Source organism: Hippocampus guttulatus, chromosome 21 (assembly GCF_054856545.1).
Source record: "Hippocampus guttulatus isolate MCC_2025c chromosome 21, RoL_Hgut_1.0, whole genome shotgun sequence".
Taxonomy (NCBI): domain Eukaryota; kingdom Metazoa; phylum Chordata; class Actinopteri; order Syngnathiformes; family Syngnathidae; genus Hippocampus; species Hippocampus guttulatus.
The window spans coordinates 8267139-8381411 of record NC_141281.1 but is presented as its reverse complement, the minus strand read 5'-3'; the positions used below and the strand labels follow the sequence as shown (position 1 = coordinate 8381411).

Sequence of the window (114273 nt, the reverse complement as noted above, 5' to 3'; positions counted from 1 at the left end):
CTAACTTGAGATGCTTCGAGATTTCTTCAGGTGGTGTTTAGCACATCAGACTTGGCTTAAAACAAGCGTTGCTCTGACCAAAATATGACTCGGAATCATAATTAGGACCAGGATCAGAACCATAATCTTCTTCAGAACTGGCATAGTGAGGTTGGGTATCAGAACCTGAATGTGAAGCAGAACCACAAGAGGAACTGGCCCAGGACTATCATCAGGATTTTAAAGACATGCAAAGAAATGAGTTCCTGGTTTGTCACCCTCCACAAGGGGGCAGTATTTCCTACATTAAGATTAAGATTAAGATATCCTTTATTTGTCCCGCAATGGGGAAATTACAATCAGAATTCAGAAAGGAAAACGCTGGGTAGGGAGAGGGAAAAAAACCCACGCTCGAACTATCCTCTTCTGAGGATAATTTAAGTCCAGGATAAAAAAAAGACCCTAGCACATAAATAAGCATATGACAGTTACAACAAGTCACAAGACATAACATGTAATAAGGGGGAGGATGAATGGGAAGGGGGGGGGGGGGGGGGGGGGGGTGACCGCAACGCGGCCGTCCTGACCAGATGCACGGACACACGTGCGCTCTGCAGATCGAACCACGTCACGGGGGAAAAAGAATCGGAGCGATGAAGACGGTGATAACAAGGATGTGTATGCGCGTGTGGTTGTCCAGTTGTGTATGTGTACGCGTGTACAGGTCATAGCTGCTTCGTCGAGGTCTGCTCATCATGAAGACAGTCCCGGCTTATCAGTCCATGGCCGAGAAGGAGGGGGGTGATGGTGGGGGCCCTAGATTCCATGCGTACTTCCATCCAGGGGAAAGGGCCAGATAGCGTTGTTTGTTTTGGAGGGACGGCCGCCAACAATTTCAGACAGCCTTGAGTCCTTGGTCTGTATCTCTTCACTGGCGCCGATCAGCCGAATCCGAAAACTCTTTCCGCAGCGCGGATTCCAACTTCTCCAGGATGTTGTCGATCGCACGGAGTCGCTCCAAAACCGCAACAATATTGCGGTTGAGCTCAGTCCCCGCTTGAGTCTGAGTTCTTGGACATTCGCGCCAAACCATCCAGAATGACCGGCAGCTTATTCACTTCCAATAAAGCCGCTCCCGTCGGTTGAATTTTGCGATAGAACAGAAAGCTGCCAACACCAAACAGCAGCATACCTGTTATCAAAAGGCCAATAATGTAGATGTCTTCCACATCCTCCACGGATAGTATTGCCAGGGACACCGGTCTCCACTTTCTCCATGGATCCAGGGCGTATCTGGCAGCAAATGTCCCCGGAGGGCAAGCAGGCTCCCCACTGCCCGCTCTTTCCGTCGAAAAAATTTTGTCGATTGCATCGAGAGACCAGCCAACTAATTGCATGGTTAGTTCTTCGGATGAAAATACGGTAGGAGGCTAGGAAAAAGTTAGACAAAGACAGCACAAAGACTAAGTGGCGAGCAGGGAGAGGGTGGGGGGTGAGGGCAGGAGCCCTTGGGGCAGGAGCTGTGCAAAAAGCGTCCGCCTTCGTCGAGAGCCAAGCAGAAAGATGTCAGCAACACCATGTCAGCTTCACTACGGACATTGAGAATTCCCTGCCCCCCCCCCCCCCCCCCCGCACAGAAAACTTAGAAACTTTGAAAACTTCGTAAAAGTGAAAGCGAAAGTGCAGGTTGGCCATCAAGAAAGCACCATTTTATGCACTCGGAAATATTTCCTTAAAAACGAAGCGTTGGAGGATTTTAAGTGAAGTCACGTTCCAGGACGCTTGATTGCAGCCTAAAAGCCACCACTTGTTCTTTCGAAATGTCAGCCTTTAGGAACACGCCGCTAAAAGGCTCCTTAATCAACCCTCCCGTTTTATACTGCGCTTCTCCTCATCGGAAGTGCGGCGAGGATGGAGCCGATCCCTCATGAATTTGGGTACACCCTTAGACTGGTCGCCAGTCAATCACCGGGCACGTATAAATCAACAAATATGGACAATTTCGAGTTTTTAAATTAACCTGTGCTATTAGTAGCTTAGGCACCTGAAACCGACAACAAATATGCTCGCCGTGTTGGAAGAACATGAAAATGATATGTGGAGTGGGACACTGCTCAGTGTACACACCACACAAGCATAGAGGCCTGATGAGCATCATCATCATCATCATCATCATCATCTTCACAATTCAACCGAATCCAATCATTTAGCGCATGTGTGCACGGTCCGTGCGTGTATAATTCAATTTCGACGTTGTCGGTCAGCGCATGCGCTCCTTCTGCTTTTTTGGGTGTCCAACCTGCTGAGTTGCTATGGAAACGTTCAAGAGCGCTGCATGAAAGGACAAGGATTTCTCTCTCAAAAGAAGTCATGATTGCAATTTTTTTTCGTGGTTTTTGTGTGCAATTTTCTTTATTTCATCACTATTATTCAACTGGTGTGCACAACAATGGATAAATAACAACTCATGCTGAATGCGTCAACAAACTATTCCAAGTTCCGAGGATGCTCTGGCCATTGTAAGAGGGTTCCAAAGAGGGCCTTGCGGTCGACTACCAGGATCTTTCTGATCACAACCTGCAGCGGGGCATCTACACCAATGTTGTCATCGTTCATGAAAACTAATCATATTAATGGAATAAGATTTTTTTTTTTAATGAAACTGCTTTAAAACGGGTCGCGTGCTCACACATTGAGTAGGGGAGTGGTAGGGAACTGTGGTTCCTCCAGAGCCATATCATGCCTGTTTTAGATCCCTTCCTACTCCAGCGCACCTGATTTTACTGTTCATGATCGTTTCAGCCCTCCATTAACCTGCCACGGATGTATTTGAAATGAGTAAGGAAACCCAGAGAAAACCCAGACAGGGACGAGGAGAACATGCAAACTCCACACGGGAAGGCCGGAGCCGTAATCGAAGCGTTTACCTCTGCACTGTGAGGCTGGGCGTGGTAACCAGTCGATCCCCGTGCCAACTTCACCGTGAGCTTTGTCAACATCAAGTTGAAGGTTGCCAGAAGAAGGGCTGTGTCGCCCTCTCGCGTTCAAAAATCAAAACTGCGTCCTGCGTCACGTTGACGTCAAAGGCAAGCGTACGCCACACTTTGAAAGTGTAATAGTAGTAATAATCCTAATAATAAATCCTCATCACGATAACCATAATAATGGTAGTAAACTGAACAATAAATGCAATAACAATAATAGCATCAGCTAAACAAAAAATAATAAATACATCGTGACATTAGAGTGAAACATAAGCCATGTTACGTAAAAGTTTGTGTTCTGAACAATTTTTCATTCAATGAGACACATGCTCATAAACATTGCAAGACAAGACTTTAGAGAACAACTTTCTTTCAACTTTCATGCTTCCCCTTTGCACTTTCTCACGCTTGTAGCTCATCTTTCCGCCGCTAGAGGGAAGGCGAGCACAGGCATCGGCGGAAAGTCATCGATGAAAGTGTCCAACAAGCACATCAATGGAGTTAAATATCCATCTTTTCAAGGAGCTTCTTTTTTTTTTCACACACCTCTTGTGTTGATGAGGCGGGGGCGAAGTTCCACGGGGTAATAAACTATTCATTACCCAGCATGCAGCACTCACACTCACACACTCACGCTCTGCGTGCGTGCGCGTGTGTTTATGATCACACAACACTCACTTTCACTTAGCTAGTCAGCCGTGAAGGCAAATGATGTGTTGTGACATGTCCAAGCAGGATGCGCATGCTGGCCGGTCGTCACGGCAACTTGGGGGGAGGTTTAACAGCTTGCAGACATGAGACTTATCATCTAGCTCAGGGCGCCTCAAACTGGGTTTTGGGGTCCCCCGGAGATCGGTGTAGCTTGTGGGGCCCGTGAAATGGATTTGGGGATGTTGACATGGGAAAATATGGATGAGGGAATTTGGGGAATGTAAACTGTCTGTCATTTTCAGAAAATTATAAAGTTGGAATAGTTTGAGTCAGTTGAGAAATGTAAAAGGATTGGCGTAAATCCAAGTACACAAGTGACATAATCCGTTCCAGCCTTTCATACCTGTCAACTCATACGGTTTAGCCATAGTTCATACGGATTTTGTGGTGAATCTTACGTATATGGCCGTATCGCACAAATCATACGGATTCTGAAAATTTCTGTTTTTTGTCCCCCCCCCCCCCCCCCCCTAACAGGTAGTTCCGTTTGCTTTTGCCCAGAATGGTGCTCGTCTACTCGAATGCTTTCATTTCCGGAATACAACTCTGAACACAGTAATGCCGCTAAGTAGAATGATGATTAGACATTAACCAGACATTGTATTATGGAGATCTACAATAAATATCATTGAAAATTTCGTGGGGGGGTTTTTTTGTGCCGTTATTTTGACATATAAAATGCTTTGGTATGTTAGAAGGATTTTTTGCTCTTTATAAGGATTTTTTTGGTAGTTTATACAGGTTGGCGCTCCGAAAAGTTGACAGGTATGGCCTTTCCAGAAAAAACAAACAAACAATAATATGGAAAGTAACACTTACGACATCAGTTGAATGGCCATTGAGCTGCTCCTTCTGTTATCCCAGCCTTGGCCATGAGGGGGTAGTATGAGGCAGACAGATGGATAAACTGTTCGTTGAGACATCTCAACTCCCCTCTCTCGGCTCATCAGTACGGCACTAATATTCGTCATTGCAGCAGATGAAGATGTGATGAAGGGATGGTTGGGGTGGAAATCTGGAATGGAGGGTGTTGCTGGCTTCTGACGCCTCTCAAACGTGACTTTTCCTCCTGTTTTCTTTTTTTTTTAGGGGGTGGTGGGTGTTGGATGAATATCTCTTCTTCTTTCCTGGGGCTTCCTGCCCACGTGCCGCATATTGTATACTCGTGTTTCCCTGACATTTCCTCTCCTTTTTACTCATTTCACCACTTTTGTTTCCCTTTTGCCTGCGTTCCAAAAGAAAACTTTTCCCAAGGAAAAGGTGTGAAATGTCGCAAGGTGAGAGACTCAACCTTTCGGCATTTACGCCGGTAATCAATCAGCCCGACAGCCACTCAGCCTTGCGGGTACTGGTATTGCGTTTTGACGGTGGAATCGGGAGCTCGGGTCTATGACATTAATTTGCAATCGGAGCACAATGAGCAAGACATCACGTACCGCGAAGTCTGTTCCCACTCGGTCTTGCTGCTTTCTGAAAACAACAAGTGCAAAAATATCTTTCCAACAAGTGTAAAAATATCTTTCCAAGCGTGCATTAGCTTGGCGCTCGGTCGTCAGGGCTCTCTGAACACACCAGGACGCTATTATGCTAACGTGCAGTCATGTCACATGGCCGTGACTGCGTGAACAAAAGGTGTTGCTGGCGCGAAACACAAGTGCATGCCGGGAGATGACATGGCCACATTAAAAAAAAAAAATCTGTATAACACGTGTGGGTGAATAGAACAAAAAAAGAAAATACATGTCAAACTCAAAGCACAGAGCCAAGATTGTGACTGGCTGCATAATTATTTTTTGTGGGGCCCCCTGAAGGAAATAAAGCACAACAGAGACTGGACGGATTTGTTGTTATTGTGCTTACGAGAATTCTTTTGTGAAAATAAGAACGTTTCCCAGTTGAAGTCAGGTGCGCGTCACGGAGCAGAGTTTTTCAACACCCGTGACGTATTTTGCTGCAAGCCAGCGCCTGAGTGCCTGTCATCGAAAGGCGATTAATGTTTGCTCTGTGCCAAACTCGTCTGTGTTCATAAATCAGGAGGCGACGGCAAAAGGCGCCCCAAAAAAAAAAAAAAGGACAGCATCCCGCCTGAAAAAGTTTCAAGGCCGACACGAGTGAAAGATGTCTCCTCAAGACGGATGACGTCGGCGGGGGAGTTTTGGGGGCGGCAAAAGCAAGCCGTGCGGAAGGCCATGTTTTTTTTTATTGATATTTCTTTATTTTTTAACCGCCGACATCCAGAACATTTTTTTTTTGTGTGTGTGTGAGCGATCGAGTTGGACATAGAAACGAGATAAGAGGCTACGAAGGACATCTGTTCATGACCTCACAACCCTCAACAGCCACCTCAGCTCCTGGCAACGCTACCCTCGTCGCTTTAAAGGGACGGGATTTGCCTTTAAGGCCCCTTTATCTTTCAGGCAAAATGCTATCCAAATATCTGGAGATATATAAAAAGTCACTGATTAAAAACTCATAGATGTGGAACGTGAAAATGCACACTTTTGAAGGATTTGGCAGAGTTCAAGTGTTTTTGTGTGAAATGTCCCCAGAATTTGTTGCGTAAGAACCCGAGCTGCTTCGCTTTGTGTGGTACAACAAAGAAAAAGTTTCATCATCAAAAAGTGTCCTCTTGCTTCATGTGAGGTCGTTTGCAGCCTCAAGTCAGAGCTCTTTTTTTTTTTTTTTTTTAACTTGGCCCCCATCTTTTCGCTCCTTCGAATCAACATCAGTGATGAACACATGAAAGGCTTTATTCTACATTCACATTTTAACTCTTTTTTTTAAACCTCACTTCTTTTTTTTGCTTCAAAATCACCCGTTCTTGCGCCTCGTTTCAAGATTCTTTTTCTGCTGAGTATACCTCGCGGGCTGCTTGTATATATAAGACACAAAAAAAAAACAACAACAACAACAATAAAAGATATTTTCAACATGTTCTGAGGGCACGAGCGCTAAGCAGCAAGCACCCGAAAATAAACGGATTAATGTTACCTTCTGGGTGGAAGTGCTCTCTTCCAAGTCTTTATTATTATTATTATTATTATTTATTATTATTATTGCTGTTACAGCATCCTCCTCCTCCTCCTCCGCCATGATGCGATGAAGAGCGTGTTGCGCCTCTTCCTTCCAGGCTACTCTAAGACGTCGCCTGACACTTTTGTTTCAAGGTGCCGGAATGTGCATGCGATTCATCGACCAGCCTTTGAAATGTCATCGGGTCTGGGGGGTTTCGGTTGCAAGGGTGGGAGGTGGGGGGGGGGGGGATGCTGTGACATGCATGGCGAAGACTTGATGAAGACGCACAAGTGATCCAGAGTTCATTAACCTTGGGCTGGCAAATGTTCTCACCGAGCGCCCAATGAGACGGAACGCACTAATGTTTGGCGCCTAAGCAGCCATTTTGTGGCCTGGCGCAGATGATGAGTCAAACTGCCGCAGTATAGCGGCATCTATTATGAGTGGCTTGGTATCAGCAGCGTACACAAGTACCCATATCTTCAAATGTTGGGGGGTTTTTTTCAATCGAGGGTCCCCCTGTGTCATCACCGCTGCCATAATCCTTCCTGGCCACTTGGTGGAGCTCTCCTCATCTCATCCACTTCCTGTTCCTTCCTTCCTAACTCCAAGGTCAGTTGAGGGCAGCACGTTGGACCCGTGGTTGGCAAATCTGCCTCACAGTTGAGTGATCCCCTGGTTCGAACCTGAGCTGCAGCCTTCTTGCGCTCCTGTGGATTTTTTTCCCCCCATAACCTAAACACGTTAGCATGTTAGCTAGCTTAAAGATGAATGACGATGACCACGACGAAATTGTGAAGACAAAGCCCTGGCCACTTGGTGGAGCTCTCCTCATCTCACCCCCGTTTCTACGTGCTCGACGCGCCTCTTCCACTTGTTCAGATCCTCCCACAGCCGCGTTAAAATATGCACACCACTGTGCTTTTTCCTCACTTGAATGTGAGACGAAGACGAAGAATATGTGCAGTGTATTTTTAATGTTTGCTTTCAGGAGAGGTCCCAAAAAAAAAAAGAAAATCCACAGCAGGCACGCTAATGCCAAACACTGACAAGGATATTTGTCATTTGTGTGATCAAGCGAGTGCTTGATATAAACACATTAAATGACTTTTTTTTTTAAGAGTAGCCAGTAGTAGTTTATTAGAGTAGCCACAACTTAACAAATTGTACGTGGTATGATGTGGTGGGTAGCAGCCATGTTTTGTTTGTAATAAACAATTTAGAAGAGATTTGCACGGCCTCATCAATGCAATATTGAAAGCGCCCCCCCCCCCCCCCGGATGAGGTGGAGATTATGCATGAAGGCGAAGATTGCCGTCGTGATGGCTTGGATTGCTTGGGTGGCTTCTGCTTCTTCGAGCGCGTCTCCTCCAGCAATAATTCACGGAGTAAACATTGGGCCCCGACAGCCATTTCTGGAGCGTTTCATCCTCGCTCATCCCAATCGCGGAGGGGGCGGAATACGTTTGCAGCTTCTTTTTATTTATTTTTTTGGTGGAGCGAGCGCCACAGCTTTCATTATCGCCGCTGAATGCACCGTCTACCCCTTGAGCTGACTTGGCGCCGCCCCTTGTTGAAAATGGGGGTGGTGCCAACACAAAGGTGCTGATCCCGCCACTTTCTTGCGCTGCTGGGAGTTTGATTTGCTTCGGCGACATTGGACGAATAAGGACGCATCTCGAGATGTGAGCTTTTGGGGAAAAAAAGTGGAAGATGAGGGCGACGGAGGAGGTCACGCTGATGATTTCATCGCTGAACATTCAAACATAATCAAACATAAACATTCCTTTTTTCCCCCCTTTTAGGCTTCCAAAAGCCTTAAAGGGGAAGTCAACCCCTTAATTTCCTTTACATTAATAAGTTCTACGCAGCCCTACGAGTCTAAACACGGCATTCTGATGAATTATGTTTGTGGAATATGAGTTAAGCAATAAAATCCACTTGTTTTTGTCCATCACAGGGGGCGGCCATCATGCCACTTGCTGTCGACTGAAAATGACATCACAGTTGCTGAAGGCTCAGCTTCAAAAAACAGATGAGCTGTGATTGGTTTGTTACCTGAGCCCTGAGATGTCATTTTCAGATGACAAAAAAATGCCAAAATGGCCGCCGCCCAGAGATGGCAGGTGGATTTTGCAATATTAATCAGAATGCCATGTTTAGAGTAGTCGAGACACATATAACTGTAAAGAAATTTGGGGGGTTGATTTCCCCTTTAAGATTCCTTTAAAAGGAGACGTGGGCTAAGATCGGCCAGCTGCGAATCAAAATGACGACAACCTCATTCTTGCCAGTGACTGTATATATGTTTTATGTTCAATAAACAAACAAACTAACAAACTAACAAGTCATACGTTGCTCCAAATTGTGCACATTCTCTCGTTATAAATCGAATAAGTTACTTTTTTCTAGGTCAAGTTCAGTAATCAAACTACAGCCCATCGGATGAAGGGCTTGGCATATTCAGGAAAACGTAATTTCATTGAAGCGTGGCATTTCGACGAAAGCATTCGAATTAAGTGATCGGCCACGCTCCTCATCAGGTGTCCAATCTGCTGAGACGCGTGGCCTATGAATGAAAACAAATTAATTCCAGGTTGGCATATTAATGAAAACAGAAATTAATTGGAGTGTGGCATATTCATGAAAGCATTTTGAATGAACTGAGTCGTGAGGGCAACTCTATTTCATGTGCAAACTGATGAGGCGTTGGGTCTATTAATGAAAACAATTAGATTCATGAATAGGCCACGCTCCTCATTACGTGTACAATCAATAAATGAGAGTGGCTGAAAGTCAGGCAGGTATCTCACTTTCTCATGAATTGCGTGTAAATGTCCCATGAGACGCTCCATCTCTAACTCCATCTCGACGTTAGCAAACAATCGAGTGGTGGGTTTAAAAATAAAGGCACCCACGGCTCTTGAGAGGCGGCCCGCTGCTCACTCTTCCTCCTCCTCATCGTCCTCCTCCCATCGTTGGCCTGCTCTTCATCTTCATTGTTGTCTCCCAAGCGCACTGAAGGCTTCTCAACCTCAGCAACGCCGTGGCTGAATAAAACAAAAGACGCAAACGTCCTCGTGAGCATAGCATGTCGCTGCCGTTGTTTACCCGCCGTGTAGCCGTGGCAGCTGCTCCAACTGGAAATGGGCTCGCTATATTTCCACGCGACATTCGAACGCATCTACAAAATGCATTAAGTGACAATGTGGCAGATGAAAGCCACCATCAAACAATAATACCATGCTTCCCTAAGATGAAACCCTGGGCTAGCAAGTACAATGAATATACAGCCGGGGCCCCAAAACGGAACCCTGTGGAACACCATAGGAGCGTGTGTCAAAGTGGTTCAACTAACTTCCATATCTCTGGCGAGACGATCTAACTGACGACGGCTTTCCTCAAACTACAAGCGTCTTTATAATGTCATCATCAACTAGTGGCCTGGCATGCAGATTACAATGTTTGCGTCAAGTCCCCTTTTTGTCAACATGTCCCATTCTAGGTCGCCAGGATGTTAGTTTGGAAGGCAAATGAAGCAGACTGGATCACGTTTGTAAGTTCACTGGCCAAGTTGAAATTTTAGTGAGGACAGGTTGAGCCAAAGTTGACTTGAAAGCGCGATCGCAAGTTGCCCAAAAAAGCTCAACGTGTCACATTAGATTTTCGGGTGAACTTTCCCAGCGGACACATTTTTGATTTCATCTTTCCAGGTGAGAGATTTTGTCAGCGGGGTGTCGTCTGAAGGAATCGGCTTAGCTCGATGCGCTGGTGCTAATCTTCTCCGCGTTCATTAGTGCAATGTGCCAAATTAGCATTAGCACTTCAAATAACTACACAGCGGCATCAAAGCACAGCCGGCGACTTGTGCGAACGGTGTGGCTAACGCAGGTGGGAGCAATTAGACTGAAATATGGAAAAGATGTCAGAGGTGATGAAAGTCCGCTGCGCAATGAGACTTTGGAGGGGGGAGATGGGGTTAGGAGGGATCCTTCAGAGTTAATGACATGTGATGGGAAAAAGGGAGGGGAAAAAAAAATTACGGACGAATCTGCTTCTGGAGTCTCATTGGGTCACATGATGGACGGCGGGCTTAAGATGAAGAAAAGATGAACAGCTTTCTTTTTTTTCATGTTTGTAATTGGTGTCATTCAATGTCAAGTGTGGCGCTTGAACTGTCAAGATCTTCAACAAGAATCATCTGATCTTGAAATTTTTGTTGCAAACAAGTTTGGACAGCGCATGTTCTCTTCTGTTTGCTGATGGCGGTTTTTCAAGCACTCATCTAGAGTCATATTTTCTTCCAATCTGAGTTTTGCAGCTTTTGTTGTTGAAGAGTCAACTCTTTTTCTTTTTATTTCTTTTTTTTTTTTTGTTCATGTGGAACCGTCGCCTTTGTGGCGGCAGCCGGATGAAGAGGCGTCATCGACAGAGTGCTGCAGGCAGCGGTGCTAATGGAAGGCCCCGAGAGCGTGCGATGGCCAATACGAGCGCTCATTATCTTCTCTTGCGTCTTGAAGTAAGAGATGAAAGCGGCGGCATCGCCTAATGGTGTACTTACGCCCGTCCAGGAAGGCGACTTTTCAGTCGCATTTGCCGGGCTGGCCCATTTTGTGCTTAAATACGCTTTTGTCTCATCGCCACAGGGCTTTTTTTTTCTGTTTCCCCACCACGGTGATAATGGCGAGATGCGGGCGCTGGCTTTTTGAGCTGCCTCCTGGCTAACTGCCGCAATCAAGACATTATGACACATATGGCGGCTAAAGAGGCGCCTGGCCACACAAGGATAATAAAACCATTATCTGCCACCTTGCTTCATTAATGAGGTGACGAGACACACGCAAGCATACAAAATCCTGATGATGAAGTTGATGATCAATATCGCCGCCGCCAAAATGTGTTCCGAGCCGCTCATACTTGACATGCTAACAACCACATGCTAATGTTCAACACATTTCGATGTTCACATGAGGAATTGGCTACTCCGCGTAGCAGTGAAAGGAAATATTGTATTTCCTTAAGATGGAACCCAGGGCTAGCAAATACATTGAAAACAACAGGGGCCCCAAATTGAACCCTGTGGAACACCTTACAACAGTGGGGCAGAGTGGAACTCAGGGCAAGCAAGGCTTACATTCATTGCTTGATTTCTGACGGTTTGAAGTTGATTTGAGGATTTGGGCTGCTCCAATGCTGATGAGCTTGTCATCTTTACTTTTGACTACAGCTTTCGCAAACATTTTTGCCTTTACAAATTGCGATAAATTCTAGGTACTCACAGTTGAAGGTCATCGTAAAACTGACACCCAACCAATCAAATATTGTGTACTGAAACACCAAAACGTTTAATCAACCCATTTAATAACAAAAGTCCGCTAGCTTCATGCTTAATTCCAATGCAAAACGCCATAGACAGGCTAACACTATGTAAGCATCTTCCTGTCCCCATGAATGTCCATAAGTCCAAAACCAAAAAGTCTGGTGCCTTTTTGAAAAATACATAAAAGTGCAGTTTTTTGTATCGGCCTTCATGATTGGAGTATTTTTATTTTTATTTTTTTTTAGCATTACATTGTTCTCATTTGCTTCCGAATCAAGGCTCAAGCACTCAGCCTTTCAATAAAACAAGACCAGAGCGACAAAATGACTTGGATTGGGGTGTCTGAGGAAATTGCTCTGACTTACCGGAATGACTTTGTCACCCAATTTGGTCCAGCTGGAGCAAAGCCAGGGAACGCTGCATCCTTTTTGGACTTCACTTCCTTCTGCAGGGGAACAAAACGCGCTCCGTCAATAAATGTATGCACGACAAGCCCATCCTTTTCGGATGCACACAACACACAAATGATGACGTCACTCATCAACAGCTAATCCACTTTGCAGGTATCGTGGCTGATTGTCGGGTCCTGCTCGTGTCAAAAATGAACCTGCTCACCTCCCAATGTTGGAGTCCAAAGTAAAGAACCAATGGCGTTGGAGGTCCATGACAATCTATTGTGGATGTGTTATAAGCTGGCGAACCCGCTGGCATCTTGCAGCCCTGAAAGTATAGAAACATTTCCTTTCCATCTTGACAAACACTCAGCAGAGATGCTGAGCGACGCTCTCGAGGCTAACGACTTCCACCCCGGCGCGGGCGTGACCTCAGCTCGTTACGATTGCATCTCGTTAGGCATCGCCCACCTTTCTTGAAGGCCCTCCGTCTTCTCAAAAGAGAGCCACTCCAGGTGAAATGAGCTCTCTTGAGATGAGTTTCAAAGTTTTAGTGCCTCGCAGACATACCTTCACTCTCATTCGGAACGTGTGCGCTGGTATGCTAACTGAGCTGAAATGCTAACTGAGCTATTCCCGTACTATTCCTGAGCTGTGACCTTAAATGGACAATTAATCTTTCATGTTTGTAAACAAATTATAGCGTCATCAAGTCTTTTGAAAATGTGTCTGTGAGTGCGCCCTTCTCAATTGCGCCAAATTGTGGCCAAATTGTGACATCACTGCGAGGCTAATTAGCATAACATAATAAATATACCCGACGCAAGGATTCTCAGCCAGCGGCACGATCAAGTCATCAGCTAGGATGATCAACGTTCCCGAACAAAAGAAACGCAAGACACGGTCAAAGCTAAAAGGTCAAAGGTCAAATATACGCTTTGCAAGAGTATGATCACAACATTGATGCTAGTTCCGTTAGCCCATTTATGGCATTTTTGCATGGTATGTTAGAACAGCACAACAACAAGAACAGCAGCCCGTGCGCTCCTGCGGGCCTGATGAGGAGACATGTCATCTTAAAATACTGTCGTCGCCAACACCGCTGTTCCTTGGGAGCCGGTTTTAGGTCCACTAAAAAAAGCCCTCACCGGAAAAAAAAAACTTGATGGAGTGCGGTGGCGAGTGCGTTTGCAAGGCTAATAAATTGTGGAGTGTGAGGTGATGTCTGGCTGTATTTACACTGCACTCATCTTGACAGCACCATGAATGTGCTCTTTTCCTGCATGGGGACAATTAAAGAAGGTTCCGGAGAGAGGCTTTCACTGCGCTATTGATTTCATCCTTTTGACCGCACGGTGAGGAAAAATAAATAAATGGATGGATAGATTCAGTGTGATGAGACGCTGGGGTGATATCTTAACTTTATGTTCGAGTGTGTGGGAAGGACAGTCAAAAAAGAAATGTTTACCAAACTGCGTTTTCCCCCATGCGTGTACATGAAACCAAACTGATAAATGGCAAATAATAGATAAAGACGCAGAGCAAACGACTGTACATGATAGAACATATAAGAAAGGAGGACTAGAGTGTTTACAACCTGAGGTGAAGCACTCTGGGACTTTACAATTTGCATTCCCATCTGTCGGAGTGATGTCACGTGTGCGCCATGTCACAACAAAATAACAATCGATCTCCATTTTCAAGCATCAAGTTTTCAAGCTGTATTTTTAAACTACATTCTGTGCTGTTGACAAAGTGTTACTTAGCTTCAAAAACAGTACCAGTACATCAAAAAAAATGAGGAACCAAAAAAACTAATAAATATGGGTCCTAGGTGACTGTTAAAAACCGTTTGCGCGTCATGATTTCGGGCTCCTTCTGGTGTGTTCGCTTTGGCCACCAGGGGGCAGTCTAACGTACGCACAAATAGGACGGCAACAACTGCTCGATCAGCTGCAGTAACATGAGTTGTGTATTGTGAGGTATCAAAACAGCCACTGAAGTATCGAGGCTGATTACTCTCGCGCTGGCTGGTTGATGTGCGAAGCAGAAAGTGAAATGCAACGTGGCAACCAGAGGCTCTCAACCCCTCGGTCACGGCTGAGCTGATTACGCGCCCCCCCGCTAAAAGTCAGCGAGGGCCTGCTCACCAAAGAATTAATCCCTTGTTTCCAGCTCAAGAGGCCAAACAAACGCGCACAAGTGACAACAATGAGTGTTGTTATCAAGCAGACTAGACAGCAAGTCAGCCTCTCCGACAGGGGACACAAAGCAGGCTCAAAAGGAACGCTGACAATTATTTCAATCGCTCACCGCGCACTTCAGAGAGGCCGCGCGGTTGAGCGCAAGTCAGTTGCAAAGACGGTAAATGGAGTTGAACACTTTCAATTCCCCTCCGACCGGAGCCTTGATTGCGTTTCATCTCTTCAAAAGACTCTCAACGCTCGACGATGATCACTACAATTGTTACCGCTAGCTAGCAAGCGAACATTGCAAATTGTTTTCACTGTTGTTTGCTGGATGGTTAGCTTAGATTGTTCGTGGGTTGGTAGGTTGATGAGGTGTTTCCAAACTTTTGACTGGTACACTAAAAGCTTTCATGCTACACATTTTGCGGCGGGACGAAAGCAACTCCTTGGGCAGTGAAGTGGGCGCGAGGATGGAAGAAAAACAAGAAGCAGAAGAGGAAGGGAGGAGCAGGTGAGGATGCCAAACCGAGCTTTCATGTCCCTCCAATGGCAGGCGAGGCGAAGAAAGGCTTTAGCTGGAGAAATGCGCCGCCTGCGCTCCTTCCTCCCTCCCTGTTGGGATTTGTTGACACAAACGCGAGAGACGTTTGGACTGGGATAATCTCGGGCGCAGACCTCCGAGCGCTCAGCTGCGCCGCTGTGCCAGAGAGCCCCGTCGTCCTCCCCCACCTGCCAAGCTTCTGAGGTTCGGCGGGCAAGTCAGCAAAGTCCACTCGGAGGCGCTCCCAGTGCCAAAATACGCCGAGCCCCCGAGTTGGAAGACCAGAGTGAGGGGAGACTGGAGACCCCCCAACGCAAAACAGCGGGGACACCAAATAACAGAAGTCGGGGCCCTACGGTGCCACCTGTTGGTCATAAACGGAACCATGACATTGCTACTCCAAAAATCGATATAAAAGTGGGGAAAAAAAAGTTGTAATGTTATAAAAATACAACGACGCCTGCAAATTCACAGCACACCCGCCCGCGAGCTGCCATTTTAAGAGATATCGTCACGTCGTAAACGGATTGAGTCGGCTTTCTTCCGCCGGGCTGACGTTTGGCAGGCGTGACGCACTGACAGCAGCAGCAGATCAACTACTTCTCCGCTTTTGTCCGAGATGATTTTTTTTTTTTGGGTGGTGGTCATTTCCCAGTCGTCGTCTGCGTCTTGTACATGCAAGACTTACGCAGACTCAGTCTTGGATTTTTTTTGTCGCGGGGATCACAACATGAACAGCTGTATTTTATTCTTGCAAACGGAGCATGAGCATTCGATGTTTGAAAGGCATTAGATGTCCAGATTTCCATTTCCAAAGCACTGTAAGTTGAGTGGCTCGATTTTTATTCCATTTAAGAGACACTGGAACAACCCGAATGGAGTTAGTCGCTTTTTAAAGCACTAGAAAAAAAACATGTGCAAATGGAGTGCGATCCATTTGAAAGGCGCAAATGGATCGCATTGTCCAATTTAAAGGCACTTTGACAAACATATTGATTATACGTATTTTTAAGAGACAAAAAACATATGCCGGATGTCTTCTCCACTCCATCTTAAAACTTTCATGCACCAATAATGATAACCTGTAACCCGATAACATGATAAGCTGCCCGCTGTAGTAACGGTTGTCCCCGAAAAGGGTTCATAACCATCGCACCACAACACGCATGGCTAGATTGATTTTGAATTGAAATGCACCACAACATACGCGGATGGACTTTATTTGCATTTCAAAAGCACTCCAACCTGTGCAAATGGACTTCTGTTCCATTTTTCAAACACACAACAACATGCGCTAATGGATTTGATGCTACTTAAAAAAAGCACTCAAAGCCGATTCTTCTTCTTATTGTCCGATAAACAAGCTCCTGGGTCCACTTGGCGCGTGCCGTCAAAAGTCTGTTTTCTTTCATGCATTTGTTCCCGGGGGAGACCAGGCGGGTTACGAAGACGCCGAAATCCACGTGCGCAGGTGTTCCAAACGTACGACGACTTGTATACGAGCTTGTGAAAAGTCACTTTCACCTCACGAACTACTCACAAAAAGTCGTTTCGGTGAGATTACAGGAGGAATTTAAAATGTACAATTCTACCCTGAACAGCTGAACTTTATGCGACCTCTGACCTTTTAACCGTTCAGTGTTTCCAGTACGTTTGACAACATGGAGATGAATAGCAAAGTTCACAGCATGAATCCCAAGACGACTCCTAGCAAGTGATCTCAATAGGAAGTTTTCTCTAAACTTAGAATGTCGTCGGCGGGTTGCACCAGAGGAACTGGAAGAGTCACAGAAAGGCATGTGCCGCAGAGGTCTTCATTGCTTGTCGTTTGCACGTGAACGAGACTCGAGAATGAGAATCGACTTTGGATACGCTCAACTAAAGTGTTCATCATTTGTTGAGGAAAATGTACTTTTTTTTTTTTTTTCCACAGACGTGCAAAACGGGAGTCGTGTGACGCCGACACGTGTCATTTTTGTTTCTTTCCACAGGTGAGCGACTTCCTGCTTCTCGGAAGACGGAGGCAGATTGCTCCACCCCCCCACCCCCCCCCCGGGATTCTAATCTTGACGTGTGGCCTGATAAATCACGAGAAGGTTCTCCTCCGATAGCCGCAGCAATTTAAAGGGGACACTTTATGAAAATGTCACTTTTTAAAGGCGGGAAATAAATTGTTGTTGTTTCGTGGAAGTACGACTGTGACATTCTCTGACTTGTGTTGGGGTTTTTTTTTTTTTTTTTTGTTGAATGCTCTTATTACTTTTGGTGTCTGTCTCCCATGGCTCTCCATTCATCTCCTTTTATTTCAGGAGTTTCATTTCAGGGCCCGGCAATCGGAAAAAGGATATGATCAAAAGCGGTTTCAACCATTTCATGCACAAATAATGATAACCTGTAACCTGATAACCTGATAAGCTGTCCACTGTAGTAACCGCTGTCCCTGAAAGGGAAAGGTCCCTGAAGGGGTTCTCATGAACGACGCTTACCTGATTGCCGTGAAGTTGTTGGTTGGGTGCTCGTGGTCTTGGCTGCTCGCTTTGCTTTTCTCTCCGGCTGGGCTTTGCTTTTTGCAAGTACAAATGAACAAATGAGAGGAATTAGCAAGCACTTTGGTCGTCCAGGTTATTGTAGTTCACAAAAATGAACCAAATGTTTTTTGGGGTTTTTTTGGTCACGGAATCAATTCCAAACGAAAATGCTTTTTAAAAAATTAAAAATAAGCAAAGCCACACCTTATAAATATAAATATTTTTTAATTTTCACTAGACAAATACTCCATTAGTTTTAGTATTAGATTTTTTTTTAAATAATACTAAAACTTTTTTTTAAAGCATTTTCAAAAATATAAAAATGAACCAACCTGCTGTCAAAACAAACAAACTGAAAAAAAAAATTGTTTTAAATCCTAAACTATTCCAGCGCCGGGCTGGCTCATTGCAAGAGACAGCTCCACCCCTAGAACAAGCCAATTTCCCCATTGTTGATCCTTGGGGTATTTTGATGAAAGTATGCCACAGACGTGCTATTAAGACCTCTGGGAACTGCTGTAAATTGCGAAGGGGGGGGGGGGGGGGAATGCTTCTGTCTCCTTCAAAGCAGCTGCTGTGGGTGAATTAGTGCCGATTGATAGAGGCGCTCCGCGCTTTTCTGCTTTTGATGTTGTTGGGTGCGACTCCCCGCCGAGGTGGTTCTGTTTGTCTTATGGGCCATTCGGCAATTTCCCCGCCGCCAAACAATGCAAATAATTCGCCGCTGCATGCTCGCTCGCCTCCAGACTTAATTGAGGGATCTTTTTATGTTTTCAATTAGCGCCTCCTTTTTCTTCTTCTTACACGGCTGACATTTGTTCTAATTGCGCGAGGAGCGCGCCGGCGTCACAACAACAACCTTTATTTTCCTGTCAATCTCCTGCCACGGGGGAGGAGGCGTGAGAAGGAGTTTACGAATAATTACAGCCGCGGATGGGGAAGAAATAAAAACATTTCTCTTGTCTTTCTGCCCTGGAAAAAAAAAAATGACACAGAAATTCCTCTCAGGATATAATTACACCAAATATCGATGCCCGAGAGGCGGCATCGTCAGCATTTTTTTATTCTGGCTCGTTAGAGCGCTGCTTTCTTCACGATGAGCTAACTTCAAATCAAAGATCGACGCCGAGCGTGACTTTGCTTTGAAACACCCGGATCGTCCCACACTTTTATGCCGACTACCGCGATGAGAACCAAACATGATGGCCAGCGATCGTGAATCTCGAAGATTAGCCTGTGCGATTATTGTCTGTTTTCTTCTGTAAGAATGATTTCCCCATCCCTCAATCTGCCCCTGCGTCAACCATTGTGTTAAAACCGGTTCAGTATTTACGATGATAAATCCTGGATGGGATTGTGACACAAAACAGACAATCGGGCTAAATTTGAGCACGTTCTCCCGCTGATCCAATCTGAAAACCCATCCGTGGACAATCGTCGTAAATGTTAAAGTTGCTTCATATTTATGATGCCAAATGCGGTTATTGCAAACGCAATACGTTTCTTCCTCCACAAACACTCTCTCTACTTCTTTGGAATGTCTACACAGTCTGGAAGCACCTTAGGAGAGCAGGGCAGGGGAAAGTGAAAGGAGAAGTGGTAGTAAAACCGACCAAAATCCAGGTGCGAGATGGTGAGGCAGGAAAATAGACTTGTTGCCTACTTGGTGTGGTTCAACCAAGCGCGAGAGTTGAGAAATCGGAAGATCTCCAAAACAGCGTTTCTCACGTGCTAACAATTGACGTAAAAACGTCAAAAATGATTACATGTGATCAAATTGTCCCAAGTGGCTCTTGTTATGGCACTGGAAAGAGGCTAAAGCCTGTGCTCAACGCATCCCCCTGGGAGGAAGTGGCAGATGCACAAACGCACGCATACACGCGCGCAACGTAAAAGCCAGAAGCTCTCCAGAGCGGCGTCTCAAGCGGAGCCAAAAAGCCAAGCTGGGTAATCCCAGGAGGAGCTCAACACAACCACGGACTCGCCTTCAAATCCTGTTGGCTCCCAACATCCATATGACAACTGGAGGCTAGCAGGAGGTAGATGGGGTAAGCGGGGGTGGGGGTGGGGGTGGGGGTGGGGGGGGCGACCGAGGGGGTTGCTGGGGGGTGTTTGGCTTGGGTGTCGATACAGAAAACGGGAAGAGGAACATGGCGCCGATCAGGCCCAGTGCTGTTTTCCCGGTGTTGTTCAGTTTTTAGCTAACTGCGGGCCACTGCCGCCAACATGATAAATGATAAATTCCTACAGGCTGTTCCACTCATCCCGGAAAGGGATGTCGCTTTATATCGATTCTGACCCAGCTTTTGGGATTCAATGAATGACCTCAAAAGTTGGGTCAAACTCTCGTTGACCATATTGGGTTATTTTTGACCCAACTGTAAAATTAAGAGCCTCAAAAGTTTGCTCAGTAGCCCTTTGACCCATATTGGGGGGTTTTGGGGTGTCTTGACTTGAAGCAGATGAACAATGCATCAAAAAAATGTTTTTTCCTTTAAATAAATAAATTATAGCCATAAACATAAAAAATATATATTATAAGACTTCTTTGGAAAATCCATTACGCGGCATTGCTTTGCTTTATGACGTAACGTCAAGCTGACTCGCAATATGTACGGTAGCCGTGCCTAACGAACTCTCGGGAAAATCCGTTTTTCTGACGGGAAATAAAGGAAACACGATTCATCATCGGAAAGTTGGATTTGACAAACACAGGAACTTGTCGTATCTGTCTCATCTTTCTCGCGCGACTGACGCAATCATTTCAATACAGCTTTAGATTGTTGGGGGGGTTTTTTCTTCTCATTGGTCCACGTGGGATTTGTTGCACTTCCTCCTGCTCGGAGCCCACCTGGGGCGCACTCACGCGTCTTTTACCGAGCAACTATGAGACAATCCACTCCACTGGCCCGCTGACTGACATGCAATTGCACGTTCGGCTTTGGAGATAGATTAGCTGTAGAAGCCAGTCAGGATCAAACCGCTCCTCCTTGGAGGCTCGGCGGCCCCGCGGTGAAGTTTTCTCAACATTTCGCTTCGGCAGCAGCCCAAATTATTCATCAAAAGTGAGCAGGACAAGAGGAACATACAGAATATTTAGTAATTGTTAAAAATAGATGCCCGAGAAAATGGTCGCAAACAACATAAATTATGCATCCGACATTGACATCTTTGACAGACTTTGGACACCCATCGGACAAACTTGGTCAAACTTGGTGCGATCCGAGCGTAACTCTCCAGATTTACAGTATGTCTGCTGTACATTGAAATCTCATCAAAATGACTCATGAGGACCATACATAATTCATATGGTGAAGGATCACTGCTAACGTGTAGCATGCTAGCAGGAGATTAGCATACGCTTCGTATGAATGAAAAAGACTAAAATATCAACGATTGTATTGGCGCGTCTACCATTTGGCCTCCTTGACGCTTCTTCTTTGTCTGTAATTGTTTTCTCAAGCCTCAGGGGGGTCAGGGAGGGGGCGGGGGGTATCAGCATGGCCTTATTATGGCAGCTGATCGATGTGATTTATAGCTCCTGGCGGCCGAACATGCAAACTGTCTCATCTCCTGAGGCTAAAGCCCAGAAATCAATGGCTCACCAGCTGGCTGCGTGAAAGGTACTCAAGCCACAAAGCTTCACGGGAATGAAGTCGAGTCCACATCAGGCTGGAGGAAAAAAAAAAAGAAAAAAAATCTGTTTCGTGATCCATTTGGATTGCTGTCAAGTGAGAAAGAAGGTTTGCCAGGATGCAGATGGCCGCCTTGTTAACATAATCCCATCAATGTCCTCCAGTTGTGTTGCTTTTCCACGGCGACATTTCACACGAGTTATATTTTTGTCGAACAACATTTAAGGAAGAAAAAATAAAGAAATAACTAGACCGCCACGAGGCTTGATTGTCAACGGCCCCTTTTTTTTGTATATCGATCGCTGTGGTGCTTCAAGTTGATTGCCGGCAACATCGGGTACAATGGAAGCCCGCTTTCAAGAAAGAGCACATTGGATTCTTCTTTGCTCTTAATTCGTTTTCATTCCTGGTGCGGCGCATCTGCCGGCTGCGCATTAAAATCAACACGGGCACGCGGACGATCGATCCGCAACATTCTAACATCATGCCTTTAGGACTCGAGAGACTTTTACGGCAAGGCGTGGATGACAGGGGGTGTCAGTTTCAAAGCTGGGTTGCAGTCTGAACGAGTTGACATTTGGCCAGCGCAGTACAACCAGAAGAAAGAATAACGTCATTTTTTAAAAGTGAATCTTGTACATGGAGCACCACTGTGGCTATTTTCTCCCCAATGCTTTTCTCTGGCTAGTTCAGTTTCCTCCAAAAGTCACCGTTAGCATACATTCTGTCTTAGCTGTTAGCATACATTCCATCCGAGTTGTTTGGTTCAGTTCAGTTCCGATGCCATTTCCTTTCATTTCCATTGTCCAAACATTCTTTGTACATGTTGGGGGGGGAAGAAAACTGCCTCCACTTTTACCTGTGCGGCGTTGCTAAATGGCGTTGGCGCACAGCCCGGAAGCTAATGGCGCATTGCTATCACGTCCCCGGCGCGACTCCAGGGAGCTTTCTCCAGAACAACGGAGACGATGCGGCGGAACATAAGACGCTGGATGCGCGCCACTAAGAAGCTCGCTGCTACCTTTGCGGGAGCATGAGCTTTCTTTGTCGACGCCGACTCGAACATCATTTGGAGTCGGAGACCATGAATGGGAATCGGCGCTTTGTTGAGGGCCTTCGCATACCCGAAAAGCTGACTGATTTTGGCAAGCCGGAGCACAGCGTCAAAATAGTTTGGTGTCGAAATGTGATGTTCACTTGAGAAGTGTCAGATCTTATTTATCACAGGCTTGTCAATGTTTGGTAAGTTTCCGGGTGTCATAATTGAAGTCCAGGGCTCGTACGGACAACTTACGACGGACGTAAAAGGATCGTGAGGATCGGAATGCATATTTCAATGAGCCAATCAAGATCTGTTTACAAAACGAGACTTGCATACGCTCGCCCCCGACCATATTTGCGCTTTTCTTTCCGAGCTTGGCGAAGAGTGAGTCGACGCCTAATGATTCAATTTATTCAGCAACTCGACTCATTTGCGCTCGATAAATGATTGATCAGAGGAGGGCCGGCCGGTAGCAAACATTTACTTATTCATCAAACATATTTCTGTTTAATGCTCATGTTTGTTCATTTTGTCATGCCCGGTCTTGCACGGCCCGCTAAAGCAATCGAGCACCACGCCGAGGTGCCATTGCACCTCTCGACGGGGTCTCTGTGATGTGGCGGTGAGGGAGAGCCTTAAGAATCTCGAAAAGTGGGAGAAAGTGAGCGGGGGGGGGACTGAGTGAATTTCCAATCCTACAGGTTAATTTGCTGCCTTTCAGATTCAATTGGCGTGTCAAAACGTTCATGAGGCAAAGCAGCAGCAGCAGGGTTACGGGAGGGTGGGGGGGGGGGGGGGGCGAGGGAAGGAGGAGGGCGGGCGAGGGCAGGAGAAGGATGAGGAGCGCCGGGAAGGCAGTCAGTGCAGGCGGAGGCGAGGCGGCGAGAGGAAGTCTCTACCTCCCCCCCCCTCTCGAAATTTACCTCACCTCACGTTTGAGGAGCGATGAGAGAAGAAGGAGGTGCTGTTGGTTTGTTTTTCCAAGATTGTTGTTTTTTTTTGGGAGAGAAACAAGAGGAAAAGAAGTTTGAGCGTCCACTTCTAAGAAGGTAACACCATCTTATTTTTGCTGATGTTGTCCCAAGATGAGCCTCAGCAGTGTGAGAAAGTGATGGAGAATGTATCCGTGGGTTGATGGGGGGGCGGCGGTGGGTTGGTAGGAGGGAAGAAGAGGCGGTCAGGAGCTCAGTAACCACGGCGGGTGAGGGGGGTGGCGCAGAATTTCTATTTTGCACCCTCCGAAGCACCGGGAAGCTCTGCCAAGTCCGCCGCCGCGGAGGAGAAAGATTTCATTGTGCAGCCGATTCATGAGGCAGCGACGTGACCCCGCACACAACCCACCCCCACCTGCCCCCAACTGACCCCCCACCGTGCAGGACTCACTTGGCCCAGAGATGCTGTTGTTGCATCAACACTTTCCCCCGAAGCTTCGCGTTGAATACTAAACAGGAGTTTCGTAAAGCCACGCAGGGTCAGCGCACTCGTCAACTAGCGTCACGCGGATTCCACATTTTCGCTTTTCTTCTGCTCGCTAATTATTTGGGATCAGGCTCAAGTGCGAATAAGCTATGTAGTTTAGACCCGGTTTACATGGTGAGAAGATTGACGACTAAAAAAAAAATCCGACCTGGTTTGGCATTTAGAAACTGGTCCTATTCTGAATCTTTTCAATGAGAACGATTAGCACGTCCGCCTCACAATTCCAAAATTCTGAAAATGGAAGGATGCATCATAAAGTTGAAAATGTGTTGATCCAAAACATCTTCAACTTTACTTGCCTCGAATTCGGAGTCGGAGTCGGAGTGGGTGCACAAGCGCCTTTGCTGTTTGATGAACTTTTGCCTTCTTAGGCTTCTTCTTCCCACAAAGAGACTTTGCAAATTCTCTATGTTGTTTTCATTATGTTAAAATTTGACAATAGATTGCGTTAAGCGTTACTACCACGTGTATGTTTACAGTTAAAAAGCACAATTTTGTCCCGTGCCGTTTTTCTCGGTGAGCTGGAACACATTAATGGCATTTCCAGTCATTTTAATTGGGAAGGACGATTTGAGTTTCAGAACAAATGAAATTCATTAGTCAAGGCAGCGCTACAGGTGACTGCACACCTGCCATGAAACTCCTGTTGCGTCGGCTTACTTTGATGCTTCTTTTGTTTTTTGTACACCGCGGCGTGGTGTCGCGCACGTTGTCATGGTGATGGCGAATGAAACAGGCTTTGTCGGGCACAATGATGAAGCGGTGTGGTGTTTTTTTTTTTGTTTTTTTTTTGTGAGCTTTGTATGGAAGCTTTGAAGGCTGAGGATGGATCAACTTACCTCCGGCCTCATGTTGCAACTCCTGCACAAGAATCAAAAAAATAACATCAACGTTCGTCTGGAGTGCTCGAAAGACGTTTGAAAAGGGCACTCAAGTGCTTTTGTGAGGTTCGAGACGTTTTGATACTTTGTGTTTGGTCTCACCAAACAGACCCAAACGGACACAGCCCCGTGTTTTTAAATGTAATTTTTTTTTTCCCCCTATTTTGATCAAGTGGCTACGAACTCCTCAAAGGCTGCTGCGCATTTGTAAGTTTCCATTTGAATGAAGCAGCTGCCGCAACGGACTGCAAGCTCGCCAAATGATTCGCGGCTGGCTTGAAAAAAAAAAAAAAGCAATCAGTGACGCACGCGGTGGCTCTGTCTATTACATGAAGTAATTACATCCAGAAAGGGACACTGGGACCACCGCTGCTGACTTAATTGGGATTGATTCACTTCCTGCTTATTCATTCAAGTCGGCGTGGAGACATGTCGAAAGAACGTTTCTTAAAATATGGAGCTGTCCTGAGTTTTGAATGCAGATCCAGACCCAATCTGGCCCGCAGAAAATCGAAATCATCAAAAGTTGCGTAATATTTGTCACATTCATTTGTGTATTTAGTTCTGACTAACCTACGAATACTATTTTTGATTAGAAAAAGAGGCACGGACTTTTTTTGTGGTTGGCGTTGACGCGCGGGGGAGGGTGGCATGCCACATGCGAGGCAGGGGCGGCGCGTGCAAACATAGCAAAGTGAAACCCCGCCGAGTGTTAGATGGCGGATTTGTCAAAGTTTGTCATCCGCGCGGCGCTCGAGTCAACATCTGGCGGAAGCCGCACACAAACGCCACATGCTGAGCCGCCGGAAGCTCAGATGCCCCGCTGCTGCGAAACATCACTCATCAACGCGTCTGCGCTGTCCCGTTAAGACAAAACAGGCACGCTGAACTTTATGAAAAAGGGGCCCGATTATGGAAAATTGACTTTTAATCATTTGTACACAGATGCGGCGGTTACCCACTCCACCCCCTCCCCACCCCATTCGTGGCCCTCGGGCTTGCGTTGTAAATGTCACGACTCATCTGGGTTTGGTCACATGATGTTTATCATGCGAGCCCAAAGGCACTTTTGTCAATTTCAGTCAAAAATAAAATAAAATAAAAAAGACCAAATCTTTAGATTACAAAGATTGGATGTTGCAAGTTATTTATCGCTTCAAGTGGTTTGGCTTGCCCCTGATTTTCCGAATGAAACTTCTTTCAGTCTCTAGAAACGATTTCGTCTTCAGTCTGCTACCGAATGTGCGCTGAGTTGCGATTGGTTCGTGGCCTGATAGTAAAGCATTCACTGTCACGCGTAATATTTCTGCTGTTGGAACTCCGAGGTAGCGGCGCATTGTTCAACGATGAAGAGCTCTCTCCATCAAAAGGGGAGCGTTATTATCCGTGCAAAGGCAAACATTTTGTAAAGGCATATTGTCATATAGCGCAGGTGTGGAAAATAAAAGAGATTTACTCATCAAGTCGTCAAACAAAACGGGGGCTGTTGGCGGAGATAAGCGGCGTATCGCAGGGGGGGAAGGAACACAGATAAAAATGTAACTTGGGCGAAAAAAAAAAAAAATCCCCTTTATCGCTTTAATTGAAAAGCGTAGGTTGCATCGCAGGTCGTGCACGATGCATCGGGTTGTCATTTTATTTGAGTCTGCTGGTGGGTATTGGTGGAAGGGGGGTCGGGTGGGGGGGGGGGGGGGGGTTGTCCTACATCGGCTGTTTATGGCAGACTTGCATTTCAAGTCAATTGTCAACATGATTTATGGACGATGTGGACCATCTCCGCAATGCCTCCTCAATCTTCTCTGACGGAATGGCTGCCATCAGCCCGTGGAGCGGCCGTTAGTCTCCCTCTCCGGACAATTTTCAGGCAGACAGACGAGTTTAATCTGCCATGTTTCTGCTGCCGGCAGTTTTTATGTCCGCATTCTAATTTTTCTGAGGTGTGTCAGAAAAGTTCCAGGACTGGCCAAATCCAAACTCGCAAATAGGGCAGGTTCTCTTTGTAGCCACGCCGCTCGATTGTTTGGTTCATACCGAAGGAGCAAAATTTTCATTTGTGACTTTTTTGACCCGCTTGACATTTCCAGAATGTGTACGATCAACGGGGAGGGAGGAATTCGCGTCAAACAGCGCGGCGGCCCGGTCGGCCCCCTAATGAAGGTGTAGTGTCCAAACACTTAATGGCTGTTTGGATGACACGCACCACTTATTGTCGCAATCATCCGCTCTCGCTCAGCGGCACCACTTGATTAATGCGAGTGTCGGGATAAAAGGGAGCGCATATTAGGGAGGTGATTACACTGCCCAGGAAACTCGTCGCAAAACAACAGAAAGCCTGTGCAATCAACACGCTAACTTTGTAAAACTTTGCCTATTTAAGTTTTCTAATTGACTCCCCCACCCCTGAAAATAAATGAAGGTCTCTGGTGAGCAATCAGCTTCATCTTTTGCCCAGACTCTTCCGCAGATTAAGTTAAATTAACGCAGAGTAGCCGGGGAAGTTGTGACCTGCGCGAGGGTCGGGAGCGTGCGCCTGCATGCCGTGAACACTCAGGCAACAAATATAAAGAAAACACAGCAATGGAAGAGAAGCCAGACTAAATTTTCATTGTCGAGAGACTTCGTCAGACTCCGCCCCTCGAAGGACAACCTGGCAACTTTCACTGCAGAGATTCTGCAGGAAGGGGAAGCACACGGACGAGACGAATGAGGACAGTAGACAAGACCCAACATTGTCCATAGATGTGAACGTCGATCTAAATGTTGTCCGGTGATGGAAAGGCGACCACGACAGGGTGTTCCTCGCATTTTGCCCAAAATCAGAACTATGTCGAACCAAGGGGAGGAGCTTCATTTAATCAGGCCATAACCCTTTCTCGTAAAAAAGTAGTGCTTTGCTGTCTTTATGTGGTTCCCTCCCAAAATAATAATTGCCTATAGAGGCCACAAGATGGCAGCAAAGCATCATTTTTGTACAAGTGAAGCTCCTCAACTCGATTCAACATAGTTCCTTAAAGATGACAGCAAGGATCAAAAAGAGAAAATGGGTCGAGGGAAATTTCAGTCATCCTACGACTACTTCTACTGTGTGATTTTTTTTTCAGCACCCCCCCATAAATCAGTAAACATGGTCATTAGGAAATGCCGCAGCTCGTGCCACCGAGCCGAACACAGTCAAAAATGTCACCAGTCCAAATTAGAATGTCCGATGGGTGGAGGATGAAGCTGCCATAGAAAAACCTTCCACAGAAACAGAGTATGCATAATCCTAAGTAAAAAATAAAAAAAAAAGAAATTATCATTTAGCCACACCAAAATGCAATGCCCCATGACAGTCGGCAAAATTGAATGGAACTTCTAAAAAGTAGTTGGGCGTGAAATCCTGTAACACACCCAGCATTGTCACCTTCAAAAAAGTTACAAGATTTCCCCCCCCCCCCCCCACCCCCTCTCCTGACGGCAAGGTTAATGGCGAATTCTCACGGAGCAATGAGCAGCAGAAAGAATAAGCTAAAGAAGACCGCTGCGCTTTGTGATCCGCGCCGGGGAGATTTCAGGTTTGCACGGCAGGAAAGCACAGAAATAAACACCCGCCTCCTTCACGGTAAGACTTTATCAGCGAGCGAAGTGAAAGCCTAAACAATCGCAATCCCAATTTCATGCACACAAACAAACCGAGACGCGAGCGGTCGCTCGGCGGGCGCTTTGTTTGTTTTTGCCGCTCTCGACACGCTCGGCACCTTGAGGGCGTCGCATGGGGCGGGGGGGTCCATGAGGGAAACGCAGCCGAGCAGACCAGAGCATGGCAGGGACGTGGAAGTTGAGACAAAAAGGCGAGCCGTGACATTTCGGGGGGGGGGGGGGGGGCTAGCGCTCCTTTCTTGACTGCTGCTGCGAGAAACAATCCGAGAGTGCCAACGGAGTGATTAGATCCCACATGACGAGTTCATCCCACCTCAGCAAATCAGATAATAGCTTTGCGTTTTGCAGCGGTTTAGCCTGCGCACCCAGTCAATTGTCCCCAAGGCGTGCGGGACCGGTCAGCAGCATATGGCGACATCTGGTGACAAGGAACCCTCACAAGGGTTTGCCGTCACTGTCATGTTGGGACACGTTTGCTTCCCAAACGTTTGCTTCACAATACGGTGACAAAACCCCGAAGAGGCCAATAGGAAAGTAGTCATTTGGACAGTACAACAAGATATTTGTAGGTTTGGGTTGACAATTACTCTACCACCTGAGCAAGATTTTCCTCAAGGATTCAGTGCCGATTGGCTTCACCTGGTCTCATTTGCCGTCTTTGTGTTCAATTCATCCCGGTGTCCGTTCAGGCTTATTTCTGCTTATTTCACACTCGAACTTCAGAAAGGAAACAACAAGGGACTTACTTAGAGGTCAGCGATTGAAGCTTGGCGAGATGTTTTCGAATGGACTCCGTATACAGGATAAAAGAGAGAGAGCGAGTCCAAAAACAACATCACCCAGGTCGCGAACCTGAGGCGATGAGCAGATGGAACACCCCCTAAGCCTATTATCGCCGTTTTTGGGAGCATTGTGTTCCTCCTGGTATGTCATTCCTTGCCGCTGGTGCTGACCTCCTGAGTGTTTTTTTTCTTTGTGAAAACAGAGAGCTTCTTTCACTGTCTGCCAGGAAGGAGCTGGCACTTGGGGTCCACCCTCCTTCAGCGACCGCGACACGAGAAGATGAACTCAATGAACACAATGACAGCTTGGCACACTTGACAGAAGGGAAACTGCTCCAGGCAAACTCATGGGTGTGGGAGTAAATAGTTGGGACACATCGGCGGTAACCTGATGGGAGGGGCTGACGAGAAGAAATTGGCCAATCAGAGGTTCGAACGGTTATTCGAAATTTCCCCACGTGAAAACAAAAGCTTCGTGGGTAGCAACAATCGCTCTCAACGCAAAGTTTCTGTCAGATGTCAAACTGGTCTGAACTCCGCTTTCTGATATGAAATTGGAAGCCACCAAATTTGCAGGGGTGGCTTGTCTCACGATGCCACAACATGTGAGCAAAGCATGACTTTGTCGAAATGAAGCTCCTCAACTAACTTCAACGTACAGTAGTTCCTTGACGTCAACATGCCAAAAGATTGCGGCAAAGCATATTGAAACAACTGAACATGTTACAAGATGTCCGCCAAGCCCTTTCTAATAGGAAGGTTGTACATTTACTCACTAGGAATTATGTGGAAGTGAGAGACAAGCTTTCTATGTTGGGGAATGGCTAAGTCTTGTATGGATTGTTAGCATAAGAATTCAATCAAAATTAGATTTTTGGGGGGGGTATTTTTTTGAGTGAGTTCAAATCAAGAGTCTCGATTTCTATCCCATTTCCACGGCACAGCATGCCGGTAAAATTCAGGTTTTGGTGGCCATTGTGAAAGGGGAGCACAAAACAAGAGCGAGGAAAAAATCTTTCAAAAACATTTCGGATCTCAGCCAAGGGGGCAGCCTGCAGAATTACCCACAATCCGCCTTCCCAACGCGTATGGCGTAATCCCCCCCCCCCCCCGCCTCCTTGTCGACACGCTCTGATGTGATGCGTACAAGCGGCAAGACAAAGTAGAATGTCTGGCAGGCCTGTGTTTGTTCTGTTGCGGAGCGGAGGAGAAGATGAAGAGAAGATGTCAGGATTGATAGCCAACTTATCTAAACCTCATTGATTTTTCACGTGTTCTTCGGAGCCCATGCAGAAAGCCCTCTGAACAGGCTCGCTAGGAAGCTTGTCAGAGTGGATGAGACTGATGAGGAGAGCGGCAGGGGAAGGAAAAAAAAAAAAGATATACAAATCTGTCCTCCCACACCTTCCACACAGCAAACATATTTCCCCTGTTTAAACAAGAGGCCGGCGCTTCTCCTTGCAGACACACGGAGGTGTTTGTGCAGAGCAGAACACGCGTAATTGGCCTCCATGCCCGCAGGTCCGCTAGGCGAGTGTTTGACCCATCAGCCTATTTAAGGAGCATGTACGCCTACTGAAGCATGGAGGCCCAATGCCGGCAGTCTGCAAACGTTCGGATTCAACTGACTCACAGATCCGACCGACGTCACCTGGAAAACTCAGCATGGCTTTACGATTATTCACTTGCTCCCAGAGCCAATTGAGATGCAATCGCTTCGGCTTCAGTTCCTCTGTTGCCTCATATCATAAACATGGCTCTCCGGAGGAAGCCTGACAGGACTCTTAAATCATCACACTTGACAAAGGTTGCAAAATGATGCCACTTTTCAAAGTTGGAAAATTTCCATGGGAGTGAATCTTACTAAATATGAATAAACCAGGAGTTTACATAATTGAATATTACCCCTCCCCCTAACTGAAATACATCTTTTTTTTGTGGTTGTTGGCAGTCTGTACCCCTTTCCTGCGGTGTCCCTCAGGGGTCAAGTCTAAGGGCCCATCCCTTTGGTGCTTGACGTTTTTCTCAGAGATGCCCAAATTTGAAAGCAAATATAATTTATGTTTTAGCCTAAACCTGATTTAAATAACCGGACTTCAAGCAATTGAAGTGGTACTGTACCTTGCCCATTTTTCGTGTTGGGATAGATGCGTCTATGCTGCTTTTGTTGTATGGTTGGTGTTCCTTCTTGCCAGAATCATCTTTAAGCCTATCCTGGTCAACTAGATATTATTCAAATAGCAATTTTGACTCTAACAGAGTTTTGACTTTGTGTTAGTGACAAAATGGTGTCAGAAGTGGGACATTTAGTCGCAAGGCCTTATGTTGTTTACCCTTGGGACACTGTGAAGACTCGAACATGATGGTTGAATAAATTGCTTGCGTAATGTATGCCATGTTTTTTTTCTGAATATTCGGCATATTATTCATGATAGAGTTCACCTTGAAGACAGAAGACAGGGACGCTGAGCCGGCGTGCCATCATAAAGATAAATCGCTTCTTAAATCGCTTCCGAGGGGCTGAATGGCAGGAAAACATGACACGAGATGTCATGTTTCATGTTGACAACGATGCATTGGGTTATTTTTCTGCAAGGAACTAAAGAGTCCGTCTGCTGACAACAAACGGCAGCTCACGTTGCGGCTGAGAAAGTTGTGGAGACGATGACGCGAAATGACCCTAAAAAGGCTTGATTTGAACCAAAATGGCAGACTTCCTGTGTCTTTTCAGACATGTCTATCCTCATCCAAACGTAATCCCTCCATAGGGATCCATGCACCACGTTTAGCATCTCTATTTATCTTCTTCCAACGGCTGCGCCGCTCCAATCCACGTGACAGCCACCTGCCCCCCCCCCCCCCCCCGGGTCGGCTCTGCACTCTGATTTACGACATTTATGTGAAAGGGATGTCTCTGAAGTTTTCGGTGGCAGGCGGGGAGGCGGCTTGTGGTGCAGGCATGTGGAAGTCTGCTGGATTGGAAATGAGCTGGGGTAAGGGGCGGGGGTGGGGGGGGGGGGGTTACTTTTATTCTTGGTTGACATGAAAGTGATCGTTAAATCATCTTTACTGCCATGCCAACCAATATCGACGCACCTCAGCTGCCATGTGTCATTGTCACACTGACGATGACGAGATTGCATTGAACCGATTTTTTTTTTCCAGAAACGTTTTTTTGTTTGTTTGTTTTGTTGTTGTGACTGCGAACGTCCTCAATCTGCTTATCAGCTTGATAACTACATTCATATTGTATGAAATGATCCCATTTTCATTTTGTTTTCAGTTGCTCTCACGTGGAATCGATGCCAATTTGTTTTTTTGCAGCGTGAACTTTTTGCTGCCGCAAGAGGACGGTTAGCAAATTGGGTAGGGTAGGCCAATCCGAAATGAAGACATTGATGTGTCGTAGCTGACTTTTTAACACCCCGTCAACACGACGTCTTTTATATTTACCTCAACAGACAGTCGATCCCCCCCACTTAGCTTGTCATCGATCAATCCTCGGCCTATTTAGCTAATTGTTGGCACTTGGAGCTGTGGGTAATTCATCCCAGAGGTGTGTGGGGGGGGGGGGGGGGTCTCCGAAGTGGGGTTAGGCAATCTGTCAGGGGGTCGATTGTATCGGCGGGTGGGAGTCTGCATGTCTCAACGCGTGTTTATCACAAACGCCGCAGCGAGAAGGAGCAGGAGGAGGAGGATGAGAAAAAAGGAGGCGGCTTATTAGTCCTCTTGATGGATGGGGCAGATGCTCTGACTGCGGTATTAGTATTATTATTACTGAGCTGGCGTTATCATTGTTTGTTTGTTTTCCGCACCAGCAGATGAATAAAAAACAAAAAAAAATAGAAGCTGTGTGTAAATCGGAATGCCACAAAACTGAACCCATATCACTCAGTCATATTTGGGCAAGGGGGAGGCATAAATTGTGATCAACGTGGTCTTAAAAGGGTCTTAAAAAGTCTTAAATGTGGCTTCCCGAGCACTGCAGATACCCTGAAATACATCACAATCAAATTGTGAGCATGTGAAAGCTGACACGGAATCAAGTGGAGCAACATTTAAGATGTGTCATTCGAAGAAGTTCAGGATTCACGCTGACAGTCAAAATGCTTGTGTGTGTGTAAATCGATCGCAAAGCTGACTTGGGAATTGCAGCTCAATTGGAGCACAGGGTAGACACGACGAGGGCGAACAAAAGCGCAACGCTTTTGCACCTGAGAGGTGTACGCCGCTGCGCCAATTTTTCTTTCTTTTTTTTTTTTGATGCACACACAAACGACCCAGGCGGCTTTGGAGCAATTTGAGTCTTTAATGGAAAACGCGTTCAAGAAGCCTGAATGGCTCCAGAGTTATTCAAAACACTCTCCATTAAACGTAATTACATGATAGCGGCGCATGATGCACACTTGTTCTATTCATGTGCTGCTTTTCACACTTTTACAGGACCTGTTTTGATGCCTGGGAGAGGCCCCAGGCTGGGAGGAGGATGGTTGTTAGCCTCGGGTGACTTTGAATTTAATAAGAAGCTTCGGGAACAATCACTTAGTGTATGAAAATCATCTCAAGACAAAAAGACGTTTGTGTCTGGAGTAGTGGGGCAAGTGTCCGTGTCCATGTGAAAATTGTTCAGCCCTGAAAGGAAGATCCCCCCCGTCCCCCATTAAGCCCGCCACCCCCCGCGGCTCTGAAACTGGAGCAGGAAGTGGGTACACTGAAGGCAGTCATGTTGTACATGCCGACTGCCTATTGAACTTGATGTACAGCACTGGAGGCAGAGGCGCAGCGTGACTCCTATTACGGCTTTGGCGTCTCATATAGCAGCTGTCGGGCGTTGCGCATCGGTTTTGTTGAATGATTCATTACATTTGTCCACACGGAGGCACATCGGCAGGTTAACAAGTGTGTGTCAAAGAAACAGGTGGCGGTACAACCCCTCAAACCGGAGGCTCGTCTGAGCTGAGAAGCAGATTTCGGGAAAACGCAATGATTTTTGGCAATTTAGCATTACAAATTCTGGGGAGTCAACGTGATAGACATTTGGTAGCAATGGGACAAAATTGATAAGACCCGTTTTCAAGGATCCATGGAAAAGGCCAAATTGAGTTGCTTCGAAACAAAATGGTCGACTTCTTGTGGCTTTTAAGATAAGGCTTCTTGAGGCTTTTTTTGTGGGTCAACATGATAAAAACATCAACCAAATTTCCTGTTGCGAAGACACAGGCTTTTCGATGACTCCTGGAAATTGTCTAATTGACCCCACTTAGAACCAATATGGCCTCCTTCCTGTGTCCTCAAAACATGAGATTTTTTTTGTGGGTCTACTCATGGTACATACACTATGCCTACCAAATCTCATGCGTCTAGTTGAAACTGACCACGGGAGGCTACCATTTTTTTTCGATTGTTTCGATCGATCTTGGAAAATTGCCGCATTAAGCTCTAAACGAGCAGTTTCAGACCTTTTGGTCCATCTCCTCATGATTGACCAATTTTTTCGATTTATTTTTGCGAATCATCTCCTGCTCTGATCGCTTCAAGTGTTTTTTTTCTCAAATATTCAAGGTTGTTTTTAATCATAGTTTGTAAAGTTGTGACTCAGAGAGTTTTAATGCGCAATTACGAAATTATTCGGCTTTAAATTTGAAGAGCTCCTTTCTTGGTCATGCTGCCTCCTGCGAGGTCACTGCGGCCCGTGATTTGATTGAGCGGGATGACGAAGATGATGATGAGCCCAAATCAGGACTATTCCTCTTGTTATGATGAAGAATGAAAAGGTAGCGTAACATTTATCCCGACCGACAAGGGGGTTGGGGGTGGAGGGGGGAAGCAGCAATACGGCTAATTACGTTTCTAGCGTTCTCCGCCAGTCGCATTCATTGTCGTAATTAATTTCATTATTTCCGGCGCTGGCTGTTGAGAGCAGATTAGTTCTGTCGGAGTCGCGGGGATAAACACGGCATAATTGCTTATTGCTCTCAGAGGCCGCCGCAGATTATAGCTAGGCTAATGAATGAGAAAATATCCAATCACCTCCAACACCGCCGAGCCTTCGCCCCGGCCGGCTGCTTTGTTTGTTTGCCTTTTGTTCCGCTTCACGGGAAGTTCGACTTCTGACTGGAAAAAAAAATCTTTAAAGTGACGCCCCGTTGACCCAGGAAGGCGAACTTGGAAGAGATGGATCAAAGTAGTTGTCACTGCGCCCTCCAGTGGACAAAATTAGCAACAACAGTTAGCTTTTCCTCAGAAATTACAGTCAATATGTTCTCTACCCCCCAGCTAAAACGCGATTTTTTTTTATGTACTACTAAAAGCAAGATCGATGTAAGATGGATACTTCCATCGTCTTGTGTATACAAGGAAACTCGTTAGAAGCGTCAGCGAGGAAGCACTGCAGTCTTGCTCCTGCCAAGGGGAGTCTGGCACATGAGCTTCAGCAGCTCTCAGATCCAATCCGCATTCTCACTTTCCCGCCGTCAAGCAGCGTCAACGCGGGCCGGTGTGCAGCCGAGCAGAAATTCCCTCTGATGGAGCAGAGGGGCTCGGCGGGGAACGTTAACGCTAAAGCTAATGGGGTCAGACAGCTGCATATTAGCCGCGCATCGTGTGCTCGAACGTAGCGAGCGGTGTGCTTACCTATACCTGCAGGCATGGAAGGGTTCAGGAGGGGAGAGCTTCACGAAATACGACCCGTAGGCTCTCCGGGACTCGACTTTGAAACTTTTTTTGCCAGCTAGGACAGCTCGTAAGGTCATACCAGCGGGCGCTCGATTTATGACAAAATTCCTATGACATAATGCGAATTTGTGACGTGAAATTGTATGAGTGCAAATTTGCCACTAATGTATTAGTAGAAAAAAAAATTGAGAATTATTTTAAAAATTAAAATAATTCATTAATTAATTGTCTGACTTATTTTTGTGTTAAATTTTTCCAATCTTTTTTTTTCGCTTAAGTTGCGCTCATGACTTCTTTTTTTGTAATGACTGCAATACTAAAATCCGATCTAAAACAGCCCTCGTGGATCTTTCCGTCTTGAAAACACTCCTGCCGACACCCTAAGATTACATATCTGCACCTCCCTCACCTGAATCGAATTTTTTTTAAAAACGTGAGGGGGTGTCACTTCTGCAACAGTTACAGTGTCACATTATGCCGCCAGATGAGTCACAAGGGTAATTCTCTCCAACGTTAGCCCCAGAAGTGTCACATCGGCACAGAGTCAGCTAGGCGATCGGTCGGAAGGTCAGCCGCGACTTTTGTCCTGATTTTCTGACGCTTTTTATGCGGGGGGGGAATGAGTGAATCCTTCGACTGTAATCGGATTGCCGTGACTTTGACGCTCACATGTGCGACCGAGGTGTCACGTGAGTTGACAAAGAAAGGGTCAATGGGTCTTCACTTCAATTTTAACCTACGTCAACTTCGAAATATTATTTTTTTTCCTTCACGGATAATGTGAAGACAAGTGCTTCCTCTTCGAGTTAATCGTCTTGAAAAACATTCGCTATGCGGATCAGAAAAACTTGCTAACAACACCAAATCGCTAATTTGGCAACGCTGCCCACTTTTGTAAAAAGGGTTCACGACCTTTATTTTGTTGTTGTTAAGCGTCACGCGGGGATGCACATTGAACGGCTGCCGAAAGAATCCGTCCGTGAGTTAAATACCTGACTAACTAACTCAATAAATAACACCAACTCGAATGGCCCTAGTGCCCAAAAGTAATTTCCTGTGGCTGCGGATCAGTCATCATGGCGGAATTGAGGTCAAAAGACCTTCACGCTTCCTTCCTGCCAAACAACAGCCCATCAGGGTCAGACTCCAGTCAGAAAACTTCTGACCGTCCAGCTCGTGTTTTTGTATAAATAAAGACTTTGTTGAGTTGGGACTTTTTTGAGTGACGGATGCTCCCCCACCCTTACACGTGGCTTGTTTATGCACCTGGAATGTTTCAATGCGCTGGATGCCCGAGTCGACTTGAATGCGGCGACCTCGAGATCTCTTTGTTCCGGTCAGAGCGCGAACTAGAGCATTCGGAATGAGCTGCGGCTATTTGATGCTCTTTTGAGGGAGCCCGAGCCGGACGAGGTCAGAGGGTGACTCGAGATAGGCGCAAGACGGGTACCTGCGGCGTACAGTTGCAAATAAAAATACATTTTAAAGGATTAATCATCAGCGTGTGTATATCAGACGGCTTGTTTATGCGTACGCATAAAATGGGCGGTGCATAATTTGATGGTGGCTGTTTGTGTGTTACGAGGATATCGTTGGCGCAGGTTAAATTTGCCGAGAACACCTTACGTGCGCTTTTGAAACTAAAAAGGTTCAAAAGCCCCTTTCAAGGAAGCAGTCCGATAAGGTTTGTTTAAAGCCGGTGAGGCAGAGCGGCGCCGACAGTCAGACGGTGTCACTGTTCAAAACCCCGCGGAACCATTTTTCCTCCTGTGATCAGCGGCTCAAGACTAGTCCAAACGTACACAAAGCGACACAGCGAGACGTTAATCTGCTGTGTTTCAGGTAAAGACACCCCCCTTCCGCCTTGCATGCCAAACATGTAATGAAGCATGCGCGCTGGCTTCTAAATTGGCGTTCAATTGACTCTGCCGAGTGACTCGGGGCCCGACCTGCTGACCCGTGCGCCAGAGACCGCAAGATAGTGAGTCCATTCAAGGGTGGATGTCTCATTCCGTTCCCTGGGGGGGGCGAGGAGGACGATTGGAGGTAGTACTTTCACAACGCCCTGCTTATTTATTTAGTAAATGGACGCTTGCTGTGTGGCGTGTTCCAGATATTTCACATGTGAGACTGGAGTGCCAGACGCAACTCTCAAACTTCATGCCAGCCTGATGGCAAATGAAACTGCACTTTGGGGAGACCTCAACATGCCGCAGAACACCCCAACTTTGTCAAATATATCCCTCTAGAAGAATTTTTGCGGTTCAGAGCACAATCCCAGACTTCGAAATATAGAGTCCCTGACCCGAGATCAACCTGTGAACATAAAATTGGGTAGACATGAATATCAGAAAAGGATGCATGGAAAAAGTCTCAAGGACCCACGATCAATATTTAATGGGAGGTCGGCCATTTTGATTTGTAGCAGACATTTTTCGCAAATTCCAGAGCTTGTACATTGACGCACTCCTACGAGGGGATTCGCCCAAATGAGCCCCAAGTGTAAACAGGCCTAAACGGGCGATCAATTGCCAAGTGTTTTTGTCTACACCCTGGACGGAGCATGGCGCCTTATGCTTATTTGTTTGGCTCCTTCATTTCTTGGTATGACAAAAAAAAAAAAAAAAAAAAACAGTCGTCATGGATTGACGTATATTGCATGAGCGATCGTCTCGAAAAAGACAATAATCCTTGAGCGTTTGAATGACATCTTCATGGTGGGCTGCTGTAATCCCGCCACCGCCACCACCGGCGCAACCTCACTTGTCAGAGTGAGTGAAGGCACTCATGTGTTGAGTTGCAGGTTAATAAATATTAAAGCCGCATCCATAATGGAGCCACTCGCTGTGTTTGCCTTGCATCAGTCGCAACACGTAGCGAGGCAGCCACTTCAAAAGTCACTTTGCTCACTCAGATGTGCTGGCGCAAGCCAGGGTCACTGAAAACAGGAGTGGCGGAGGGCGGGGGATGACGACATTAGGGGAGGCGGGGGGGTATGAGGCAAAATATCAGAAGGGTCCGCGGTTGCGCCGCTCCGAGGCCCCGCGTCACCTCGGCTCCCGTCGGCTCATCCCCGTCGACGTACGACATCAAACGACCCTGGGAGCCTTTCATCCCCCGGCGCCCGCCGCTCTTCTTCCCCCTCCCCATCGTAGCCGATGGAAGCTTAACGTGGCGGAATGAAAGTCAATACCCCGCCACGCACACACGCGGGATGAAAAGGTCACATGGAGAAGGTTCCCCCGAAAGAAGCAGCTTGTCTGAGGCCAAGCCGGCCAGCAGGAAGTCACATGATGCCACTTAATGTCACGGTTCACTCTCTTGACCTTGTGCCAACTGCGATGTCTCACAATTAAAGTTTCGAGCCACCCAATTTCTGAAAAGGTTGCCGCTTTGGCCCACTGCTGCCTCGCACCAGAACAACAACAACAACAGCAAAGACACTTTCTTGCAAAAAAAAAAAAAAAAAAAATCCATTTACGTCTTTTTACCGTCATGTCTTCTTACTCGGAGGTTGAAAAATACTAAAAAGCCTATTTGGGCCAAATAAGGAGTAGAAAGTTTTCAAATGTAGGGAGTCACCACGAAATCAAATACCTAAAAAAAAAAAAAAAAAAACTTTAACTTGGTTACTTCCCACCACTGCGATTTAGTAAAGACACTTTTGTACATCTCCGTGACGTTTTTAACGTGGGGCACCAGGGGCCGAGCGCTCAGCTTCTTATCTGAGATGACACGGAGGCTTTAGTTCCTCCCCAGCGTAACCTTCTTTCACGCGCGGGGCTCTTCATGGCGTTGGCGGCGACCCCAGCCGAGTGGTACGTAGGCTCGCTAAGTGAGGGCGGGTTGTTTGCTTCCGATCCAAAAGGTTTTCTAATATTTGGAGGTGCCCAGCCAAACGCCCAAAATGAGCACTGAGATCTACAAAGTATGGAGGAGGCTGGCGATTGAGGTCTCTGAAAGTGACTGCTTCATTTTTGGAGCGGCGACAAAGAATCCTCTGCATACAAGCGACATGAGATCCCTTCAAATTTGCTTAGATGAAGAATTCCAAATGGGCCTTAAGACGGACCTTTGAGGAACACCACGGGAAATGGTCCAGACTATGCCAGCAACCACAGAAAATGATCTGTTTGCGTTCAAGATCCGAAGATACTTTCCCAGTCAAAACGCCTGTCAGGCTAGTGTAAACGCTATCTTTAAGATGAAAACTAAGTTACCCCCCTCCCCCGCCCCAAAAAAGAAAAGCCTCAGTCGCTATTTTGCGCGAACACGCCGCAGCTTCCCGGAGCGTCGCTTGTTATCCTGCACCTTTTTATTCATCAAACACGGCAACCAAAACCGCTCTCTGCTCGCTAAGCGTCCCCCGTGAGCTCATTAGCCTAGCATGGTAGCAAGGGCTTGCCTCACTTTGCTCCTTGAAAAAGATACAATTGTCTGCTTTTGTGCTATACTTTTAACTCGTTTGAACAAAGAGCGCTTTGCACATTCTCTTTTTTTTCCCCCAAAGTTTGCAGAGTCCAGTTTTTGCAGACTTCACAGCCTGCGCTGCTTAAAACAGGCATATGATGCGGGGCCGGGGCGTTTAGGAGTTATCATGTTTCTTAATAACATGTAACACACCGCAATTTTGCTTGGATTTATTTTAGTGAGGAAAAATACTTTAGCACCACCAAAATAAAAGTATATTCACGACAGAATGAATTCAAATTAAAAAGAATGAATTTTTATCCCAACTCCTCTTAGTTTATCAGTACGGTACTATTATTAGTTGTTCTTCACAGAGGATAAAGAATACATGACTGTGAATACTGTTTGTGTTCACTCTGTTGCTCAAACAAAGGCATTAGCATTACGTTCACAGACTGAAAAGCTATGATTTTTTGTTTTTGGAGGATCAGGGGGTTGGATGAGTTGGTGCTGCTTCTTTTCCACAATTTTTCCGCTTTAAGAGTATTGAGCGTAAAATTAGCTTTCACGAGGGACCAGAGGAGGCGGTGGATTTACGGCGAGCTGACCTGACATGCAGGGGCCTTGAAGGAAGCTTTAAGGGGGAGGCCAACAAGACACCAGCCGTGAAAGTAGCGTGTCCGTTCGACATCTCGCATATTAGCCCCAAACCAAAGTCCACGAGTTTGCGCCACGCCACTGTAGCCAATCTTTTTCGACGGCGGTTCTGCGCCTTTGTGCGGTGGACCCTCAGGGCCTTGTTTTCCACATATCCCCCCCACACCCCAACCCTGTCCCCAAGTTCCTCCTCCAGTAAAACAGACTTTCAAAGCGGTTCCATAAGCCTTTTAGCTTCAATTTGTTCTGCCAATTATTATCCAGCTCTGCCACTGTGATGGAAGCTGCTGCCAGAGGGGGGGCCCCCCATTCTGCCTTTTCTTCCGTGGGAGTGGGTGGGGGGCTGCTCAGGCACCCGCTGACAGATTGACTCGGGTCCTGAGCACGGACAAAGATGTTGGGGTGGGGGGGAGAGGTTGGGGGGTTGAAGAATGAGCCGCCACATGAGGAAAAAGACATTTAAGAACAGGGGGGACGTATTGATGTTGACAAAAAAGGAGCTCATTCAGTTGTGATTTTATTCAATTTTTTTTCAAAAGTTGTTTCCAATGGATCAGGACCTCTTAGTTCAACAAAATGAATGGCACTTGACAGTTTCACAATTTATCAATTTCAAAATAAAAGAATGGATCATTTACTTTAATGGAATTTTATGACATTTTTTTCTCAAGAGGGTAAGGTCCCTTTAAAGTAACTTAATTTAATTTTGTTACGTGTTACAATCCAGTTTCTGAAAAAAGTGAGTTGAAAAATGTGACAGAAAAGTAGATCAGGCTCTAACTCAAATGAATGTAAGTGTGAATTTCAAAACAAAAGAAAGCTTGCAACATGTTAATTCCAATTCAAATCAAGTTTGTGCAATTTTTCACTTGATTTAAAAAAAAAAAAAGGATTTTTGTCAATGAATTTTTTTTAATAAGTCATGTTCATTAAATCTCATGTAATATAATTTTCCTTTTTTTTTTTTTTAAATTGGATCAGGACCTTTCCATTTAGTTAATTCAATTAAGAAATGAAACTAGCTCTGGAGCTAATTACATGATTTTTTCAGGTTTTTTTAAATTGGTTGCGGCCTTTCAATTCAAATCGATTTCATGTTGTGTGTGCCATCGTTTATTTTTCAAAAGAACATGGCAGGACCTTTCAGTTTAATCTTATCTCATTAAAATGGTTCAGGAGTGAATTACATTCCGTTTAATGTGATTTGATTGGACTAGTTTTCTGAAATCTGATGACCTTTTTCAGCATTTAAAAAAAAAAAAAAAAAGCACCAAAAAGTTGGAATAACGGAGGAAAGGCTGGTGGGAGGGGCATGGGAGGGGGCGGGGTTTCAGGTGAAGAAAAACAATATGTTGAACCAGGAAGAAACATAGTTAAGTTTTCCCCATCTGCCTCCACAGTTTTCAGTGTGTGTGTGGGGGGGGGGGGGGGGGGGGGGGGGGGGGGGGTGTGAGGGGGGGGGGGGCTCCTGTGTAGCAAGTGGAATTTTCCATCACTTTAGTAAATCCAATATTTAAACACTCGCGAGTGTGTAATGAAAAGCAAGAAGGCGTGCACGCAGCCGCCCGTTCCCCTCTAATATATTCTCATTTCACTTCCAACACGCTCCATCGCCTCTCCGATATGATTCTCCCGAGAAGGAATGCGGCGTCGCCCGCTCTCTGGCGGCGCCGTTCATTCCGCGATTGCCTCTGCGAGACCCCCATCGCCTTCTCCCCCAAACACGGATCACATCTCCGTGACCGCCGCCCAATCCCGCCCCCTACTCCCGTCGCCATTTGTCATCATCGTCTCATTTTTCAACATTTTTTTTTTTGAGCAATTTGGAAAACTAATTGCTGTTCCCCTGACTGGCCACGGATGCGGTAACATAGGAAGCTTCGTCTTTTATGCTCATGAATTCCTCCGCAGGATTCATTAAAGCCGGCCGCACAGCGAGCGACGCAACCGCAACGTCGACCGAACAATTTCCTCGCCTTGAGCTGCGATAAAGCAGGACGCCGAAGTCACACTTTTGTTGCCTTTGTAGCCAAAGCCCGAACAAACTCAACTCGGCTCAACTCTGGTGGATTTAATCGAGCACTTTAAAACCACCACCGCTGTTTCCAAAGTGCGGTATGTGGAACCAAAAAAAAATGGAGTCGCACAACAACAAGCCAAAGAGTAAAAAGGAGTTTATACCCGTGACCGGTTTGTGTATTTTGGGTCACTTTAGGAAAAGTCATCAAATTTCAGGGTGAAAAATATCAGGCCTGATTTCAAAACTCGCCCCCCTCCCTTAATCTCTATTCTGCTGTCAATGACCATCTTCCGCCCCTCCCTGCTCCTCCTCAGTCCTTCCCTCCCTCTGAGTTCTCCGGATGCCTGCATTAGCGGGGGGGGAAGGGGGGGGGGGGCGTCAAGCGGGACAATTGGCACTCAGCTCTGATTGGCTCCCCAGATAAGCAACGCCAGCTTCCATGTGGCACAAGAGAGCGTGCAGACGGGGAGGAAGGCGGCCAGTCCGACAAATTTGCCAAAAGGAGCGGCGACTCAAAGTGACTTTGCTTGGACAGGAGATAAACTAGCAGAAACGAGGCAGAGTTGTAGAGGAAGAAGGTAAGACGAGAACCGTTTGTTCTGTGATGTCGCACATGGGGGGGGGGGGGGGGGGGGGGGGCGGCACCGGAGACCCTTTTGTCCTTTTTACTTTTCTTCAATAGCTCATTTGCATTTCAACTGTTGCATGGGGTGGGAAGTAAAGAAGTCCAGATACTTTGGTTCTGGACTTAATTCCATTTCCAGAGAGACTGGAAGTGTCACAGAAAGGAATCGAAACTGTCCACCATGTGTCGCGAGTGCTGAAGCGGGGCTTCTAATTTGACAGTTGATTTGAGGAAAGAAAAAATAGAATCTATTTCTGAATTGAATCAAATGTCATTTCATGTTGGTAGGCCTGACCTCGTGGAATTTTTGTGTGGGTGTTATGGGGGGTGGGGGGGCGTGTTGGAAGTTGTCAGATGGTCTGCTGAGTTGCCATGCCAAGCACGCGCAAACTCCCGTTGGCATTCTGACCTCAAAATCTCAACCTGTGCCAAGGTTCTACTTTCTTCTGATGACTTGCTTTTTTTTGGGGGGGGGGGTGGAAAGACTCAGAACTAAGGTTGAGCCCTGAAGCCTTGAGACATTTTTTTTTGTTATTCCCCTAGCGGCATTTGCAAATCAACCGACAGCAATCGTTGACTCTCGCTGATGTCGTTTGACTTAATTTGAACGGATGCGTGGCTTAATTTGCCCGACGTTGATTGCAAACTCTCCCCGCTTGATGTTTATGCCCGATGACATCATCGCCCTCGCCCGGGACCGCCGCCAGTTTGTGTGATTTAGTTTCCTCGTAAACGACGGGACTATTTTTACGGCGTTCTGCAGAGCGCTGAATGAACCCGCCGGGCTATGAGCGAGGGAGTCAAACCCGGACTCCCCCCCCCCCCCCCCCCCCCCCCCCCCCCACCCATTCAGGCTTTCGAAGCCTTTTCAAAAAAATGTCAGCAAAAGTATTGGGACACAAGGCACCCATCAGTTGACGGGACAGGCGCGCATCCGTCATTTTCGCCGGTTGTTAATTCTTTACTTTCGTACCAAAGGACCCGGCATGTAAAATGGATTGTGCTTAACAAATTGGCCGTGACCTTTCAACCAGCCAGAGGGAGGCAGGAGGAGGTTGGGAAGGGTGGGGGAACCTTTTTCACGGGTCCTCCCACTTTGAAAGGGCCTTTTTCCACGGTGTGGGGGGGATTCTTTTTGCATGGGAGGTGAACGTATGGTGGAAACACAGCCACTGTGAAATTAACACCCGATTGCGCTTCACATTACCAAATTGTACGTTTGTGCCACACACACTGAGATGACTTTGGAGATCTCATCCGATTTCATGGCCAATCAAACTCGGGGAGAGTGCAGGACCTCCACCAAGGCACAACTTCCGAATACAGACACTCCTCCTCTAATCCGCATGCTTTCTATTGGACAACATTCATATGCTTTTTTTTTTTTAACAACTAAATAAATTAATACATTTTAATTATATTAAATACGTCATTATGTTTTTAGATGTCTGCTTTTTAATTAATTTTGGTATTTTTTTTAAATCCCCAATTTTTGCTGCATTTGCAAAAAAATTATCCCAGTTTTTATCCATTTGGAGAAATTAAGCAAAATATATATGTATATTTTTTAAATCCCTAAATCATGACATTTTGGCAAATGTAGAAAAAAAATCCACCAATCGTGCCGGTTTTTTTTTTAATCCGGATTTTGGTCGCAAAAACTAAACATAACATGGTTCTGCTTTTTGAGTTTGAAATTGCGGTAAATATAAATCCATCCATCCATCCATCAGTGAATATCAAATTTGTTCAATGTTTTCAAATGAGAACTTGGAGGGGGGGACGTGTAGCCACACTTTTATCCAGATGTGAACCAAAACTGAACTGACTCTTCTTTTTGGGGGGTTTGAAATGAAAAATGTTGAAAAAAAAAAAATTAAAAAATGATGACAGCTATGTTTGTAAACGGGAAAGAAAATATGAATCCCCGCTGCTCTAACGATCTGCACCGAAACATAACCCAAAAACTTTGTAAAATCGAGATTTCCTAGACGCGACGTCTCTGTGGTGACGCATATCGATGAAGTCGCAGTTAGCCTAAAGTCTACGGACTGCTAGCATGATCCGCTAATGACGAATTGTTGTTGTTGCCGGCTCATTTAATGGAGCAGCAGGTGGAGCAGCGCTGAGACTCCTCCATCATTCCCCTCCCGGCAGATGCTGGCGCTCTCCCCGCATCGCCTCCTGCTTCATTTGCCCTTTTTAAGACATCAAACAAAACTGCTATTTTTTTTTTCCTTCTTTGGCCTCGAGAGCTGACGTCGCAAGTGTATCGGAATGCAGTGGGAAAAGTTAAGCTCCTTCATATGATGCACCCCCCCCCCCCCCACCCTCCTCCTCTTCATCTTCGGGCAGCTGCTGGTTCTTAAACAAGTGCCCGATGAGTTGAGGGCAACGTGCATCGCCTCCGAAAGCAGTGACCTCACGGTGGGGGCGGAGTGGAAGCAAATTTGGCTACATTGTGGTGAGCGGTGAGGTTAAATGTCAGCCATGCCGCCCGCCGTACGCACACAAAGCAATCACCCCCCCCCCCCCCAAAGAATGGTGGGGACAATGGTGGAACGAGCTGGCAGATTGAGAGAGTCTGCAGACAGTGGCACAAAAGCGCCCGGCTCTCGCAAATGCATCATGGAGTCCGGCAGTCTATCGGCCTCACAAAAGTGTCACAAAGGCCCTCCCACCTCGCCAACCTTTTTTGCCACCTTCCGAGCAGATGTTCAAAGCACGGAGGCGGCAGGCGCTGCGAAGCAAAAGTTTCAAGTCAGATTTATGATCCACCCACGTGGGGAAAATTTGAAATCTATGACCTATAATGTCAAAGTTATTGACCAAAGAATGTCCGGTGCTTGCTATTTTTAACAACTCCAATCATTGTTTCCAGATATATGACCACCGTCAACCATCCATCAGAAGAAAAGAGGATTAAAAAGAGGACCAGGTCAGCGGAGTTCAAAATGGAACCCCGGTTGGGATCGTGGCTGTACGTGACGCTCTGCGTGATGAGCATCCTGCCACAAGGCCTGCTGGGTAATCACGCAGACGACACGCCGAGGGTTCAGAGGGTCAAACGAGGTTGGGTGTGGAACCAGTTTTTCGTCCTGGAGGAGTATACCGGGCTGGACCCGCTTTATATCGGAAAGGTTGGTTCGACACAAACACACACGTACACAAACACCTCCGAAAGTTCGTCGGTCCGCGATTGTAGACCCGCTGCCCCCGAGACAATTTTATTTTTTGTGATACTGGAGTCGTACGAAGAAAACTGAGTTGACACAAGGGACCCGGATGACAAAGGGAGGACACAAAAACCAAAACAAAAACATAATCCTAGCACTAGCACTAGCAACATGTGCCAAGTCGCCGACTTGTCGTCCAATCACAAAGTCAAGTCGAAAACCACCGCGGCAGCATCTGGAAGTTTCCTAAAAATCTGCAGCTTTGATCCGAAAAAGCCCGCATGGAGAGTTCACGTCGAGTCAACGGACTGCGGCGTTGTTGCGGTATTAAGTGATCATCCCGTTGAAAGCCCCCCTTTAAAAAAAAAAAAAAAGATGCAAACCAGCCTAATGAGCATAGGGGGGGGATTCCGGAGGAAAAATCCACTATCGGTTAGCCGGCTAGCGAGTCCTGGGGGCAGGGGGAAGCATCTTGGGAATTCATGAGAAAAAATAAAGTGCCCCATCCACATTTGTGGACTAGCTTGGTCCGGTCATTGGGAAAGACAATCTTAATCTGCTTCAATTTTAAGCGATCGCAGGTTTCGTCTCCACTTTTAAACAGATCTGGCCTTGAAATATTTTTTTTTCTCAAATATGCGAATTTTTGGTCAATTATTTTCCTGCTATCTTGACAAATTTGTGCGACTTCATGGAAAAAAATCTTTTCCCCTTGTTACTTCGGTTAATTAACGCACAAGATGGCCGCCAAGGGTCGCATTTAGCGGCGCTGTTTGACGCCGGCGAGGTGCTTGACAAAGTGATTTCCCGTGAAAAGGCTGCCATTTGCACTCCCCGGGGACCACAAAAGGGATTGTGATTGCGGCGCACGGTCGTCCCTGGCAACAAAAGGGCGGTGATTCGCTTCTGATTCCGCGGTGATTAGCGAGTGGACGCGCAAATGCTGTTCCGCCGCCGGTCTCATCTTCGAGAGGTCAACATGTGCTTTTGTGCTTGCTTGACAAATGTCAAAATTAGCATTGATTGCAACGCTGATCCTGCCCCCCCCCCCTGCATTGTTTTTAATTAATAGAGTTTTGGAATTAGCCCCCCTGCGGGATCCAGAAAGGATTATCTCATCTTAAATGCAATGAGGAGTTGAGCCGGTTGGCCCTGTGACATAGTCGGATTCATTTATGATCAGAGCAGAATTTTTCCGAATTAAGCGACGAGACCAAGATTGAGCCGCTGTTGTTTTGCGGCAGCTCCACTCGGACATGGACAAAGGCGACGGGTCCATCAAGTACATCCTGACGGGCGAAGGCGCCGGCACCACCTTCACCATCGATGACAGCACGGGCGACATTCACGCCATCCAGAGGCTGGACCGTGAGGTCAAGGCTCAGTATGTGCTGCGAGCTCAGGCCCGCAACCGCCTCACCGACAGGCCGCTCGAACCAGAGTCCGAGTTCATCGTCAAGATCCAAGACATCAACGACAACGAACCCAAGTTCCTGGACGGACCCTACCGAGCGTCGGTGCCGGAGATGTCCAAAATAGGTACAGTACGTTGTCATCAGTCATTCTGACATCGAATGGATCCCCATTTAATTGTTCTGCCTGTCACTATACGCTGCTGGCATTGATAAATGACGAAAGTTCGTCAGGCCATAGCCTTGTCTAAAAATACGTGTTTTGCCGCCATCTCCATACAATTAAAAATCTTTACCAGGAACGTCAGTGATTCAGCTGACCGCAACGGACGCAGACGACCCGACGTACGGCAACAGCGCCCGGGTGGTCTACAGCATCCTGGAGGGTCAGCCTTACTTCTCAGTGGACGCCAAGACCGGTACGCGAGGCCCGTTTGCTCCAGGCCAAGGGGAGAGTTTCTTTTTTGGCTTTCGGGATTGGCCGTAACCTCACGGTTGTCTCCTCAGGCGTGGTGCGGGTCTCGCTGGCCGACATGGATCGGGAGACCAGGGAGAACTACACGGTGGTCATCCAGGCCAAGGACATGGGCGGCCAGCTGGGCGGCCTCGCCGGAACTGCACGGGTAGACATCTCGCTTGGCGACGTGAACGACAACCCGCCCGTCTTTGATCAAAGTGAGACAACAAGTTCGTCCTGGGACGATTTGTGTCATCTGTCTGAGCGCTAATGTTTCAAATTAGGATTTTAAGAAAGGTTTTAAATAAGGGGTTAAGCCAGGATTTCAAATGAGGGTTTTCAAACAGGGTTAGAGTTGTTAAAGTATGGTTGGGTATTGAACCTGGGTTAGTATATCCATCAAGAGCCAGGATTTACACTAAATCAAAAAACAAACCTGTACAACAAAGGTTTTAAATACAACAGTACAGCATTGGAACCAAAAAAATTGGACTAAAAAGCAAAAAAATGTTGTTTGGACTTCTTTTCAAAACAAATTCATTTAAAAGGAGCACTCTTACTATTGTTTTGTTGCGTTTTAATTTCACCCCATCGAGTTTGTTTTCCTCATTCGTCTTCCTGTGTGGGGGTTTGGCTCCCTCTGGCGGTGATTTATAGAATGACCGATACATCCTGTGCACAGGGTTGTACCAGATGAGCGTCCCTGAGTCGGCCTCGGTGGACTCCGAGGTGGGACGCATCTGGGCCAAGGACCGCGACGTGGGCGTCAATGCCGACATGACGTACAGTGTCATCGACGGCGACGGCAGAGACACCTTCGGCATCATCACCGACCCCGGCAACAGATACGCCATCATCACCGTCAAGAAGGTAGGGCTCCGCTTTTGAGTTAGGGCGTCTCGGCAAAGTGTTTTAATCAAGGGTTGGATTTCCCGGTTAGGTTTCGGGTATCAAGTATGGTTTAGTTCGGGTTTCGGAGCAGCCACAGTTGGCGTTTTAGATTTAGGTTTCAAGCCATGATTAAGGTTTCGAGTTGGGGTTTCAAGCCTGTGTTGAGGTTTCAAATGAGGGGTTGACACTGTTGTGACGTTTTTGTCCGGCAGCCACTCGACTTCGAGACCAAGCGCAGTTACACGCTCAAGGTGGAAGGCGCAAACACGCACGTCGAGCCTGCCTCCTCCTCCTCCTCCTCCTCCTCGTCCCGACATGACGTTCCAGCCTTGCACGACGTTACCATCGTGCACGTGAGCGTGGACGATGTGGACGAGCCGCCCGTGTTTGACGCGCCTGCTTACCTGGTGGACGTGGCCGAGGACGCCGAATTGGGCACGCTGGTCAGGACACTGTGCGCCAGGGACCCGGACAGCGACAACAACACTGTGAGGTGAGACGTCACGGCGCGGATGCGTCATCAGCTACACGTGTGGCTCAGGAGGGTGACGTATCACGTGATTAGTCAGGCGTAATGCTGCTTACTTACCAACAGAGGTCGCCATTCCATCACGTCATCTCTACAGGTGATAAGCAATCTCCTCCTTTGTGTTATTCTCCTCCTCATCCCTTCCTACTTTCAATATCCTCCGACTCCGCATCATTTTCCTGTCCCTCGTTTTTCTCTTCAGGTACTCCTTGGACCGTTCAAGTGACCCGGAGAAATTTTTCTACGTGGACATCACGTCTGGCGCTCTGATGACATTGCGTCCGCTGGACCGTGAGCAGCTGGGCTGGCACAACATCAGCGTGCTGGCCATGGAGATGAGTACGTGCAATGGGCACCACTTTTGCCTTTTAGCCAAAAATGCAGCATCATAATACAGTTTTAAGAGGTTTGAAGACATGATTAAGGGTTCGGATTTTAAACAAGAATGATACGATACCTGATATCAGTTTGCCCATCCCTAACTTCAGGGTTTTTAACACAGGCTAGTGCTGAAGCTATGGTTAGGTTTTCAAATGAAGGTTTAAAGCTGACACCTGATGATTGTACTCATGCTGTGCTTGTGGGGTTTTCCGTGTGTGTGTGTGTGTCAGATAATCCTTCTCAGCTGTCCAGCGTGGCCGTGTCCATCCGCGTGCAGGATGTGAACGACAATCCCCCCACGCTCAGCGACTCCCTGGAAGCGTTCGTCTGCAACGGCGCCAAGGCGGGACAGGTGGGTAACAAGTGCGCACGGGCCGATCACGTCACCCGCTGACGCTCCGTGCCGTCATAGCTGATCCAGGCGGTGACGGCCGTTGACCCCGACGACCCTCCCAGCGGACATCACTTCTCCTACGCATTAGCGCCACACGCTGCCAACAATCCCAATTTCACCCTGCGGGACAACCAAGGTAAACACATACACCAATGGAAAGATATACTAAGTGTCAAGCTATATCTATAGATATACTTTATCAATAAATGATTCAAATAATAGACAAAACAGATAAATATTCCAAAAAAAAGAGAAATAGAGAGATATGAATAGATAGTAACTCTCTCCTTGCATGCTTAGACAACACGGCGTGGATCGTGACGCGTCGCGGCGGCTGGTCCCAGCGTGAACAGAGCATCTTCTACCTTCCCATCACGGTGACGGACGGCGAGGCGCCGGTGCATATCAGCACCTCCACGCTGAGCGTGCGCGTTTGTGCCTGTGACCGAGACGGAAACGTCATGAGCTGCAATCCCGAAGCTTATAGCCTTCCCGCCAGCCTCAGCAGGGCCGCGCTCATCGCCATCCTGTCCGCCATCTTTGTGCTCCTGGGTGAGTGACACACCACAATGTACAAACTAACTAACTAAAAAAACACTTTCTTGAGCTAGCGTTAGCTTTTGCGCTAATTGGGCTAACATTGCTATTTGCGTGTTGCGTCAGTGATGATCCTGCTGATGCTGTCGCTGAGGAGGCACCGCAAGAAGCCGTACCTCAGCGATGAGGAGGAGAACGTGCACGAGAACATCGTCCGCTACGACGACGAGGGCGGCGGCGAGGAGGACACGGAGGCTTTCGACATCGCCGCCATGTGGAACCCGTGCGAGGTGCACCCCCACGCGGGCGAGACACGGCAGGAGATGTTTCCGGAGATCCAGACTTTGTCTCGCTACGTACCGATGGCTGACGCCGGCAGCAGCGGCGTTCACGGCTACGTCCTTTCCAAGCTGCTGGAGGCCGACGTGGACCCGTGCGCGCCGCCTTACGACTCCCTGCAGACGTACGCTTACGAGGGCGAGGGCTCGGTGGCGGAGTCGCTCAGTTCGCTGCAGTCGGTCGTGTCGAGCAGCGACCACGAGTACGACTACCTCAACGACTGGGGACCGCGCTTCAAGAAGCTGGCCGAGATGTACGGCGTGCTGGACGCTAACAGTCCTCCCATGTGCTAGCAACACACACGGCCTTCAGGAACCTTCTGGAAAGAGCACAAAGCATCAAATGGATTGAATTCCGCTTAGACGGGCCTGGTTTTAACTCCACAGTGGCTTTTCGAGAAGTTACATCGTTGAGTGTCTCTAATACAGTGGCAACGCTCATGTCCTTCTCGAACCATCCACAAAGAACGTAAAGACTGACAGCTTTTCCGCCTCAACGGGCCTGGTTCAGTGGGTTCCAAGGTCAAGATGTACAGCATACTGGACGCTAGGAATACACACAGCCCTTCAGAGTCATCTGGAAAAAAAACTAAAGCACCAGGAACCGACTGAATTATACCTCGACAGGCCTGATTTAACCATCCAGTGGTGCCTCAATGGGTGAGCTACATCATCAAGACTGTTGCAAAAAGTTGTCAATGCGGAGCATGCTGGAGAACTATCTGGAAAGAATGCAACATAGATTTGCCTCAACGGGCCTGGTTCTTTGCATTCCAATATCCAGCCTCCAGAGAATCGACATCAAGGCACTGGAAAAGAAGGTTGAATGAGTACTGACACTGCCACCGCCTCATCGGGTCTGGAGCTGAATTTATTAGTCTAAATATGTTGATGCTAACTGATTTTAGGGGGTTATAAAGTCACGCTTAAAGGAGCTCGCCTAGATGAAGGGCGTTCTGGACGAAGCGGCATTCATAAACACGGACCCAATTCCGCCTCGACGGGCCTGGTTGTAACCCTTTAGTGGCTTCCACGCCCTGGAGAGCCAACTGCAAAGCACACATGTACGAAACAGCACCACAAAAGATGAAAAGATTCCCAGCAGAAAAACGCCGCTGACGCCTCATCGGGTCTGGAGGAATTTTTTTTTTGTTTTGTATTTATATTGGAGCTAATTTATTGATGGACAGGAAGCAGCTGCTCACTCACATGAGAAGTCTTCATGAGCGGCTTTCATCCGGGAGAACATCGTGCCAGTCCAAAGGCCCGCGCGCATCGACGGGGTCGACGACCTCATCGCCGCCACGTTAAACGCCACTTGTCGCTGTCGTCTGCATTAAGTGCCAAATGTACAAAAGAACATTTTTGGATTTTAAAACCAACAAGAGCAGCAAAAGAAAACAAACTGTGAGGGTGCTTTTTGATCTTTTTACTTGCACATATTGGGTTGCTCATGCTACGCCAAAGGTCGTATGCGAATGTCGGTACTTTTTTTTGTATTCTTGGTAATAAAAACACTCAAAAGCTGACTTGGTGCCCTGATTACGTTCCGACAAATGAAGCAAGGCATGGCTACTTTATTTAAAAAAGATCACATTTCATAGACAAGATAACTCAATGTGTTTCACACAAACCGAAAGCACACTGACAGTAAAAACAAACAGAACAACGCAAAAGACACATTCGCAAAGAAAAACGGTTTTTCGCCTGCGTTTAAAAACATTTAGACTGACTTTAGGCTGACTGATTTGTCACCTCGATTTGGAACTACACAGTTCCAAAATAGGATCCGGGCATGAAATCAGAATTCCAAAGTGGACACGGATGAAGAAACACATCACGTTTTGTCTTCTAACAATTTTATCGTCGACATGGACTCAGGTGACAAGTCACACAGACGTCCTTTCCCACTTCGTTGGGAGTCCAAGTCCCAAATCTTTGACTCACGACAACTGAACTCATCACGAACTAAACAACCAATCACACAAGCCTGAGCCTAGAATAACAAAAGGGTGAAAGGAAGGACTGGATGAGGTCTTGGAAGTGTTTGTTTGGGAATGTTTCGTCTTCCAAAGGTTGACCTCCGAAAAGGTCGTTTGGCAGGTCAAAGTCAACCCCGGCGGCGCTTCATCCGCAGGAGATGACAGTGAAGCGCTTGGAGATGCACGACATGTTGTGCAGCACGATGCCGAGCAGAAAGAGCAGCACGCACGCTACGAGCACCACCGTACACACGCCTGACCACGTGGACCCCTTGGCCCCCCCGCCCGCCGCCGGACCCCCGGCCCGTCGCTCCAACTCGTCGTCGGCCTCCAGCTCCAGAAGGGCGCCAAGAGGTCGTCTCTCTTCAGGCACGGTGACGACCGCCACGCCCTTCTGCCCGCCGCCCGGCAGGAAGCGGCACGCCAGCAGGCTCGGCGCGTGTTCTTCGTCAGCGGGCAGCGGCAGCACGTAGCAGCCGCTGCCGGGCAGGCGGATGAAGACGGGCGTGCGCTCGCAGGCGCGCGGGATGGCCACGGCGCCCGCCGCGTCGGGGTCGTCGGGCAGGTGGGCCACGGAGAGGCCGGGCGGCAGCTTGGTGACGCCGCGACACCACGGGCAGCGAATCTCCTTGTGGCTGCTGCGCATCTGCGTCAGGCACACCGAGCAGCACGTGTGGCGGCAGTCCAGCAGCTTTGGTCGCCGCCGGGGGCTGAAATAGTTGAAGCAGATCTGGCATTCCAGCAGGGAATCTTGGGAAAGAGTCTCCATGGCGGGAGGGGAAAAAAAAAATGTCTCCGCGGTCCCTCAATAATTCACTCTGATATTAATTCACCCCAAAAAGGGATTCCGAAAACGTCCTCGTCCTTAACCGGTGCTCTGCCGACGACCTCGATGGCGTCGCGGCGACGTCACGGCCTGCTGCCGGCGACATGCTCGTCCATCTGCAACAAAAGAGCATCAACGTTCAAATGAAAACCGGGGGGGTGTTCGGCGATGAGCAGTGCACTGATTAATGCGACCTCATCACTTGATTGCGTTGTGAGAGTTTGTCCAAAGTGCTGACTCAAGAGTTGGTGGCGAGTGAGCAGGAAAAAATGCAGAGTCACGACTCGGCCCGCTTCGACGGTCATGAAAATCTTTTTAAAAAGACGCACTTGCAAAGGCATTTTTAGAGGAAAGGGGGGGGTCGTGCTCTCCCCCCCCCCCCCCATTTGCTCTCATTATTCTTTTCCTCTGCTCACTCATTAAAGGACATCATTGCTCACCGATGCCACTCAACCAGTTTTTTGCATTTTGTGTGCCATGTATGTCTCCTACTTTTTAATAGTATTCATTATACGAGCATAAATCTAAAAATACATTTCACACGGAATAAAAGCGTCAACTTTTAGTTGGCAGATAAATGTTTGAATGCGGGGTATTGACGTGGGCGTCGGCGTGGAGTAAACATGACAACCGCTAATGGTATCGTTGGCCGCTAGGGGGTGCTGTTCAGAGGCCGGGTTGAAACAAGCAAACAGCGATGATGTCATTTGATTTATCACTTCGATCTGCTTCGTATGACCCATTTTAAACACACGCTGCTAGACTGTGTATAAAAAAAAAAAGTTGTGATTGTAAAAAAATGCAGTATTGTAGGGGGGAAATATAGTCACCAGTAGTTATATAGGACAGTTATTAATTTATTGTACTTTTTGTCCTCAGCAAGAGGATGAATAATTTCACCGGAGGGTAGTCATGACGTCATCATGTGCAGGTGGCACACACACACACACCGGCAAGTTAACGAAGTCACGCGCGCTCACACACACACGGACTCCCTCGGGGCATCCACATACAATCAGCCAAAGGGAAAGTGCACAAGTTTAAAAATAACCACCATGGCCGGCAGCATTGACACGCACACACAAACACGGACACATTCGCACTGGCCACGGGCTGTGAGGACGCAACAAAATACCTGCAAGAACAAGCGCAACTCCTTTTAATGTGAGACCCCACATATAGCTAAAAATGTCAGGCAAAAATGTCACGCGAACCCCATCCGGCGCTTGGCGTGATGAAAACGTGTTCCCGTTAGCACGCATGTCCGCGGCAAGAGCGAGAAGCTCCAATAGGAGGCGCCGCGTACCCTTTAAGATAAGAATCAGAGGAAGTAGTAGAAGAAGAAGAAGGAGAAGGACAACAAGAAGAAGAGGAAGAAGAAGAAGAAGAGTGCAACAATGGCGGTCGATCAGCCATGAAAATGATGCTAATAAACATTAATTGCTATATTTTACGGCGCCGCGTTTTCTCGAATGTTTCCCAAGCGCATGCTCTACCAGGTCTCTCTCTCGCACATACACACACACACACACACACACACACACACACACACAAGGCATTATGAAGGTCATATAGTGCAATAAAAATCCAACCGTAGGTCTGTGTGGTGTTTCATATTACATGCATATACGACTATACATCTACATTTGTCCCATTAATTAACATGATTTAGCAGAGATTTAAAAGCTTGCTCGATTTGATTGACATTGCAAAATGTGGAAAGAGCTAAATTGGGTGCCAAACACAGAGTTTGTTGGCAAATAAGCCTTAGGCTTCATTAGGGAGGGGAAAAAATCAATTGGAATTTAGAGAACTAAATTTGCTGCCTAAATGGGCTGCAGGAGACATCCACTCAGGAATTAAATGTGGCGAGAGTTAAGTTGGCGCGTGAATCAATCTGCAATCAATGTGATGTAATCAGTCAGAACACAAAGTCCAACTGATTTCCGTCAACACACACACACACACAAATATATCTGGGTGCCTTATCAAAGCACTTTATAAAGCCGTCGTGCTCGATCAGATTAGAGCAGAAGGTGGGTGCACTGATACCTCTGGACATGTTGTGTTTCGCACTTGCTGATCCTGATCATACTACAAAGACCAATAAAGTTTCTTTCATAGGTCACATAAACTGACTCATCAAGATTTGATTAGCTTTCTGGTCCAAAGTATCGAGCCAGGCCCAGACAGCTAATGTTAGCTTAGCTAAGACGCAAGCAAGAATAAACACTGTCACCGTACCGCTAACATGAGCTTGTGCTGAATCTCTTTTTTAGCAGGTGAACGAAACAAATGAGCTGATGGCGTTGCTGCAGTTTTTCTGTTGCCGTGACAAGGGGATGCTGGCGTCATTTGCATTCGCCCAAGCAGCACTTGTGTGCACTCACACTTGATTAGCGGCGATAATAGATCGTAATCATCTCCATGTTGCATTCGGGCAACAGTTCACTGACAACACCCTTGCCTTCAAGTGGTCCAACGACACACAGTCTGCGTCTCTCTTCATGGTCTTTTTGTACCTCGCATCCATCCATCCGTTTCCTCGAGCGCTTACCTTCCACAGGGTCGCAGGGGAGTTTGACCCTATACCAGTTAACTTGAGGCTGGTCGCCAGCCAATCAGAGGTCGCATATAGACACACTATTTATAATTTTGTTGGAGGAGGGAAACATTTAAAATATGCAGCAGAGGGACCCTCGAGGACCGGAGTTGGTCATCCCTCATTTCGAGCCTTCATTGCACATGCATGTTTTTGGAATTGCGGAGGAGAAAACCGACAGGGGGTACATGCCAACGACATCCATGAAGGTCAGAAAGTGGATTTGACCCCTCAACCACCTGCCTCCCCCAAACTCAGACGTGTGAGGCAGTTGTGTTAAGCACTCCTCCAACATTCTGCCTCCTCACACACACACACACACACACACACGTCTTCATCTCTATTCATAACATCGTCTGGTTGATTGCATTTCCTGGAGCAACATCCCGCCAATTAAAAGACTGAATGATTCGGTGCTCGCACGGTCGGGAGGCGGCCGGTCAGCGGGGTTTCTATCTCATTAGCGGCGGCGTTGTGTCCCGCAGCGGTCGGTGTAGGAAGCCTTTTAATAACATTTTGTATCGTGCGTGCTTGCCAGCGATGGGCCGGCAAACCAGGTGTGAACACCATAGTGGGAATAACCCACAATCCGAAAGAAACTGGACGAAATATCCAACCGCTTATGCTTATCAGGGCTACGCAGGCGTGCGGGAGTCTTGGGACAGCAGGCAGGGTACACCCTGAACTGGTTGCCAGCCAATCGCAGGGCACACATACACAAAAAAACATTGACTGTTTTTTGTTTTTTTTTTTTTGTAAAAATAGCCAGCAGCCAATTCAATAAAAACGACCCTAACAGGAAGTCACTTGCAGGTTTTCTCCTCCTCGACAGCGAAAGGCAAACTAAACCATTTTTCTGGGAGCGACAACCGAACAGAGACGTTCGACTCGGGCCATTCGTCAGCGCTTACGAGCCGTCCGGCCAACTGAAACGACGTCCATCGATCACGGCTGGCAGACAGAGCGCCGAACAACAGGAACACCCGCGAGACAGGGATTGATTCTAAGCGCCGTGGAAAGCGGACGCAGGGCGGGGGGGGGGGGGGGCTCAGTTAACGTAGGGCAGAAAAAGAGCGGATTTAACAAAACAAATAAATAAACTGAATCGGGCATGACGTCCTTGGTGTGAAGCTAGCCCGTCGGACATTTAGCTGCCAGGTTGAAAATGTAAATGTAATATTCTGCACAACTGGCCCTCATTTCCGCTGACGGCTTTCAAATCTACGGAGACCGACGCGAACGCGACGGACACGATCATAGTGAGACACGCAAGCGAGGACGATGGTGCGACTTCTCATCACGTTTGCGCGTTTGACGGATCTCAGCTCTGTTTCATTGCAGCCTGGAAAGGGGGAAACAAAAAAAAAATCTATTTTTGCATGCCTCCTTTTCCCCATCTGGCAGGTCGCGGCCCTTTTTCTCATTAGTCAAGGTCAATGACGGTCAAGACGCTTCCAAAAAGAACTGAAACTGACTTCATCATCATCATCATCGCACACATGACAGGGAGGAGGACCGAGGTGAGCGGAAGGACTGCAGATAAGCCCCACTCTGACCTCAGTATCTTGATTCGACATCGACTATCTTCTTGCTCTGAGACACTGAAGCTTACAGATCAGCCGAGGCACTCCCCCAAAAAACAAAACAAAACAAAAAAATCAATTGAAGTCTCGCCCTGACACAACACAAAATCTTGAAAGCTTGGAAACCCATCAAAATCAATCAGGTGAGAACATCCAGCGATGTGCGGCATGCTCAATTGCGAGTGCGTTCATTTTGCGTTTGACTGTTTGTTCTTTTCAATCAAGTTTGGTTTTTTTGGACAATTCACTTGAGCCACAGCGTAGTCGAATCTTGCTTAAAACTCACCTTTTTGCTGAGGAAAAAAAATTATAAATAGATTTAAAAATTATATATTTAAATAACAATTTTCAAATGTTATATCAAATAAAAAGAAATGCTTTAAAACAGCCGTCAATCGAAACCATTCAACAAGCCACAAAAAAAAACGAAAAAAAATCCTGACAAATAAATTTGTATGAAAAGTGATGATTCACCTCACCCAAGAAGAAGCTTCAATAAAAATAACGTACGAGTGATTAATTTTTCTGCTTATGATGATGATGATGATTCTGATAGTCATTACCAAATAAACTTTTGACACCTCGTGTCAGACAGAAAAGGCATCTCAGTGTGGTTGTCCGCTTGTGGTTTTGCTTTACAGGACCTGCCCACTTCCCCCTCGCTCTGCGCCACTCAGAAAAAAAAAAAATTGAAAAACCACAAGACCACAAAGAGCCACACCAGAAACCACCAAATGGTTGCAAAATGCATCCTGACAGATGGAGAGCAATCATGCAGCCGCGCGTGGACAAACACGCGCGGCCTTCCAGGGAACGTTTCGGGAATGAAAATGAAGCGCAGGTGCGAGCCGATTGGGGGACGATAAGGGGAAAAAAAAATCAATTAAAAATCAGAGATGCAAAGGAAGGCCTCATTAGCTGCGTATGCTAATCAGACAAGATGTCTGATCAATAGCACATGAGCCAGGTGGAACGAACATTAAGATTCATGCATTCTGCTTTAAGAAAATGGAAACATGCCAACAAATGTGTGAACACCATCCCGGATCCACAAAAAAAAAAAAATCAAAAATATTGATTAAAAAATATGTAGATATTGCATATAATTATGAATGAGGTGCATAAGAAAACACTTTAAAAAAATTAAATGTCCTTATTTCGATGTTTTCTACGATAAATGTGACATCATTGATGCCGCACATGATGATGATGAAAATATGGAAAAATTAATTCCCACCAGTAGCATCCACACCTTTGTGCAGATCACATTTGCATGATCGGATCGAGAGGCGAAGATTCGGGCGGGGCTACATATTTCATGATCTGAGACTGAATTTACACCACTTGATGAAAAGCTCATCCTAGGCTTCATTAACGTGATCTGAGGCTAAACGGACACAATCCAGGGTGACAACGTCACATCTACGTGATCCAATGTTACATCTATGAAACCCAAAGCTGAAGGTTAGATTTACTTAAGCGACATTCCCAAGATCGGAGTCAACATTTAAGGCTCAGCCAAATTTTTACTGCGCTTTTACCACGATCCTTGACCCCCTTCGCCATGCTTGTTTTGTGTATTTATCAAACAAAAACCTCCTTTGGGGAGAGAATTACATTCCAGCGCAGTCTTACGAACACGGGTTCCCTCGAGAGGCATTCGGCCCTTTTGGGGCCCTCTGGCCACTTAGTCCATGATTTCATGAGGCCAAAGTGACGCCTTGTTTGAGATTCCAGGGGAAAACAACAAACTTAGGGAATGTTTGGCATGTTCTCGCTGATTTACAAACGTATTATTTCACAAACACAAGCGCACGCACGCGCGTGCACACACACTATCTGAGTCAAGACAAGAAGCAAGAGCTGGCAGGGACGCTGCGTTAAGACTTCGTAATCCTGCAGGCAATTACACGGCAAGATTAAGGCGACACTTCCTAAAAGTGGGAGCACATCCAACTTGTTATTTAAAGAAAAACACTTTTTGGGGGCTGGGGGGGCGATGGGGGTGGGGGGTCTCTAAACTCGTCCTGGTGTGACCTTCCATGATTCCAGCGCTCACAACGCTGGGAACATCGGGATGAAACAAAAAAAAAAAAAAAAAAAAACAAGATCACAATCAACCTTATTGTGGACTTTAACTTTGTCTGCTTGTCTCACAATTGCTGGGACAATGAAGACGAGCACGCGCAACGCGCGCTCACACACACACACACACACACACACGCACACACACAAACCAACAGCATCTTGACAAGAACATGAACGCACAATTTGTTCCAGACACAACAATAGTCCCGCACGCGAACACGCACATGCGCTCCAACACACGCGCGCCCGAACGACGCATATCGTGACAGTAAAGACGGAAAAAAACAAAAAAAAACAAAAGCGAGCTGACAAACGGTGACACCGAGACGCAAAAAGGAAGAGACTCACCTCGCGCGGCAGTGTGCGTGCGTGCGTGCGTGTGTCTGCAGCTGGTCCTCGTTGCGGGAATGCAACACAACAACACGAGAGGAATACAAGGGGGGAGGAACGCACAACAAGGAGGCGAGCGGGCGGCCACGCCCTCCCTGCCCGCCTGCCTCCATCGCGCATGCGCACTCGCGCCCGAGCAGGTTGTACAAGGTAGATTGGGGGATCGAGGGGTTTATAGGGGGGGGGGGGGGTGCATGAGGGGAGTGAGTAACTGAAGTTCATGTGGCTGCACACACACCCTCTTCTAACTGCGGAAGTGCTCAGAATTCAATTGCCAAACCACAATTAAAGATGAAATGTTCGAGTCGGCTTCATCTTCCACTGATATCAGTCCATGGAAGGGTACAAAAGAATTTCCAATTAGGAACCTTCTCTGCCTCTTCTTGTTCTAGCGCCACCTTATGGTGCAGTGGATGACTCCCGGGGCCAGCGCATCTGTTAGCCTCCCACGGGGGGGCAGCTCATCCGCACCAACACAATTTTTGAAACGCGCCTCATCTGCTTTCCTGCCAGGCGGAAGGGAACGAGGACGACTTTCCTGGAAAAGGAGGTCAGACGCAAAATGGGGCGACGCTCTTCTGATGAAATGTTCTTCGACATCATGATGAAAAAAAAAAACACACAAAAACTAAAACCAAAACCTGCTCAGTCATTTCTCTGCTTACAAAGTCATTTCTGCTGCTTGTTGACTTTGTTGCTAATCAGCCGTCATCGGACGAACACGGGCTGGGTTATTGATCAAAGAAAGGAAAAGAAAACAAAGATTCAAGGTTGCATCCCATTCATGTTTATTTACTTGCTGGCGATGGCGATGAATGACAATTAAGATCATGACGCTCAGGATCAATGTCGCTCGGCGGCGCTTGCGGCTACGCTAATTACCTGCGACTTTTTGTTACGAAACTTTAAAGTGGCGGTAATATGGCTGCAAATTGGGGAAAGATGAAATGTTTTGTCAGGTTTGTACAGTGAACTCCAGTTGACTTGTTTGAAAATTAGTTGCGGTTAGCGGTTAGCACGCCACTGCCTGGACAAACACCTGCTGAACCAATTTAGCGCGTTTGGTCTCGTAGGGGGGCGGCCCGGTGGTCAAGTGGTTGGCGCGTTGACCTCACATTGCAAAGGTACCTGGTTCAATTCCTGCTCCGGTCTCCCTGTGTGGAGTTTGCATGTTCTCCCCGGGCCTGCGTGGGTTTTCTCTGGGTATTCCAGTTTCCTCCCACGTGCCAAAAACATGCATGGTAGGCTAATTGAGCACTCGAAATTGTCCCTAGGTGTGAGTGCGAACGCGGATGGTTGTTCGTCTCTGTGTGCCCTGCGATCGGTTCAGGTTGTCCCTCGCCTACTCCCCGAAGACGGCTGGGATGGGATTTCAATAACATTTTCTTGAAAATAAAAAATGTTGCGCTTTTGAATGACGGCATTTTTATCGCCGCCTCCGCCCTCATTCCAAAAAATTAGGTCCCGCATATCTGAAGTAAGTCGCGTTAAGATTCCCAACCCTGAACGTGTGCTCGCTCACTTTGACTCTTGTCACCATGACAACAGCTTTGCAATTTCAACTGTTCCATAAGGAGCACGTCGGAGCCTTTGCGTCCAAACGCAATCAAAATCTTCTTCTCCGTCTGGAAGGTGACCTCGGTGCAAAGTTGTATAATCTGATCCACCGTGACGGGAGATTGAGTTCATTCCGGCTACGGTAGGTTCGCTCCGGCCGGGGAGATGGACGCCCGGGAACGAGCGGAATCACTTTACCGGCCCCGAGATGGAGATTCAGTAAGCGGGTTAACCTTCATCGCAGTCTTCCTCGCACTGCCAATATCATCTTGCACTCCTAAAAACCTTTGCGGAGGCAATACTTTGGAGTGTGTGACTCGGGTAAAAGCCAAGAGTTACCTTCCTGGTTCGTTCATTGCAAAGAGGAGAAATTGCAACTGCTACTGAGGTTAATGAAAACTAGTGACATAACTAAAGTCAAATTGAATAAAATCAAATAAAAGCCAAACAAAAATGACTGACACTCCATCTTCCGTGAATAAAACTGAAAGCTCGTCTCGCCCGGTTCGTTCGTTTACGTCTGCAAACGCCTTGGCGAACATTTGCGACTTTTTCATCCGCAACATGAGTCACAATTTGAAACCCTAACGTTTGTTTATTCGGAGTCGCCGCGAATGGGCCAGTGACGCCTCCTCCGCGCTAAGCAACAACTCGCCAAAGCTCTTTGCTCCTCCTGCTGCGCTAATTAATTCTCTCATCTTCTCTCTGCGGGTGATGAATGATCGCCGGCTAATTTGCTTTTCACTTTGGACACGTTGGAGCTCGGCTGCGGGGAAGGTGGGTGGAAGGTGGTGCGGGGGTGGCGGCATTGACATGGCAGGGAGTGGGGGGGGGGGGGGGGGGGCACGTGAACATCTCGGAAATGAAGAAATTGAATTTTCAGGCCAGAAGCCTTCTTTTTTTTCTTCCATCCCTTCCGACCTTCCTCCTTTGCTTCCTTTCTTCCTCCACATTTTTCCCTTTTCGTCCTTCTTGACTTCCCTCTTTCCTGCCTTCTGTTATTAGTGCCCTCGCCGCTCACTCCTTTCCTTGCATCCTTCCGACCTTTCTTTTTTCCTTCCTATAGTTCCTATATGTCAATACCTTCATTTTTCACCTTGCTTTCAAATTTCCTCACACCCTTGCTCGCTCCCACCTACCTTTCCTTCCTTCTCGCCTCGTTCTTCAAAAACACACACACACACACACACACACTGACATTTCTGCAATGTGTGTGTGTAGGGGTTTTTTCTCTTTCAATCTAGTTTGTGCAGCATCCGCAGGTCTAATGACCTTTTTATGAGCCGCATGGTCTCCGCCAGGCGAGCCTTCAACGATTTCCAAGGCGTGTCGGTAAACGGGCGCACTTGAAACTAGGCACCGCAGCGCAGGGCACCGCTGGCTATTTGCCGGTGCTGATCCGTGACACGGCGGCGGCGGGGGGCCCTCCTGAATGCGGCGGTGGACATCGGGCGGTCACATTTTCAAATTTACTTGAAATTTACAATAAATCTATTTCTATACAGTTTCACATGCTGCGCTACATGATTCATTCAGAACGACTATACCGCAGCAAAACAGGTCCAATCACTTGATTCAACACCTCGTGAACTATAACCGTTTGTGATTCAACATGAATCATTATTTAACACGTTTGCCCCACGGCCTGACATAACAGATTGGACAATAATGGAGGTCACAATCGCCTACGTAGCTTGATAGAAACACTGTCGCTTATGTGAATACGCAGCAGTTTAATTTGAAAATGGACATTTTATGAAGTGGTGAGTGGTCAATAAATTGCTAAACACTGTCGTCATTTCAGTTTCCATAAGTCACGTGATACAAGATGGAGACGTGTCAGAGTACACAGCTAGCATTAGCATTCAGTCCAGAATGCTAATGGTACATTAGTGGGTACACAGCTAGCATTAGCATTCAGTCCAGAAGGAGCCACACAGCTCAACGATCATTAGCATTGATTTGGGGGGGGGGGGGCGCATATTGTATTTACAACTCAGTGCTAATATTAACCTCATTACTAAGCTAACTGGATCTCAGTAAGGCCACATTTGTGCTCTTTATTAGGAAAAGTTACGTCCGAAACTTTTTTTGTTTTTACCAAGAACTACATTTCCCAACCACAGTGACTTGTCGAACAGCAAACAAGGCAGTGTTGTGCTTTGCTGCCCCCACCTGTGACCGAGTGTTATCACATACTCGTACTTCAGTTCACGTTTTTATTTTCATCATTTCATTTACAATACAAACAATGTACAAAAAAAACTATTACTTCAAATCGGTGTTCATGTAATGGCTAATAAATAGTGAAATTTGTGATAATCTATAAATACGTGGAAATAATTTAAGTGTACAAAACATTTAAAAGTGACTGGGTGGTGCTCTTGTGCAAATCAGCATCGAGTGTCTTTTCTATGAGTTCCTGAACAGAGAGGAAAAAAATGGTTAAACATTTCATGCGTTGCTTATTGTAATATTTTTCAAAATTATTTTTTAACGTCAATGAATCGGACGCGGAGAGAGGAGGCACCTTGTGAATGTGACATCTTGTGTTTGTTCAAGTGCGGTGATCTCGTGCCTTCGGGATTGGCTGTGACCGTTTTCCATGACTTCTCTGCTGGACGAAAAGGTTGCACGTTAAGATAGTTTGTCAAATTCTTGAACATATTAAAAAAATAAATCACTTTCAAGTGTCAAACACCGGTCCCACCATCCTGCATTTTTTCCTATATCTCCCTCCAACACACCCATTACAAAGGAGCAGCTCATCAGCAAGCTCTGCAGGAGCCTGATAATCCCGATCACTTGTATTAGACGTGTTGGAGGGAAAACACAGAAAACATGAAGGCTGGAAGGCCTTGGAGGACCGGAGTTTGACACCTATCCACGAAAACCTTTCACAGGTGAACTTCATTTGACTCTCTAAACTTTTGAACATGCACGTCCATCTGATCAAGGTCAAGGTCAATGGTTCAGGCTTTACAAGGGTCATACAAGCACACCCGTTTGCCACCTACGTGTCCAGTAAAGCTGGTCAGCGTGCCTCCGTTTGTCCATCGGGGACACTGGCAAGTTCTCGTCCAGCTCTCGAATCGCGTTGCCGTGGGGACACTGCTGTCGTCTCTCCCAAGTCACAAGTTGGCGAGGCTCCGTTTCATCACACGTGTAGTTCTTCTCCCAGTTCTGCTTGGAGCCCAGCGGCCTCTTCCACCTGTCAGGTCGCCACTTGAGGCCTGCGCGACTCGGGCCGTTGTCCGAAGACTCGGCCTCCGTGTCGCGTCCGCGCCATGAAGCCCCGACATCAGGGACGGAAGCTTTCCTCTGATGTTTTTTGTTGGTGTGAGACTTGCAGGCGTCGCAGGTGGACATAAAGGCCTGGTTGCACTGCTGGAAGGGGACAGCCTTCCTTTTGTGGCCTGGACCGGCCTTGGCCAAACATCTGGTGCAAAGTCGTTCAGTCTTCAGAGTGAATATGTTCTCGTTGAAGGTTCTGGTGAGGCAACACTCGTGGTCCGAGAGGCTTTGGCAATCCACCTTGCCTTTGGGCTTGTACCTCTCCTTGGGCTTCCGCACAGAATGCTGGTCCCTGAACTCCAGCTCCAGTTTTCTCCTCCGACTGGGAACCTCTAAATCGGTCCGGCTCATAGCTTGGTTCTGCTTTTTGGGAGCGGGTGGCATCCTGCTACAAACGTAAACCCTGTCAAAGTCGGCTCGCCAGCTGCTGGAGGGAAGGTATGTGGGTAAGGACTCGAACGAGGTGTCTTGATGCTCCTGGAAATGTGGTTCTTGCCTCGGTTGCGTTTTATCTTCCTGATGAGAACTTCCTAAACCGGGCGAAAGATGAGATTCTGCTTTGTGCTCCCGCTCAGGAGATTCCTCCATCATATAGCACACCTCTGCCTCACAGACCAGCTCATCCTCCACAGAGGGACCGGTGTCTCCCGCCGGAGCCTCATCCGTTGGCGCTTCTTCAGCCAGATGGAGCCTTCCATCGGATTCTTCCGTGGGGGTCAGCGAGTCAGGGGAGAGAACCAAAGTGTCCTCTATTGACCACACTGGTCGCTCCTGCTCAATTTGAGATTGGACACTCTGTGAGGCCAGTTGTAGATCGTTCACGGCGGTTATGTCCTGAACCACGGATCCGATGAGGGCATCTTGATGGTTCTTGGACTCCTCCTCCAACTTGAGAATCGTCTCACCGGGAGTCCCAACCAAGAGGATATCAGGACAAGTTTGGTGCGTCTTCTCTACAGGAACGCCCGGCCTGTCGTCCGTGGGGAAGCCACGGGAGACCTCGGCGGTCTCACGAGAGTGAACAAGTTGGATTCCAACTGGTGTGGCGCAGCACTCGATGGTCAACTCCTCCGTCTGGATGACGAAACTTTCGTTGGGAGGAGTTCTCGCCTCCAGAGTGCACTTGTCATCACTCTGCACCAGTAAGGGGGGCTGACCGGGGGGTCCGCTTTGTGTATTCTCACCAGCACAGACTTCGAGAACCCCAGGGTTGCCAGAATCTGGATTGCTGGCGATACGATTACTCGTGAGCGGTTCCGTTTGGACCTCACTGCTGGTGACTTCTCTGGCCGGTGCGCTGTGCTGGTAGCGGTACCTGCGGGCGCGGTAGGCCATGGCCTGGTAGTAGTAAGGGTTCAGCATGCGCCTGTAGTCCGTCAGGTGGAGGTGCGAGCGGGGCATGATGAAGGTGGGAGTCTCCATGTAAGGATTGGGCTGGTAGTGTGGAATCATTGGCATGCCGTAACCTGGAACGGAGTGCAAAGGGTTTATTAAAAAGCTCCAACATAGGATATTTTAATTTGGACCCAAACTAGATGCCAGCTTCTGTGGGGGGGGATAGAAGCATCACTCGGTGTCCACAAAGAGCCCACTTCATATTTTTAAACGCAATCCGTTAATCATTTTCAGAACAGGAGACGAACTTAAAACTCATTCAGTACCAGCCAATTCTAGACCAAGTCTGAAAAGACGTTTAAAAACGTCTTTGGGAGTGAATGAGTTAAATTAAGGACTGGTGGTCAGATGCAGTGCACCACACTTGAATGGGGCCCACTCAAGTAAACCATCTCTAATTATGTAGAGTCATGTCTACTTACAGTATGTTATGACAAAAAAAAACAATACAATTTACCGAATGTTCAAATCATTTTGTTTTAAAAATAGCTCGATTTTTTTTTTTACGCTCTTCTCAAAAATTTGGCTTCAATGCTTTGCATGAGCTTATAAGAACATGCGGTCTAAACAAGGCGGAAGCACAAACCAACCTAAAGGCGGGTAGCCGTAATAGGGGTTGTAGCCAACCGGCACAGCCATGTGGAGCGGCCACTGAAGACCCTGCATGGGCAGGTACGGCTGCGAGGGAGGAAAATAGAAGAGAGGCTTGTGGTTCTGATGGCTCTGCTGTTGCGGATCCTCAGGACAAGCCTCGTCGGGAGGCTTGCGGGCCCGCGCAGCTCCTTGTGCAGGTCCAGGTGGCAATTTTGGACCGCCAAGGCCCAAACCGTAGGAAGCGTGCACGTTTGAAGACTCTGCCTCCATTACTGGGAAACAAAGCCAAACGTAGTCGAGTTGAACGAGCAAACGACGGGTGCTTTCTTTCCAAAAGACTGCGTGAGACAAAGCAACTCAGCTCGCATGGCAGCATTTAGACCGAAGTCAAAGGTGAACGCTCCTGATAATGCTTCACCGGGTGGGGCGAGGGGGGCGTTCTGGCTCTGATTGGATGGAGCATGGCTGCAGGTGATGAGCGCCCGATCAAGATTGATGATTTCCTGCAGCTGAGGGTGCGGCCAGTTGAGCACAGCTCGAGGAGGCGAGATGGTGGCAAGTGTCCCATCGGGGCTGAATTCAAAGTACAACACATTTCCAAAAGTGCACCGCCTTGCATCGTTTCTTTCTTCTCTATGCGGTTTGGGAGTAAAAAGTTTAGGCACAACTGGTTAAATTGGATAATAAGCGAACAGCCAATGCACTTCTGGCCATTTTTTTTTTTTGAAACAAAAACACAGCAACAAATCGATACCAATTCTGCCATGTTGTGTAACCAACAAATGTAGCCAAATCATTTCTATCATCATTGATTTGACATTCAGTGGCTTCTGCCAGATGTCAATTTTCTCAAAAATTTCTGACTTCCATCTGCAGTGGAAGGCAGTGTGACCCTTTGATCCTTGGTCAAACGTTTGGCAAGTCTGCTTCACAATTCTGAGGTTCTTGGTTTGAATCTGAACGGTGAATGCTTGTGAATATGTGCCCTGTGATTGCCCAGCGACCAGTCTAGGGTGTCGTCCATCACTCGCCCGGAGCCAGCCGGGATAGCCTTCAGCTCACCTTAGACACGAAATGAATATACACGCTGTAGAAAAAAAGCGGACGAATGAAAAGTTGCATTGTACATTACAGTTGATCAGTGGTTAGCACGTCTGCTTGACAGTACAGAGGTTCAGGGTTCGAATCCGGAATCCGGCCTTCCTGCGCGGTTTGCATGTTCTCCTGGTACATGAATGGTAGGTTGATTGGACGGTATTTCATCCCGAGGTGTGATTGCGAGTGGCCGTTTGAATATGTGTGCCCTGCGACCAGTTCAGGGTGAACTCCGCCTGCTGTCCGAAGACAGCTGGGATGGGCTCCAGCAGACGGCTCGCATCACGGACGGACGGGCATTTCCAGATGCTTACTTTTTACAAATCCATCAAATAAAGTGTCCAGGTAGTGTACGGTCTCGAAAATGTAACACGACAACTTGTCTGGTATGTACAAAAAGTGACTCTGGTAAACTGGTTTCTTTACAAACCAAACTATGCAAGATATCACGTCTCTCCACAGATCTCTAAATGGATACAAAACACCCACGAGTCAATCGTTGCGTGAGTAATAAAGAGCAGACAAAATGTCGGTTATGACAACATTTTATTGGACTGGCCCCAAACTGTGACATCATCAACTGCAATACAACCTTTGAGCCCACTTGCCTCTTTGTGATATCCAGAAACATGCAATGTATTTTTAATTTTTTTGCCAGCAAAAAGAGGCTTTCTGTGCAGTGCATTTACACCTGGTGCCCTAGAAACATTTCATGCTTTTTTTTTTTTTAATATCCACCAACATTTACACCATCAAGGGGGACCTGTGGAGGGAGAAGTCATTGTCATATAATATTCATAATCCACATTCTGAAGATGGTAACTTACAATTCAACAGAAGTCAGTCATGAGAAATCATTTCGGTTCTCTCGCTAAGGCGCCTGGAAGCAAATGTCAGACATTGAAAATTGCAGCAAAAAAATAAAAACAAAGGGGAAAAAAACCCCACAACAAACCTCTGTCCCAGTGCGAGAACGGCAGTTCTTTGTCGTCGTCATTACGGCCGTTGTCGTCATCATCATCTCGGGGCCTTTGGTGCGCCATTGCCTTCCTTGGAGCGCTCGATTCTGCCGATCAAACGCCAATTGGTGACATTGCTCCATGTTGATTCTATGCCAAGCAGTTAAATGCCCAAAGCCCCTCTGGGTTTGATTTCCTGAACCAACACGGGTGTCCCTGCCAGGTGTTTCCGAATTCGGAAAGCCGTCAGGTCACCAAGTACATATTTGCTGCTCTATCTTAAATGCTGAAGTCGCACATGACCATCAAGTCATCATCTTTGGACCTTGTCGCTGCACAGGAGACGCTTGCCATCTTCTGGGAACGCCTCCTCCACCTCCACCGCCGTCGGCCCTCTTGCTTTGCTCGGGCACGCCGTGCTCCTCTCTGCAGAATCTGTCTGTGAACGACCACGGCAAATTGTGTATATTTATGCTTGAATGTGATACATTTCCATTCAATGTTAATAATACCGAGAGATGACACACACCCTGACAGGTTCCGCACTGCAGCTCGCCGCCGCTCATCTCTACAGGCTTGCCGTCATAACCCTGGTCGGGGTCCGGAGAGTCCGCAGGCTCCTTGTAGGGGCTCCTTTTGTACCAGGACTTGGCAGGCTGCCTCTGGGGGCCCAAGGAAAGCTTCCTGGGGGTGAAATGCTTTCTGGGTGGCACTCTTGCGTACCGGAATTCCTCCTCAGAGTCGGCGGCCTCGTCCCTATACGCCTTGACGCCGTGGCCTTTGCTTCGACCGCTGCCTTTGGGCAGATTTTTCCCGCAGCAGGCGCACATTAGCCTCTTGGGGGAGGGAAGCCACACATGCTCCGCAACTTCTGCTAGCCTTCCGCCCGTGTAGGCCTGCCTTGGGAAGAGATCCCCGTCCTCTAGGTCTGTGGAAAACATTTCATCCCGAGAGGAGAGCTCATCCAGGGACGGGCTTAGGACGCTCAAGCGCTCGTGGGTGCTCTGCATGGAGAGGCTGTGGCGGTGGTAGTAGTAGGGCGGGCTAGCCGAGGGCGAGACGTGTGAACCCGCTTCTGAGGTGAAAACACCTTCTAAAGGCATCTGAAGGATCTTGTAATCTCTATCGACTTGGCTCAAAGTTTTGCAGCCACTCTTTTCATCCTTCAGCTTCCCAGACGAAAGAGTCGCAGAAGGCGATTGGGGCCCGACAGCATCTGCTCGCTTGACGGTGTCGTCGGCATCACATTTGGGAGTGCTGTGATCAGCCACCGGAATATCTGACTGGATATCTGTGACTTCTGACTTATCGCAAGCGAGGAAAAACTCCAGCGACGCTGGATGCTCAGGATCAGGACCGTCCTCGTGAAGGGAAGAACTGTCGAGAGGCAGCTCCACTTCCAAACTTCCGGACCAGCATGCCTGAGGGCTCGAGGCATCCAGGCTCCTGTGGCTGGATTCGGCATCATACACAGCGGTGGTGGAGTCACTGAATGCCGCAGTCGGAGACTCTAAACGAGTCGCATCCGGCACCGCTGACATAAGGTTAGCATCGCCTTGCTCTTGAGCTTTCTTCTCCTCGACCGAGGACATCCCGGAGGACTGCGACGCCATTCCAGAGTCCAGCTCCCTCTCTGTGGTTTGGATCTTGTCCAGGGAATCCAGCAGGTTGCCGATGGCGTCGCTGGGGTCGGTCTGGACCTCGCAGCTGACCATCTCTCGCCGGGTGTGAGACTGCTGATGGTGTGGCGGTCGAGGAGAGTCGTTCCAGGCGGGAGCGTAGAAGCGAGGCTCAAACATGCGTCGGGAATCCATGGGATACAACGGGGAGTGAGGGACAACGAAGCCCGGGTACGGCATGTAAGGAGTCATATAGGGACGGCCGAAATGAAAGCCTAGATTTGAACACAAAATTTATTTATATATACATTTATAACGGAACCCCATAACAGAAGTCCAGGGGACTTCTATCTGGAGACTTGCGAATGCAAAGGTCTTCTAATTTGACACCTGTAGGCAGGCCATAGTGGTTATAGGGGTTGTTCATCTGCCAGTGTTGATGAATGTAGTAAGGTTGGGAGGGAGGCTGCACATAGAAGAAAGGTCTGGGGTGATGACCTCTCTGCTGTCCGTTGCCACAGGAATACGGTGGCCTGCCTCCGTCTGGAATGAAATCAGACTTAATACCAGAGATACAGTTCACTGCGGTTGGGATCTTGATCGAAAGCCATTAAAAAGGAACAGCACAACATGGAGGAACGCGAGCCAGGGAGCATGAACAACAACTGCAACAGATTCTCTCTTCCTCATTTCCTCATCCACCGACTTAGTAAAGAGAATAGTTCGATGTTAGCACCAAGAATGATCTGTCACCAATACATTGAATTTAAATATATATTTTTTCAGATTTAAAGATTCAAAATTCATATTTAATCGGGGGGGGGGGGGGAGTATGGTCTTAAAACATGCCTGTAAAATATAGTTTTTCAGGTGCAATCATTTGCTAGGTTAGCATTTTTGTTGATCGGTTCACAACAGTAGCAAAACTATGGAGGTGCGTTGTTTTGATTAGCTTGGGTTGGCGTTTTTTTTTGCTTTTCAATACAAGCACTGCGCAAGTTAATGAAATAAAAACAAAGAGAGCAACCCCAATTCCCCCCCTAAAAGAAAACGGGAACCGTAATTGACAATTAAATACTTTTGTACTCATGGTTGCAACTCTTTTCATCCCCGAGTCTAGGCCCTAGGCCTCGCCCATGTGACAACGTGTGACTCCACAGACTTTCGTGTTTTCAAGTAGATGTGTGCAAGGGTGCAGATGCATAGGAAGATTGAAAAACAGAAGAAAAGATAACAGCAATTGACGGGACGCGACTTAATAAACAATTCCTTACCTTCCATGTCTTCCGTCCTTTCTTTCCTTACACTCGGGCCGTCCGAAATTAAAAAAAAAAACCCACAGAAGCACAACGGCCGACAAATAAGCAGCAACAAGCTTTCAAACTTAGTGTCCGAATCGTTTAACAAGTCACCGAGAACTTGAACTGACTAAAAACTTGTAATTAGTTCAACAACCGGCACCTGGCTGCAGCAATATAGGAATACTGGTCCTCAATGGATCAGGAGACAAACCAATAAAATCAAAAACAGACAAGACTGCGACAAAATGGTGGTGTGACAAAAAAAAAACGTGCCTTGTGTGTAATTAATAAGTAGACAGACAGGCGCGTTTTGTGTGGCTGTGTGTGTAACAACGTGGACAGTTAAAAGGTTTAAATTAATTGAAAACAATAACTAATGCAGATATGCGGATGTTAGACTAATGACAGTCCTAATTGCTTTCCTTTATATTTTTGGTGAATACTCAAGGTTTACAAATCTATGAATAAGATGAATTTCGTATTTTATACATTTCTCATATTACTGTAAATATATGCGAAATATATATTTTAAAAAAATCATAGACAGTTTTACACGCATGCGCATTAAGCTTAGCCGCTCGGACGGAGTAATAAAGGAATAAATAAATCCATAAATGAATGACAAATATATACTGGCCTTGTGTATGACGGTTTGATTGGTTCAAACGTTTACGCGGCGAACAAATTAAAATTAAAAAAAACAAATGAATGTGGTTACTGAATTCAGTGGGACAGTTTTACAGGCATGCGCAGTTTGCTTTCGCCGACATGGCGGATGTCGGAAATGAATGAATGAATGAATTAATAAATGAAGAAACAAACAAACAAATAAACAAACAAACAGTTGGAGTGGTGGTATAGCACTAAGAACGTCTTATTAGGGCGGTTGTGTCATTTTACACATTTAAGTGAGGTGAAAATAACGAATGCGGTTCCGGTAAAATAGTGAGTTTTCTACGCATGCGCAGTGTTGTCCTCCTTCGGCCTCCGCGACTGGGTGCTTTCAGGCGCTTGAAAATGCGCTGGAAGGCTGTCATCTCGGTTCAACCGAACACACTTATTTACCATCGAAACTTATCTTTTGGACTACGTTCTACACCTCCCGTTGGCAAGAAACCACTTCGTGACCTCTCGTCGCTTGGAGTCATCATCAAACGAGCGTGAGAAAAGCATTCTTGCTTCGTGTTTGAGGCGTCCGGGAGGAGGAAGAACCAGACGAGCGTTTAGCTTGCCGTTAGCCTACCCGTGTCGTTGACTCGCAATGGCCACCGTCTTTGTTTGGTTTTTTTTTGTCTTTCTATGGAGATATTTGACACGTTTGACTCTATTCTGGAGACATTTGATTTTGGTTTGCGGCGGCATGGTTGATGGCGCGTAGACTGAGAGCCAAAGCTACTAACTAATTGGCCGCGGCGTTGCTAATGTTACTTGAGCCGCGTACGGAACATTTCATGGAGGCGGACTGATTTAGACGTGCGCTCGATCAAAAGGCGAGGGCGCTCGACTCCCGGCTCCCCGGGGGGGTGATTTGTCGAGTAGACTGTGAGAAGAGTGTGTTAAGTAACAGTGTAATGTGTTAATGAAGAGGAGACCATTTTTATGTTTGGACATTGGGGTGATGACGAGCTAACCTCCGTTTAGCACACCGTAAGGTTCCTTTCAAAATGTGATGACCGGAAACGTCACTTGTAACGAACACGAAACACGATTTTGCCGTTTGTCAACTTTTTCGGGCTGGAATTAAAATTACGCCAAATAAAACGCAATGAGAAGGGTGGCATGCTCGTATCACCCAATCCTGATTAGCTGTTAGCGTTTGCAAGACACCACACCCCGCAACGGATTGTTGTCGTTTAGAAAAACACCCCCAGAATAGGCGGCATGGTGATCGAGTGTTGAGCACGTCGGTCCCTTTTGTTCTAAGTTTCCGGCCTGTGTTTGAATCTTTCCTTCCTGTGGAGAGTTTGGATCTCCCAACATTTCTCGCTTGCGTGGGCTCCCCTCCCACATCCCCGAAACATGCATATTTTCCCCAGGCTGTAATTCATATTTGAGCCGGGAAGCAATGAGTATAAAAAGGTAGATAGATGTCATCTATGTCAGCAAGCCGTTGGGTGGTCATCGAATAGGTGAATAGAGGTTGTTATTTACAGCTGCCGGGCACATGTAAAGGTGACAAAATGATACTTGACATGTGCAAGATAAATGGGTGGCTCATTTGTAGAAAGCTAATATTATACTGACTGGTATATGGTCTTTATCCTCTGGAAAAGCAAGTAATATTAGTGACGTGCTGAGAAGCACAGAGGAGCTGACCCTCCAATACCGTATATCCAAGCACACCAGAAGAAGCAGCACAATTGAAGGAGAACGTGTGACAAAAAATGGGATTCGTTATTTTATGTTGTTTAATGTTTTGATAAAGTCTCATATTGAGTGCAATTGTTCTGCGATGAACACTTTTGAGTTTGTTGTTTTTAGGCTGGACTGCATTCAGGGCATTTGGGTTGATTTCAATGGGGAAAGATAAGACGCTTGATTGATGGAAGTCACAGCTCGTCATTTATAGTGGAAGTGAACACAGGATTCTCTTTGTTTGCCTTCGAGTTGCTGGTGACTTTCCATTCATTCCTGGGTAACAGTATCAGCAGTGATACAAGTGGAGCACTGTTTAGATGAACACAACAATAAACCTCAGGGGTGTTTGTCATCGTCTTTTCCGCCGGACGTCTGACTCATCCCAGCTGCGCTCCTTGTCTTCCGTCTCCCGCAGGCCGCTGCTGATGTAGTTGTGTTGTGACGCTTCCTCCGGAGCACCCAAGCTTGCCCTTCGCCTCCTCGCCAAGGAGCAGCCGGGTGACTCCACTTGGACCAGAGGAGCTGTCGATCCCCCTCCCTCCCTCCCTCCTTGTCCCAGAATCCCTCAGAGGTCTAAGGTTTTTCTTCTGGTGGTATCGAGCCCGGCTCAGCCGGCCGCGCGAACTCTTCAAAACTGGGGCGCGATTCGTGTGATGCGACCATGTCGGGTCTGGGAGAGCGCCGGCCGGTCAATGCGGACTACGCCGTCTCCCTGCTGGAGCAGCTCAAGTTCTTCTACGAGCAGAAGCTGCTGACGGACGTGGTGCTGCTGGTGGACGACACTGAGTTCCCGTGCCACAAGATGGTGTTGGCTGCGTGCAGCTCCTACTTCAGGTCAGTTAGTGTGCGCCCCCCCCCCCCTCAAGTTTTACATGCGGGGAAACCCCCTGATTGGTGGCGGCGGCGTGCGCGCAGGGCGATGTTCATGGGCGGCCTGAGCGAGAGCAAGCAGACGCACGTGCACCTGAGGAACGTGGACGCCGCCACGCTGCAGATCATCATCACGTACGCCTACACAGGCCACCTGGCCATCAGCGACAGCACCGTGGAGCCGCTCTACGAGACCGCTTGCTTTCTGCAGGTCAGCTGGCAAGCTGACGTACGCTTGTATAAAATGTTATTGGGGCTGAAAAAAATAAAAAATAAAATCCCGTGGGCATCTGTTTCGCTAATGTCCGTCCAGGTGGAGGACGCCCTGCTGCAGTGCCGCGATTACCTGGTGAAGAAGATCAACCCCGAGAACTGCGTGCGCATGCTGAGCATCGGCGACCTGTTCAGCTGCAGCGAGCTGAAGCAGAGCGCCAAGCGCATGGTGGAGCACAAGTTCCCCATGGTGTACCGGCAGGACGCCTTCCTGCAGCTGTCGCACGAGCTGCTGCTGGACGTGCTGAGCAGCGACAACCTCAACGTGGAGAAGGAGGAGACCGTGCGAGAGGCGGCCATGCTGTGGCTGGAGTACAACATGGAGGCGCGCTCGCAGCACCTGTCGTCGGTGCTCAGCCAGATCCGCATCGACGCGCTCTCCGAGGTGACGCAGCGGGCCTGGTTCCGGGGCCTGCCGCCCAACGACAAGTCGGTGGTGGTGCAGGGCCTCTACAAGTCCATGCCCAAGTTCTTCAAGCCGCGCCTGGGCATGACCAAGGAGGAGATGCTGATCTTCGTGGAGGCGCTGTCCGAGATGCCGGTCATGAACGTGATAATGCCGCTGGTGCCCGCCATGGTGTGCTACAGCCCGCAGGCCGAGAAGGTCTACAAGCTGCGCAACCCGCCGCGAAACCTGCAGAAGGTGGGCACGCTGGTCACCCCCGACAACGACGTGTTCATCGCCGGCGGCGAGGTGGTGCTGGAGAACGCCTTTAGCCGCGGCGGCGGCGGCCTGCAGGTGGCGGTGGACAGCTTCTTCTGGCTGGACGCCCAGCAGAACACCTGGGTGGCCAAGACGCCCATGCTGTGCGCCCGCCTCAAGCCCTCGCTGGTCTACTGCGACGGCTGCATCTACGCCGTGGGCGGAGACAACGTCGGCGGCGAGCTCAACCGGCGCACGGTGGAGCGCTACGACCGCGTGAAGGACGAGTGGAGTATGGTGAGCCCGCTGCCGCTGGCGTGGAGCTGGAGCACGTGCGTGGTGGCGCACGACTGCATCTACGTGCTGACCCTCGACCTCATGTACTGCTACCTGCCGCGTGCCGACGCCTGGGTGGAGATGGCCGTTCGCAAAACCAGCCGCTGCTACGCCTCGGCCGCCGCCTTCGGGGACCTCATCTTCTACCTGGGCGGCCTGCACGTGAGGGGCAGCTCGGCTCGCGGCGCGTGCCCGCCGCCCGACGCCTCCTCGCTGGACGTGGAGATCTACGACATCAACAAGAACGAGTGGCGCCAGGCCGCCAATATCCCCGCCAAGCCCTACTCGGACCCCAGCGTGCACGCCGTGGTGCTGCTCGACGGGCTGTGCATCTTTAAGCGCGAGACGCACATGACCGACCGGCCCAAGTACGCCATCTACAAGTACGAGGTGGAGCTGGACCGCTGGTACCTGCGGCAGCCCGTGTCGGAGCGCGTGCTCTGGGAACTGGGCACCGGCTTCCACTGCACTGTGGGCAAGCTGTACCCATCCTGCCTGGAGGAGTCCCCGTGGAAGCCGCCCGCCTACCTCTTCTCGCCCGACGGCGCCGAGGAGTTCAACATGGATGGGGAGCTGGTGTCCCTCCCCCTCGTATAGCTCTCAGGCACCCCCCTGGTGAGCCAGCTGGGGGTGCGGGGTGTGTGAACCCTCGAAAGGACGCAGAATCTGCCGCTCGGGGACGTTGGCTCCAAACATAATGGGCGTACTAACCTTGCAAACTTCTTTTCTTCTTGAGCTCATAACGTGGTGGGGGGGGGGGGGGGGGGCGAGGGGTGGTCTGTTCAAACACGTTTGCCCTCGCGGTTCCCAGGCTGAAGGATTCAAATCTCTTGGTTTGCTGCGTGGAGTTTGCATGTTCTCCCCGTGCTTGCATGGGTTTGTTTGTTTTCTGCGGGTACTCCGGCTTGCTCCCACATTCCAAAATCATGCAACCATGCACCATGTCAGCTCAATTGGCCAAACGTGCGAGTGAGAGTTTCCCGTCACTTTTTCTCTTCAAACACGACCCACAAAAAAAGGTTTGGGATACAGAGAATTGGGACCGAGCCCTGCCGTGCATAGCAACTGTCCACTTGTTGCCTCGGGATGCCATAACAGGGTAGCAAAGCACTACTTATGACTAAATGCAACTCGAAATACTTATTACATTAAGGTGGTGCCAAATCAACACTTCACCATCCCAATTTTTCAGTGAATAAAGGCGAGGTTCTCTTTCCTGGCTTTGAGCGACTTCTCGACTCTGTTGCAACCTGCTGATAACACTCTTAAGATCAGTGGCCACTGAATTTATAGTGCCATCGGCAGCTTTACACAGAGGTAGTGGAAGCCGAAAAGCCCCCCCCAAAATAATTGCATAACTTTTTGGGAGTCGTGTTCTGCGCCCTGCAATTGCCTCTCGCCCAAAAATCAGCTGAGATAGGCGCCAAGTGGGATCCAAAATTGGTTGGCTGGCTCATCTCTGGGTGCTTCAACACTTACCCCGCCCCTTTTCGATCCCCCGTCCTCCGACCGTGATTGGACAATCTCTTCAGAGGAGCTGAGAGTGACCTCGGGATTAATTTAATCAAGCAACTTTCCGGACAACAAAGAAAATTAAAAAAAAAGGCTTATTATGGCAGTACAGGGGCAGGGAGACTGTAGATACCCCCCCACCCCCCTTGCCTCTCTTGGTTGTGGGCAACAAGGGCGACTGCGGGTCCAGTCGCTCGCCCACTCTGCCCTTGGCTACGCCCACTGCACCTGGGGCCTTCCACACAACCATCGATTAACGCCTCACGCTATGCTGGTGATCGTCATTGGTAACACAGACACAGACGCCTCTTCTTAGCAGTTCTCATTTCTAAGCTGCTGAAGTATGATAAATATCTATTTTTCATATGTTTAAAACATGTGTTACAGTTTGGGGAGGGGGCGGGGGGGAAACGACAACCAGTTCTATTTTGTATTAGTGGTTTGTTTGGTTTTTTTAATGAAAATTAGACATTACTGTAGTGTGACTGTGGCTGGAAGTCGGTCCTCGTTCATTAAGCGGGCCTGGGAGCTTGTTGCCCTGGAAACCAGCCCTTGGCAACCACTAGCAGGAGTCTGGCGTGGTGAGATCTTAAACTCCATGAGCACAGGTGCTTCATGGCGGACGTTTGGAGCATGTTTGGCTGCATCGTATTCCGTTGGCACTGTTTCCCCTCTGAACTATAATTTATTAAAGTATAATCGAAAAGAGTTTCTCATTTTCGTCGAATGGAATGGATTTGTCGCAAAGCATAAAATGATTTATTTTTTACAGGACAAGTCTGCAAACATCCATTTCTCCAGCGTGCAGACAAAACGTGTCGATATTTGATTGAAATTCATACACGACAAATAAATAAGACCAATGAAAGTAGAAAAGGAAGAATGTGACAAGCAGGTGAAGGTTGTCAGTTTTCATTCAGGAAGTTGAATTATACACAAGGATAATTGTCATGACAATGTGCCTGTTCAAGTAACAGCATTGGCTTTTTAATTATTATTTTTTTTAGATTGTCGGAAGTATTATTCACGGAAAAACCTTTTATGTCTCAAAATGTCTTACTTCCTGGTGTATTTCAGCTAAAAGAGCCTTCTAGAATAGATTTCTATGGTCTTGAAAATCCCAAAATTACCTGTTACTGATCAGTTGAAATAAGCACGTCGATAGCCTAAATATTTTATATAAGGGGAACTTGAGCATTATAAAACCGCTTTAAAAGTGTGTGCATAAACTGCAACTTGCTAAGGTCGTAACCTTTGCTCAGTCAACAGTGAATTGGTTTGTCTTTTGTGACTAAAAAATATCCCCAAAATGTTGATATTTCCCCATTTTGATTCAGCAGCACAATATCTCCGCCCAACACCTGACCCAAAGTAACCATGCTGTTACCAAAGCAACCACAGTGTCATGACAGCTGGACTGGTGTCGTGGTAAATGCGGATGGCATCAAAATTGACAGCGTCCGTCGTGCTTCACTGAAGGTACTCCAGCGATCCAAAACAGCAGTGATGTGAACAGTGCAATCACGTCGGCGCCACTTTGTTGCCAAGAGGGTCAAGTCTCTGGTAGCAGTGGTGGGGGGCGGGGGGGTGTTCCGTTAGGGGACCAACCTGACACGAGCGGGGTCACGGTTGAGCCTGGTCAGCGGCAGTCTCCGTGTGGGATGCGGCAGCGGGCTGGGCCAGGGTGGAGAACCAGGACGACATGGCTGACTTGGCGCTGGTGAAAGCTCCGCCCACTGACTGACCTGAGACCACAAGATGGTGGATGGCCAGTCATCAGCCAATCGGTGAGTCAAGTGAAGTTTATTTTTAAAGTGAATTTTGCTCATTAAAATTGTCAAATCGTGCAATCCAAATTTATGTAGTGCCTGCCTTGGCCACAAGAGGCAGCAGTGTGTTATACAGTCATGCAGACATAAAATAGATCTAATGTACTTTGCTTTGTTTTAAACTCACAACGCGGATTGGTGTCTGTGTGATGTTTAATTTGACAGTTAACTACACTCTGTAAATGTTTGTGCTTTCTCACCGACGGCCTTCCCGGTTTGGACCACACTCCTGCTGGTGGTCATCATGGCATTGCCGATCTTCTTGCCGCGCTCGCTGTTGTTCACAGAGCTGCACACAAGCAAAAGAAAATGTTTTCTCAGTTTTCCAATTATGGGCAACCAATTATTTCAATACAATTATGGTACAACTTTTTTTTTTTTTTTAAGCTGCTGTTGAGCCGCAAGCGTGCGGGACTCACTGTGTCAGACGCAGTTTAACATCGGCGACGCTGTACTGTCCCTGGAACGGATGTCTGCAGCACACGAAGTTTGTTGGAGAGAACAAGGTAAGACTGGATCATTAAAACATTTTATCTTTTATTTTTTTTTACTTTGTCATCAACGCCCCACCCAGCCCCGACAAAGATTCGTAATTGCTTATGGATGCCACAAGATGGCAGCAAAGCATATTTCGATAAGGTGAATGGTGTATGGGCTCTTCTCCCTTAAACAGTTCCTTGGCAGCCAAGTGCAACTTTTATATTAGACAAGAAACCAAAACAGCAAATAAATAAAGATAGAAACTAGCTTTTAGTAAGTGGGCGGGAAATCAGGCATTTGATGCCAAAAGGACAAGGCGGCGTTACCCCGGCGTGACGGCGGCCATGGCGGCATGCTTGTTGCTGTGCCACAGGCGGTAGTTGTGCGTGACCTTCCAGCTGGTGATGAAGGGGGTGCTGTAATCCGCCAGCAGCCTCTCGTTATCTGCCACAAAAAAACGTGTGGGAATGTTGACAACTGCAATTTGCATTTCTTTCAAATTGTATTCATGCATTTCCCCAAAAATGTGCTCCTCTCGCATTGTCTTGTACAACTGCGATTTTTGGCGGCATTCCCAGAGGGCGACTGAGGTGTGAACGTGACTCCTCGCACCTTCTTGCAAGCAGGACGCCAGCAGGGCGTGGAGGTAGACCGCGAACTGTGCCCGGATCCACTCGTCGCCGCCCTCCCAGCCGGTCCCGTCCAGGAAGACGTCATCTCGGTTCTCCGTCACATGCTTCAGCAGGTAGTCGGCAAAGCGCAGGTCGGCCGTGGTCAGGCCCAAAACTTTGCGCAACTCGCCGTCGTGGATCTGGATGCTGGCCTACGGGAAGCCGCTTGAGAGATTCCATTCGGAGAGGGAACAAACGCTCTGACAATTTTCCATCTTCGCTCACCTCCTCGACCTCCACCACGGCATCGCTTAGGTGCCTCTGCTGACGGAAGAGGACGTTGGTAGCTCCGGCGACAAAGCCGCGCACCGACACGTCGGACAGAAGGTGGTGCTGCTGCAGCGCCATGTACGGGAGACACAGGTAACCCTGTGCGCAAGGTCGGACGCTTTGTGAGGCACAGTGCCATCACAATGGGAAGAAGCGTTTTGCTTCTCATCACCGCAGCACACTGGACGAGTGGTGAGCATGTCTGCTGAACTGTGTCAAGGTTCTGGGTTAGAATCTGTCCCCAGGCCTTCCTATGTGGATTTGTGTACTCACATCGACTGGCAGTAACCAGTTCAGGGTTTATCTATATGTTGCCTGACACTGACTGGCGACCAATCCGTTGTTTGTTTACATGTGCCCTGTGACTGGCTGGCAACCCATCCAGGGTGTACGTGGCTTCTCTCCCGAAATTTGGCACTTTCACCCCTCGTCCGCATGTCGCCACGCACGAAGAGGGATTAGTAAGCACGTAAACGCGATTCAGCCAATGTGCATTTACTTTGGTGAAGATGGCAAGCGGCATGCCGTACTGGTCCTCCTCCAGACCGGACAGCAGCCCCTGTGCGACGGCGCCCTGCCCCCCGAGTGGCTGCACCGTGATGGGCACGGCCGGCGCCTTGCCCTCCGCCCCCTCGTCCAGCACGCCGGGATCCAACGTCTCCCAGTCGCTCTCCGATGACTCAGGGGATGCGCGGGAGGGCGGCTTGCGGAGAGGCTCGGCGCCGTTGCTGGAGGGCGACCCCCGGGCGTCCCCATCGCCCCGCGGCAGCTCCGAGGCGGACACCGCCTCAAACTCCTCGGCCCCCGAGACGCTCGCCGCTAGGTTCGGGTCCTCCGACGGGCTGCTCTTGGGCTGGTAGTGCGAAGACTCCACCAGGCCGTGCTCCATCATGCCTGCACGCACGCACGCACGCGCGGTGGTGAATGCCGTACCTAATGAAGTGGCCGCTCTTTGCGCATTACGCACCTGGGAACAACGACAGGACTGTCATCAGCGTTCCCACGAGTCTGCTGACGGGCGACACGTAGAAGAGGACCTATGGAGGTGACCGGTCGTCAGTCACAAAGCAGCGACACAGACAGGAAGTAGACTGTGTATGTGTGTGCTTGATGACACCTTCTTCTCCAGCAGGATGAGCTTGACAAGGATGAGAACCTGTGGGGATGGAAGATGATTTCTTTAGATTTGGACATTCAGCTAGTTGGGTGTGTTTTTGTTTTTTAACCCAATGGACAAGGTGTCACAATATTTAATGTCCAAATTGGACATTTTTCACTTCATGTTCCATAGGCATCCCAAAACTTTTGTCCCATTTGTACATTTTTTTCCACTTCATGCGCTATTGCCCATACGTCCACATTTTGCGCATGCTCCTTCATCTTCTACCTTGTGTCTGAAGTGCAGGATGAGATCTCGCGGAGATAAGCCTGCAGAGAGACGAAAAAGCTCATCACCAAAGGCACAAAGAAGAGCCGACGTGGACATTTGCATCTGACAAGGACATACCGAGGAAGACCTGCGAGCCGTCCAGAGCGGAGCCCCTCAAGGAGCCGTTCATGTGCTCATAAAGTTCCTGCGGAAAAAGCCAATTAAAAGGTGAGTGGCGTCCGCATGCGTGAAGCGGAAGATGCTTTCTCACCTTCAGGATGGAAATTTGAGAGAAGTCTTTCTCCTCAAAGTAAGCGTGTGTGATGAGCTGCAGTTTGGCTTGGACAAGACCGAACAGAGGCTGCAAACGACAAACAACTTAGCTGTGGAAAATTTTTTTGGTGGACTTGGGCGCTGGAGTTCACGCCTTTTCATTAGCGACGTAGCATAACGTGAGCGGTGTGCCTCACCACCCGGCTCAGCACGCAGACGCTCTTCTGCACCGTTTCCCGGGTCACGTCGGCCTGTCGGACCTTCAGCGCCTGACGATGGGAACGACACCAAAAAAAATTTCAGCAATTGGCGCACTCTCAATCAAAGGATGGCTGTCACATCGTCACCGTGGCAACTTAGCATGACCGGACGAAGTGACGGACCTTGGCCTCGATCTGCCGGTAGCAGGACACACCGTAGACGCACTTGGTGTCTCTGCCAAGCGGGGGGAGATGGAAGTAGACCGTATCTGCGGGACAGAAAATACAAAATTCACCTGTGAGGGGCGGGCATGTTTGTTTGACACAGGAGGCGAAATTTAGCTTTCCACAGCAGGTGCAATCGTACCTTCCAGGTAGTTGTGCGCTCCGTCGGGCAGCGCCAGGAACGGGAGGTACTTCCACTCCTCGGGCAGCACGTTGCTATCGTGACCCTCGTGCGGCATCAGCGGGGGGTACGAAAACTCCACCTGATGTCGGACAGAAACAAAAGGTAGATACCGCAAGTAGCGACGTGACAAAACTGTACTAGTAAACATTTATGATTCTAGTACTTCATTAGGTATACTCGTAGCCCACAGTTTTGCCTCACTGGCAACATGCAATCGCACTTCGAGTGGGCAGAAATGTCATAGAGTAGTAATACTAGTTGCATACTTAGGATGTGTAACCGTACAAGTGGCAGACTATGGAAGGAGGAGAGCCTGTTGGTGGAGTCACGCGCTTCCATCGCAAACGCGTGCTCCTTTTGTCATGTGAAAAAGACAAAATGGCAACGTGCCTAACAGGTGTTGGTTTGCAGAACAGGTTTTGTGTACGAGCTCAATCAAAGCACAACAGCAGGTTTGGCTCCCCACCAACAAAGATGACAACAGAGCACCAGCAAGATAATCTGACAGGAAACCAAAATCCTAACGCTGCTTTCAAACTCTGACCTTGGTTTGAAACCCCAAATGGACGCTCCAATCCAGACTTGAAACCCTACTTTAAAATATGCATCCCACATCGACACCCATGGTTGAAACCCTATTCCAGTGTTGAAACCGTAACCATTACTTGAAGCTCTACTTTGAAATCGCAACCCATTTAAACCCTACTTTGGGATGTTGCTGTTGTCTTTTGTGCAACAACAACTGGAGCAACAGCTGGGAAGATGTGCAGGACATTACGTAACCACCAGAAAACAGCCGATGCATCATCATGATCATTATCATCATCATCATCGCGCCTGCCTTCTTTCGTATGGTCGTAATGTAGCTGTTAGCATGTTGCTATCGTGGTATGCAGCAGCAGAAGGTTGACGGACCTGGCAGCCCTTCTTGTGGTGAAAGCCGACCACCACGATGTGGAGCACCGGCCCCCGTGGCTCGTCCACGTCCTGCGGCTCCATACGCTCCAATCCGGGCTCCCACTCGTGGGGCTTGAACACAGCACTGATGGAGCCGCGGTTTAATCCAGTCAGCCCACAACGGAATGAAACGGTGTCAGCACAGTACCGTAGAACTGATTCTCACTTCCGCCTGATCAGAGCGAGCAGAGAACAAAATTCAATAAAGGCAGGCATTGCCAGTCATTTCCGGCTACACCCACTAAACCTCATAGGATGAATAAAAACGACCACAGCAGACAATTATGACTGTGTTAATGTGTACATTGTTCACGCTTTGAGGATACGTTATAAAGTGTGTACTGGATCTACCCAGCAGTTCTTATGGATTTGTTTAGTGTTTGGTAGCCGGATATCCGTCGCAAACGACAGACCGGGGACCACCATTTTGTCAGTACTGTATCAGAAAACCCTCTTGACTTGGACTCTGTACTCTTTGAAAGTAAATGATTACGTCATGTTTTACCACAACAAATTGCAGCGTCACGTGTTACTCATCGATGTGAGTCCTTCTGTTTGAGCACCCTTTTTTCAACATAAATTGAATCGAACGCACCCGTCGATTCAAAGTAACATTTATTGTTTTAATTCACATTCGCATTTGACAAGAAAACATCCTTGAGGTCGGGGCTCGACGCCTTTGGTCTGGTTTGCGGCTTTCAATTGCTTCTGTCTGGATGCTTTCATCAAACATGGCGGCAAATCAAGCGACGAATCCTTCTCAGTTGCTCCCGTTGGGTTTGTACATTTGAAGAATTATTAAAAATACATATATTCCAACATTATTAGATTGGACAAATGACCCTGAGCACACTAAAATTCGCCTCACTTGAACAGATGATAATAACATTATACAGCTCATGTAAGCGGCGTAGCTCTTCCGCGTGGTGTTAACATTTCATTTTTTAAAAGAGAATTTTTAGAGTATGATGTAGAAAAGTGGATATGTGTTAAAGCTAACTGTTGTACCACTAAATACAACACAGCATGGCGACACATTTGAATTAATTGCATTTGCACACCAATCCACGTGTCCTGAATTTTGTAAGTAGAAATGACGACCACAGTTCTGTCCATTCATAAGCCACGTTTGTATATAATTACTGGGCAAGAGTTTTTCATACTCAGTAAATAAACACAATTTTGTTCATCTATTGAATATATCCTGTCCTACGGCTGGGCAATTTTATCTTTTTTTGTTTGTATTTCTATGTATGCAAATGTATGTTTTTGGGTGTTTCAGAGCTTGTGGACAAGTGCATCGGTTCTCGCATCCACATTGTCATGAAGACGGACAAAGAAATCGTCGGCACTTTGCTGGGCTTCGATGACTTTGTCAGTATCCTAAAAAGCAAACCTGTGTATTAGGAATGTCCCGATCACGTTGTACACCCAAGTCAGAGTCACTTGATTTTGAGTATCTGGGACTGTATCTGTTCATGATACATGTTGTTTTCCTGGTCATGGTGGAGATTCCATAACTTGTTGCGCTTAAGACATGGTCCTCGAGGATGTGACTGAATTGTAAGTTGTATATATTTTTTCCTGCTTCAAGTCTTCTGTCAGATGTTTCTTGTTCATTAATGGCGCATGTTCTCGTGCTTTAGTGAACTAACACCAGAGGGTCGCAGGATCACCAAACTGGACCAGATCTTGCTCAATGGCAACAACATCACCATGGTAAGGAACTGCCCCGTGTGACAACTCAATGTGTCATCAGTATAAAAGATGAAAATAAAGATCGTGTTTCCTGTGCAGCTCATCCCAGGCGGAGAAGGCCCGGAAGTTTAAGACCGGCATCTGTTGGAGCAGTTTTGTTTTATTTTTGAATTTTTTGTTGTTACTTCTTGTTCTTCAGGGTGGAAGGGCACTTTTTGTAAAAAGCTTCTTGGTTTGACAATAAAAAGTGCAACATGAAGTGCGCACACACACACACAAAATGATACTCTTTTATTGATTACTTCAGTGTTTAACCCAGTTTATCTGAGAGCAAAAAAAAAAAAAATCTACTCATGGGTTGCCTGTTTCAGTACATGGACGGCTTCTCCTCGCCTTTGGGATTGGTCACCTTGTCCATGTTCTTGCTGATCATGTCGTACAGTTCCACCTTAAAGGAAGGAAAGCGGTGTAAGACACGTTAATTGCTAAACTATTTTTTTTCCTTTCCTCCACTCACATAGAAGCTACGCAAGTCCAGGACGATCATTCGGATGTCGGAGTAGATGGCCACGTCCTTGTCATGGACCAGCGAGCGGTAGTCCATCTGGAAAGAAAACAAGTCCACCTCTGTGCTCCCGAAACCCCCCCCCCAAAAAACTGTCACAAGGTTTTCCAACTCACCACGTGAGTGTCTTTGGATGCTTTGGCCACAGCGTCTCCCCTCTCCAGCAAGTACCTAAATCAGATCACAATTGGCGATTTGGCACAGTTTCTTGTTTTCACGCCTCACCACCTACTTGTTGAGGTTCGTCTGAAAGCCTTCTACTTTTGTTTTGACTGCAGCGATTCTCTCCAAGATTTTCTCCTGCAAGCCAACAAAATGAGAAACTTGGCGTGTGGTGACATTTTAACAAGCTGTGATGTCACAGTATGTAATACAGCTCAAATCTGAAAAGCACACAGGTTAAAACGTACCTGAATGGCGACGCCAAAGTCATTACCATCTTCAATTTTGGGGATGAGGTGCTGAATCCAGCTTGTGACCTGTAAATACACAGACGGAAGTCGCGCCCAAGCCGAAGCGTGTGGGGAATACTCCAAGCAGACATGTCGCCAGCAAGCTTACGGTGATGATGGTCTCTCGCAGGCTGACAATCTCGGGTTTCAATCTGCCCACCAGCGCCAAGATGATCTCGTGGGACTTGATGAAGCCGCATATGGGCTCTGTGGGAACAAGCAGAGGGCTCAAGCTCCATGACATCACAACCAAATCCCTGCACCACAGTAAGCATCAACAATACTTGACTTTTTTTCTTCTTCTTCTCTTCGTCCTCATTCGTCTCCATGTCCTGTCACAAAGTCACATGAGCAATTAGGGACCCACCATCATTCGTTCTTTTACCAAATTCCTTCTCGTCTGGACTACTGCAACGGTACCTTTTCAAAACGGTTTATAAAAGGGCCACGACAAAGCTGTGAACATTGGCATGAATTAACAAAGAGGTTCTCAGTGTGGTAAGTGGGCTCCCTCTAGCGGTACAAATGTGCATATGTGTCAGTAGGGTCTTAAATCCATTTTAAGCATTTCCTGATAATCAAGCAAGCCTTTATTCTTCATGCGATGGTGCAAAAGAACAGAAACAAAGTGTCATAAATTACTGACGCGCAAATTTCAAACGAATCATGGTCAATAGAAGTCAGAAAATTCCCGAGTAGACACCTCATCGGCAGGGGGTGGGTCAGGTATGGGGATGTCCAGTGGAGCTTTGAGCGACGACATGTCTGTCACGCAGACATCCTGACAAGAAACATGTAATCACTTGACTGCTTTCATATATCACATGGGACTTTTTAGACGGTCAAAGTCCAGCTTTGATTATCGTGTGTATGTTGCTTGGCAATAGAATGTTTTTTATTGATTTGATTTTGGACCTGGAGCAGAGCGTCCATCTGGAGGATCTTGGAGGGAATGACAGTGGAGAAGAGATTTTTTGCCTAGAGAGGAAAAATGTCATGTTGCATCTTGAGGACATAACTTTGGAGATTTTTTCCTGTAGTTTTTTTTAGATTTGTAATATTTAAAAAAGAGGAACTGAACCACATTTCGGAAACAAACCTCATTTGACATGGCCTGGTGGAAGGTTTCCACCTGTAAGAGATAACAAATAAGTGAAAATCGAAGACTGTTGAACGTTTACCCTCACGAACTGCTGACTCATTTCTCATTTTACTTTCATTTTGCATCAAATTAATGGCTTCCATTGCCAGCAACACTGAATCCATTCATTAGAACACGTTAGTGATGCTAAACATGGTAGGCATTTTCTGCAGGCGAGTTTCTGGTCATTTTCCTTTGTTTAAAATGAAAACAAAAACTTACCCTAGCTGCATTTTCGCTGCTTATCTTCAACACGGAACTTTTGGGCATGGCAGCCAGAAAACTTTTTTTCAAATGAGTAAAACAAAAACGTGAAAGTCAGCAAATGTGCAACGGCAGCACGAAGAAAAGTCTGATTTTATTTTATTTCCTCGTACGCTTGAGTTTACTTTCGATTTGAAGCACCGCCTCCCTCTTCGCTTTTAACTGACCATTTCCGCTTCGACCTTCAACTCGAAGTAACGCATATTGTTCAATAAAATAAATAATGTCATTTAACTCAGATGGGTTAATGTATTTCTTGATTTGGTTTATGATTCTACTTTCTCCACTTTGCTGGAAAATGTTCCCATGAAAATCGCAAATCACGACGGAAGTACAGTACACTCGAAGCCTTTTCAATTACTTTTAATGTGAAAACCAAACCCGACCGGACCAGAAGTAGCGTTGGATCTGAACTTCCGACTTCGTTCTGCCGATATGACTACTGTACTCGATTAAGTTCAGGTGAGGCAAAACGTCTCGATTGTCTATGTTTTCGTTTTTTTTCTTAAATGTTGTCTTTTGGGTACTCGGCGGTTAAAAGCTAAGTCAAGTTAAACGGTGCTTGCGTGTACGTGGTGACGCTTCTTGTCTCGCTGAAGCAAAGTTTGAGTACATGAAACGTTGACGTTTGGCTTTATGTCGCTCGTTGAAGTTGAACTCGTTCAAATACCTAATTAAGTATTACTTGACACTACCATGTATTGTGAGAGGTTTTTTTCCAGTTTGTTATTGACACTATCAATACCTTTTTTGTTGTTCCTCTGGGTTTGGATTTTACCTTGACAGGAAGTTACTGGCGTCAATGAAAGCAAACGATACGTGTTAGCTCAAAGAGAATGCCAGAGGAATTATTTTCAGGAAAACTATTCGTATAGTTTTTTTAAAAAATGTCTTTCAGTTGAAGTTCTGATGCTCTGTACATTGTTGTTGATACCTGCGCCATATTTCCTTCATCACACTGACAAAATGTTGCTCACAGATTGGATCAAACATGACGCCTCTCTACACTTTAAATGTGAATTAATCTGTCTCCCCAGTTTATTTGCAGTGAGTAGCAGCATTAGGCAGATGGAGGAGGCAAGGAATAGAGCCATAGCCTACCTTACCTCGGGCCTGGGCCTGGGCCAGGGCGGAAAGGCCGAGGCCCAGTTGATGGCCAGCTACCCACTGCCGCTGTCCCAGAAGTACCGTTACCTCATGGTGGAGACAATGCTGAGGGAAAATGTGTCCTGCAGCAGCAGAGCTCAGGTCAGCACTTGACATTCGACTCCTAAGTTTTGACGAAGAGACGAGCGGTGTACATTTCGTAACATTTAGCTGGTTAGAGTACATAAATTTAAGTTGAACCTCATTGAAAATGGTAATTTAGAATGGTGTAATCTTTTCCATTCAGGTGTTGGATTCGTTGAATAATTTGGTGAAAGCCTTGAGCATTTTGGAGAAGTATGGCTACAACCTGACCAGCGTCACTAGGCCCAAGTTCTGGCGCAGTGTCAAGCACAACAATCCGGTCTTCAGATCCACCGTGGACGCCATCCAGGTGAGCGTCGCCACTGGCGTCATGTCGACAACCCAAACTGATGCCTGATGGCCGAGTCGCTGTCGCACAGGGCGGCCGGAGGGTGCTCTTCCTTTACGGCTACACCAAAGAGCAGTCGGACGGCCTTAGCTTTCCCGATGACGTCGCCGAGCCTGATCGCGACACAGTCGCCAAGGTGACGCTGGAAGTCATGACGTTGCGCAGGGAGCTGGAAATGCTCATTAAGGTTTGACTTGTCCTTAAGGAGCCATTTGCTATCTTTGCGGATTCACAGCGTCCTTATTTATTCATCTTCAGGGCACGCATCCTCATCGGGAAGTCTTCAAAGAGTTGGTCCCTGAGTTGGCCGGCCCGCAGGTGTACATAATATTTCGCACTCTTGCAAAGCCAAGGTGAAGACAGACCGATTTTTATTTTTGTAATCCAGGATGCGACGGTGACTGAAGCCCCCGTAACCCCACCAGAAGAGAAGAAGTCATCACCCAAGCCGCCACCGCCGCCCTTGATGCCCAAGCCCAATTTAGCAGCAGTCGCCAAACAAGCTCCGGAACCGGCGTCGTCATGTCAGTTGCTCACAAATGTTTACTTAGTGATTGATCAAATTTATGGATTAGGAGAGTGCTAGAGCGCTGTATGCTGGCAGTGAACGCAACTCGCTTCACAACAAAAAGCAGCTTGACAGATAGTGTAGAATTCTTTCAAAAAAGCATGAAAGTTTAATTTGACTAAAGTCACCGTCCGATCGGTTGTGTTGATCCCCAGTTTCGAAATTAGGTGCTCTGAACATGTAACAAAAAGTGTAGTGATGTTTTTAGAAAATTATTACATGTGTTCAAGGGCTTTTTGAAATAAATCAATTTTCTTAATTGTTCTTAATTTCTATAAAAGTGGGTTGTAACTCAGCGAAAATCGGTGACAACAGTTGACAACCACTGATTTATTGAGTGGTATGCAAAAGAATGACCGCCAAATTACAGCACAGTGGTATTGAATTCAAGTTTTGGGAAGTACCGACTTTGAAATTGTGCACGCAGCGGACCAGTGCAATCTGTGCGGAGGCTCGGCAATGGTCGTGTGTCCCTCATGTGCCAACCAGTCCTTCTGTGACGCATGCGACGACCTCTTCCATCGCCACCCGGCAAGGACCAGTCACAAGCGAGAGCGAGGACTGAAAACAATGCAGGGTATGCCACTTTAAACGTCATATTCGTAATCACACTCATCTCTCTTTTTTTTTCCTTTCCTTGAACGTGTTGTTTGTTTGCCACCTCTGAAGGAATGTGTTCCATCTGCGGCGTGTCACCCGTGCATGCTCAGTGCGCCACATGCGAACACACGATGTGCCTGAAATGCGATGGCCTCTTCCATTCGCACCCCGAGCGCAAAGGTCACACCAGGACGGTGCTCACACCCGCCAAGACGAACAGGTTTGGAAACGGGATACCGGACAGGGTTTAATCCAAACACAAGGTCCACGTTAACTCCTTTCCTCCTTCCAACATGCCGCCATTGATGTGGACGTGCGTCAACAATCCACGCGACTCGCTTGCGCCCTATCTGGAAACACAGCTCGACGCCCTCCAACGCAGGTGAGAGGGGTCTGCTTGCTGTGGAAATGAGATGTGACGCCTTGCCATGCATCATTCCAAATTGGGTTGAAAATGGCCGGATGGTTTTTGGAACATTTATATGGGAAGTTAAGAGAGATAAAAAAAAATTTAAAAAATCATAATAATAGTGAGCAAAAATAATCTACCACCCACATGAAAAAAAAATACGAGTTCATATGAGTTATGTGTTCACAGAGTGGCAGTGTAAGAGCTGCACGGTCATCAATCAAGGCAGCAGTATTCTGTGTGAGGTGTGTGAGCGCCCCCGTCTGGCCCCTCGCCCATCGATCAACCCAGGTTTTTCCAGCCCGAGTTCTGGTACGGACACCCGCGGGCAGGTTGGTACAATTGTGTGATTTTCAAAAACACCGAAAAATAACAAGATGATGGATCATTGACTTTTAAAATGTTTGTGAACAAAGAGTTGGGTGTCAGCAGTGGCTGGTGATTGTTGTTATTTACATATTTCTGATCTTTTGTCTTTGCGCGAACCCTTCTGCGCCTAAGCCCTGCCCAGCAGCGGGGCCAAATGACTTCCTGTAATACGCCCCCCCCCAGCCAAGTTTCTCAGCCAATGACATCCACTCTGTCTGCTTTCCCCTGCTGTGAAATGACCCGTAGCAAGGTGTGACCTCCCGATGGGAATTTTTTTGTCTTCCTCAGTCTCATTGGACGTGTCAGTTCTGCACCTTTGTCAACCCCGCGTCCGCAGAGGCGTGCAAGGTGTGCAGCTCTCCGGGTTCACCGTCGGATGGACCCCCGCACCCCCCGAAGGCCTCAGGTGATGCCAAGCATCAAGGCAACCCACCCAGGCCCAAGCCGAGAGCCAGTTTGGATCTGAAGAGGCAGGAACGCATGAGGGAAGACGGGCTCAAGCTCGTGCGCCAGATCAAAGTAAGAAGCTTTCATCCTTGCAGTGAACCCCCTCTGTTTGTAGAAACTGTCACAAGATGGCAGCAAAGCATTTTTTTTTTATTAGACAAGGCTACGGCCTGACTTGAATGAAGCTTTTTTTCCTTCATTTCGACAGTTTCTTTGGCACCAAGATATCGCCAAAGCAATACTTTTGTAATCATGATTTTCGTAGACATGCCTTTGGCCAGAACGACGACTCGCAATCTTAACATGCGCTCGGCCTGCAGGAAGCCGAGAAGCACGGCATCAGCCCCGAGGAAGTGTACGCCGCACTGCGCGTGTGCGGCGGCAGCAGCGTGGACCCATGTGATTGGCAGGCGTCGGAACTGCCGCACCTGCTGGACGAGCTTTGCGCCTTGGCCGCCTCGGTGCAGGTGAGCGCCTCGGCCAGTGGCGAAGCCGTGAAGCTCTCCAAAGCCGAGGCCAAGCTGGCCTGGTTGGCGTCGGGGGGCGACACCGAGCGAGCCGTGACGCAGCTGCTCAGAGACCGACAGATGAAGGTTGGAGCTACAACAACAAAATTGTTTTTGCAGCTGCTAGTCCGGCTTCAAAGCATTTCAAAATCATCGGAGTGACTTGAGTCAAAGTACGAAAATGGACGGCGGCTGAATGAAAGCGTGTGTGCGGACAGATGACGGAGCTCCACTCTCTGGGCTTTCGGGACGCATGCCAGTGCGAGGAGGCCCTGCTGCAAAGCGGCGGCGAGGTGAAGGGAGCCCTGTCTGTGCTGCAGCGACCCCTACTGGACGCTTTCCATCAGCGGATCTGGAACGAGCAGCCCGAGCCACCCGTGGACCCCAACCACCCCAACAAAGAGGTAGACCCTTACGATGCCGCTGTGGAAAACCTTCCAGCTCGTAGAGCGTTTCTGTAACATGTATGTCTAATTCTGCATACTAGTATGACAACTTTGGCATACAAGTAGGAGCTTCTCTAATAGTACTAGTAGCACACAGGTGTCAAGTACTGCTGTTTTCCTTCACTAGTAATATTCAGCTGTCCTATGATTAAACTAAAGTTGTACTACAGTGCAAAAATGTCATACATCAGCTAAAAATAAAAATACTAGTACAATAGTCGTTCCGCCCGTGAGCTGAATTGTCCAACTAGTGAGTGCTAAGAGTGTACTAGTACACGGGCCTCAAGCCGGGATAAATGCCGCAACAGTTTTCCATTTGCAGCGCACCTCGGCTAACATCTCTCGCCCACCCCCGCAGCGGATGTGCCGACGTCTGCTGGCGCTGTACGGCCTGCCCAGCTGGGGGCGCTGCGAGCTGACCCTGTCGCTGCTGCAGGAGCCCGGCGTGGCCTACTCGCTGGAGGACGTGGTACAAGCGGTCAGGGAGTCGCACGACCGCGACTTCATCAGGCGTGTCCTCAACAATAAGTGTCCGTGCTGCCTCAGCATCTTCCCTCGGAGCAAGGTCGGCATACCTCCAATGGGTGGGGGGAATCATTGCCCCCCGAAAAGTTCATTAAATCATCAAAAAATCTATATTAAAGGCATTCACAACAAATCCCAATTTAATGCATTTTTTCTAGATTTAAATACAATACATTTTTACGTGCTCATGCTTTTTGTTGATTTTTATTTTTTAAACTGACAAAATACTTTTTTTTTTTTTTTTGTGGTCCGTGTGCAGATGCAGTCTCTGACGTCATGCCAGTGCTCGGTGTGTCTGGACTGCTTCACGCAGCACTTCACCATCAAGGTGCGCGACGGGCACATCTGGGAAATGGTTTGTCCCATCTGTCGCGGGCCCGACATCACTGATCCCGAGCAGCTGGACAGTTATTTCTTCACGCTGGATATCCAGGTGCGACCTGGAAGCGGGGAGGGAGGGGGCCAGGGGGTGTGGGGGGAAATGCAGAGTGATGAGGAGGCATGTATAGGCGGATGTGGAAAGGGCCGCTATGACCTCACTGGATGCGTGTGCTTCGCAGCTGCGGGGTTGTCTGGAGCCTGACGTCTACGAGCTCTTCCACAGAAAACTGACAGAGCATGCGCTGATGAAGGACCCCAAGTTCCTGTGGTGCTGTCACGTGCGTGTCGTCTTCACCAAAGCCGCGACGAAACGTCGTCGTTGTCGTCAAAACGACCACGTTTCAGTGGCAAAATCAAATTGATAGCCGAATATGGACATTTTAACTTATGGGTCGACTTGCATTTGTTGCCGCTTGTTTACATTCATGCCTGACTACTGCACATTGCGGCCAAGTGTCACTTCTTCAGTGTTGTGTCATGAAGAGATGTGTGAGGCGTCCTCACTTTTATGAGAAATTGGACATATTTATCGCTTTTAAGTCTTACCGTGGCAGTGTTGGTGAACGTCTTTTGTTGATGTCATGTCCTGCAGTGCGTCTCGGGCTTCATCAATGAAGGCGACCAACTGAAGGTGACATGTCTGTCGTGTTGCAACAGCTTCTGTGCCAAGTGCAAGAAAACAGTGAGTGACAGAACACACATGGGGAGCGATTGTTGTCAAGTTTTGATTCGCTGACCGCTGGATTCTATCCGTCTGTGTTGTAAGTGGGAGCCTCAGCACCAGGATCTGACCTGCGAGCAATTCCATCAGTGGAAGCGGGACAACGACCCCGAGTACCAGAGGCAGGGCCTGGCTGGCTACCTGAGGGACAACGGCATCAGTGGGTTGGGATTCCATTTTAGCAGTTTAGACATCAGCACCTACCAGCCACCATTTCAAGTGCCTCTGCTTAGCCCCAAATAAAGTTCAGCTGTTCTCGGGAACTTCCAACTGGGGTTAATCGGAGGACCGTCAATTGAATTTTATGAGGAAAATGTGGGCCTTTATTTTAAGTCCATATCGCCCAGTCCGAGCATTCACACACACCCAATGATGATTGACAAGGTTGTTGAGTAAACGTCAGCTTGTCGTTGCAGCCTGTCCTCATTGCCGCTTCCAGTACGCACTGACGAAAGGCGGCTGCATGCACTTCACTTGCTCCCAATGCAGGTACCAGTTCTGCAGTGGCTGCAACAACCCTTACTACACGGTGGGTGCACAACATACTTTGGTTGACCAGACGCTTTTATTCAGTGGAGCATTACAAAGGGAAGCAGCCCTCCCGAATGTTTCTTGCGTTCGGTGCAAGTTCTTGTAGGTTGAAATGGCGCCAGTTTTAAGCAGACGCAGATGACGGCGCAGTTGTGCTTATTCATCATTCGTGCATCTATTTTCTATGCCGCTTATTCATATTCAGGTTGGGGGACGAGTGTGGCTCAATGGTAGAGTGGCCGTTTCCCAACCCAGAGAGGTTGGTGATCGATCCCCGGCCATTGCGACCCATGTCGTAGTGTCCTTGAGCAAGACACTGAACCTCCCAGTTGCTCCCGATGCTGCGTTGTCAGTCGGTAAAAGGTGACAGCGTAAAGCGCTTTGAGTACCTGAGGTAGAAAAGCACTACTGTATACCAATTACTATGAGGAAAGTAGTTCAATCAGTACTTACACTTTTGTTACTTGACACAAGCATGTCAACTTCTACTTGAGTTGAACAGATTACGAGCACTTTTCCCTCCCAATGTGTTGCAGACGGGCTGCAGGACCGAACAGTGCCACTTCAAGGGCTTCCACACTCACCATCCTCGCGATTGTCTCTTCTACCTAAGAGACTGGGAGACCGCGCGGCTGCAGGCGCTGCTGCAAGTGCGACCCCACGCCAGTGCTATCTCCAGCTTTCATCTCAACGTCTTAATTGTTTGCTCATATGTCCTCATGCGCTTCTGTTTGTCAGATGAGAGGCGTGGAATTCAACACAGAACCTTCTGACGAACTGCAGGCGGGTAAGAGTGACCAGCAAGTGTTCTCTTATGTAAATGCTCACCGGTCCCGGAAAAGAACAGAGGGGTCTGTATTTGGCCCACTGCTTTTCTCCCTCCTCCGTTAAATGTGTGCCTTTCGTGTACTCTCCTGTATGACGCAGGCACTTGCGGCGTGATGGAGCAGAAAGAGGAAGGAGGTCAGCTCGTGGACTCGCCCTGTGGCATCCATACTCAGCCCGGCCAGGCCGGACTCTGCGGGTGAGTATGACGCAACTCCGTCGTGATGGCATACATCAGGATTCGACATCGTAAATATGGAACAGGTTTGACATTTGCAATCGGAAGCACGACCGCCTGAGTGAATGAAGGAAGTAAAATCACTCTGTGCAGCAAACACTACGGAGAGTACCTGGTCAGTCTGATCAACGCCCACTCGCTGGACCCCGCGCTTCTCTACGACGCCCACGACCTGATCCGAACCTGCGAACGCCACCACATGGACACGCAGAGGGCCGACAACGAAGACGACGACGCCTACCACGCTCGACTGCGCAAGGTGAAATCTTTGAATGCATCAACGCAAAGTTGTTTTTTCTGTGGTCGCTTGAATTATGAATGATTGCCCTGTTTTTTTTTTTCATGAAAATATGACAAATGACTTCCCAAAAGGACTCGGTTTAGAGCAGGATAGGTTGCCAAATTTTTTTTTTTTTTAATGCCTCGATTCTTTCCTACAGAAACTAATGGAGATTCCTCTGGGCGAAAAGGTTCCCAGGAACGCAACGCACCACCCTGACACAAGCTGAGCCAACTTCCGTCTGGCGTACGGTATGCAGTGTACACACGCATATAATGGTTATTTTGAACTAGCTGCATACCTCATAAGTCAATGTTCATCAAGTTTGTCAGCAAAGAAGAAAGATATTTAGTTGGCATTATCTATCCCGTTTCTATGTACTTAACTGTGCCAAGATGATCATTTTTGTGCTTTATTGATGATCAATAAAAATATACTCTCCGAACAATTCCACTATGTGACTTTTTATTAGACAAATAACATTTGTTGGAGTCATTTCCATTTTGGGGTAAATAAGACAAACGCGACAACTTATACAAAAGTGTTACTTGGATCACACATCAGGACAGATGACAGCCTACACAGACAGAAACATTTATTTATTTTTGAAGCAACTATTGTTTTTTTTTTGTGTGTGTATTGATGATGTGACAAGTCTTTATATACCAAGTAACGCCTCAGAAAACACGACCAAGTATTATGATAATAATGACCAACATGATTTTTGTATGACAAGTAATATGTTCGTCTCTTTGCTCATCTATTGATGCCACCAATGAAACATTACACACATATTAAACACTAAACTACTATAGACCATTTGCGATTCATCCAACTGAGTAATATCCCTGTATTCAACTATTTGAGTCAAGATTTCACTTGTCAGGTGAGATTGTCAGTTTGGCTTTTTTTTTTTCTTTTCTAACATTTCTATTTCGAGGTGTCTTGTGACTTGGAACTGGATATAAAATATATGCTTGGCTCAGAAAAGTTTAAGAAAACAAGACGGCTGGGGAGGGGGGGTTGTCAGTGAAAATGTCGTATATAAATAGTTCACCGTCATAAATTGACTGGAAGCACAAATGTAACCTTGGATGACAAAGCATTTTAATAGAGTCCATGATTAATACGATACATATATAAAAAACAGTATATAGATATAATTATTATTTTTATGCATATGTCGCAACAAAGTGGACCGCTACATGCGTCTGCGTACTTTGTGTCCTACTTTGTGTCCCCCTAGTGGCCAGCAGTTGTCAGGTTTCCTGTGAGTCACGTGATTTCATAGAAACTCCCAGCGATCTGCTGAAGCGCGTTCACGCGAGCCCTGTCGAGGCAATACACAAACACTCAGGCAGGCCACAGGAGCGCGCGCGCGCACGCACGCACGTATCGACCCCGACACAGCAGCAGAACAAGCTGTGGCGCCCACTGAGGTAAACGAAACTTAAATCCACTTCCGAATTGAGACCGCCGACATTTTGGGGGACAATTTTAGACGCGCTCTCGCTTTGCGAAATGTTTCTTCTCGTTTGCGTGACCGAACGATACCGTTTATAGATTCAACGAGGAAGTGCCGACTTGCGAACCAGCTCCTTTTATCTGTGTATTTATTAAGTTAGAAACTAACTGCGTTATGTGTTTTGTGTGTGTTTATTTTGTTTGTTTTTTTGTAGGTGTACACGTGTGTCTCCCAACACACCCACCCACAACTTGGCTCGGAGTCGCTTGTTTGGAGCCATGGCACCGAATACGCCGCGATGTACGCGTCGACTGCGCTCCTGGATCGTGGAACAGGTGCGCGTGCGTGTGAGTCAGCTCAGGAGGAGGTGCAGGATGTGATCAAGAAACACTCTTCCCCCCCCGCCCCCAACCTGTTCCCCGCGATTTGCTGAAAACTCACCTCGGCATTGTTTTTCCATCTCTCTCTGCTGCAACACAACTGATTCAAATGATCAGATCAAGCCCCGCAGGAGCCTGATGATGTTCTTGATCATTTCGAATCAGGTGTGTTAGAGGAGGGAAACATCGAAAACATGTGCAATACCGGGGCCCTTTGAGGACCGGAGTTTGACATCTGTGATTTAGGTGAAAGAAGTGCTTTGCTCAAATCTTGTTTTAGAACCTGTCAACTAAAAGTGATGCGTGCCGGCAGGTGACCAGCGGTCAGTTTCCTGGTCTGAAGTGGGAGGATGAGGCCCAAACCATGTTCCGCATCCCGTGGAAACATGCCGGCAAGCAGGACTTCCGCAAGGACGAGGATGCCGCCATTTTCAAGGTGTGATTTGTGTGACTGTGTGTGTGTGATTCTGTTTGGAAGGGCGTCCTATCTAATGGCAAGCAGCATTTTGTAAAGAGCAGGGTTTCAATGTGAGTTTGTGTTTCCTTCTAGTAGTTGCATGCGCGTTCCGCTACTTGTTCATTCTTTAGTTGGTAGGTTACTGTTGTGTTGAAAGTCGCGCCGGTTCGTTTCTCCGCGTCAAGCTCAGTGAGAGCTTGCTCATGTCTGATGCTTACACAATCTCGGCCTTTCCCTCAAGCTGCACTTAGGAACGTGTACTCGTTTCTTGTGTGACTCATCGATGCATCAGACAAGAAAATGTTTGTCGAGGTTGGGCGGCTCCCAATCGAAAGAAATCCTTGACAACCGCCTGTCGTGTTGAAGATGAATCCAGATCGATTATGCCGAGGGAATAACGTGTAAATGATTTCAAGGTGAGGGTGGGTCTTGCCTCGCACACGGGGCACCGTTCAAGCTTGGGCCGCCATCGATTGTGCACATCTTCTTTATCCTTCTTGTGAGTGTTTTCGCAAATAGATGTGGTTTGTAATCATAAATTCACATTTTAAATGAATCAATTAATGTAAGATTGTAAAATGAGCCATCAAACGACATGGCCGAGGAGGTCCTTGTCCCAAAACGATGTGAAAATGATTCCACTGATTGAAATTAAAGTTGCTCGAGGGCTCAGAAATGTCGCTCAATATAGCAACTAAATAGCTAAGTTGGGAAAGCCGACTCGTCTTTTGTGAACTAGCTGGTCTCTGTTTGTCCGTTGTTGTCAAATCATCGCCAGCACCTCAAGATTTTCCTCATTAAGTGCTAGAAGTGTCAATTGGGAAGCGGATAAGTTTTGTGGGTGTAAGCTGTGCATGTCACCAGAACTACAAAAGTTGCCAACAAAAAAAAAAAGGAAAAACATGCTTTTTGTTGTTGAGGCGTGGGCGCAGTTCAAGGGCAGGCTGAGCGACAGCAATCCGGCCAGCTGGAAGACGCGACTGCGCTGCGCCCTCAACAAGAGCCCCGAGTTCAGCGAGGTGGTGGAGCGAGCCCAGTTGGACATCTCCGAGCCCTACAAAGTCTACCGACTGGTACCCACCGGCGAGCAGGGTGAAAATGGTATGCTCGCCAATTTTTGGGGGTAGCTTGCCTAGAGAGAGAAGAACAATCGACTGGTTGCAGCTACATGTCAGTTCACATACAGACAAGCAAGCATTCACACCCACATATGAATAAAATAGAGTAAATAAGCACATTAAAAGAAAAAAAAAAACATGCTGACTCGTTTGGTTTGTGTATCTGTCAAGGAGCGCAAAAGCCGGAGAAGAAATGTAAGAAAAGCGTCAGGAAGTCGAAGCGCAGGAGCAGCTGCAGCAGCAGAGACGTAGCAGTCCGTGAAGATGTCGCTCACGTCAAGCGCATCAAAATGGAGGATGACGTCAAAATCCAGCTGGTGCGTGTCAAATCGTTCCAAAGTGTATAAATTCAAAGGATTCTTGCCACGCTACATGTCCCAAAGACAAGACCAAGAAAAGGGAGGCTTGTTGTGTTAGCTTGTTAGCATTCTTTCTTTATTGCTGTTAGCGTGCTAGCTTGCGTGACAGTGTTTTGTGGCTGCGGCGCAGGGTGCTGAAGACGTCGAGCTCCAGACTGAGCATCTCCTGCCAGAACAGCGTCCGGTCCAGATAGACGGCGCCACGCAGGAAGCCCGTGAGTTTCAAGCACAGATGCCGCTAATATACTGTATGCGACTTCAATCATTTTGGGGAGGGGGTTTATGACAAAAAAAAAAGTTTATCTGTTAATGCCAGCAAAGTATATTATACTGACGGGCATAACAATATTTTTTTTCCACTAAATGACAGAAGATACAATTAACCTGTGATATGAGTTGTTTGCAGAGGATAAAGAATCTAAGATGAGTTAGACAATTTATGCTGTTTTGCAATAGCTTTGAGCTAACAGTCTTTGATTCAGTTTTCTATTTCTATTTATTTATTTTTTAAATACACAACGTGCAGCTTGAAGTAAGCATGTGGGTTCTTTGCGGGAGAATCACGCCAAGATATACTTTTTGTGACGTTTTTGTTTCGTGTTGTGCCATAAGATCAGGGTCAGGGCTCAAAGTCTGGCAAATGCTAAGCTAAGCGGAATAAGACATCTAGTTGACGATCACTGTGAGGAACGTTGCCTGACACCTGCGCCTTTTTTCCCCCCTTCCGTCCCTGCAGCGCTCAGCGAGATCCAACTGGACGTCCGCATTGAGGAGAGCGTCACGCCTCCTCCGGAAGGTAAGCGCTCCGCTCCATCCATCTGTCTTTGTAAAAGAACGTAAAAAATAATTGAACGAAAAATACAATAAACTGTGGCAAAGTTTCAAAATCGCAATTCAATTTTTTGGGGGAAGCAGTTTAGACGTGAAATAAAAATACACTATTGTAGTAATAACAATACATTGCAAGTTCCAAAAAAGAATCCAAAATTAAAATGTCATGAAGGTTGAAATTAATGTGACGTATCAAAACTGTAACTAAAAATAGCTGATATCATTCAAATGAATAGCAAGATTACAAAGCTACTTTTTACTTAACTTTACATGGGAAATAAATACAATCACATTCCTAAATATTAAATATCCAAATCAAGTCAAATAAATACTGCTCTCCTTTTTTTGTGGGAACTGAACAGAATTTTTTTTTTTTAAGTGAAAGAACAAAAAATAATGTAATGAATAACATGACAGGTCGCAAAACTAATCAAAATTGCAAATCAAGATGTAATGTATAGATTTGTTTAATTGAGGATGAAAGAACATCAATTTGGAAATGTAAAAAAAACATAATTGTATTTTGTGGACGGTTGCTTAGAAAAGGACTCACTACACGTGACGGTGCACTACTTGGGCCAGCAAATGCTGACGCGTCACATCCACGGGCCCGACGTGCGCGTCTTGTACGCCCCGTCGACCTCGCCCATGCCGCCCATGCCGGCCCCCGACGTCTGCTTCCCGCGCATCCACCTGCCGGAACCGCTGCCCTCGCCGCCCACCGATAGGATGGCGCTGCTCTCCCTGCTGCCTTTCATGGAGAAGGGCGTGGTGCTCACGTCCACCCGCCAGGGTGTGTACGGCCGCCGCTTCTGCCGCGGCCGGGTCTTCTGGACGGGGCCGCACGCCACCTCGCCGGGTCTGTGCAAAATGGAGAGGAACTCTGAGCCCGTCCTGCTCTTCAGCAAAGCCGCCTTTAAGCAACGTGAGTGGCAATGTGTTTGGATTGTTTTGCTTCGATATCTGCTTGGGGGGGGTAAAAGCACACATTCTAGGATGTCAGCTTGAAGCATGGCGTGCACAAAACTGCTGGATTAATTCCGTTTATTTTTATCGTGTTTATTTTTTAACATTTTTTTTGTTTTTGTTTTTTGTTTTTTTAAAAATTTGTAACAAGCGTGGTCACCGAACAAATTCAGTCAAGGCACATGCATTTCACAGTGCTAAAGAGATGAACGTCTAAACTGCTGGCAACAAAAGTTAAGTCCACCCCTTCGGGGGGAAAAAAAAAAAGTCAAATTGTCGTCAGTGTTTTGCGTGACCCTCATTATCTTCGCAGGTTGTAAAAGTTGATCAATTTTAAAGTAGTGACATTTTTTTGATAGTTTTTTTTTTTTAAATTACAAGTCTGAAGAGTTGCTCAGTTTCGCAATAAGAGTGCAACGTTGTCCTTGACAGAGAACTCAGCTGTGAGTTGCGGTGGCCAGCTCAGTGCTCCTGTCTTCACGCATTGGTTCCCATTTGTCTTCAAACGTAGGCCGACTTGTGATTTTTGTCCTTTTTGTCATGACGGTCGAATTTCAGAGCTGGACAACTTCCGCGTGAACGGCGGCGAGCCGCCGCAGTGCAGCCTCACTCTCAGCTTCGGCGAAGAACTCAGCTGCACCGACGATCCGGCCGGAAAACTCATCATCGTTCAGGTACTCGAGTACCCGGGGTGGGGGGGGGGGGTGTAGGCACTTCCTGGCCAAACCAGGGGACACATCCATGGTCCGTATGTTTGAATCTGGCATGTCCTTTCAATTGTTATTCTTGGCGGCGGATGTCAGGTGACGCTGCCGTGGGCCGAGCAGCAGGTGGAAAGCGCTCGCTCCATCCTGGACCCCTTCGGCCTCCTGCAGTCTCCGCTGGACGAGATCACGCTTAACTTGGTGGCCGTGCAGACGGCCGAACCGGCGCCCTGACGGAAGGTCGCGGCGGGCTCTTGAGCCAAAATAGCACAAATGTCACTTTTCTTGAATTGGCGGGGGTCTTTTCATCAAGTTTGAACTCTGCCCGACTGAATGGAATGACGTGGCACACACTACAAACTGGGACAAAACACACTGGCTGGAATTTCACTGGGGCTCAAGGTGGCTAATTTAATGGAGAATTGGATTCCATGTCAAGAGGTCATCAAAAGTCGACCCACCCGTTCAATGCCATTTTCTTGAGATCAAAATTAGACCAAGAGAACTCATTTCAAAACTTTTCCCGCCAGTAGCATGACCTACAACCTGTACAACCGTTTCAATATTTTCAAAGGGGGAAATATAAATGATAGGACAGTTGGAAAAATCTTGGTCCTTTTTTTTTTTGAAATCACAAAAAAATGTCATTTGGACAAGGGTGTGCAGAGATTTCTGTTTACATTCTTAGAACACACAAAACCACCACCAGACCTCCAAATGGCATCGAAATAACTCCACAAGTGTCAACACTGTGCCGTGACAACATGGACGTACGTCCAGTAAATAACACAATTAGGAGGTGTTTCGTCGAGTTCGTTCCGCTTGTATTGACCCGCCCAACTTTACGTATTTAATGTTCTATGCACTTCCAATGTATTAATTTTAGAACATATTTAATGTTATATTCTTAGTGTGATTATTTGTGTTAACAGTTTTTTTTTTTTTTGTTAATTTGTGCAGACATCGATCAGGTTTATCCCGTCCAGGCGGTTACGCTGCACTCACATCGGCATATCTCCGATATTGGTCACATTTGTAGTTATTTGCGTGTCCCGCTTTTGACACTTGAGAGCATACAAAATGTCGATCTTGTCATTTAAACACAGGATGTTGTTTTTTTTTTTATTATTGGTCATGTTCACTGAAGATCAAAATCATGTCATGAATATTTAAGGTTTGGCAATTGTTTTTACCCCCCCCCCCCCCATTTTTACAATTTGTGCACTTGTTAGTCAATGAAAAAGTGACCTAATAACTGTTTTTGTATGCCATCTTTGTGTCATGGTTGGAGTGAATTGGGGAGCTTTGTTTAGAGAAAAGTAGCACTGTGCTGCCATCTTTTGGCAATCAAACTTTTTTTACATTTTTTTTACTAACAACCAAAAACAGTGCACGGTTAACCTTTTTATTATTATTATTAAACACACTCACTGATAGGTTAGGGTCATTTCATGTCAGCATAAATGGAAAAAGTCCAAGTGGATGGAATGTGAAGTGGAATCTTCTTGTGGTATGTTTACATGTCCTTGAAGTCAAAACGACAGTCCTCGGGACAAAAACAAGGGTTGGCACACATACTGCTCTTGTCATTTGTTCTGTTGTGTTCGTGAAACAACGAGATGAAGAATAAAGGTTTTCAACAGCATTCTTGTCATCATCCCTCCCGGTAACAGAAAAAAAGTTCATGAATTACTTGAAGGACTTCTCCCTTGCTTCTAGATATTACCATTGGCTGGCGAGGCCAACTCAGCGATTTTGGCATTCAGTTTCTGATTGGTCCAGTCTCTGGTGATGTCATCCAGGTGGCTGTCGAAATCCACCAAGAGCGAGTGGTCGCCGGACTCCAACATCTGGACGGCAATCCCACGCGTCTCCTCCCACTGCCTCAGCATGATCCTGGAATTGGAAGAGGTGAATCATGATTTCATAATAAAATGTTTGTGGATCAATGTAAATGTCTTTGCTTTTGTTAAAGTAGCAGCTGGGTTAAGTTTATAATGACCAAAATATTTAGACTAATTTCAGATAGCCCGTCTATGGCGTTTTGGATTCTGTTACCATCAAGCTAGTGGGCTGTTCAACAAAAACCTGGACATGGCAGAATCTGACATGACCTCTACTTACGTGTGCTTGTCTTTCAGCATCCATCTCGAGTCTTTGCGTTCATACATGACAATGGGAGGAACCCGGTAGTCAGGAGACATTTTGCTCCCGTCCAGCTGTAGAGGGTGACAAACATCAGAAAAGATGAAGACGCTTCGTACCTGCATGTCGTCGTTTGAGGCGAATAAAACATTCTGACCATGAGTAGAACGGCGCCGTCAAACTGCTCTGCAATCTTGTCGGCGATCTTCATGGCTGCTTGTGTTGGGCTGTCAAAGGTTGGTTGCTTCCATCACCTCTCTTGTAACTCAGTTTACTTATGGACAATTGGCAGGGACTCACCTGCAGTCTGACATGCAGGCATTGGCTTGGTAGTATCCCACAATCCTTTGCTGAGTCTGCGAGCACCACACGTCCACCTGCAACATCAGGATTATGTTCATTAAATGGTCTCCATCCGTCCATTGCATCCATGTAAACGGATTCTTACCTGTGTGAGTGCCAGCTGAGTGACGGGTGCCAGGGACAGGTGCGAGTGCAGCAGCGGCACGCAGTCAGTCACGCAGACAGCGCCCCCTGCGGAGCTGGAAGACAACAGTAGCCCGTTGACGCTACAACGGGGGAACAAGCAGGCGTGGAGGTACATCTTGACGTAGGCCCGGCATGACAGCTCCACCTCCCCCATGACAGCAGCACCTGAATTTAGGATACAACTGCTCCTAATCGCGAGCGAGCTAGCAAGAGGGTTAAAGTAGCTCGCTACAAGTGATGGAAAATGTATTACATTAGCATCAACGCTAAACACAAGTACTAAATGCAGGCTTGCGTCGAACGCAATAAAGATCTAACCATAAAAAACGTCGGCTGTCGCCTGAAAAATTCAACTTGTTCCCAAAATGTAGCGATTCATTTAAATCTATCAACCAAGAAGGTACAAGATAACAAGCCTTGTTGACAGCAACAACATCCAGTCGAGAGACTGCTAATGCTAATGCAAATGGGTTGATTCTGTTGCCAAGAGCAATCATTGGTCAACGTAATGAGATTGTCTTTACCTGATTGGAGAAAACGCGTGCCAATCATCTTTGGTTCCGTCTCATCACGTTCTGGTGTTTCTCAGATGTGATCATTCATTGGTTAGCGTTGCGACCTTCCATAACCTGATTGGAGTAGAAGCTTGTCGATCACTGTTGTTTCTTCTGCGGTCTCGTCTAACAAAAATGCGAACGTAAATGAAAAAAAAAAGTATTCCCTTGAAATATGATATTGTTGTAATAACAATTGTTAAGTACGTTAGAGGCTCTCACTTAATGCGTTATTTGTAGTACGCGTTTGACCAGTCGCCGTGAAAGTGTTTGACGTAAATGAAACACATCTTCAATATATTCTTCATAAAGTACCCCAATTACAAAATAAATACTTTTGCATGTTTTGAGTAATTAAGTAATTCTTTAAGTCAATCTCAATCAATTATTTACATCATTAAAGAAGAGCATGACCAATATTATCATTCCGATTCCGACTGAGCAGCTGATTCTTGAGTCTTACTAGGCGGCCACCTCAGTCTCGCGAGATCTCAGACAATCCCGAGGTAACGGCCGCGGTGCACGGATATTCCAAGGTACAGCACTTTACTGCTTTTATTTACTTTGACTTCGTTTAAAAATGGAGCTTTGAAGCTGAGTGATTCTGACCACGAATGGCACGTTTGCACGATTTGCCTCCGAATTGGGCGTTTGTTGCAATTTGAGCGAACTTATGTGGCCACCGCCGGGGCAATCGGTGAATCCTTCGAAATAAGAGCACAGTGTTATGCGCGCCTTTTGGTCCCGTTTTAGCTGCCTTAGCTTCAGCTTCTCGACAACAGCAGCCCGAACCGACAAGCGGGCGGTAGAAGCTCTTCGGAACCAGCGTGTTGGCGAGATTACGTGCTGGGAAGTGGACTCGGTGCCACACGAAGCAGACGGGGCTTTTCTCTTAAGGCGAGCTTCGGGACGGCTATTAGCATTAGCATTGCTCGAAGGCCTACTCAGGAAACGGGAGGGAGCTTTTATTTTCCAAAACTGCTTCTTATTAGCCGACAGCTAGTGTTCCCCACTCGACTTCTAACCCCAACAGTTTGCTTAACTTGCCTTGACACTTCTTTGGCAGTTATGAACTAAAATAAATGTTGTTTTAAATAAACCTCAATTAAAGACCCATAACCACTGTTTGAAATGCTGAGCGTGCCTCGAAACCTTACTTATACACCCTGACAGTAGCTTGAAACCTTACCTACAAACCTTAACCCTGACGTGAAACCTGCCTTTGAAACGCCCTCGTTGTCTTAAAACCCTACTTTTAAACCGTAACCCTAGTTAAAGCTCTCACCTTGGGTCAGTCTTGAAATCCGACTTTCAGTCGCTCCGGCTTCAAGCTTTTCTTCGAAACGCAAACCCTGATCTAAAGTTCCATCACCGGACTGAAACTTTACATAGAAACCCAAGTCTGGTGGTGTGAACACTCACGCTGGACTTGACTTTGAAACCCAAACCGGTACTTAAAACGCAGCACCGTGTAACTTAAAAGCATAAATTTGAACGTAAAAACCCTTGTTTAAACCCTAACTCCAGCTTTTATTTCTTGTAGAGCACACACAAGTGACATTAACAGAGGACTTAACTTCTCAGCATCACTGGGAAACTGCTGACAGTAAGAAAGTTTTTAGTGTTACACACTCCAGATACACTTGTGAATTAACTTTTTTTCAATGTAGTTTTCCCCCCATCCAACACGCTTTAATAAACATTTACACTTTACGAACACACATATTCCTTAGAGCCTGTTCTCACTCCTTCCTACTAACATACAATGTGAAACGCCATGGTCTGCCTGAGAAAAATGAGCTCGGATTGACAAGAGTCGGTGTGATTAATGTCGACTCTCTGATAGCGATGGCTCTCAGCGCCAATCATGGCAAGCTGCTCCTGCAGCGCCTGCATCAGCAGCGGGAAATGGACTTCCTGTGCGACGTCACCATTATGGTGAGAGACGTGGAGTTCCGGGCTCACCGAAACATCCTCGCGGCGTTCAGCAAGTACTTCTCCTCCCAGGCTGAGAAGGAACAGGCCATCACCACTTTGGACCCTGACAAAGTCAGCCGCTATGCCCTGGAGAAGCTGCTGGAGTTTGTCTACACGGGACAAATGAACCTCAGCAGGTAAGATACAGCTTCAAAATTTTCAGGCGACAGCCGACGTTTTGTGCTTGGTTACTAACCGCCGCTGATAATAAATGGATTGATTATGGATGTTACTTTCAGCACCAGACAATCTGCTGTCCGCCGAGCCGCCATCTTCCTGGGAATGTCCGATGCTACAAAGTATCTGGAAGGAATTTCTCACTCGTCCGAGGCCGGCGAGGCGTCCCACTCAGAGTTGGACAAAGAGGCGGGCCTCTCTTCGCTCAGTCCCGGCTCTCCGGGGAGTCCTGACTCCCCGGTCTCTCTGGCCATCGTCTCAGTGTCGGGTGGGTGGATGGATGAGGGTCAGGAAGGCCGGGTTGCTGAGGAAGGCCAGGTAGGCAAGGAAGGCCAGGTAAGCGAGGAAGGCAAGGAAGCCGAGGGAGGTGAGGAAGGCCAGGGAGGTGAGGAAGGTCAGGAAGACCAGGGAGGTGAGGAAGGCCGAGAAAATCAGGAAGGCCAAGAAAATCAGGAAGGCCAGGAAAGTCAGGGGAGCAAAGCCGCCTGTTTGGATGAAGAAGGAGGAATTCAGAGTAGCAGTCCGGCAGAGCCGAGCAACCCGGCCGACAATACCCTGAAACCCGCAGCCCACAGGGGGAGAGGCCGTGGCCGCGGCAGGGGCAGGGGGAGGGGGAGGGGCAGAGGAAAAGGAGGAATAAGCCAGGTCAAGACCGAAGAAGACTTCCTTGAGGATTCCGACACGAGCGTGAAGGATTTTGGCGACACGTCGGCCGACTGGAGCCCCTCGCTGGACGAACCGCCTGCCAAGAGGCAGCGCATCGGGGAGGTGCGGCGCGGACGCAGCCGGGGTCGGGGGAGGAGCAGGGGGAGGGGCCGCGGCCGGAGCAAAACGGACGGCGAGGACGACGACAGCGGCGCGGAGGCGGCGGAGGATGCGGAGCAGAACGCCTCCAACGTCTCGGAAGAGACGACGCGGTCCTGCATCGAGTGCAACAGAACATTCAAAGACTTGTGCAGCCTGCGGAGGCACGAGCAGATCCACGCGGGCCTCAAGCCCTTCATCTGCATCTTCTGCTCCAAAACCTTCCGACAGGCTACGCAGCTCAAAACTCACCTGCGTACGCACACGGGTAAGCGGTGGATTCATAAAAAGCCGTGGAGGGTCGCTAGCCGGCCGAGGACGGCGGCAGAATGTTTTAAATGTGTGGCCGAGGTCATGTTCACATCACACAAGGACGTCGTCCGTGTTTGCCGCAGGCGAGAAGCCCTTCAGCTGCAACGACTGCGACAAGTGTTTTGCTCAGAAGTGTCAGCTGGTGGCCCACCGCCGCATGCACCATGGCGAGGAGAAGCCGTACACGTGCGACCGCTGCGGCTTCAAGTTCGCCACCTCGTCCAACTATAAGATCCACGTCAGGTAGGGCGGGGCAGGGTTTTGCGGTTCATTCGATTTTTGCTCAATGTTTTGACACATGTGAACACGATGCAAATATATTCAAATCCATAGCTCTATTTACCCTCGGGATAGATTGCAAAAAGCTTCTTCACGCCGTTTATTTGCAGTTGTCGCTAGCTAAACAACTTGACACCCAAATTCAACCAAAGAAACCTAAACAGAGTTTTTTTCAACACCCACATTTTCAACCAAGCAATATAAATTCAAATCTGAACCACATATGCTCAACTAGCAACCGCTCAGTGCTGCCTGCGGTGTTGCGACACGAAAGGAGCGCGACTCGAAACACAGACTTGCCTGTACGCTGTAAAAAAATCAATAAAATAAAATAAACGCGATCGTTTAAAAATGCGACGCGGCTGCTCCCCCTGCAGGCTGCACAGCGGCGAAAAGCCGTACGTGTGCGACGTATGCGGCCAGGCCTTCGCCCAGTCCAGCACGCTGACCTACCACAAGCGGCGGCACACGGGCGAGAAGCCGTACCAGTGCGACCTGTGCGGCATGTCCTTCTCCGTCTCGTCCTCGCTCATCGCACACGCGCGCAAGCACACGGGTAAGGAAAGCGGGGCCGCGCGTTTGACTGCATCATGGCGTGACCGCCCGCCCGTCCCGTTTGCGTCCAGGCGAGACGCCGTACAAGTGCTCCCAGCCGCAGTGCGAGAGCAGCTTCGTCACGTCGTCGGAACTGAAGAAGCACATGCGGCGACTTCACCCCGGTGAGCTTCCCGCCGTTCGAAGCCTTTGTCAACATTCTGCCCTCACTCATTTATGACGCTCTTTTGTGTGTGCCGACTCAAGACGGCACCAACGGCGTGCAGTGCCTGCTTTGCGGCAATCGCTTCGCTAGCGTGAAGAACATGATCAAACACCAGGAGAAGGCGCACGCCGACGAAGTGCGACAACACAAGGAGAGAGCGCGAGCAGGTGAGCCGGCACCACCCTTCAATCTTGTCATGCTAAACACCGATCGCTACAGTTCCGCTGCTGCAGGGCGGAAAAAACAATTCAACAAAAAAATTACAGCCAATTTTTCAAGTTACGAGTTGCCACTTAGTCGAGAGAGACTCAAAAGTTCCATATAAAGTTTTAGCTCTTCATTTTACGCACACAAAAAAATATTTTGAGATCACTTCAAAAAAAACAACCAAGGGAGCTGTAACGGTGTCTTCGGAAAAATTAAATGCCTGCAGTCGAATACAATAGCAAGAGACCCACCTGCAAGGAGTCGCTTTTCCGAAAACCTAAGATGCTTTTAGGCAGGCCGCAATGGACTCATGGCGTCATCCATCCATTTTCCGATGGGCCGCGCATGTTTTGGGAATGTGGGAGGAAACCGGAGTACCCAGAGAAAACCCACGTAGGCACGTGGGAGAACATGCGAACTCCACTCAGGAAGGCCGGAGTCGGAATCAAACCCTCCACCTCTGCACTGTGAGGCCGACGTGCTAACCACTTGCCCTCCGGGTCGCCCTATTGGCGTCATTTTCACAATTGAAGATCCTTCGGTGTTCTCACCAGAGTCTCTTTTTGTGACGAGAGCACGAGAACGTTTGCGCCCTCGGCTTTTCGGCGCCATTTTACTTTGTGCTCTCGTGCCCGCAGTCGTCCTGCTGGCGTCCAGCCATCCCATCGCTTTCGTACAGAGCAAACTGAGCAAGGACGGCAAAAGTCTGAGCTCTATCCCCGAAGCCGAGCCGAGCAACCCGGAACCAGCGACGCCGCCGGCCGGCGGCGCAGAAGGCGGCGGCCCGTCAGACGCCGCCTCTCTGAGCGACTCTCTGCAGCAGATGAAGGCGGAGCCCAGCAACACGGCCATCTCCCAACCCGAGCCGGAGGGCTTCGAAGCCGACCCCGTGTCCACCATCAACTCGGAAACGCTCCACGCGCTGGTGGAGCAGTTGAGGCCGCCGCCTTCGCCGGCGCAGAACCTGGAGCAGATCGTCATCATCCGCACGGTGGACAACATGGAACACAACGCGCCGGCGCCGCCGCAGTGACGCGCTTCGAGCGTTGATTTCATATCCTTGATGGACATTTGAGGGTTCGTGTACTAGTATGCTCTTTGACTTTATACTCCTCGTGCCGCGTTTGGCCTACGAGTACACAATTAAAACTTACCAGCGCGTCACTAGAAACTCTACAAGGTCGCGCACTAGTAGCCGCTCCTTAGACACGGTTGGCGCCGAATCATACTTACTAGTGAGGACAAAAGGTGTACTAGTACAGAGACCTTGAGCTGCATATGAAATGAAATCGTGTGCGCGTGGCCCATTCCTTGTTGTGACAAACGTGATCCTTTGAAAGCGAGAAAAGCGCTCGAGCGCAAACACGAGATCTTAACGCAAAGTCGAGCCTCGCGCGTTGACGGCCGCGCCCCAGTTGGAACATTCGAGACATGTGACGTGATGATTTTTGTGCTTCTTCACCTCTTGCGCACGCCAAATGCTTTTGTTTTTTTTTTTCCTATTTGGTTTGGATGAACGTTTTGGCTTGTGTACAGAAAATGCTCATTAGACTTGTGACTGGATAAAAACATTACCATGTAATTAAAAAAAAGCGATTCAACACAACCCGGTTGACTTGTCATCAGATTGTTCTCATTGTCAGGCGACTTGAGTGTTTCTTTTCAATCGTTTGGCGAGCGTTTCATCTTTTGTCTCGGCGCACCTTGGCTCTGACGCGCAACTACGTGGAGTCACGTCACAAAGGTGGCACGTTGGAAATCGAAACAAGGTGTTAACTTTCAGGCGTGGGTGTGGAAGGCGACATTTCTATTTTAAGCGTGACTACTGATAATGTCTTTCACATGCAGATTTTTAATTTGATGGGAATTTTCCCCATGTTGACGAAGCTTTCCAAAGATAATGTTTCCGTTTTTTTTTTCTTCTTCTTCTCCAAGCAGGCTGCTTGAGGCTCTTTGTCTTTGTTCTTATCTTTGAAATTGACCTTTGAGAAATCATTTTATTGGCAGTACAGTAAATGATAAATCTTTTCCGATGGGTTGACACAAGTATACACACACACACACATAAGTGAGATGAAACTGACAAGGCATGTACACATACATATCTTAATACATTCTTTTTTTTTTTTTTTTTTTTTTAAAGTCCACAAAAGAGACAGCAGGACGGACAGCTCCTATTTCACATTTTTAGTTGGAAGGCAGCGTCAGATGCTTTTCTCTTTTGCCATTCAGGATGATGGACCCCACTTCTCTTCTCCAAAAGTCAACTGGGCTCAGCGTCGAGCCTCAATCGTACATCCGGTGTGAATGATTGCTTATTTCTCAGCGACCTAGCTAAGACTGACCGACAGCCAATCCAGGTCTCACCCCGCCACCCCAAAAAAAAAAAA

The 114273-nt window shown here is 47.6% G+C and overlaps 12 protein-coding genes across 29 annotated transcripts; 6 read left to right on the top strand and 6 right to left on the bottom strand.

The window, feature by feature from the left end:
• Window positions 1-8973: 8973 nt before the first annotated feature.
• Window positions 8974-54517, bottom strand: rnf152 (ring finger protein 152). 9 transcript variants are annotated; one of them, XM_086101577.1, is made up of 13 exons: window positions 52829-54517; window positions 52560-52668; window positions 52239-52428; window positions 52026-52166; window positions 50030-51939; window positions 49845-49926; window positions 24655-24676; window positions 23265-23300; window positions 21265-21331; window positions 17618-17694; window positions 12625-12729; window positions 12375-12454; window positions 8974-9739 (listed from the first exon to the last, which is right to left on the bottom strand). In XM_086101577.1, the coding sequence occupies exon 1, from the start codon at window positions 54368-54370 to the stop codon at window positions 53747-53749; it is 624 nt and encodes a 207-aa protein (XP_085957703.1). In that variant the 5' UTR covers window positions 54371-54517; the 3' UTR covers window positions 8974-9739; window positions 12375-12454; window positions 12625-12729; window positions 17618-17694; window positions 21265-21331; window positions 23265-23300; window positions 24655-24676; window positions 49845-49926; window positions 50030-51939; window positions 52026-52166; window positions 52239-52428; window positions 52560-52668; window positions 52829-53746. The 9 variants fall into 9 exon arrangements, with proteins under 9 accessions (XP_085957703.1, XP_085957704.1, XP_085957702.1 ...); XM_086101578.1 differs by lacking the exons at window positions 21265-21331; window positions 23265-23300; XM_086101576.1 differs by lacking the exons at window positions 23265-23300; window positions 24655-24676.
• LOC147187003 (cadherin-20-like) lies at window positions 23188-53146 on the top strand. 2 transcript variants are annotated; one of them, XM_086101568.1, is made up of 12 exons: window positions 23188-23385; window positions 46386-46644; window positions 47925-48219; window positions 48392-48511; window positions 48600-48767; window positions 49232-49419; window positions 49653-49933; window positions 50172-50308; window positions 50581-50702; window positions 50763-50880; window positions 51045-51296; window positions 51408-53146. In XM_086101568.1, exons 1-12 carry the CDS (start codon window positions 23282-23284, stop codon window positions 51911-51913), a joined length of 2550 nt encoding a protein of 849 aa, XP_085957694.1. In that variant the 5' UTR covers window positions 23188-23281; the 3' UTR covers window positions 51914-53146. The 2 variants fall into 2 exon arrangements, with proteins under 2 accessions (XP_085957694.1, XP_085957695.1); XM_086101569.1 differs by lacking the exon at window positions 23188-23385 and adding an exon at window positions 43327-43457.
• Window positions 54518-65040: 10523 nt separating the features above from the next.
• On the bottom strand, window positions 65041-68349 carry LOC147187001 (uncharacterized). Of its 2 annotated transcripts, XM_086102518.1 has the most exons (5): window positions 68279-68349; window positions 67927-68207; window positions 65650-67407; window positions 65178-65261; window positions 65041-65069 (listed from the first exon to the last, which is right to left on the bottom strand). In XM_086102518.1, exons 1-5 carry the CDS (start codon window positions 68296-68298, stop codon window positions 65041-65043), a joined length of 2172 nt encoding a protein of 723 aa, XP_085958644.1. In that variant the 5' UTR covers window positions 68299-68349. The 2 variants fall into 2 exon arrangements, with proteins under 2 accessions (XP_085958644.1, XP_085958643.1); XM_086102517.1 differs by lacking the exon at window positions 68279-68349 and having other exon boundaries at window positions 65178-65264; window positions 67927-68200.
• Window positions 68350-69651: 1302 nt separating this feature from the next.
• LOC147187000 (bucky ball-like) lies at window positions 69652-73901 on the bottom strand. The gene is made up of 7 exons (XM_086101821.1): window positions 72878-73901; window positions 71994-72146; window positions 70514-71878; window positions 70310-70423; window positions 69981-70091; window positions 69853-69905; window positions 69652-69788 (listed from the first exon to the last, which is right to left on the bottom strand). The coding sequence occupies exons 1-6, from the start codon at window positions 72882-72884 to the stop codon at window positions 69880-69882; spliced, it is 1776 nt and encodes a 591-aa protein (XP_085957947.1). The 5' UTR covers window positions 72885-73901; the 3' UTR covers window positions 69652-69788; window positions 69853-69879.
• Window positions 73902-73923: 22 nt separating this feature from the next.
• Window positions 73924-78137, top strand: kbtbd2 (kelch repeat and BTB (POZ) domain containing 2). Its single transcript, XM_086101819.1, has 4 exons — window positions 73924-74064; window positions 75678-76096; window positions 76178-76343; window positions 76446-78137. Exons 2-4 carry the CDS (start codon window positions 75924-75926, stop codon window positions 77979-77981), a joined length of 1875 nt encoding a protein of 624 aa, XP_085957945.1. The 5' UTR covers window positions 73924-74064; window positions 75678-75923; the 3' UTR covers window positions 77982-78137.
• Window positions 78138-79792: 1655 nt separating this feature from the next.
• avl9 (AVL9 homolog (S. cerevisiase)) lies at window positions 79793-85645 on the bottom strand. Its single transcript, XM_086101820.1, has 16 exons — window positions 85313-85645; window positions 84356-84476; window positions 84172-84257; window positions 83986-84057; window positions 83787-83876; window positions 83654-83720; window positions 83534-83574; window positions 83264-83302; window positions 83114-83183; window positions 82646-83040; window positions 82102-82245; window positions 81818-82028; window positions 81532-81649; window positions 81145-81198; window positions 80926-81014; window positions 79793-80641 (listed from the first exon to the last, which is right to left on the bottom strand). Exons 1-16 carry the CDS (start codon window positions 85394-85396, stop codon window positions 80520-80522), a joined length of 1803 nt encoding a protein of 600 aa, XP_085957946.1. The 5' UTR covers window positions 85397-85645; the 3' UTR covers window positions 79793-80519.
• Window positions 85646-85919: 274 nt separating this feature from the next.
• lsm5 (LSM5 homolog, U6 small nuclear RNA and mRNA degradation associated) lies at window positions 85920-87333 on the top strand. Its single transcript, XM_086101818.1, has 5 exons — window positions 85920-86131; window positions 86637-86732; window positions 86890-86917; window positions 87001-87073; window positions 87152-87333. Exons 1-5 carry the CDS (start codon window positions 86071-86073, stop codon window positions 87182-87184), a joined length of 291 nt encoding a protein of 96 aa, XP_085957944.1. The 5' UTR covers window positions 85920-86070; the 3' UTR covers window positions 87185-87333.
• Window positions 87329-89613, bottom strand: psme2 (proteasome activator subunit 2). The gene is made up of 11 exons (XM_086101814.1): window positions 89433-89613; window positions 89169-89201; window positions 88985-89047; window positions 88773-88850; window positions 88359-88401; window positions 88179-88276; window positions 88028-88096; window positions 87850-87917; window positions 87734-87788; window positions 87570-87656; window positions 87329-87500 (listed from the first exon to the last, which is right to left on the bottom strand). Exons 1-11 carry the CDS (start codon window positions 89478-89480, stop codon window positions 87420-87422), a joined length of 723 nt encoding a protein of 240 aa, XP_085957940.1. The 5' UTR covers window positions 89481-89613; the 3' UTR covers window positions 87329-87419.
• Window positions 89614-89834: 221 nt separating this feature from the next.
• Window positions 89835-98347, top strand: LOC147186995 (E3 ubiquitin-protein ligase RNF31-like). Its single transcript, XM_086101804.1, has 24 exons — window positions 89835-89936; window positions 90512-90722; window positions 90868-91014; window positions 91085-91240; window positions 91312-91371; window positions 91442-91577; window positions 92049-92198; window positions 92291-92441; window positions 92584-92603; window positions 92820-92962; window positions 93288-93518; window positions 93767-94039; window positions 94171-94356; window positions 94757-94963; window positions 95183-95356; window positions 95484-95582; window positions 95897-95986; window positions 96071-96185; window positions 96442-96554; window positions 97093-97206; window positions 97295-97343; window positions 97484-97580; window positions 97713-97878; window positions 98060-98347. Exons 2-24 carry the CDS (start codon window positions 90543-90545, stop codon window positions 98126-98128), a joined length of 3126 nt encoding a protein of 1041 aa, XP_085957930.1. The 5' UTR covers window positions 89835-89936; window positions 90512-90542; the 3' UTR covers window positions 98129-98347.
• A 1237-nt stretch (window positions 98348-99584) lies between these two features.
• irf9 (interferon regulatory factor 9) lies at window positions 99585-105824 on the top strand. Of its 3 annotated transcripts, none has more exons than XM_086101812.1 (9): window positions 99585-99699; window positions 100058-100180; window positions 101122-101302; window positions 101491-101636; window positions 101809-101893; window positions 102415-102474; window positions 103051-103434; window positions 104034-104149; window positions 104279-105824. In XM_086101812.1, the coding sequence occupies exons 1-9, from the start codon at window positions 99643-99645 to the stop codon at window positions 104411-104413; spliced, it is 1287 nt and encodes a 428-aa protein (XP_085957938.1). In that variant the 5' UTR covers window positions 99585-99642; the 3' UTR covers window positions 104414-105824. The 3 variants fall into 3 exon arrangements, with proteins under 3 accessions (XP_085957938.1, XP_085957937.1, XP_085957939.1); XM_086101811.1 differs by having other exon boundaries at window positions 99585-99711; XM_086101813.1 differs by lacking the exon at window positions 99585-99699 and adding an exon at window positions 99912-99990.
• emc9 (ER membrane protein complex subunit 9) lies at window positions 105571-107285 on the bottom strand. 3 transcript variants are annotated; one of them, XM_086101815.1, is made up of 6 exons: window positions 107132-107285; window positions 106773-106866; window positions 106625-106701; window positions 106482-106551; window positions 106304-106398; window positions 105571-106075 (listed from the first exon to the last, which is right to left on the bottom strand). In XM_086101815.1, exons 3-6 carry the CDS (start codon window positions 106636-106638, stop codon window positions 105895-105897), a joined length of 360 nt encoding a protein of 119 aa, XP_085957941.1. In that variant the 5' UTR covers window positions 106639-106701; window positions 106773-106866; window positions 107132-107285; the 3' UTR covers window positions 105571-105894. The 3 variants fall into 3 exon arrangements, with proteins under 3 accessions (XP_085957941.1, XP_085957943.1, XP_085957942.1); XM_086101817.1 differs by having other exon boundaries at window positions 107230-107260; XM_086101816.1 differs by having other exon boundaries at window positions 106773-107275.
• Window positions 107286-107839: 554 nt separating this feature from the next.
• Window positions 107840-113489, top strand: mynn (myoneurin). 4 transcript variants are annotated; one of them, XM_086101808.1, is made up of 10 exons: window positions 107840-107903; window positions 108911-108973; window positions 109214-109305; window positions 109375-109481; window positions 109584-110593; window positions 110721-110880; window positions 111294-111472; window positions 111543-111635; window positions 111718-111843; window positions 112522-113489. In XM_086101808.1, the coding sequence occupies exons 3-10, from the start codon at window positions 109216-109218 to the stop codon at window positions 112914-112916; spliced, it is 2160 nt and encodes a 719-aa protein (XP_085957934.1). In that variant the 5' UTR covers window positions 107840-107903; window positions 108911-108973; window positions 109214-109215; the 3' UTR covers window positions 112917-113489. The 4 variants fall into 4 exon arrangements, with proteins under 4 accessions (XP_085957934.1, XP_085957935.1, XP_085957933.1 ...); XM_086101809.1 differs by having other exon boundaries at window positions 107864-107903; window positions 109214-109481; XM_086101806.1 differs by lacking the exon at window positions 107840-107903 and adding an exon at window positions 107992-108817 and having other exon boundaries at window positions 109214-109481.
• Window positions 113490-114273: the final 784 nt, after the last annotated feature.

What these genes read in the sequence shown, in the direction of transcription:
- irf9 (XM_086101811.1), top strand. Translation starts at nt 99,643, where the DNA reads ATGGCACCGAATACGCCGCGATGTACGCGTCGACTGCGCTCCTGGATC. An exon ending in ATGACGTCAAAATCCAGCTG is followed by an intron (nt 101,637 to 101,808) that starts GTGCGTGTCAAA and finishes GCTGCGGCGCAG; the next exon opens with GGTGCTGAAGACGTCGAGCT. An exon ending in GAAAACTCATCATCGTTCAG is followed by an intron (nt 104,150 to 104,278) that starts GTACTCGAGTAC and finishes GGCGGATGTCAG; the next exon opens with GTGACGCTGCCGTGGGCCGA.
- rnf152 (XM_086101579.1), bottom strand. Translation starts at nt 54,370, where the DNA reads ATGGAGACTCTTTCCCAAGATTCCCTGCTGGAATGCCAGATCTGCTTC.
- emc9 (XM_086101816.1), bottom strand. Translation starts at nt 106,967, where the DNA reads ATGGGGGAGGTGGAGCTGTCATGCCGGGCCTACGTCAAGATGTACCTC. An exon ending in CTCAGCTGGCACTCACACAG is followed by an intron (nt 106,702 to 106,772) that starts GTAAGAATCCGT and finishes CTGATGTTGCAG; the next exon opens with GTGGACGTGTGGTGCTCGCA. An exon ending in GCCTGCATGTCAGACTGCAG is followed by an intron (nt 106,552 to 106,624) that starts GTGAGTCCCTGC and finishes AACCTTTGACAG; the next exon opens with CCCAACACAAGCAGCCATGA.
- LOC147187003 (XM_086101568.1), top strand. Translation starts at nt 23,282, where the DNA reads ATGAGAGAAGAAGGAGGTGCTGTTGGTTTGTTTTTCCAAGATTGTTGT. An exon ending in GAGCGTCCACTTCTAAGAAG is followed by an intron (nt 23,386 to 46,385) that starts GTAACACCATCT and finishes CATTGTTTCCAG; the next exon opens with ATATATGACCACCGTCAACC. An exon ending in ACCCGCTTTATATCGGAAAG is followed by an intron (nt 46,645 to 47,924) that starts GTTGGTTCGACA and finishes GTTTTGCGGCAG; the next exon opens with CTCCACTCGGACATGGACAA.
- mynn (XM_086101809.1), top strand. Translation starts at nt 109,216, where the DNA reads ATGGCTCTCAGCGCCAATCATGGCAAGCTGCTCCTGCAGCGCCTGCAT. An exon ending in TCACCTGCGTACGCACACGG is followed by an intron (nt 110,594 to 110,720) that starts GTAAGCGGTGGA and finishes TGTTTGCCGCAG; the next exon opens with GCGAGAAGCCCTTCAGCTGC. An exon ending in AACTATAAGATCCACGTCAG is followed by an intron (nt 110,881 to 111,293) that starts GTAGGGCGGGGC and finishes CTCCCCCTGCAG; the next exon opens with GCTGCACAGCGGCGAAAAGC.
- LOC147187000 (XM_086101821.1), bottom strand. An exon ending in GCAGTGCGGAACCTGTCAGG is followed by an intron (nt 70,424 to 70,513) that starts GTGTGTGTCATC and finishes GGTCGTTCACAG; the next exon opens with ACAGATTCTGCAGAGAGGAG. An exon ending in GTTCTCGCACTGGGACAGAG is followed by an intron (nt 69,906 to 69,980) that starts GTTTGTTGTGGG and finishes ATTTGCTTCCAG; the next exon opens with GCGCCTTAGCGAGAGAACCG.
- LOC147187001 (XM_086102518.1), bottom strand. Translation starts at nt 68,298, where the DNA reads ATGCGAGCTGAGTTGCTTTG. An exon ending in TTACGGCTACCCGCCTTTAG is followed by an intron (nt 67,408 to 67,926) that starts GTTGGTTTGTGC and finishes ACTCCGTTCCAG; the next exon opens with GTTACGGCATGCCAATGATT. An exon ending in GACACGTAGGTGGCAAACGG is followed by an intron (nt 65,262 to 65,649) that starts GTGTGCTTGTAT and finishes TTCGTCCAGCAG; the next exon opens with AGAAGTCATGGAAAACGGTC.
- avl9 (XM_086101820.1), bottom strand. Translation starts at nt 85,396, where the DNA reads ATGGAGCCGCAGGACGTGGACGAGCCACGGGGGCCGGTGCTCCACATC. An exon ending in GGCGTCCTGCTTGCAAGAAG is followed by an intron (nt 81,650 to 81,817) that starts GTGCGAGGAGTC and finishes TTTTTGTGGCAG; the next exon opens with ATAACGAGAGGCTGCTGGCG. An exon ending in GTTAAACTGCGTCTGACACA is followed by an intron (nt 81,015 to 81,144) that starts GTGAGTCCCGCA and finishes GCTTGTGTGCAG; the next exon opens with CTCTGTGAACAACAGCGAGC.
- lsm5 (XM_086101818.1), top strand. Translation starts at nt 86,071, where the DNA reads ATGCTTTCATCAAACATGGCGGCAAATCAAGCGACGAATCCTTCTCAG. An exon ending in TTCTCAGTTGCTCCCGTTGG is followed by an intron (nt 86,132 to 86,636) that starts GTTTGTACATTT and finishes TGGGTGTTTCAG; the next exon opens with AGCTTGTGGACAAGTGCATC. An exon ending in ATGGCAACAACATCACCATG is followed by an intron (nt 87,074 to 87,151) that starts GTAAGGAACTGC and finishes TTTCCTGTGCAG; the next exon opens with CTCATCCCAGGCGGAGAAGG.
- LOC147186995 (XM_086101804.1), top strand. Translation starts at nt 90,543, where the DNA reads ATGGAGGAGGCAAGGAATAGAGCCATAGCCTACCTTACCTCGGGCCTG. An exon ending in GCATCTTCCCTCGGAGCAAG is followed by an intron (nt 94,964 to 95,182) that starts GTCGGCATACCT and finishes GTCCGTGTGCAG; the next exon opens with ATGCAGTCTCTGACGTCATG. An exon ending in ACCACGCTCGACTGCGCAAG is followed by an intron (nt 97,879 to 98,059) that starts GTGAAATCTTTG and finishes TCTTTCCTACAG; the next exon opens with AAACTAATGGAGATTCCTCT.
- kbtbd2 (XM_086101819.1), top strand. Translation starts at nt 75,924, where the DNA reads ATGTCGGGTCTGGGAGAGCGCCGGCCGGTCAATGCGGACTACGCCGTC. An exon ending in GCGTGCAGCTCCTACTTCAG is followed by an intron (nt 76,097 to 76,177) that starts GTCAGTTAGTGT and finishes GCGTGCGCGCAG; the next exon opens with GGCGATGTTCATGGGCGGCC. An exon ending in AGACCGCTTGCTTTCTGCAG is followed by an intron (nt 76,344 to 76,445) that starts GTCAGCTGGCAA and finishes ATGTCCGTCCAG; the next exon opens with GTGGAGGACGCCCTGCTGCA.
- psme2 (XM_086101814.1), bottom strand. Translation starts at nt 89,480, where the DNA reads ATGCCCAAAAGTTCCGTGTTGAAGATAAGCAGCGAAAATGCAGCTAGG. An exon ending in GCAGCGAAAATGCAGCTAGG is followed by an intron (nt 89,202 to 89,432) that starts GTAAGTTTTTGT and finishes TATCTCTTACAG; the next exon opens with GTGGAAACCTTCCACCAGGC. An exon ending in TGGACTTGCGTAGCTTCTAT is followed by an intron (nt 87,501 to 87,569) that starts GTGAGTGGAGGA and finishes CCTTCCTTTAAG; the next exon opens with GTGGAACTGTACGACATGAT.